General features: G+C 42.0%; 5 protein-coding genes across 6 annotated transcripts; 1 reads left to right on the forward strand and 4 right to left on the reverse strand.

The window, feature by feature from the left end:
* Positions 1-238: 238 nt before the first annotated feature.
* Positions 239-2,897, reverse strand: LOC105948370 (serine/threonine-protein kinase N2-like). The gene is made up of 5 exons (XM_031893490.1): positions 2,825-2,897; positions 2,515-2,657; positions 2,286-2,393; positions 2,121-2,201; positions 239-1,969 (listed from the first exon to the last, which is right to left on the reverse strand). The coding sequence occupies exons 1-5, from the start codon at positions 2,877-2,879 to the stop codon at positions 1,787-1,789; spliced, it is 570 nt and encodes a 189-aa protein (XP_031749350.1). The 5' UTR covers positions 2,880-2,897; the 3' UTR covers positions 239-1,786.
* A 26-nt stretch (positions 2,898-2,923) lies between these two features.
* Positions 2,924-8,060, reverse strand: LOC108648893 (serine/threonine-protein kinase N1). Its single transcript, XM_031893489.1, has 6 exons — positions 4,132-8,060; positions 3,960-4,027; positions 3,796-3,871; positions 3,630-3,721; positions 3,254-3,433; positions 2,924-3,101 (listed from the first exon to the last, which is right to left on the reverse strand). The coding sequence occupies exons 1-6, from the start codon at positions 4,240-4,242 to the stop codon at positions 3,035-3,037; spliced, it is 594 nt and encodes a 197-aa protein (XP_031749349.1). The 5' UTR covers positions 4,243-8,060; the 3' UTR covers positions 2,924-3,034.
* Positions 8,061-8,156: 96 nt separating this feature from the next.
* Positions 8,157-13,379, reverse strand: ears2 (glutamyl-tRNA synthetase 2, mitochondrial). Its single transcript, NM_001008041.1, has 9 exons — positions 13,223-13,379; positions 11,665-11,820; positions 11,210-11,399; positions 10,517-10,989; positions 10,100-10,208; positions 9,888-10,026; positions 9,679-9,809; positions 8,821-8,956; positions 8,157-8,297 (listed from the first exon to the last, which is right to left on the reverse strand). Exons 1-9 carry the CDS (start codon positions 13,353-13,355, stop codon positions 8,214-8,216), a joined length of 1,551 nt encoding a protein of 516 aa, NP_001008042.1. The 5' UTR covers positions 13,356-13,379; the 3' UTR covers positions 8,157-8,213.
* Positions 13,380-13,527: 148 nt separating this feature from the next.
* On the forward strand, positions 13,528-38,024 carry cog7 (component of oligomeric golgi complex 7). 2 transcript variants are annotated; one of them, XM_012970382.3, is made up of 19 exons: positions 13,528-13,658; positions 14,999-15,293; positions 16,907-17,088; positions 18,741-18,889; positions 18,976-19,092; positions 20,068-20,236; positions 21,964-22,046; positions 24,038-24,160; positions 27,373-27,571; positions 30,606-30,733; positions 30,841-30,995; positions 31,551-31,667; positions 32,371-32,436; positions 32,545-32,728; positions 34,994-35,134; positions 35,439-35,522; positions 35,600-35,714; positions 36,075-36,218; positions 37,746-38,024. In XM_012970382.3, exons 3-19 carry the CDS (start codon positions 16,923-16,925, stop codon positions 37,910-37,912), a joined length of 2,307 nt encoding a protein of 768 aa, XP_012825836.1. In that variant the 5' UTR covers positions 13,528-13,658; positions 14,999-15,293; positions 16,907-16,922; the 3' UTR covers positions 37,913-38,024.
* Positions 38,025-42,370: 4,346 nt separating this feature from the next.
* Positions 42,371-81,214, reverse strand: scnn1b (sodium channel, non voltage gated 1 beta subunit). The gene is given in 13 exon segments (NM_001078969.1): positions 42,371-42,806; positions 42,996-43,071; positions 44,201-44,262; positions 44,690-44,747; positions 45,229-45,304; positions 46,868-46,985; positions 54,335-54,442; positions 55,107-55,270; positions 61,494-61,600; positions 72,570-72,760; positions 74,738-75,047; positions 75,355-75,674; positions 81,068-81,214. Coding segments are annotated over 13 exon segments (1,941 nt in total). The 5' UTR covers positions 81,077-81,214; the 3' UTR covers positions 42,371-42,464.
* Positions 81,215-107,873: the final 26,659 nt, after the last annotated feature.

A 107,873-nucleotide genomic window follows, 5' to 3' on the forward strand; every position in this document is an offset into this window, starting at 1 on the left:
GGGCCCCTATCACATTTGTACACACTAGGGTCATTTTCATTACAAGTCAATTAACCTGGCAGATATGTTTCCATATGTGTCCTGTTGCCTCCAACATAAAACCCTCTCTTGTCCCTGCACTTCCCGTAGAGTGTGAGCTGTAACATTGGGTCTCTTCCCTTTGTATCAGTGTAAATGTATTGCTATCTCTTTGTATTAATTACGACCTACCCTGTAAGTAAACACAAAGATCACAGTATTCAAAAATAGCATGTTTTATTTTCATATATTTACATTGTTCTTCTAGTGTCATACATAAAGTTAGGTCTAATCATTAGGCAAAAGGGGCATTTAGCCAGGTTCATCAGGATAGGGGCGGCCACCATAAACCATAACGTTTGAATGCAGCATTGCCCAGAAATGGCAGACCATCATAAGACGCCTGGTGGAGCTCAGCAGCAATAGCTTCTTCCTGGCCGAGGTTCCTCAGAGAGCTCAGTAGGGGGTTACATGAGATTTCCTTTCCCTGCAGCCGTTCCATCTCATACCTGGAAAATAAACAGAAATAATTAGATATAAATGGTCACTAAGGGGAACTACTGTGAAAATGTAATATCAGCTTTAACTCCTTGTAATAAGAAACTGTATAAGTATAATCAATAAAATAATTTACAGTTTTCAACAAATCAAATTCCTCTTCTCTATCCCCCTCTCAGCAATCTGTCTCTTTCCATGCAGGAGTCAGAGTCAGAGTTTGATGGGCATTTAGCTCTAATACCTCATGGTACATGCGCCCTTTGCCCAGACAATGTATCAGAGCTGTCTATCAAAATAACCGGCACAAAGTTTTCCTATAGAGAGGCAGATTGCAGAGAAAGAGAGAGTGAAGAGTAACTTGGTAATTTCCATGAGATAAAGCTTATATTAAATTTCCATTTTCCAGTAGTTCCCCTTTAATTATAACCCAGGTTGATCTAATAGAAAATGTATTATGAAAAACTTGAAATATATGAGAGCAGCTCCTTCCTATCCTGGGTTCCTAGGAGAGCGCAGGGGAGAACTCGATAAGATTTCCTTTGACCGCAGTCGCCTCCATCTCACTCCTGAGAAACAGAAACACAGCAGCAATTTCATCTAAACGCCCATTAAACCTGAGATACAAGTTGGTCCAATATGAAAATACATTTTGACTTGAAATATTGGGTGTGAAATGAAAGAGTTGGTTCTTACCTTGGTACTAGACCTTTTTTGGCTGATGCAGATGGAGACTTTTGTTTAGTAATCTGCAAGTTTTGCTGTGGAAACATTTGAAACTTTAAAATGGTGCAATTATTTGTTATTATTAAACAAGTACATAACATTTGCTAATGGCTGTTAGTAACTGAACTTATAAAGGGTTTATCTGTAAGAACGTGGGCTCACCTGCAGGTACTGTTGTTCCACCATTAGGCTGTTCCTCCACAACTTGATGTCGGGGAATCTGATATCCATTTTGTACCAATGAGGCTTCTCATGTGTATCTGGGGCAGGCCCAGAGTGGCAATCTGTAGATTCTGGCAAATGCCACAAGGGGCTGTTCGGATCTCTGTACTTGAAATGCCAGGGTCTCTTTTGAATCTCAGTCCAGAACTCTGCCCCTTAAGGCTGACGTACAGATACTTTGGCGCCGCCATTAGACTGTTCCTTCAGAAACTGATGACTTGGGGCATCTGATATTAACGTCAAGTCATTGAGGCTTCTGATTTGTATATGGACTGGCCCACCACCCGCCCTTTCCAGCCATATATCTGCCCCTTGCAATTGCCTCTCACTCAGCTGAATAGTCAAATCCTTCAAATAGCTCTTGTGCCTCTGGTGATATCGCTTCAGCTGGTGGCATTAATCCCCAGGCTTGGCATTCAGATTGCCTGGTACTCTCTGTAAGGCCACTGACATCTGGTTTAAATGGAGGCATCAGTTCTCTTTCAAGAAATTCTTCCCAATCAATATCCTGTAAAATAGATGATATTAAATAGCTACACACATGAAACATACAGATTACATACAAACACTGACAGATACAGGAGGTATAAAGGGCTGTGCTCATTAGAGATCCTACTGTATTCCTGGCTTGATGCACAATAATTACAATATAAACTTACTTCAAAGAATTCATGGGCTTTAACCTCTTCAGCACCGGCCTCGCTGTATCCGAGGCGACGACATGGATTCTTCTCCAGTAACTACAAGAAATGTAAAATCATTGTTAAATTGACAGAACCATCAGGCCCCATCCCAGTCCCACAGCCAAATCATCATCCACTTACTCTTAGTATTAGGCACTGAGCTTCCTCTGACAATTCCTCTGTCAGGGCAGGTTTGTCATTCCTGATGCTCTCAAATAATTCCATGTCATCTTCTGCATCAAATGGGAACTGAAACATGAATTATTAATCCTTTATTAAACCAGTGTTCTAATTTAATATTATAAGTATTTTAAAATCCCATTTATCATTATAATGACAGTGATAGGTGATTTCTAGGCATTATGCTTACCTGGAACATGATCATGACATATAACACAACCCCAAGGGCCCACCAGTCAACGGCCCTGCTGTATGCCATCTCATCAATGATCTCTGGGGCCATGTAGCAGTTTGTTCCGCACCGGGTCTTACTGCGATCTCCATATCTGAAACCTTAAAGACAAAAAAAAACACTAAGATGATCTGTATCCCCTATCTGTGAGAGACTTCCCTCAGCTGCTTGCATACATACTGCACATACACAGATATATATATATATAAATCATCCAAATCAACCACAACTATTCCCTTATATGCTTTGCAATTATAACAAACGTTACCATCTTTGCTCAGGCCGAAATCCACGATTTTCAGATAGCCATGTACATCCACCATTAGATTTTCCAGTTTCAAGTCTCTGAATTTAAAGAAAAATTAAAATATTAGACATTATAGAGATGGGAAGACAGATATATTAGATATAAAGACACAGATAAATTAATTTTATATTGGATAATGTGATATGTACAGTGCTATAAGAGCTGTAACACTTACCTATGAACAATATTGTTCCGGTGCAATTCCTCCAGGCCGAGCACTATACAGGCAGTGTAAAACCTACATAAAGAGGAAAATAATTAAATGAGTGATTTGATTCAGGACATATATGTGAGTGCTACTCTATGTGAATGTGACTGTCAGTGTGCCAGGACTCTCTGCCAGTCAGACACCTCAGTATTTCACATGGATCCTAATCCCATCCCACTTACATGGCTTTTGATTCCTCAAATGCTCCTTGATGCTCGAGCAGATGGCACAGATCACCTCCAGGAAGATATTCCATAACAAAAAAGAGGTGATTCTCACTCTGGAATGTGGCGTATAAGGAAACCAGGAATGGGTGCTCTGCGCTGGTAACCTTCTGAAGGATTCGCTTCTCCTTGAAAACACTGAGGGGAGAGAGTATAAAGCTGTCACTACATGCGGCCTGCATGGGGAACACTAAAAGATTATTGCTACTTTAAAAAAAAGTGATTAATGAACTTTTATCACACTGACAATACTTTGCTATTTTTATTTATATATGACTAAATTAAAGAAATTAGGAGATTGCAGAGAAACAGTAATGATGCCCATTTAACTGACCTCTTGATATCATTCTTGGCAATAATCCTCTCTTTCTTGAGGGTCTTTATGGCACACAGTTGTTTTGTGTCCTTGTACTCTGCCAGGAACACCTGGAATGAGACAGTAAGGTCAGTGCCTATGCTTTAGCAGGGTAATAACCCTTATTAGAGACACAGCAACTCACCTTTCCAAAGGTGCCTTCACCCAATACTTTTCCCAGATTGAAGTTTTCCAGAGACATGGCAGATCTGGGTATGGAGCTGAAAAGAAAAAACACCGTCATAATAACAATGGCAAGAAGAATGATAGCAGAATACTAATACCAGAGATTATGGTATAAAGCAATACCTGTCAGAGGGTCCGTCTGCTCCTAATAACTCGGCGTCTGACTCTGAGCCATTGTCAACCACTTCACACTGCAAAGGAACAAAAGGAATTAAATATCATACGGAGACTGAATATTACATAGTAAGAAAGTGATATTCACATCATTTCTAAAGAATACATGGAATGTACTTACAGCTGATGGGACACTAGAAGAGGTGGCAGTAAAGTTATCTACCGTGTCCTCTTCTGGCTCAAATCCACCCTTCTCCTGTGCTGGGATCATTTGTCCAACAGTGTGGGACATTCCAACCTCACTTTTCGGAGGCTCAATCACTTCAGGAGAATCTATAACAAACAATATGGCATCATTAGCACTGTACCCTGTGATTGCTATTAAAACCAGGACACCCCCCAAGAAATATATATAATCAGGAAATAATAGACCATAATATATAATGTTACCTCTTTCCTCATTGTTTTACCAAAAATATCAATAGTGAATGAGCCAGGAACTCATAGTATAAACATTACAGGTGCATATTAGTCTCTTTATGATCACACTTACCCATTAGTGGCACCGGGTGGTCGGGCATCTCTACAGTGGCAATGAACTCCACCGGAGGCTCCAGCACATCAGTAATTTCATGTATCTTCACAAATATAGGTTCAATATAAGAATAGTTCTGTAAAGGTGAAGTGAAGAAAATTACAGAAGGAATATTAAACAACAAATCATTTATAAATGTGGGCAAAATGCTGTGCAAGTGACCATGTTTATTTTCACCTGCTGAAATATTGTGTTTGCAACTATACACAAGCTATGCTATAACCTAAGTGAAAGTTTTATGCCCGGATGTGAATAGTGCACACTTTTCCCTGTGCCATTATGGGCATTAAGATGGTGGGCATGGGCATTCTCTTACATGTATATATTGAAAAAGAGAAGAGAATCCCTTTACCTTGGATTTAGAAAAAAAAGTTTGACAGCAACCCATCACCTTTTCTCCTGTAAAAGAAAAAGACATGGAATTAAATACAGGCCATGGAATCTGCTCAATGATGAATCTCCCTCTATAATGTACTTACACATCTGTAATAAACATACATCATATAAATACACACAGATAGACACATTTTTTTTTATTAAAACGCATTTAATCAGATATAATCTGATGTGACAGGAAAAACGCATTTAACACATTCCACTCTAATTTGTAGGTAGGGGAATTACTGACAGGCCCAGCACAGGGAGGCAAAGGCATTTACCCTGGGATATACTGTTATAATCACTCCCCTTCAGGATTCATTCCCCCGTGTCACCCATTATTGGTATGATCTGCCCTGGTCACACCAGGAAGCCATATTAACTATCTCACTCCCATAAGTCTCAGCAGGACCCACATTTCTCATTTGCTTTTCCCCACCCCATAGTTGCATGAAACACATCCCTGCAGATTTCTTTTAATGTTATTAATGTAGTTTAATTACAATTTATTAGCCCAGCCATTAGCTGACTGCCCAACTGTCACCAACTGCCACCTTGGTATTTTGACAGCTGTCAGTGAAGAAATAAATCTTATATTCTTATCAAAATCTTATAATCTTACAGAATATATAGGGAAATGTGTACAAAAAAATTTATAATATTAGAAGAAATGTATATAAAAAGCACCAGTATCGCTATAATCTCAGTAGAATTCATGCCCCAATGAGATCAATATATAAGGTTAAAAAGCTTCTTTTTAGCAGTATCAGCCTTTAATAAATCAAGCCCAACAACTGACATTGCCTCCTTAATAATAATAAATGATTAATGTAATTACAGGATTTATTTTGCATGTTTTTCCAGAAAATGTACTTACAGAGAGAGAGCAGGCAACAGGCAGGGATCTGTAGCTGTGCAGCTGTCTGCCAGCAGTTGGGCACTCACCTTAGTGCACTCAGACAATATGAAACATCAGTCTATGGCAGCTTACAGCAGCTACTTTGGCATTTACAGAGTTTCCAGATTGCCAGTGCAGCCTGCAGGCACCTAACTCATCAACCGCCAACCTGCCATCCATTATCAGTAATGGCTAAAGAATAGGGAGCCCATAACTTTGATATAATCAGCACTAATATTACACTAAATATAATATAAAGTAAAAATATGAGGAGGAAATATTAATGGGATGAATAAAAATGTATAGAGAAGTGCCAGTATTGCTGTAATTACAATAGAAAGCCACGTGCCAGTGAGCCCACTGGATATGGGCAAAATCATACTTCTTGTGCTTTTAGTTTTTATTCAGTGCAGCCCAAGGACTGGCAATGCCTCCCTATTAATGAATTAGCAATGTAATAACAGGATTCTTTCCATATTTAGCAGGAAAATGTACTTACAGTGAGAGTAGGCAAAAGGCAGCGATCTCTAGCTTTGCAGCCAACTGTCAAAAGACAGTTGGGCAGTTAGGGCATCATGTGACATTATCTGAATGCAAGCATCTGATTGGTTGCTCTGCGACACTAGACCTGGTACAAACTTTGTGACAGTTATTACATTGTCCCAATATCATTGCCATACTGTGTTGCCTTTTTTCCAGCCATTGACCCGCTGTGTGTCTTTAACTGTCAAAATAAAGCTTCAAATCCATACTCAGTAATGGCTGGAAGGATGGAAACCTCTGATACAAGAAGCTGGACTGGAAATAGCAGCACAACAGCATTTTGTATCTCATTAGAACTGTCATTACCTTTTCATATAACCTTTCATATAACATTGTCCACTATGACAACATTTGCCAGTCCTCCCAACCCCCTGCTGTCTTTTATTTAGTACATCCCAACAGCTGTGCCGGGTGTAGGCTCAGGGTCTCCAGCCTGTACAGGGATGTTATCCCAGTTCTAATCTGGCTCACAAAGTGGTTCCTAGTGGCTCCCACACAACTGGGGTTCAGAACCTGCGCTGGTGCGTGTGACTTTGCTGAAGACCCCTAATGATCAGCAAGCTGCTCCCAAATTAATGGGGCTCCTTGCATTAGGGGTTTCAGCCAGATCTGCACTGAGGATGTGATTAGGGGAAAGTATAGATTGTTAAAGAATTTGTTATGGCATTAGGGGGAATCTGCACCCCAAAATGACTGCTTTATAAAGTTAGTACAAATAATAATAATAATAACCCCATCTTGTCAGTGGTATGTAATAATCCTATTACAGGCATTAGGGGAATCTGCACCCCAAAATGACTGCTTTATAAAGTTAGTACAAATAATAATAATAATAACCCCATCTTGTCAGTGGTATGTAATAATCCTATTACAGGCATTAGGGGAATCTGCACCCCAAAATGACTGCTTTATAAAGTTAGTACAAATAATAATAATAACCCCATCTTGTCAGTGGTATGTAATAATCCTATTACAGGCATTAGGGGGAATCTGCACCCCAAAATGACTGCTTTATAAAGTTAGTACATATAATAATAATAATCATCCCATCTTGTCAGTGGTATGTAATGATCCTATTACAGGCCAAACCTTAGGTGCCCAGAGCACCAGGCAAAGATTTATTCCAAGGTATCCTGATCCACAGAACTGTAGTTACTGTATCCATATAGGTATAATTGCCAAATAAAGATGTACATATACTGTCACATTTTTCTTCTGCCTGCATTTTATTTGCTAATTTGCCCCATGAATAGAATGGATGCCAGTGGAAAGGCCCTATGCCTAAATTGCCTATTTATTGACTTCTTCATAGTCTGCCCCAGGCTCCTCGGACTCTTTCATCTGCCTTCTTTTCTTTTAAACACTAAAACTTTGCATGAATAAAAGTGTTTTATAAGTACTAATGCTGATGAACAGCGGCCATGACAGTTCTAAAATTATGTGACATGCGCGGCTGTGGCTGCTTGCACCCAGCAACAGATTTCATAACAAATTTGCATGGGTGTGCGTGTTTTTAACCCCTTCTAATTTAGCCCCAAAAGGAACAGTAGACACAGAGCAATTGGGCGTAACTAGATGATACAGGCCCCACAGCAAATTCAATTTAGGGCTCCCAAGACATTAGTAAATTGACCTGTTCTACCAAGATATATTGAAATTTCTCAATTATTTAGGGGCCTTCTGGGCCCCTTACACTACAGGGCCTTCTGCAACCGCAGGGTCTGCTTCCTCTATAGTAACGCCCCTGCAGAGCAGCTCCCAGCAGCGACAGATACAGGAACGGTACAAAGTCTTTTATCAAAATACATTTATTAAGGTGCTACTCTGTCACAGGAACAGCGAGAAGTCTTCAGTCAGGGAGAGCGTTCTGCAGCCGGACAATAGATTCCTGCCGTCCCAGGGAGAGCAGCATTTCAGCAACACTTGGCCCGTGCTGGAGAAACACAGATAAACAGGACAGGGTTACTGGGTCACATTAAATATAACAAGGCAAAAGTAGTAAGAGGTAGGCCCTGGCATTCCAAGTACACAGAGGCCCAAACAGCCCCCCACCAGCCCAATAAATAGTGACTGTCTGTGGCATCTTACAGCAGCCCCTCTGGCATTTGGCAGAATCCACAGATTGCCAATCCGGGCCTGGTCCTAACCATTAAAATCCACCAGTAAAATGGGACATATACCCTTCCATATTACAATGTAACACTGCTCAAAGAACTCTTCTGAGAACTTTTGCAATTTTCTTTATTTTTAGTTGTAATAGAAATAAACGTGTAATCTGGAGGCCCCCTGCTGTTTAGCTTAAGTGAGAAACCCAGGAATGGCTCAAGCTTATTTTACTGAACCAGGAAGAGTCCCTTAAAGCTTTCCTACTCATTTCTATTGCTTTATTATCTCTCTCTAAATATCAGTGCCCTATGCTTGTCAGAAACAGCTGGCAGAATCCATTATTGCCGCACCTCCTGGCCACTCAGAGCCACGCGGAGCAGTTTCATAGCGCTGCTGTACTTTGTGTCTTTCACTTGTTTCAGCTGCTTCCTCAGTTCCCCATTTAATGTTTCCAGGGTGAAGCCACTGTCATTCTCTTGCAGGAGCCTGAAGGATAAAGAGAGATCACCATTATTTTTTTATTGAGGCAAATATAAATATATCCCTAATCTGAGGATATTTTATTAATTTATAGGCCCGGCCTTCAATAAAACAAATCCACAAGGTGTGATATATGATTTGTCATATCTGTGTATAATGGTCCTTCCTGCCTGTGAAGGTGCAACCTTTGGCCAGGGCCCCCCCATGAAAAGGTCCAATCTAAAGGTTGCAACATTAGTCATTCTGCCATAGGCTGAATATCTAGGTAAAGCAAATACATATTTGCCCCATCTCAAGATGGGCTTTCAGGTATATCTTACTCTAACTGGCCTTTAAGTTGAGCCCCCACCAGCCAATTCTCTGAGCAAACGCTGTGCCAGGCAGCCCCAGTTTAAGAATTTCTGCCGTATGAGAATCACTTATTCCTTGGCAAACTGCCCGTGTATTGGCTATGGAAAAGGGGTAACACGGTAATTAATTCACCAGACAGACTCAATGACTTGGGCAAACATTGCCCTCTCTATAGTGCAGGAAGTAGCTGCATATGAATTGTCCTATACAAGCAATGTGCATAAGATCATTGTAACATCTTGTTTATTGTAATATAAGTTTTATACTGCCTTCTGCCACTGCAGAACTTTTCACTACACTGATTTCCCTTTATACAGCTCTCAGTGATTGGATATTACTAAGAGTCTTCTTGAAGCAACAAAAGCTGCATTTCATACCTCACTACAAGGTTCTTGACCTTACTGGCTTCACTTGTGAGGCACTGCAGCTGTTCCCTTGTCACCGAAGGCCTGACCCACAGGTAGGAATATTCAGGGGACAGCAGGTCCGTCAGCCGACACAAGTGCCCCTGAGAAGGAAGCACAGAGGAAAGCTGATAGCACCACATATGCACAAAGAGTGTTCCACTCAGCACCGTTCTACCCACCTTTCTAAGCAATAATATCCGCTCAATGTGCTTTTCATCCAACTCTAGATCTTTATATGTGTCCTTTAGCAGGACCTGGAGTTGTCCGACCAGCTGAACTCGGGTTTCTGTGCCTTCAATCCACCTGGTGAGGTGAATTCTAGGGAAGAGATGAATACATGAGCTTAGGCCATGGCCAAGTAATTACAGGGTCACCATTGTACCACATGTACCTGTTAAACTCTGGGAGCTTGTCCAAATCCAACAGCGCAGAATGGGTGCTGGTTTTGCCCAGTTCATATTGCTGGATCAGGGTGTCAACAGTACGACCCATCTGGTTTTCTGATTGGAAGAATATAAATAAAAAGTCACCCACTGCACATCCCATACTAATAAGAACATGGTGTAATCACCCCTAGAATGCCTACACACTTATGACCCCTATCTAGGCCCACTCTGTGCCCTTCAACAATCTTCCCTGAATGTGAGAAGAAAAAAATACAAGCTGAATATTGTTCTGGTTCTCACCATTAAGGACATTAATATTTTATACTGTACGTTCCAAGTCTGACCCTAGCAAATTCCACCTGAGGAGTGCCATTGTGCAGAGCTCTACACATCTCTTGCTAACTCTTTCTGGCCACTGTTACCAGTAAATCCTGAACCGCAGTTGGTGATGAGGTCCAGAAGGGCATCAGAGAGGTAACCACTGTGCACATAATGCTGGATAAAGATATCCCCTTGTCGTTTAGAAAGTTTGGAGCCGTCCTTGTTAAGCAATAAAGGGAGATGAGCAAACTGTGGTGGCTGCCAGCCCAGGGCTTGATACAAGAGTAGGTGTTTGGCTGTGGAAATCAGCCACTCCGCTCCCCTGAGCACATGACTCACGCACATATGGTGATCGTCCACTACATTAGCTAGATGGTAGGTGGGGAAACCATCTCCTTTTAGAATCACTGGGTCGCCCTCCACACTGGCCACATCATGCTGAGTCCAGCCGTATACGAGATCCTGAAAGGGCTGGGCGCCCTCTTGCAGAAAGAAACGGATAACAAAGGGGGAATTGCGGGACAGCTTCTCCTCCACTTGTTTGGGAGTCAAATGCCGGCAGCGGTTGTCATAGCTTAAAAAAATAAATAAATAAATAAATAATATGTGTTTGACATAAAAAAAAAAGACAAATGGCTAACACTAAGCATGACATTAACCACATATTGGGTTTGCACCAATGGGTGTTTTCAGGTTAATAAATATTAGTATTTTTACTATTTGTGCCCATTCCCATGGGTACAGACCCACCATCACTGAGCACCAACATTACAAACAAAACAGCAAGCTCTTACCGTGGCGTCTGCCTGTTTCGCATCGCTTCTCTTTTCAGCAGCTCCAGTCTTTGTGGGGTACAGAAGCAACGATATGCTGCCCCACTGTCTAGCAGTGCTTGTGCCGCCACATGGTAGAGATCAAGGCGCTTCGACTGCTCATAAGGACCACAGGGCCCGCCGTGCCTCGGACTCTCATCTGGTGGGATACCTGGTAAATGGAGGAATTCCAAAATTTAGAACACTGAGGGTAATGCTAGTTTTAGTTTACTATTGCGAGGTAAAGAGCCCAGATCATCTCAGTGATGCTACTATTATAAAGCCTGGTTTATTCATCTTACTGTATCCAAAATGCAGCTGTATAATCAGGGGCTGGCTGAGGATTATGGGAATTGTAATTCTAACCCCATCTCAAGTAAAATAAACATATTAGCCATGTCTCAGTGTCAGCCCCACTGTGGGCAAATCCTATTCACCTGCCCATTCCAGCATGTCCTCAATGCTTTCAGCTGCCCCAGGGACCAGCCGGCTCCTGTCCGTGTCTTCAAGGCGCAGGATAAAAGCCCCTCCATGTTTCTTGGCAAACAAGTAGTTATAGAGTGCTGTGCGCAAGCCCCCTAGGTGCAGAAACCCTGGAGGGAACAAACCAGAAATCACAATGAGGCCTCATTACAGATGGTCTATACCTACACAGCAGATGCACGGTGTTACCCACATGGGGTATCTTTGCATTGCAAGCCATTACACCACGTATACTATAACTTGCATGTCTCATATCTCGTCTATCATGTCCCGTCCTACCTCCCTGCGCTACCCCCTTTCAGCTCTCACATGTACTGCCTGCTTCTTCCTCCCTCTGCTCTCATTGTTGGACACTGCCTCGTATTCTGTCACACTTACTTTGTCCCTTCCTCCTCCTTGCAATCTCATCCCAGGGCCTCAATGTTTTGTCAAACTTATGGTGGCCATACAAAAAAGCTGGAAACTGACAGGCCTGTCTGACCAACTGATAGCTAATTGGTTGTACAAGGAGCACATTGGCAAATTGATGTGGTCCTCATCCCATAGGCCTCTCTGGATGTTCACTCCATTTTGCCCAGCTTATGTGCTGTCAAATCGTGTCCAGATCTGCTCATATGGGGACATTTTTAAATCTGCCCATGTGTAACCACATTTACTCTATCCATTATCTCAGCAGTCATACCTACATTCTTCTTTTACCTGCCTCCATTGTGTGCTTTCTTCTCTTTTATGAGCTTATCTACTTGTGTGGGGCCAAGGGCTGTATTGGCTTCTTGATACGGTCCTATCCCAATGGCCTGAATCTGCCTTTGTTGTGATCCCATCATTGGCCCATAACGATATCAGGGCTGTCAATCAACCCCATTTCATGAGGGAAATAATAATCCACTTCAGGCCTTTTTTAGACTTTATTTCAGGTTATCTTTTAGTTTAAAAAAACAAAAACAAAACAGGACTGGATCATTATCCCACTCATGACATGGGTTTGGGCCATATTTGAGAGATCTGCTATTGGGCAACTTCGGAAAACAAGCAGATCTTCAAGCATAAATATGGCCACCTTTGATCCAATATTAGCCCTCCTCCATGAACCCCCTCAGTACCCCAAATTCTTAATTATTCCCCCATTAAAAGCATAAAATAAGGTAGGTGATCATATTTGGATTTAATGCAAAAAGCATAGTTGGAAAAGTATTAATTTTTATATGGAGTATTAGTTAATACATATTTGATCTCACTCTTTACATTTGGTAAAATGATTTTGAAAAGCACAAACATTATTGGCCAATAGTGAGGGCGGGGCTACAGCTAAGGTAACTTTGATTGGGGGAGGAGAAAGGGACATTTAAAGGCATAATAAGGGGAGCGAATACTAATAAAAGAGAAGTGAATGGGGTTACTGCCTGCAGGGATAAATGAATAAATGCACAATAGCGCACTTGGCACTTCTATAGCAGGTCGCTTAATACCAATGGAATGCGGTAACTGGGTGAGTAGGAGTGTATAACATACCAGTGGGACTGGGTGCAAATCTGACACGCACCTCCCTCCCTGACTCCCTAGAGCTGCACGTCCTCCTTCCCAGGCCGGTGGCAAGTTCCAGCGTTCGGGACAACCATTTGCCCCGGATAAAGGCAGGACGCATATCCCTGCGCTACACTGCCCGTCCTTCTCAAGGGAACCGGGTTACTACACACATGCATGAGGTGACAGAGCCGACTTCCGGGTCAGTTGCATGTGACTTCGTCTCCTCCAGTAGGCGTTCGGCTCTACGTTGCCAGGCAACCTTAGGGAATCAAAGCCGCCTTCTCATTGGTGCAGGAGGAGGAAGTCTGGAAAGTCCGGCTCCAGCCAATCTCTAACTATAGCCTTCCCTTACTTCCTCCCTTAGTTGCTGAGTGCGCATGTGCAGCTGACGTGTAAGACTCTACAGTGGCTCCCTGGCCATGTAAGTGACAATTGATTTCCTGGTATAAATGGGGGGGGTTTCTGAGAAGAAGCAGGGATTTGTAGTGTCAAAAGGTGCAGTGGCGTAACTTTAGAGAGGGGAGGGTCAGTGTCTTTTGTTGGGTGTGGGGTAGGGCGGATAATGCATGTACACAGGACCTTAGGGGCCCCATAATGGGAAATATGTTTACTTGTCTAACAATCATACACATTAGGAATATGACTTCTGTTATTGATCAGCAGCAGCCCTCTGATATCTGGATGTTGCTGAAGGATGTGAGAGTTGCAGTTTAACAATAGCTTCATTGTATTTTCCCTCAGGTTGGGGCCCCAGCCTCTGTGCAATGCCCATGATGCCCTGGCACATAGCTCTAGCCCTAGCCTACATGTTTGAAGGAACAGTAACGCCAAAAATGAAAGTGTATTAAAGTATTTAAAATATAATGTTTCTGTTACCCTGCACAGGTAAAGTTGTGTATTTGCTAGAGTAACGGTACTATAGCTAATATAAATAAGCTGCTGTGTAGCCACGGGGGCAGCCATTCAACCTGGAAAAAAGGAGAAAAGGCACAGGTTACATAGCAGATAACAGATAAGCTCTGTAGAATAGAATGGGGATTTATCTGTTATCTGCTAAGTAACCTGTGCCTTTTCTCCTTTGAATGGCTGCCCCCATGGCTACACAGCAGCTTACTTATATAAACTATAGTAGTCTTTCTGAGGCAAACACACCAGTTGTACCAGTGCAGGGCAACAGTATATTATATTGTAATTACTTTTATTTTTAGAAGAGTTACAAAGTGCCATTGTGATTGGATTAGTGGAAGAGTATATATGCTGAGGACTTCCCATACCAGTCAGTTGAACTGAAGAAGCTGCTCGGATGAGTAGTGAAACGTCTTCAATGATTACTAAACAAGTCCAGTTGGTTTAAATTTATTTATACTAGATATACCATGACCTGGATGAATGAAAATCTTCATAGACATACTTTTATACACTTTTATTTTTTGGTGTTACTGTTCTTTTAATAAGCAGTCCACTAACCACTATGGTTATACGGTCACTATGGGACCCTTGACATTATCATCTGTTAATCCAGGGTTTCCTCATAATTTGGCACAGATATGGTTGTGCCTGCTGCCCAGGAAACGAGTAGGCTCTGTATAAACACTGTATAAGCGCGTGACCCACTATACGTCTTTTTGCTTATTCGGCACTAAGATGCCATACAATACCTGCCCAGATGGTTGTGCCTGTATGAACTAATTCTATGATATATATTTATATAAATGAAGTCATAAAATGACATTTGACAGTTTGGTTTGCTTTCTCTTCCAGTGCATCACACAATGAAATCTTAACCTTGCCAGCAGGAATATTGGTATTTCTGCACAACCAGTAGCGGAATTATAATGCCAGATGGGTCTCAAAAGTTCATCCTCTACAAAAGAGACAGGCGCCATGTTACCTTCATTGTGAAGTTCTACCACAACAAGGACAGAAGTATCTTGTGAAGAGACATTGCCGCTGAGCATTGCAGCTAGCCGAGGGACAGAAGTCACACAGCACCAATCTACATGGTCAAGTGTAGCCTGTTACAGAGACCTTGAGGGCTACTGCAAATGTTCTTCTGGTAAGTGGGATGGAATTGGCTGGCATTTAGTAAAGAATCTTGTTTCTGAGCTTTATTATTCGTTAAATGAACTCGACTCGCACCACTGGTCATACTTCTACCCCTTTTTGTTAGCTTTGTTTGGTTTGGGAGGACTCTGGAATGTCTGTAACCTGTATCCTAAATAATTTTTAGGGGACCACCCCACCCAAGGAATACAGAAATATAGCTACAACAGCTCCATTTACAAGTCCTTACAATTTAAATTTTGGTTGTGTCTTGGTTTATCCAGTGAATTGACAGTGTGTGTAAGCTGGCCATGCACTTTAACAAGGTCACCAAACAAGTGGATCTCTGCACAGTTGGGCCACCCATTCTCTGTGCCAAATCCAGCTTATTGTTAGGACATCAGGCATAGACACACAGATGCAGTCCTTGTCTGATGGAATTTTTAAACCATCCTGATAGATATCTATCTGATTTTTTTGACAAGATATCAATTGAGTAGACCACGGCCGCCACCAGAAATCACCACGGCCCCTCCATCCAATGGCCCCTCCCATCAGTACAAAGAACACACAGACATAAAAAGTATCAGGGCCCCCCTAACACAGTGCCCCCCTAACACTGTGCTGGCCAGGGCCCACCATACGCATTGCCCCCAATTGCCCCCATACACAGTGACCTAATTTCCCCAATACACAGTGCCCCCAGTTGCCCCCATACACAGTGCCCCTCGAACGCTATGCTGGCCAGGGCCCCCCATACACAGTGCCCCCAAACACAGCGCCCCCAAACACAGCGCCCCAGTTGTATTTGATTACGAATGACAGGGTCCGTAATAGATTAAACGGGGCCCTAGCTAGTCAGAAATCTGTAGCATGGCCGGGCCCCCTTTAAAAGTGAAGATTGCCCGGGGACTGTCCCCCCATGCCCCCCGATGGCGGCCCTGGGGTAGGCCCTCCCAAGGGTTCTTAGGTGCCATTCAGGATGCTGACTTGGAGTGAAAGGGCCCAGTTGGCAGCTTGTTTTGGCCTGTGTATGACCAACTGACATAATAAGGAATCAGTGATTTTCCAGGACGCCTTTGCCATAGATTTTGTTTACTTTACATAAGCTTAACTAAAGCTTTGAGATCCACTTGTTCAGTAAACTGGGGGCCAGTGATTGGATCATATTGCAGGCATATATAGCAATGATGCTGTTCTTGCCTTATGGGATTTTCAAACTTCCCATATAGATGCCTGGCAGATTTTTGACCAGATATTGGTTAGGCGTGCCATCCCAAGGGCCTGATACATGGGCCAATAAGCTGTTCTGTCAGTCTTGACCACGAATGGCCCTTTGTGTGTTTAATGTAGTAAGGAAGTCTGCTGAAGTGGGGCTGCCCTGAAACATTATATCTCAAAATAAACATGCAAGGGTGGTTCAAATGCTGGTGAGGGTGCTAATCCCCTCTTACTACTGAGCACTGGGCAGAGAGGCCTGGGGGTGCAGCTGAGAGACTTCATTAACCTTTAATGTAATAAGGGGCATATACCACTTCATAGCTGTCAGTTCATAGCTGATATGCTTGTATAATTGTATATAACCACTCTCTCTCAGTTCTGACTCCTTTTGACTCTATTTTTTAGATCCTACCACTGTGCCATGGATTTCTCACGCTTTCTAGCCGATGACTTTGAGGTGAAGGACTGGGTTAATGCAGCCTTTAAGTCAGTTCAGAAGGATGCACCAGCCAAGGTGGATGCCCACGCCTCTACTTTGGTAATGAAGCTGCAACTCTTCATCCAAGAGGTGAACAACTCTGTGGAAGGTATTACAGTCTGTTTTTCATAGCAATTTATTCTACTACAGGTTATCAGACCCCTTATCCGGAAACTTATTATCCAGACAGTTCCGAATTACGTAAAGGCCATCTCCCATAGACTCTATTTTAATGAAATAATTCACATTTTTAAAAATGTTTTCCTTTTTCTCTGTAATAATAAAACAGTACCTGTACTTGATCCCAACTAAGATATAATTACACCTTATTGGGGCAGAACAGCCCTATTGGGTTTATTTAATGGTTAAATGATTCCCTTTTCTCTGTAATAATAAAACAGTACCTGTACTTGATCCCAACTAAGATATAATTACCCCTTATTGGGGGCAGAACAGCCCTATTGGGTTTATTTAATGGTTAAATGATTCCCTTTTCTCTGTAATAATAAAACAGTACCTGTACTTGATCCCAACTAAGATATAATTACCCCTTATTGGGGGCAGAACAGCCCTATTGGGTTTATTTAATGGTTAAATGATTCCCTTTTCTCTGTAATAATAAAACAGTACCTTGTACTTGATCCCAACTAAGATATAATTAATCCTTATTGGGACCAAAACACTCCTATTTGGGTTTAATTGATGTTTAAATATTTTTTTAGTAGGAGATCCAAATTACGGGAAGACCCCTTATCCAGAATACCCCAGGTCCCGAGAATTCTTGATAATGGGTTCCATACCTGTACAAGTTATTGAAATAAAGAAAAATGTATGGATGAAAACAGTTTTCTATAACAGAGAATGAACCTGCGGCCACACAAGCTTAGTCGTCCTTGATCTGAAACTGTGCATAGCCCAATGTCAGTGGCTATTTTCATTATTTTTAACTAAAGTTGGTCCTTGTTAGCCTCATGAGCCCATTATGCGTCCAAAATCAGTTCTTAATCAGAAATATATGTAAATCTTTTTAACTGATGATATAATATGTATGTGGATATGTTGGAAACTCCCCCTGATGGGCTTCAGTTGTAAGTAAACTGCTAAATGCTGTGCTAATTTGGATATTTGATTCATTTATTGCAGTGGCCCAGTCATAAATTATGGTAAACCAGTTACTGGGCCAGTCTTTTATTAAAATGCTGAAATACTGGACTGGAAAGCTTCACCTTAAAGAAATATTAACACCAAAAAATAAAAGTGTTTTTAAGTATTTAAAATATAATGTACTGTCATTTTGTGCTGGTAAAACTTGTGTGTTTGCTTCAGGAACACTACTATAGTTTATATAAATAAGCTGCTGTGTAGCCATGGGGGCAGCCATTCAAGCTGGAAAAAAGGCACATTGCACATGTTACATAGCAGATAACAGATAAAACACCATTGTATTCTGTAGCGTTTATCTGTTTTCTGCTATATAACATTTTCTCCTTTTGAATGGCTGCCCCCTTGGCTACACAGCACGGTTTATATATAAACGATAGTAGTCTTTCTGAAGCTTTTACCAGTGCAGGGCAGCAGTACATTATATTTTAGTTACTTTGATACATTTTCATTTTTTTGGTGTTAATGTTCCTTTAAAAGTTTTTTCATATTAGCACCAGCAGTTCACAAGTGTATTTCAGAACCTTCTCTCATGTACTAAATAGAAACTTTTCATCCCAATGATTAAAGAGATTTACTGACTTTGGGTGTTTGTCACAGAGATCAGCCACCAGGCTCTGCAGAACATGCCCCGAGTGCTACGTGATGTAGAAGCCGTAAGGCAAGAGGCATCGTTCTTGAAAGAGCAAATGATCCTTGTGAAAGAAGACATCAAGAAATTTGAGCAAGACACTGCTCAGTCCATGCAGGTGAGGCCCAGGCAGGCAGTGAGCAGCAGTACAGACTCTGGAAGGAAGAGTATTATACCATTATAACATACTGATCCTTCTTTCAGGTTCTGGTAGAGATGGATAAAGTAAAGTCTCGTATGCAGTTGGCTGCAGACTCTCTGCAGGAAGCGGATAAATGGAGCACCCTTAGTGCAGACATAGAGGAAACGTTTAAAACCCAGGTGTGTGTGTGTTCCATCTATAAGCAAGCTCTTGTGTTCATCTTTCGAAAAACAGTGCCTGGTTGTTAGGGTAAAATTGGACCCTAGCAACCAGATGACTGCAGGAATATCAAACAGGATAGGTGCTGAACCTTTTGCATAAACTACCTCTGTAAGTTTTTTTTTTTCTGCTAGCTGCTAGTTCTGCTACAGGTATAAAGAGAGTAGATCAGTGAGAGTCATTTAGTCCTACTGAGTTTTTTGTCACAGAATGTCAAGTTGCTGCTAAGCCCCTCCCCCCGGTGGGTTCAGCTCACGAGCTGCTGTATACAGAGCAGAGGTTGATATCTGTATACACTGTGTCCAGCTTGGATTTTTAGATCATAGGTATAGGCTGTATATCTCTTTCTGGATTTTCACTTCAGCAAAAAAGAATGCCTTATACTGGAGATTATTTAGGATATCCTTTATAAAATGGTTCTGACCGGCCTGGGTTGAGAAGGGGAATTATAGACTGATTGTATGGATATCAGGGAGAAAGGCCTTTCACAGGACCGTTCCAAGAGCTTTTCAAGGAGACACAAATCTATTTACAGATGCAAGAGGAGGCTCCAATGGTCCAGGGGTGCACAGAGCAGGCTGGTTATTTATTGGAGGATCTTCTTGCATTACATTTACTGAAAACTACTGCTTCAATAATACTTTTGTGAAGTTGCTAAGATCTCCTGCCACACTTTTATGTGCAATTATATGTTGCAGCATGCATTGTGTTTACACCCAATCAGAAATAAGTATCATTATTTTTGTAGTAACCCAAAAAGAAGTTCTGCTGTTTTGCCCCATTTATTATATTCAAATAGAGAGATGATGCATCACAATCACAGTGTCCTCTATTTAAAGTGAATGGGAATTGGTGCAGTGTGCCAGGTCGTGTGTAGTGACAGATATGTATCACTGTGCAATATATGATTAATGAGAAATTCTTCTCTTCCCCAGAATATCACTGTTATCTCGGAGAAGCTCACCAGCATGCAAGTGAGTCTCACAATGTTGGTAGACACCCCAGACTACTCTGAGAAATGTGTTTATTTGGAGGCCCTCAAGAATCGTCTGGAAGCAATGTGCAGCCCACAGATTGTAGCAGCGTTTAACAGTCAGTCAGTGGGTGAGTAACACAGTTACTGCTGCAGAAATAACATCCCAAGCAATGTGCAACAATATAACTGCATCTGTTAATAATTAATTCATGCTGACATGTAGTTCTACTTTTCAACAGAAGGTGGCAGTGATGCACTTCCCTAAGGTTGCCTTTTTGTTGGAAAATTGCAGACCTAGATGTTACTATATAAAATGTTGTTTTGTTTTTCCCCCCATTAAACTTTTAAAAGCGGTTTTATTGTGCTTCACCAACTGTAGTCTTATACAAGCATCGTCTCTACAAACATTGTTTCAAACAAACATAGTCATAAACGGACACACATACCCATATAAACACATGGTATATGTGTTATTTCCTTTATTCTTTCTTTCATTTTTTCCCTGCGGTCCCCATAACCCACTCACTGTGGCCTTCAGTTTTTTTACACGGTTCTGCTTTCAGGATTTTCTGGGATTTTTATTTTCTTAGTAATGTGGTAATCTGTTTTAAGTTTGGTAAAGCTGAAAAATAAAGACAGCAGCCTATATACGTTTGTGGCCCATTGTTGAATAGCTGCAGCCCTCACAGAGTTGCCAATTCAATTTTGCCCACCATGTCATTTAGCTTTGATACGCCTGCTCTATTAAAGGGGTTATGTTCACCTTTGAGTTAACTTTTGATATGATGTAGAGAGTAATATTCTGAGACAATTTGCAATTGGTCTTCATTTTGTATTATTTGTGTTGTTTTTATCAGTTATCTGGTTGCTAGAGTCTTAAATACCTTAGCAATCAGCAAGTGGTTTGAATGAGAGCCTGGTATATATACAGTATAGACCTAAACAGAAACAGGAGTAATAAAAGGTAACAATGACAAAACTGTAGCCTCGCAGAGCAATAGTTTTTGGGCTGCTGGGCTCAGTGACCCCCATTTGAAAGCTGGAAAGAATCAGAAGAAGGCAAATAATTCAAAACATATAAAAAGTAAATGATGCAGACAAATTGAAAAGTTGGCCATTTTACAAAATACTAAATGTTACCTTAAAGGTGAACCACCCCATTTAACTTAACAACTGGGCAACAAGCTGAGGTTTCCGGAGTACTGTCATAGTAAGGGGCAATTCTAACCCCCACTCCTTCCTAAAGAGGCCTTCCCGATGCCACCACCCTCAACATCACCAGAGATCTCCAAACGAGTTGATCTTTTCTGATATGCCCACATAGGGTGGGTGATATTGGGCTCATTTGATTGTTTGTTTGGCCCTAGCACCAAACTATCTTATTACAAGGAAGGAGATAGGAGCAGTCGGACCGAGGACCGCATCAATGAGCTGATGTGGTCCCTGATCTAACCAGATATTGGTTGGGTAGGGCCGTCAGGGGTCCCCATACATGGACTGATAAGCTGCCAAATTAGTCTAAAGGACTCGAATCGGGAGCTTAAATCTGCCCATGTAGGGCAATATCTTATACATGCTTTGTAGTTAGTATAACAACTTGGGACATAGAACATGGAGTACCCTGTGTTTTTATGGTACATTTTTTTTTTCATATTTAGCTGTCGGCCCAATGTAAATATGGCAGGACTTGAATGGATATCCTACAGAGTGTTGGGGGAAATGCTGGTGTCATAAATCCCTATTTATATTTCTTTGCATCTTACCTGATGTTGTTGCCGTTCTTTTTGTCTCACCACGGGGATTAGATTAACATTTGCCTTGTCTCATTCCTCTCTTTCTCTCTACTCTTTTACAGATCAGGCCAAGATGTTTGTGAAGGTCTTTAGCGAGATTGACAGGATGCCGCAGTTACTTGCTTATTACTACAAGTGCCACAAGGTAAAGCTTTTGGGTCAGAAACTGGACCTGCCTGTCCCTATTCCATTAGCTATATCTGTAGAGAAGTCTGCTATTGATGTCAGATATGGCATTTGTTTCAAAGGGGTTGTGCACCATCAAGTAAACTTTTAGTATGTTATGGAATGTCCTATTCTTAACAACTTTGCCATTGGTTTTGATTATTAGTTATAGTTTTTGCTCATCTGACTTTCTTTTGGTCTTAATTTTTTTATTCTTATAGTTAAATTATTTGAAATGTTCTTCTGGCTCTTTCCAGCCTTTAGCATCTGCCCATTAACTCTTACTCTTTTATTACTTATCTTTCTAATATATACCTCTCCTATTCATTTCAGTCTCTCATTCAAACCACTGAAGTAATTAAAAAACTACAAATATTAAAAAACAAAGACCAATTGCAATTTGTCTCAGAATTTCACTCTCATCATACTAAAAGTTCATTCATAGGTGAATAACCTCAAAGCAGACTTTCTGTGTATCCTTATATAATATTCCAAATTCCACACATCTGGATCATTCTTGATTCGTTGTGTGGTAAGATATGACTGTCAGCCGGAGATAAAAGCAGCACCGCATTCCAGGAGACAGTAGAAAGCACTATGGGAAACTCTTGGTTTGCCGCTGTGGAATGCGCCGGCACCAATCCTTCTTACAGAAAATTTCTCTTGGTCATGAGTTTTATGTTTGGCAGCTGTCCAGCCGTTGGGGTAGGTACACATAAGTGCTTATGAGTGCTTTTAACCAATCATTCAAGGTACGCGTGATCAGTTCTTTATATGGGTACAGAGGGTGTGCTCGTGGTTAATGTAGTAAAATGCTATACTTGGACCAGGGAATGTGGACATTTGCAAGTGCACTGGAAGCAAATACAGTATTTGACTACATTTACTGTTCACACACGTTCCCCCTCCATATAAAGAATCGATTGCGCACAAGGTTCATGTTCAACTTACACTCAAACTTGGGCTTCTGAACCTCCATTCATTTACACCATTCAGTTATGGGCAGGGGATGATGGGAATTCTAGTAACAATTTGAAGATTTTGTTTATGCAAACATGCATTAAACGACACGCCCATCATTTTGGGTTCGTCTTACAGATTTGCCGTTATTCAGTGCAGCCTTTGCCTTGGAAACGACTGCGCTCTGCCATCTTTTGTTTCACAATGTTTGCCAAGCAAGGACATATAATAAATATTTGACATTTGTAGGTATGCCACCAAAACGATAGCTCCCATAGTGACTCACTGGTGTTCTTTTCATGTGTACAAGGACTGAGTACTTGTTTTCAATAAACCACAGTTCCCGGAATCTTTAAGAACAAAATTGAAAAAAAAATGTTTTGTAATTATCTAGTTTATGTAATACACACCAACAAGGCAGTGGCCCTTGGAGCAGTTGGCTCAACACATATTCCATTATATTGTGTTGGAACCATGGAGCTTTTTGCATACAAGCAATTAACTTAATAAAATGTGGATATTTGGGCAGAAAATGACATTCCCTGCTGCTTAGCACAACAGGGTTTATCCCTTAAAGGGGGAGCTTTGGCTTCCGAACCAAAATTTGTTAAAGAGTCCCACACAACACAGAAACCCCTATTATACCTATCACTGTAATCTGTTCCTTCAAAAAGTATGAATGAATACCATTTTTATATGCTGAAATCCAGCTACAAAACAGTTCTTCTCTTTCTGCATCATTTGTAATCCTGGCAAGGGAGGAGGGACTAAAACATTGATGTTACAAATAGTAACAACTTCTCCACAGCTTACAGACATCATGCTGGAACTACAAAGTAGTCAGCCAGATCAGCTGACAACAGGGGGCGGGGCTTAGGGAGCTGTTCCAAATCATATTATTACATTATAATCATGAAAAGGCTGCATATTTTTTGGTTTATGTATATTGCATAGTTGCCCTGTAATTATAACTATTTACCATATATATAACCTTTTATTCTTTCTCTCTAGGTGCAGTTGGTGACTGTGTGGCAGGAGCTGTGCCAGAGTGACATGCCCCTAGACCGGCAGCTGACTGAGTTCTACGACACACTGCTCAGTGCCTGGCACACCCAGTTGCAGTGGGTATCCCAGGTAGGCAATGGCACTTCAAGAGGTGAATGAGGGAATTACATGTTACTAAGCATATGCTCTTTAGTTCAGTCTTATGTTTAAAAATAAGCAAGGCCAGGATTTCACCTGTGCTACTAGCACACATTTTATTTCTTATTCACAGGGTCTTTTTTTTTAGTTGCCCTTTATTTTTTTTTAGTAGTTGCATTTTCATTTTCCTCTCTCTGGTTTTCCCAGTAGCAGCACAGTAGGCTGTGCTAAGATGCAGAGTAGTGCAGTATGTTTGGTAGCTGCCATCTCTGGTGGAGCCAGTCTACTTCTGACTTCACCTGTGTATGCTGGGAAAACTGGGAAGCAACAAGACAACAAGGTGCCAAAGATGGCGGCTGCCAACCCTGCTGTGTTATTCTGTGTTTTGGTACCATATATAGCAAATAGGGTGGTGGTAGGCATCTGGAGGGTCCCCTCATTATATAAATGTGTTTACATGTCCTTTTAAAATTTTGAGTGTTTTGTTGCTCATTGGGCCTGCTTGAAACTGCACCCTAACAGTGCATTTTTATAATAAGAGAAAATGATAGATAAAAGATAAAAGCAACTCATAAAAGTATTTCTGTTGTACCATATTAATACAACTGAACTGGCCCTTTAAGAGGCATAATTATGCATTTTTTTATCTGCTCAACAAGGTTAAAAAAAACCCTGCTCTCTGTTCTTACTTAAGACATGATTTTCTGACATTGCATAATATTTAAACATAGACTTGGGAGGAGAGATGAAAACCTTTGGCTGCTTGTGTATGTTCCTGTAGAGCAGAGGCAGCGGCCATTTACATTATCATATACATACTGGATGTTATAACGTTATGGTGTTTCTCAGGGGTGGGCAAATAAGTTAAAATGCAAAAACACACACAGCATCCTATTAAAGAGCAAGTATGTAGTGTTAAACCACTTCCATTGCTACTGATGTCAGACCAGCAGGGAGCAGGCTCATAAAAAATAATGCCGGTGGAAATTGCAGCCGGTGACATTGATTGGCTGCCCTGTTCTTGCTTGGCTACTCTGCAAATGTGAGTCAGTGCTGATTTAGCAAGTTGATAAGGGTGTGAAGCTTTACTCATGGGTCAGACCTGCAATTCACTGCTCACCATTATCTGATGTACCAGCACCTTAAGTCACATTCATTTTTGCATCCCATTACCTTGCAGACTTTTAAAGGAAAACTTGCCTTTTTATTTGGTTTTGTTATTAACCTGCAAACGGCTCACACACTAGACGATAGTTAAAACCCTTTATTGCATATCAAACATCAAACAGCCCGATGCATTTTGTCCACAAGGGACTTAATCATAGGCTATGTGATCATGTCCCTTGTTGATGAAACGCGGCGCACAGTTTTGTAATGTTTGATGTGGAATAAAGGGTTTTAATTGTCATCTAGTCTGCGAGCCGTTTGCAGATTAAAGTTGTGCGTTGTCCCCTGGCTACAAGTTTGGGGCATTGGTACCTATGAGAGTGAGGTAAGTTACTGCCCAATTTAAATCATCTTTACTTTTTGAACATTGGAGGCTCTAAATCATTCTCTTCCTTCAGCATGAGACTTGGGCATCTTGCATTCGGGTCGCACAGCACACTGTTTTGGGTCCTTGAATTGCAACTGCATCACCCTTTTAAGCCTCTGACCTGAGTATGAACACTCGGGTCAAGAAATACCTGAAGGGAGAGTTTGAATTAACTCCGGCCGAGCCAAACAGGGCAAGCAGGTCATTGGTCATTGCAAGGTAGATAATTAGATCACTATACTAACCCCTCCCGTCATACATTGTTGTGACTGTTTTGGCTTACAGATAAGCAGGAGTCCATCATGCAGAGGTAATGGACTCCATTGTGCACTTGAAATCTAGTTATCTACCTGATTGTCCTGTTTAGCTCAACAAATAAAAAAAACATAGAATTCTCTGTCATCTTAACTTATTGTGGCTCCAAGCAACATTTTTTTCCAGCCCGGTCGGTAAAATACTGGCCAGGTGGCAAACATGGCACCATGCATTTCTACTTAAGGGGACACAAATGAAAGACAAACATCACTCAGGCTAAAGTTTCCAATGCCTTTATCATTGGTGCCACTGAGTAAAAGACACACTTTTCAGAAGTTCAAAAGCCCTTTCTGTAGCCCTAATTAGCATTTATTTTCTGCTGTAAAACTGGAAATCAACATTTTATAAATGAACGTGGGGCAGTAAAATCTCAGCCCCCGCCTCGGACCACACAAAAGAGCGTGCATGTGGGGAAAGTACGGAATTTTTTTTTTTGTGGATAGAGCTAAGAGATCGCTATCTTGGCTAAAGGAATGCGAGCCAGATAGGCATCTCTACTGCCCTTCAAATAACAATTTCTGGAACTTGTTTGTACCACTTTATAATAATCAGTTCTCCTCTCACTGCCTGGGAGGCAAGGTCAATATTTCATCTGTGGTCTGCACGTTCCAAGAACATGGATTTCTCCTCTGGATTGTGAGACGTTGTCGCCCGGTTGGTCTTTTCTCTCGTGCTCTTGGCTGCACATGAACCTGCCGGGGCATTGCATAATAATTGCACATGAGCACTCATTAACCCAATGTGTCTGCCTTTTTCATTTATTTAAAAATGACAACTTGACATTCTTTTATATTCAGAATAGATCTCATGAATGTCCCCCAAACATTGTTGGAATTCTTTCGCCAAAGGTATCCAATCTGTCACCCCTGGGAAGTGAATCTACCTCTTGGGAAATATTCTAATCTAGTTTATCCAGGTGCCATGGCTCACTCTTCCATGTACAATACAGAACTGATGTGCACCTTGTTGCATGAAACTGCCCTACAAACTTGATGGGGCAGTCGGGTTGTTGAGCCGTTTTTGTAGCACGGTGGACATTTATCCCAACAGTAACCCATTAAAGGAACCGTTTAAAAAGTGGGTTTAGCTCCTGAGTTCCCCTGCCTCAATAAGCACAATTGCTAGCAATCTAGGCAGGTGCTAAGTGCAACTGTATGAAAGGGCAAAGGGGGTCTTTCAAGGCCGCATCTCTCTAATCTAAGAGGCCAGAACATGGCACTGTTCATCAGTTTTAGAAAGAAGGACCTCTGTATGGGTCTCATTAGGAAGACATATTTAAGATGTAAGTTGTTGTTGATAATAAAAGTCTGCCATAATGTAATACTGTATGTGATCCCTCATGATTTTGCCATAGGTGTTTAAAAAGCCCCAGGAGGTTGTGACTGTGCTTATGATCCAGACCCTGGCTGCTATGGTGCCATCTATCCCCGTGTGTCTCAGTACGGCCATGGAACGGGCTTCTCCAGAGGACAAGCTCAGCACGCTGTTGGAACTCTACAATGCCACTGGTCACTTTGCCAAGTCGATGGAGACTGCTATCCTGCCCAACATGGGTAAGGGGGGGGGGGCAAAGGTTAAGATGTCATACACAGCTCTGTATCCTGTAGTTGACTAGGGATGATGGGAAATTCAGTTTGCTTTGACCGAATGAATATGGTATCAGGAAAATGTCATGTTTTTAAAGGCCAGTGTTGTTCTGCCTTTTTTTACACTTGAGGATAGATATCATTTTGCACTTTCTGCTTGATCCAGTACATACCGTGAAATTGTCTGTGGCATCTGACCAGCTTATGTTGATCTACAGATCCACTGAGAGGTATAGTGTCACTGGATATTCTAAGAATTAGGCTGAGGGGTATAGCTGGCGTATTGTGCCATCTTTGGATGTGCCAGCCAAATGAAATTCATCCACAGGTCAACACAAGCTGAACTGAAGAATTAAATGGAGCATCAGGATCTTCTCAAATGACCTCTCTATCTGGCAAACTTTACTGGCTGCACACAGCACAATGTGTAATACTATTAGAGCCTCATAAGCAAAGAATTTGAATGGTCAAACTATGTTGCTGTTACCGAGCAAGATGTGTACGGTGTTATCTGTTAACCCTGCACCTCCTCATAGTGATGGCAATAGTGCAGTTTTTCCATCCATGCATGGCAGAAAGTTTTTCTGCTGGCCACCACTTGTGACACCTGGCTACTCCTCTTTTTGTAAGGGCACTGTAATACAATAGGAGGTCAATGTTAGCTGATAAGGAAGGTTGTCACCAGCCAATGGGCACTGACCCGTTGGTGCACCTACGCCAGATCTTTGTAATAACAGGTTAACCTCCTACTGTATGTGCTTAATGTTGTATATACTCCCTCTTTTATGGCTGTACTTTCTGCTGCATTATTGTACATTTTCCCTTAGGCAGCCATTAGTTTGCAGTTACTTTCCATTTCTTGCTTATAAGGCATTTTCTCACATTGCCTAAGTACAGCAAGACTCACTCATGCAGAATCATGTCCATACCCTCTTTTATACTCACGCAAAGGTCAATTTTGGCTTTTTTAGTCTATCATCTATGCCCGAGAAAGGAGTTTTACAATAGGGTTAAATGCAGGTATTTAAGCTGGGCTAAATATGAGCTTGACCTAGCAGGGCTGCACTCTTGGGAAGCCTTCTGGAACGCCAGGATCAGACCCAGACTGGCAATTCGTGGGTACTGGCAAATGCCAGGGGGCTGCTGTAAGATGCCATAGACAGTCACTATTTATTGGGCTGGTGGGGGCTGTTTGGCCCTCTGTGTACATGAATCGCCAGGGCCTATTTTGAATTCCACTCCGGACCTGCCCAGGACACTGCCTGTACGAGGCTCCAGGGCTTGTGCTTACAGCTGCAGGGATCAAGTTCAATACAGTCCGCAGGGGAACTACCAAGTCTGTGTCTGCTTCTAATGAATTCATACCGGCAATTAATTAGCTGCAGGGTAATGAGAAGGGCAGACAAGTCGCTTGGAGAGAACATTCATTCCATCAGCTGGAGGTGTCACACCTCTACTCTAATGAGGTACCAAATAAATTTGGCAGCTTGACTTGCTGTCATCTTTCTCCTCCATCTGATCTAAATATTGGCTCACTATATGGCTCTCAGCTAACTTGCCATGGGCCACTGAGGTGCCCTAGCTGTCTCTGAGCCAACTCTTACCTGATTACATCTGCACAATTTTTATGGATTTGTTTTCTGGGTTTGTATTATTAATGATCACTAGTCCTCATATTACTAATATCAAGCCAGAAAGTTTGCACAATTTTTACCGTTTTTTTTTGCAAACCATTCATTGTGCAGGGAAGCAAAACTTAGAGTGGGAATGTAGAAGTGCGATGGGTTTTATCACACCACAGTTACTGTTTGGTTTCACGATCTGTTTAGTTTAAAAGACCCTTGATTAAACTTTAATATAAAAGCCAGTTTGGTGACATTGGCTAAAATCCACAATGAAATGTACCACTCTCTGTGTGTATTAACTCTGTAAGGCAAATCTGGGCAAAGGACCAATGGATACAAGGGTTAAGTAGCTCAAACTAGAAAACTGGAAAGGTGTATATAAAAAACAAAACAAATTGACAATTGCACAGTTGGTCTGCACCATGGAAATAATGAAATAACTAATTTTCTGTAAGTCTAAGGACATACATTTAGTTCAATGTTTATGGGCCTGCTGAGTTGCTTGCTTTGGCCAAGACTGATTTCATGGGGGAAAAGAAAGTGCAGTTTGTGACCACTTGGCATGAGTTCGCAGTCTGATAATGTTTAGTGTTCCGAGAAATATCTTTTACCCACTTAATGTTTTATAACAACTTAATGTTCTGATAAGAATAAGAAATTCCTTGACTATTGTTTTAGTCTGGTCTGTCTAACTTTCCAAGGGTTGTTTCTATCATCCATAGCCTACAAAATACCTACATAAACATCAACATAGGGGTTTAGCAACTCGGCATCCCAACATCTTGTTGAATAGGCAGCTTATCCATCACTGTATATTTTCTGGGCCAGATTGTAATGAAGTGATGATGTCTATAAAGATGTCTCTTGGTGGCATGAATCCAGTCCGAGGGTCTCCAGTTGGGTTACTCTGTTTTCCTGTACTGTCATGTAGTCAACTAAATGGCACAACTTTAGGCAGAATGATCCTTTACTGTTAGATGCCAATAATTTTTTCCCATACAGGTAGAGCAAACTTGATTTGGTATGACATGACTCACATAGGAAAGTACCAACTATATAGCCATAGATTTAAAAAGGACATTTGTAATACTGATTTATTTAAAACTGACTCAGGTGTTAAGAAACCAAATGCCTCGGTAAAGTTTGCTCCATATGATGATATTACAATATTCCTCATGATTAGGTGTTAACGAGTTGCTCCTAAATTTGATGGTGAAACCTTTGGGATCATGTTTGGCTGGCCAAATGTCAACTGTTCATTGAAGCCTTGATGGATGCTAATTAGACCATTTATGTTGCCAAGGAAAATAGGGGTTCACTTGCTATTGCTCTAGTTATTTGTATCCTATAACATGGCCACTATTGTTTCTGTGCAGGGGAGTACAATCTAGTCAAGCTGATTGAACTGGTGGATGCTGTATTTGGACCCTATAAACCTTATCAGTTACAGTACGGAGACCTTGAGGAATCCAACCTCTTGATACAAATTAGCGCAATGCCCTTAGTAAGTGTGTCTGAATATAATCCATTATTACCCCCTTTCTTTATAACCAGAACTCAGATCCTGCTTTACACCCACCCATTACCAAATGTCTATCTGTTACCTTACAGGAACGCGGGGAAGTGCTAGACTGTGTCCAGGAGCTTTCCCATTCTGTCTCCCGGCTCTTTAGCCTTGCATCAGGGGCAATGGACAGATGCATCAAGTTTACTGACGGCCTGGGCTTGTGCGGCCTGCTGCAGGCTCTCCAGTCTCTTTTTAAAAAGTGAGTCTGCTTCCAAATGGCCCCAGGAATTGTCTACCATAATTCTGTGTTCCTCCTGTCTATGCCTTTAATATCATGGAGGCTTATCATGTGTCTCCACTGACCAGCTAAGCTTTATTGGAGTATCAGTTGTAACTGACATTTACTAAGATTAGTTCTGCAATGGTGATACCCAAATACATTGTAAACCCCATACTAATATTATACAGATTATATAATGTTGTTTTTTTTCACGGGGCCACTAGATCAAGATCTGCTAGTGTCACTGCTGCCAGACTAGCTGCTCTGGGGAACTACACAATTGGCATGTATACATTACAGGCAGCGGGCCAAACACTTCAGCTATGATTGATCTCAGGGATTTTTCTCTCTTTGTGAATATCAATAGTATTTTATGGCTTTGCTTTTCTTCTCAAACAAAGGCAGAGCCCAGCTTTGCTTGCTTACTGCTCACTGCCTGGAAATGCTTGGCCAGCTCTATACCACCCGGCACACAGATGTACTCGGCAAGAGATCCGCACCAGTGGTTTTCATTTGCTTTGCTTTCTTTGCTAGGTATGTTACAGACTTTACACTCACCCTTCAGTCAATAAGGAAGAAGTGCAAGTTGGACAACATACCCGCCGATTCCTTATTCCTGGAAGACTGGTCGGCCTTCCAGAACTCTGTCAGGTAAATATTGGTAAAGAGTTACCCGTTCAGTACCTGATGTTCCTTTCCGTGCAAAAAACAAATTTGTGCTTCATAGTGCCAAACTGTTATAGTACATGGGGACCTCTTACTGAAATCTCCCATCTTCCTCATCCAGCTGGTCAGTTTGCATATCAGAAATATACAATACCTTTAAATGAATCTTGAATTTTACTTTGCCTTTGCTGCTTTTGTGCCCTTCAGTGCTCCTGCAACTTGTGTCAGGGGCAGTAGTAAATAAGTTTACAAGACAATATCTGAGTATTGGAAGTCCCAGTGGGCACTGCTGGTTCCGTTATCAAGAAGTGGATGCTAGCTCAAGCCACCCAGTTGCTGCCCAGAAACAAAAATGACGATTGTCTGAATAACGTAGGCCTGTATGACAGGGTGGCATTTCTCACATGGAAAAAAAACAGAAGAATGACCCACATGTAATGTTCATGGGAATTTGTTCATATTTTAGTGGCCTATGGATATGTGCATTTACACTGAAGCTACTGGTGGCTTATTAGCCAGGCTCCTGTGATGTAATTGGGCATTTATATAGAGTTAATATAGTTTCACTATCTGTTCTGCAGCTCACAAGGTACTGACTGAGCAAAAGCTAAATAATAGCTGTCGGCATCCCTAACTAAGAATCTAGTCTGCTTGTTCTCATCACGTGTTCTTCATTACTGTATTGTAGGATTATCGGCGCCTGCGGGGAGCTGTTACGTCAGTGCGGTGATTTTGAGCAACAGCTTGCAAGCCGGTAAGCAGGGCCCTAATAAAATCATTACTTGTGGTTCCACACAATGTAGTGCTTCTCACCCATGTGTAACTTCTACAGGCTTCTTTAACCCTTGCACTATTTCTCCAGGTTTCTGTCTATAGCAGGGAAGCACCTGTCCGATACCTACAGCCCACGTAGCCTAACAGGCATCCAGGAGACAAGTTATTCTGACCGCAAAAGCAGCCGGAACCCTTGGCACGACTACAACTACCTGCAGAAGGGAGACCCCGCACAGTATGCTAATTTGATGGAGACCCTGTACATGCTAAAGGTAACATCATGGCATCCTCAGTATCCCATTCATAGACATCAGAACTCATCATAAATAATAATGGATGGGGGTTTCCTTACTATGAAAGGCTGAATTCTAACCAGTCACATGTGAGGCGTGTTTAATTGTTATTATTTTCTGTCACATTTTTCTGATTCTGTCATGATTTTTATGGTATAGTTTTTATTTCTAAATTACACTGTTTACATAACAAATAATTCAATCTAACATTTAAAATTTTATTCTTGAACCAACAAATGTAATATTGGTGTGTAGTGTAGTGCATTGTGCCTGAGTCTGAGCTTCTGAAGGAGCCAGCGCTACACATTAGAACTGCTTTCAGGTAAGCTATTTTTTTTCTCCTACTCCCATGTAACTGGAGGAGTCCCAAGCCAGACTTGGATTGTTACTATTAAATGCTATTATGATATCTACCACTAGGCAAGGCATGGGAGCATTTTTAGCAATACAGGTGTCGGGGAGCTGCTATCGTGTTTTCCTGTGACAGAATCCCTTTAAAGAAAAATGGTATTTCAGACCACTGAAATGGCTGTGAGATAGTAGGTAGACCAACGTGCTCCTTTTTTTTTAGGTCTGTGCAGGGGTCTGTTTGCTTGTCCCTCTCTCCGTAAATAACCAAGCAACACTGAGACTGACCGCACACTGTGCATACAAATGTGCAGACATACTATCTCTCCATGTGTCCCTGCAGGGGGCCCACAGCTTACCAGCACAGTGTTCTGTTGGCAGCCAAATCCCAGCAATGACTTTCTCCCCTAGGACTCCTGTAAGCCCCACCCCAGCACCTTTTGGTCTGGCACAGAGCCCATATTTTGCCTACGTGCCATGGCGTTCTGTGCCTTCAGCCACCCGATGCCTGTTTATAGCACACCGTCACTCATCACCAGGCCCCATAGGCACTAATCATGCCAGCTCTCCTTGTATATATAAAAGATTAACCAGGTGACAAGCAGAAAATGGTGACTGAGGCAGGTAATTACTGTTATTTAATCGCCGCTTGCATGGAATGTATCACTGACAGCTACTGGATAGAGTTACTGTTTACCATTTTTCTACTATGGAATTCCATTTTTCTAGTGGGAGATCTTTTGTTCCTTAATGATTTTCTGTGCCAGCTATTTCCTTAACCCTTTAATGCACACACGTTAATCTTTTGTACAGCCACTTTTTGCAGCAATAACAGCTCTGAGTCCTTTGGAGTAAAGTATGTACCAGCTTTGGGCACTGGGAAAGGGATTTTGGCCAATTCCTCCAGATTTTTCTCCTTATTGTTGAGGCTAGTCAGAGGACTCACTTGAGAGTTCAAACATTGCCACATATTTTCAGTTGGATTGAGGGCTTGATTATCTGGAGCAATGCAATGAATTTTGCACTTTGAATGTGGCCTTGCTTTACAGCTTTTTGCTTTACCGCGGTCATGTGGTAAGCAGCACGTAGATGTTCCCTGGAATGCCCCCTAGTTTACAAGTCATTCAGATGAGCAGGCTAGGGAGCACCAGAGGCTCCAAGGTACAGGGGAGCCTATGTGCTCTGGTATCCTCTGAACTTCAACAGCTTGGAGCAAATATGCCTGATAAAATGGGCTAAAAGCACTTTAAAACACAATGCAAATACCCCAAAAGATTTAAAAGGTGGTTCTACTTTAAGTTAACTTGCAGTATATTATATAAATGTTTTTTTCCAAGCAACTTTGCAATTGCTCTTCATTATTTATTTTTGTTTTTGAATGATTTGCCTTTCTATTTTGACTCTTTCCAGCTTTCAAATGGGGATCAGTGACCCCAGCAGCCCAATCCTTCAACTGAGAAATGATGAAAAACTCAAGGGCATGGAAGGAATTTTCTTTTAAAACCTATTTTATTAGTCAGTTGACCTTTGGGCAGAGTTTTCAGTTCCCAGGCAAATGACGATGTGCCGAAACATCAGCTGACTTTGTTTTGCATTAAATATATACCCAGCATATACCTGGCAAATGCCAGAGGGGCTGCTGTAAGATGCCATAGACAGTCGCTGTTTATTGGGCTGGTGGGGGCTGTTTGGGCCTCTGTGTACTTGGAATGCCAGGGCCTATTTTGTATCCCAGTCCAGACCTGTAACTCCCACTATTCTGTACTAATAGGTCATTAGGCAGCTTCCTTATAATAATAATAATAATAATAATAATGAATTATAATAATTTTCCACCATGAGGCTAGGGCTCCCATAAGAAAAGCTGCTAAAAGGCATTGTACCATTTCCTTCCAGGAAAAGGGGGCCGTCAGCACCAGCCTTCTCGCTGCCTCTCGCTCGGCTTTCACGCGGCAGAACCAAGTGGCGCATCAGCTGGCATTCGATTCAGTCTTTCTGCACATCAAACAGCAACTTCTGCTGGTGCCCAAAATGGAGGTAAGGTCTGAGGATCAAATGAGCTAGGGGTGTGTTTATTGCTGGGATCATGTTTAATGCATGTAGTGTACTGGGTACCAGTCTGTATTGTATGCCCTGCTACACACGATAAATGGAGGTCTTATATTAAGGTGGTGCTGACACTCCATCCAGCTTTCTGAGGTTACAGTGGTGCCACTTTTCAAGACTCTTCCCAATGTGAAGTTACAAATGGTTTGCATTGTGGATTCATAATGTGTAACTGTTGCTTGTAATTATATGGCTTTTTTTGGGCACCTCTTTAATCAATCTTTTTCCTGCTCAGAGCTGGAGCTGTGAAGGCTCAGGGGAAATGCTGACTGAAGACCTTCCTACGTTCAGCCTTACTCCTCTTGAATATATTAGCAATGTAAGTACCCAGCTGAATCCCAGGCAATGCCATTAAGGGAGTGTATGTCGCTCACTTTGTTCACTATCTTCCTTTAGATCGGGCAGTACCTCATGTCCCTTCCTCTGCATTTGGAGCCCTTTGTCACCCCAGAAGATTCTACCTTGGAACTTGCATTGCATGCTGGGAAACTACCATTTCCTCCCGAACAAGGTAACCAGGCACATTTTTTTGTTTTTTAGAATTGTATAATCAGGCAACATAACAGGTTTAATTAGTAACTTCCAATTCACTGTCAGCCATTGATAATAAACAGTTGTGTCCCTCTTATTTATTCGTATCATTGAAGATATTTCCTAATAAGAACTTGTGTAATGGGCCAACGTACCTTTATTTGACTCATATCGATATCATCTCTGTCAGTAAGAAAGATCAACATTTCACAGTTAATTTATTAAGCGCATTAACCAGTTTGGCACAAGAGCTTTGTACACAAGTAAAGAAAGGAATGATACGGGTCTCTCTAAGTGTGACGGTGTTGCTTATTGATTTGGCACTGACTGTATGTTCCAGGAGAGGAAACGCCGGAGTTAGATAACATGGCAGATTACTGGCTGGGCTCTCTTGCTCGCGCCACAATGCAGACGTACTGTGACGTCATCTTGCAGATCTCCCTGCTCACGCCTCACACCACCAAGCAGCTGGCAACAGACATAGGTAAGGCCTTTCATTGACTTTGGGTGGAGATACAGCTGCCCTACACCTACTGAACTAGGGCAAATACAGGCTGTGTTGTATGAGCTGTTTATGTTTTTTTAATTACATGTTACATTAACTTTTAGTATATTATAACATGTCCTATTCCTATTAACTTTTAATTGCTCTTCATTATTTATTTCATTTTTGAATTATTTGCCTTCCCCTTCTGGCTCTTTTCAGCTTTTAAATGGGGCTCACTGACCCTGGAAGCCAGAAACCTCTGTAAAGGCTCCAATTTCATTTTTATTGTTAATATTTTTCTTATTTAGACCCTTTTCTATTCATATTAAGTCTCATTGAAACCACTGCCTGGTTGTTAGGGTAAATAGGACCATAGCAATCAGATAACTGCTGAACAAAATACTAAATAACTGAAATGAAGTATAAAAAATGAAGACCAGTTGCAAATTGTCTCAGAAGATCAATGTCTGTGTCATACAGGTATGGGATCCCTTATCTGGAAACCCATTATCCAGAAAGTTCCGAATTACGGAAAGGCCATGTCCCATAGACTACATTATAAGCAAATAATTCTAATTTTTAAAAATGATTTCCTTTTTCTCTGTAATAATAAAACAGTATCTTGTACCTGATCCCAACTAATTAATCCTTATTGGAGGCAAAACAATCTTATTGGGTTTATTCAATATTTAAATGATTTTTTAGCACACTTGAGTTATGGAGATCCAAGTTAGGGAAAGATCCCTTATCTGGAAAACCCCAGATCCTGAGCAGTCTGGATAATAGGTCCCATACCTGTACTACAATTTCATTTAAAAGTGACCTCCATTTGAAAGCGAGAAAGATGTAGAAGAGGAAGGCAAATAAATCAAAACTTATAAAATAATGAAGACCAATTGCAAAGTTGCTAGGAATAGAACATTCTATAACATAATAAAAGGTAACTGATCCACCCCTTTAAACAGCACATGTACCCATCCATATAACCCATGCAAAGTCAATGTGAGCACAGAAACGTCAGGAGATGCTTCTTGCATCAGTAAACGACTCTTTTGCTATTCTGTCTGAACCCGCCTGGGCTGAACAGCAGGTGGTGCTCCTGTTACACATTCAATGATATTAGCAGTGAACAACTGCTCATATCGTGACACATAAATGAATTTGTATAGGTTCTCAGGAAAGCAAGCAATTTTACATTTTTATATGGGGAGGTGTTTTGTGTAAGAATCCATTGTCTCTACTCCAGGCTGGCTTCCTTCTTACCCCAACCCCTTATAGTCATTTTATTATTTTATTACAAGATGCCAGAAGGAGACATGACCTAGTAGTTCCGGGGAGCAGTATGATAGCTGTGTTGCTGTGATGGCATTCGCCATAGCAACTGCCTAGGGGTTTCTCATGGGCAGTACAGAGAGACACATTAAAACACAGACAGTGGGTGTATCTTGCACATAAGAGCATATTGCTTCACACCATTCCCACCATCCAGTGCATATTCTAAATCCTTCCATGATTTATTTCCAGACTATCTGATAAACGTGATGGATGCACTGGGTTTGCAGCCTACTCGGACTCTGCAGCACATTGTCACGCTTCTCAAGGCCAAACCTGAAGAATACAGACCGGTTGCTAAGAGCCTGCCCCGGAAACTCTCCTCTTCCATAGCGGCTATGAGAAGCCTGGAGTACTAAAGCAGGGATCTAAAGTGGGCCTGGCGAAAGATACTGCCCAGCTGGTACCTCTATACCCAAATACTGTAAATGCTGTTTATTGCTGAATCTATAAAAATGACTTCCTACAATATGTCAACGGTTGGGTTTTATTACTCACATTGACAGCTTCCTTTTTAGCAGCAGTGAATGCTTTTAACCTTGGGCTTAAGTGGTTAATAAGCTTGGAAAGGTATAGGGGAAGGAAAGGTATCCTAGGTACAGTACAGCTGCACTCTGGCTGCCAATATATTAATTATAAAGTCATATTTTGATTTAAGCCTCACACTAAGGTCCTTTCTTTCCCTTTTTTAACCGGCTGTCCTTTGGCCTCCTTTGCTCTTGTTTGCCAGGCTGATATGTGTCACCAAACCCAGACAAGTGAAAGTTTTAAAGCATATAAAAGACACGTAAGCACATATACCGTATTGTGATATAGTTTTTATAGAGTGTAGAAATGAATGCATGGCAGTCATGGTAGAGGTAAGCATTTTCTATAAAGTAAAGGGGGGTTTGTGCTGCTCCTTGCTGAGCAATTATTCTCTGGAAAGGCAGACACATTACTTGCAAGGCAAAGTACAAAGTACAGCAAAATGTTATTTTTGGGCTTGCCTTTTAAAACTCAATTGCAGAATTCCAGTGCTGTGGAAAAAAACCCACAAAGATCAGGGTAGAAAGACAAAAATTGCAGAGGGTTGGAAGGCAATGGGGGGTAACTGATTGTCTTTTGGATCTGTGATCTCACGTCTGTGCGCAGATTTGTACAGATCATAGTTACATAGTTACATAGGGTTGAAAAAAGACCATTGTCCATCAAGTTCAACCCATCCGAGTAAACCCAGCACACAACCTATACTAACCAATCTATACACTCACATACATAAACTATATATACAACCAGTAATACTAACTGTAGGAAACCCCCAACACACTACCATTCAGTAGATAGTTTGCGTTTATATTATTTCTACCAAAGTGCATAACTTTGCACTTGTCAATATTGAACCTCATTTTCCAGTTTGCTGCCCAGTTTTCCAATTTTGTCAAATCGCTCTGCAAAGCGGCAGCATCCTGCATGGAACTTAGAGTTTTGCACAATTTAGTGTCATCAGCAAAAATAGAAACAGTACTCTCTATGCCCACCTCCAGGTCATTAATAAACAAGTTAAAAAGCAAAGGCCCAAGGACTGACCCCTGCGGTACTCCACTAACCACACTGGCCCAATTAGAAAATGTTCCATTTACCACCACTCTTTGTACTCTATCCTTCAGCCAGTTCTCTATCCAATTACAAATATTATGTTCTAGGCCAATATTCCTCAATTTGATCATTAACCTTCTGTGAGGTACAGTATCAAACGCTTTAGCAAAATCTAAGTAGATGACATCAACTGCCATTCCAGCAGATCGGTGGCTTTTGTGCTTTCATCCTGCCATTTACTAACACAACATAGAGCTTAGAACACTGGGACTTGTGTGTCCTGGAATAAGAAACACAAGAGAACAGTATGTCCAGATGAAGAGATTCTGCCATTCCTTTTTAAGTAGCCATATCTGATCACACATTCTGCCTTTTGCCTGTGTCTAATGTGCCTCATACCTGGGAAATACATTTAATTGCATGTAGTCCTCTCTGGATTACTCTACCCCTAGGGGTTTATTCTAGTGGACGTGTATATTTTACTTAAACCACAATTTAAAATTGCTTTCCTTGTGGGTTCTGCATTCTGTTGATGCAATAGTACCATACCCATACAACCTATACCCATGTTGTAACTCAGGGTGCTCTTCTGAGCAGTTTTGCAATGTAGATATCTTTTTTAGTTTTCAAGATGTTAGCAGTTTTTACACTGGTTATAAGATAAATGTGTCCCAGGAGTGCCCCTCCGGTTCTCTCCGGCTGTACATACGTTGCATATAAGGAAATGCGTGACCTGCTAGCTGTGTATCACATATGTGCTAGTTATTCCTTAGCTTATAGGCTTGAGTTGTATGGCAGCCATAGTATCAGTAATGGACATAGATCATCAAACAGAGCCATACATTACCGGATTGGAGTCTCTGTTGTTCTTCTGTTGGAAGAAGTTTTATTTGGAATTGGCAGGACAAACAGACATTCTCAGATTTAAATATCACAAATTCAGACATTTTATGGCACTGCCATGCAGGGTCAGACTGGGCCGGTGGGACATTGGGAAAAGTGCAAGGAGAAAGTAAATGGTTTGTGGCACCAAACAGGGAGGAACTCACAGGGCATCAATATGAGGGTCCTAATATTGGTCATGTGACATGCAGATGCTAGTTTTCATTTAGTTACTTAAAGTCCTTTCTATATTTTTGGGGTTAGGAATTTCATGCCCCTTTATTGGTTGTTCCCCTCCAGCTGCACAAAGGGACTTCAGGCCCCAGAGGCATGCTCTGGTCCGTTCTTGGATCCTCCACCTTACAAATATGCTATTGTGATTCCTCACCTTGGTTTCACGTATGCCGAACCTCTGTGCTACATTGAGGCTTGAACCTGGCACTGGGGGGGGGGGTGGAATATTTATATGGGAAGGTGGCTAATTGAAGGCTTCCCATTGTAGTGTGGCAGGCATCAAGCTTGGGTTGTTAAATGCACCCTGCCTGCCTATACATCACCATCTCTGCCATTCTCATGTTTATTTGCAGAATAATATTGGCAAACAAATATTGCTCTGTGACTGACTTTATTAGATCAGAACCAGCTGATAAAGATGATTCCCATTGGAGAACCCTCCAAAAGGTGTAATTGTATCTGGAATTTCTACACTAGAGGGCGCAAAACTCTCAAGGACCTGAAGCACCAATAATGCAATACAATCCTCCAATGAGAATCCCCCATGCCCTGGGTACATGTGGCTTTTGGCTCTCTGGTTTCTATGAGTAATGAACACCTAAGCAGCTGTCCCTCCTTTAAATGTTGTCACTACGACAATAAAACTGATGTAACACTGATAAGAATGATTCTCATTGGGCAATCATCTAAAATATGTGATTATATTTGCCATGGTGATATTGCTGAGCAATGAAAAATTTGCTGTTTTGCATACAAAAGTAGATAGGGCTTTGGCCACCGTTTTGTACCTGCTGGTAAGAAGCCTAGTTGGTTTGTTTTGTACCAGCAGTTGGTTCAGCACTTATCTTAAGCTGGTTCCAGTCCAACAATAAAGGTCCCCATACATGGTCCGATTCTAGCTGCCGATATTGGTCCCTTAGACCGATTCGGCAGCTAATTGCCCCGTGTATGGGCACTACCGACAGGTCTGTCCGACCGATATCTGGCCTGAAATAAGTCAGATCTCTGTCGGGCAGGTTAGAAAATCTAGTCTAGGAATGGGGACCGCATCGGCTCGTTGATGCAGTCCCCGGACCGACTTTACCTTTGCCCATCATTATAATTCGATCGTTTGGCCCCAGGGCCAAATGATTGAATTACCCTGGATTCTCCCAATATTGCCCACCCGTAGGTGGGGGATATCGGGAGAAGATCCACTCGCTTGGCGACATCACCAAGCGAGCGGATCTGATGGTCTATGGGCACCTTAAGGAAGCTTTTTTTTCTGACTTTTTAAGGTTGAAGCCCTTCTTTTGAGACCCAACATTTGTTCCCAGCCCCTGTTAGCTGATAAAAATATAGCTGTGCCACACATTGAAACGTAGTGCAAGGAAATCAAGGAGGCAAACAATCTCATAGTAACTGAACTTCTAGCTAGCTTCCAGGAGTTTCTAGGAAACAGACGTTCTTTCCAAATCCCACCCAGTCTGGCCTTTAGGGGAGGTGATTTTCAAGACTTCCCGATTCATATCCGTCGGAGCGCTAACCAAAACTGGTAGGGGAGACCTTCATTTTAGCCCTTTACACAGACCAATAAGCTGGCAATGAATAAGGTGGAGTTATGGTCAGCTGAACTTCTAGCTAGGCTTCCAGGAATTCCTAGGAATTCCATAGACAATATTCCCAAATCCCACCCAATCTGGCCTTTAGGGAAGGTGATTTTCAAGACTTCCTGATTCATATCTGTCTAAGCGCTAACCAAAACAGGTAGGAGAGACCTTCATTTTGCCCCTCTACACAGACCAATAAGCTGGCAATGAAGAAGATGGAGTTAATGTCAACTGAATTTATAGCTAGGCTTCAGGAATTTCTAGGAAATAGGCATTATTCCCAAATCCCACCCAATGTGGCCTTTAGGGGAGGTGATTTTCCAGTCTTGAAGACTATTTTAGCCCTCTACCCAGACCAATACGCTGGCATTTCTGAACAATAAGCAACTTGTCGCATATGCAACTAATGTGAAGAAGATGCTATGGTCAATATTTGTACTCATAATAATAATAATAATGCAAGAATACATCACAGAGCCTGGTCCTCGTCTTTAGTATTAGTAATACTGGTAAAATGAAAAGAAATTTAATGTATTTCCCCCATAATATAGCATTTAATTGTAATATACTGAAATCCAAATATAATGGCCATAATATTGTTTATTTAGCTGTTGCCATTTTGTGTAGTTTAATCCTCTTCATCGCTGGACACTGGTTCAGTGGTATTCACTCGGAGGGAGTCGTAATTTGGAGGAGGGGTGCCAGGTATGGCCATGGCTACATGATTTCCCTCATCATTCTGAAAGCCTGGGTTGGTGTGAGCCTCCACCAGCTCGGACACAGTAGGCGGTGGGTCGGCATATTGAGCCCTTTGCCTTCTTTGCCTACGGTCTTTGATCCACGCCAGAAGCTTGAGGATGGTGATCCACACGCAGTCTATGATAATCTCGCCAAACTCAATGATACACAGGACAGAGCCGCCCATCCAGAAGCCAAATTGACCGCCCAAGTTCGACAGTAGCCAGACCACCTGTAAAGTGTACATATTAGAATCTGGAAGTACACACGGAATGGCAGACTCCTCTAAGGCCACAACATTGGGAGATATTGTACCCTTGTGCTTTGCCACTTTGTAATTATAATACCATGTTCAGCCACCATGCTGTGTGCCCGGTGTTACTGTGGCAGCTGAATACTCCTTCTACCCCAGGGTACTTACATTGGTAGCTTCAGATTCTGTAATACTCCTATAGTTAAACTCTTGAAAGTAGATGTTTAGCCGGACAATTCCATTCCTAGAGAATAAAAGTAGGAGACACTAATCAGTTTGGCAAAGAACATCATGTTTATCCCATATCTCCTGCTATTCCTTGAGCCATAATATTTGGTCAACATCATCAACAAGAAACTTATAGAGAGAACATACATTCGCTATACAATGTAAGCTATATTTCTACTACAGGGGTATTTACATGCCTAACATTTCATTCCCAAACCAAGGGGATTTATATGAAGTTGGTCCTCTTATTTTTAACTCTATCAGCCTTTGCTCTTCTGAGTAGGTTCCACTAGGGACCATTGTTGGTGGGATTTCCTTCCATTCAGCCACAAAACCGTTACAGAGGTTGTGCACTGATGATGGGCATTAGACCTGGATTTCATTTAAGCTGGCCACAAAAAGATCATTCCTACCCTCCACTGACATTCAGGGCTGAATCGTCTGATATGGAGGTAGAAACAATAGGATTTCTACCTCCTTCTGCCGATTCAGCCCTGAAGATAGATTTTGCTCAGGCGCCTTCAATGGCACCCGATCAAAATCTTTTAACTGGCCCGATCGGCGAGTCGTCTGATATCTGCAGGTTTCTGCGATATCTGTCACCTCGCCGAGTTGCCATACATGCACTGAATTATCGGTGCATGTATGGCCAGCTTTAATGTCCCATTGGGTAGATGTTGAGTTGGGCTGAGAGGTCAGGGCTCTGCGTAGACTACTCAAGTTCTCACATCTCAACAAACCCATTGGCTTTGTGCATGGGGGCATTATTGTGCTGAATCAGGAAAGAGCCTCCCCAAATTTATTGCCACATATTAGGCAGCATGATGTTGTGAAGAATGTCATTGTATGATGTAGCCCAAACCATGGAAAACAGCCCCAGATCTTTATTCTTTCTCCAGCAAAAGCATTGCATTCAGGGAGTGGCATCTGCTAAACCTAGACCTTTCCTAGACTGCCAGATGGTGAAATGCCATTTATCACTCCAGTTAGGATTGAACCACAGGTAGGAGGTATGGGTTTTTGTATTCTGTTGCAAAGGTGAATATCCCATTTAAATACAGTAGTTGGGGAATGTTAACAGGAGGCTCGGAAAGGAGTCGTTACTCAATAGCAACACAGAATCAACATGAACACAATATTTCTACCTGTTTACAGTGATGTTGTGGCTGGAATCTTTCTCATACGAGAGGACATGAAAAATCCAATCCTAAATTGGGAAGAAGGCAAAGGTTTTGTTAAAGGGAAAACATACCCATGTACAAATATAGTTACATTTATTTTATTGTGTGCTTATTATACATAGGTTTTTTGCACTTGGAGCCTTAGAAATCTGCCTATTATTCATGTGAGTGGAGCTCCATGTTGCTTGCACTTTGGTCACTACGTGTGGGCTTATTTGGAAAGCAAGTGTCGTACTGAGGGATTATGTCCCCCTTAAGGTTTGCCATTGTGGCCAAATCATTGTTATTAACAATTCATTCATTAACTGAAAACCCGTGGGCCATGTTTGTTCTCACGGTATTAAGTTGACCTAAGTCCACCATAAGGGCGTATAGGGTTAGTCCAGTCGGGGGCCGCTAGTTAAGGGGAGTGCTACAGGGATCTCTTCTTCTCTAGGGACCCCTTATACTTACTTGTGCCCCAGCTGAAGGCCAGTCTGCCATTGAGATCACCATCTTGTATTGAGTGTCACTGGAAGAGGCAAGATACACACAGCTTTACACAAATCATTTATATCTCTGTAATCCACAAGAATGAATACCCTGTAAATTATATCCTATAAACAGTGCATAATGATAGTCATCCGTTATAATTGGTGCTCAGTGATGTCATTACAATCACTCACTGAAACTTGTGTATTATAATAATAATAAAGTACTTCTTGTTAAAAATGAGGATATTAGAAGTCACCTTGGAGTTCCATGACCTGTATAAATCACCCCCCTTGGAGACTTATAATAGGGGTTACATTATTCCCTATATACAAGGACTAAATCCTTAGGCTGTTCTTCAGGTTGGTTGGTAAATGAGAACTATAATAGATTCCCCAATACATGCATGCATACTTTGGTTATGTAAAATAATCCTCATTGGCTACTGCAGTAGCTATCTTTCCCCATACATTCTGGTTTGCGTAACTAAAGAGCCCACTGCAAAATTGTATGCCACTTACTTGCACGGCTGCTGACACAAGCTGATACAGCTTTCTCTGTCGGCTACTGAGTCCCGCAGACCATAATAACAGGGAACTGGGGGGGGAATAAAGCATAATGTTAACATTACTGGGAACAATGTGTTTCATGCCTTTGGTGGTGCGACTCTTTGATCTTGCCAGGCTGCTTACTGCGGGTAAATATGATCAAAGAGAAACCCCATTAATGTAAAATGGACTCCCCTGGCACCTTGGTACCTTTATGCTGACACCATAGTTTGTGCAAGGTGATTAACCCCTAATGATCAGGCAGAAAGTAATAAAGAGGAGAAAGGTTTGCGAGACAGATATGGGCCATGGAATAGAAATTGGAGATGGAGAGAAGAACGCATGAGAATGGAGAGAGAACGGAAAGAAAATGATAACACGAAACAACGGAGAGGGGGATATAGCAAGGTGGACAGAAGGGGAAGCAGAGTGAAATAAAGGCATATGAGGAGGATGGGATCTATCTATCTCTTTCCACCCACCCCTTCTATCTATCTATCTATCTATCTATCTATCTATCTATCTATCTATCTATCTATCTATCTCTATATCTATCTCTATCCATCCCTCTATCTATTGGGTAGTTGTGGGGCTGTGTCCCAGATCAAGCCACTTGGCATTAGGGTTGTGCCCTTGTGGGCCCGTATTACACCAGCCTACAGGTGGGGGTGGCAATGAGGGCACTGAGGGGGGTGGTAAACGATGATATGGGAAGGGGAAATGGGAAGATGGGGCATGGAATTTGGCTGGTGGGTGGGGAAATGGGTGGGTGAGAAGGGAAATAGACAGAGTGGAGCAGGTCCTGTTCTTATAAGGGAATTTGGGCATTGGAGGAGGTGAGGAAAGGAAAGAATGTATAGGGTATTACAAATGTACTGGCTAGTTGGTGCTTTACTGGCTAGGCTGCTCAGATATTGGCCAAGCGGTAACCCTACTTGGCTTGACTATAAATTTTGAAAGCTAAAACCCCTTTCCTTCCTAAATCTGTGCCAGTGAGTAGGGTGTGGGGCAGTTTGCAGCAGATTACAGCACAGCAAATATCCAGCAAACAAGTATGATAGGTTTCTAAAGCAATTAGTTGGCTTAGTTAACTGTCGACAGGGAGGCAATGATCCGGTACAGGTATTTCTAAGACTTTTACAGGATAAAGATCAGAAGCGGCAGAGCATGACAATACTGGTGCTGGATCATGGTCATTTTGGCTGCTTGCACTCAGCTCTGAACCCTTAAACAGCACTGTTACAGTCGGTGCCCAAGGGACCATGCTAAAGCCTCTTCACTAGTTTTAAAAAGTGAGCACCATAATATTAGCCCCCTGTGGATTTTTTCACTTTACTTCCCCTTTAAATGCAAACAAAAACCTGATTCTATAATAATCCACCTCTATGGTTGCTGAACTACAGCTCCCCTGATGCTTTAACCTTAAATAATAATAATATTATTAAAATGAAATGCGTAATTGTTATATTATCATTAATATCAGAGATGCCTATGCTGCGTCCTTCCAGCTGAAGAACAGTAGCCCATAAATGTCATGGCTAGAAGTTGTAGTTCAACAGTAGTTGTTCTATGTTCTAGATTTGCCAAGCAAGGGAACCTCACTATCACATACCCCAGTCAGGATACTTGTCGTTACTGCAGTATTCTGACCCATTCGGTAGCGGGTACTGGTAGTCGGCACAGCCGCACGTTTGCACCATCTGCTCTTGGTAACAGGAACGCAGGCAGGACTGTCAAGGAGAAAGGACATTGCAATATAATTTGTAATAGATTATAAGAACATTAACTATGGATCCTAAAGGGGCCCCTAGGGCCAAACAATTGCATTAGCCAAGGTGGGCATATCAGGGGAAAGATTTGATCATTTGCTTGCCAAGCAAGCAAATCTTACCATGTATGTCCATCTTTAGTCCTGAAATTAGAGAAGAAGGTTCACACAGGAGGAATCCACATGATCATCCCAACCGCAGCAGCCATGGGAAGTACCACAGTACCCATATGCTAGAACAGTGATCCCCAACCAGTGGCCCAAAGGCAACATGTTGCTCCCCAACCCCTTGGATGTTGCTCTCAGTGCCCCAAAACCAGGGAGTTATTTTTCAATTCCTGACTTGGGGGCAAATAAAGCCCCCTGTAAGCTGATAGTGTGCATAGAGGCCCCTAATAGCCAATCTTAGCCCTTATTTGGCTCCTCCATGAACTTTTATGGTGCTTGTGTTGCTCTCCAAGTCTTTTTACATTTAACCGAGGCTCACAAGTAAAAAAGTTTGGGGATCCCTGTGCTAGAAGAATAACTAAACTGTGATTAAACCAAGAATTGATTTGCAATATGGATTTTAAGTTGGGACAAACAGACCATTTATGAGAGTCTTGAATTTGGTCAGCTTTGCAGACCCGGAGCCTCCTATAATATAATGGGCACTGTAGTTCACAAACATCTAAAAAAAATGCTGCCTTCCCAAAGAATTTTGTTTGGCTCTAGAACCTGAAATCAGAGTACATTTTATTCCCAAATAATATCCTGTGGTTTGTAACAAGAAATTCATTCTCTGTCCTCCCTTTAAATAATAAACAAAGGCAGCTATAGCCAGAAGTTCAATGGACTAGTTCATAACTGTGGGACAGACTAGTACCCAGCTAATGTGGTACAATCTCTATGCCAAGCCTCTTGGCATCCACATTATATAAGGAGACTGAGATGGCCACTGCTGACTTTGGGCTATGAAAATATAGCCAACAGCCCTGGGTAGTATTTATGAGGGTAGGGATGGGTATGGGAGATTTAGATGCCACAGCAAGAGAAACCTGCAGTTATCAGAGAATGATGGTCACAGCAGGGCAAGATGGTGACGGTAGGATAAGATGGTGACAGAACCACCATGTTTGTTATAGTTCTGGTTTCAGTCCAGCAGCTTACCTCCTGTCAGCTCAAGGCTAAGAAATCTTTGTATTTTTTCTTTAATAAGAGCTTATGGGTGATAATGAGGAGGAACCAACCCTACACCTAATGAGGAGGAATCAGCCCTACACCTAATGAGGAGGAATCAGCCCTACACCTAATGAGGAGGAATCAGCCCTACACCTAATGAGGAGGAATCAGCCCTACACCTAATGAGGAGGAACCAACCCTACACCTAATGAGGAGGAACCAACCCTACACCTAATGAGGAGGAACCAACCCTACACCTAATGAGGAGGAACCAGCCCTACACCTAACGAGGAGGAACCAAACCTACACCTAATGAGGAGGAACCAGCCCTACACCTAATGAGGAGGAACCAACCCTACACCTAATGAGGAGGAACCAACCCTACACCTAATGAGGAGGAACCAACCCTACACCTAATGAGGAGGAACCAACCCTACACCTAATGAGGAGGAACCAACCCTACACCTAATGAGGAGGAACCAACCCTACACCTAATGAGGAGGAACCAGCCCTACACCTAATGAGGAGGAACCAGCCCTACACCTAATTAGGAGGAACCAGCCCTACACCTAATGAGAAGGAACCAGCCCTACACCTAATGAGGAGGAACCAACCCTACACCTAATGAGGAGGAACCAGCCCTACACCAAATGAGGAGGAACCAACCCTACACCTAATGAGGAGGAACCAGCCCTACACCTAATGAGGAGGAACCAGCCCTACACCTAATGAGGAGGAACCAACCCTACACCTAATGAGGAGGAACCAACCCTACACCTAATGAGGAGGAACCAACCCTACACCTAATGAGGAGGAACCAACCCTACACCTAATGAGGAGGAACCAACCCTACACCTAATGAGGAGGAACCAACCCTACACCTAATGAGGAGGAACCAGCCCTACACCTAATGAGGAGGAACCAGCCCTACACCTAATTAGGAGGAACCAACCCTACACCTAATTAGGAGGAACCAACCCTACACCTAATTAGGAGGGACCAAACCTACACCAAATGAGGAGGAACCAACCCTACACCTAATGAACCAACCCTACACCTAATGAGGAGGAACCAACCCTACACCTAATTAGGAGGAACCAACCCTACATCTAATGAGGAGGAACCAACCCTACATCTAATGAGGAGGAACCAACCCTACACCTAATTAGGAGGGACCAAACCTACAACAAATGAGGAGGAACCAACCCTACACCTAATGAGGAGGAACCAACCCTACACCTAATTAGGAGGAACCAACCCTACATCTAATGAGGAGGAACCAAACCTACACCTAATGAGGAGGAACCAACCCTACACCTAATGAGGAGGAAGCAAACCTACACCTAATGAGGAGGAACCAACCCTACACCTAATGAGGAGGAACCAAACCTACACCTAATGAGGAGGAACCAAACCTACACCTAATGAGGAGGAACCAACCCTACACCTAATGAGGAGGAATCAACCCTACACCTAATGAGGAGGAACCAACCCTACACCTAATGAGGAGGAAGCAAACCTACACATAATGAGGAGGAACCAACCCTACAGCTAATGAGGAGGAAGCAAACCTACACATAATGAGGAGGAACCAACCCTACACCTAATGAGGAGGAAGCAAACCTACACATAATGAGGAGGAACCAACCCTACAGCTAATGAGGAGTAACCAAACCTACACCTAATGAGGAGGAACCAACCCTACACCTAATGAGGAGGAACCAAACCTACACCTAATGAGGAGGAACCAACCCTACACCTAATGAGGAGGAAGCAAACCTACACCTAATGAGGAGGAACCAACCCTACACCTAATGAGGAGGAACCAACCCTACACCTAATGAGGAGGAATCAACCCTACACCTAATGAGGAGGAACCAGCCCTGCATCTAATGAGGAGGAACCAACCCTACACCTAATGAGGAGGAACCAACCCTACACCTAATGAGGAGGAAGCAAACCTACACCTAATGAGGAGGAACCAACCCTACACCTAATGAGGAGGAACCAACCCTACATCTAATGGGGAGTAACCAAACCTACACCTAATGAGGAGGAACCAACCCTACACCTAATGAGGAGGAACCAAACCTACACTCAACAAACTAATGGAATGTTAATGGAAGATTAGGCCATAAAACTCTCATGATTGTCAAAGAATTTTGAAAGTTGAGTTGTTCCAAGGGAGAATAACAGGGGTCAAACCACCCTTCCTTTCTCCATGATGCATGGTGTGTTGGTAGGGAAATTTGAGCGCTGCATTTTCTCCTGTAAAAATACTGGTGTTCCATAGGTCTTATTAGAAGAAGCTTCATGTACCTCTTATTGTCTGGGTCCACATGTCTCCTCTAGTAGATTATTAGCAACCTATAATCTGTGCAAAGGTTTATGATCTGGTGGCTTGTAGTGATCCTCAACATTTAATCCTCATTTGTTGCCTTTATTACGACACTCCTAAGTCTGCAACATCTCCTTACATTGTGCCAGCTAACATCAGGACTCAAAAGGTCCTTGAATTAAGAAAGTTCATTAGCTTTCAGTCATTTACATCAGGAAGTTGTCTGATGGAAGTAATGCCAGAAATTAAATAAGAAATGTGGGATGTGTGCAAGTCAAATACAAAGTAATAATAAAAAAAAACAAAGATACACCCCAAGATTATCCAGTCCAGCTCTGACCAGTTCTTTATTTGTTACTGTTAGAACTTCTAGTTGACGCGAATAAACCAACCAATGCCAAATTTCCGAATGGCAGCGTTACAGTGTATCTCTTGTGTAATATTGAACAATAATAGATCTAGCTGGAACCTGATTAGATTACACAATGAAATCACGTTCCTTTTATGAGAATTCTGATTCATTGTTACTTGTACATTTTGTCTTTCTCTGAAATCGATTCGTGGTAGTTCCCACGCCTTTGCATCTTATGTTCTAATCCAGGGCCCCAATGAAGTTACTAGGAATGAGCCCCTGGCATTATCAAAAAGGACACTTTTTTTATCTCAATCAATTGGCATTCCCATTTAAGAGCAGTTTTTGTAATTAAACTTAAGGAGGGAACCCTCATGGACATTGCTGGGTGGCTTATTTGCCCTACTGTTATCCTCTATTTCTATAGCGCTAACATTCTATTCAGAGATTACACATCATTATTTGACTCCCTGCCCCATCACATTTACACTATGGAAAATGTCACCAGAAGCCAATTAACCTGCCTTTTTGTTTGTAAGGAAACCATAGGACTAGATCAGTGCTGTCCAACTGGCGGCCCGCAACCCCCCTCTGTGTGGCCCCCCACCTGTCTGGCTGCTTTGATGGCTTACATTTGTGTAAACTTTAAATAGTATCAGTACTGAGATTAACCCCCCCCCCCCGCACTGCTCACACCTCAGATTCAGGCTGTAATCCCTCTGTATTGTTTAAACATGTAATCCCCTGTGTTTTTCACACCTTTTAGCTTCTGCATCCACATTGTTCCCCTGTTCACACCTCAGACATTGTATGTAGTGCCTGGACTATGCTGCCTGTGTGTATGGCACACACAGACAGCATAGGGTAGGCAAAGTATGGAACATAGGCAGTATAGGGTAGGGAGGGTATGGAACACACAGACAGCATAGGGTAGGCATAGTATGGCACACACAGGCAGCACTCTGCCTCCCTTATGCTGCCTGTGTGTGCCATACTCTGCCTCCCTTATGCTGTCTGTGTGTGCCATACTCTGCCTGCCCTATACTGCCTATGTGCCATACTATGCCTACCCTATGCTGTCTGTGTGTTCCATACCCTCCCTACCCTATACTGCCTATGTTCCATACTTTGCCTACCCTATGCTGTCTGTGTGTGCCATACACACAGGCAGCATAGTCCAGGCACTACATACAATGTCTGAGGTGTGCGTTATGCTGTCTGTTAGAGGTGAACCTGGCAGGGGTTTGTTCTGGGAGTTTGTTAGTAGTTGGAAATAGCCATTAAATGGTCCCTAAGGTGTGTAATTATGTGCTGGGGGTTGCTCTGCTATCCACAGGGGAGCAGGAGTCATATGGATTTAAGGGAGTGTCTTAATATGACATAATATAATTCTTTCATATTTGAATAACTGTTGATATCCCCGCAGTGAGGACCAAGCATTTGGGTTTTTGCTGCACTACCACCATTGTGATGAAATGGGTGTGGTTTGAAGTGGGTGTGGTTAAAAAAAGGGAGTGGCCAAAACTGGCTTCCATTAGCGGCCCTCCACCATGTATGCTAGAGAAATTCCGGCCCTCGGTACCGCAGAAGTTGGACAGCACTGGACTAGATGAAACCCATATAAGCAAAGGTAAACTATACAAACTCTTTGCAGAAAGTGCCCTGTCTGTAACAGAACTGAAGACCCCACGGGGTGGTTGTGCCAGAGGCTAGGGAAGGCCACCAAAGAAACAGACTCTCTGGGCCTTGTCTTGGTTATGGGATCACTTGGGCTGACTGCTGTCCTGTTGCAGAGGCAATGGGTCCTTTTGTATGTCCATTTTCTGTCCTATGTGGTGGGACTTCTTTGCCCCACCTGTTCCTTTCAGTCTAGTTACTGCCCTGCATCTCTCCTTTGCTGGGATGTGTTTGCCTTACCAGCTCTTTAGCTGACTTTACTGTTCTTGGACCAGTACCAATGGCCCCAAGGCCTCCATTGGGTACTAATCAGCCACTTGCCCTTTGTCCTTTCTCTAATAACTCAGCTCATTATTTCTAGCACAGAAGCCAGTTTTTTTGATGAATTTCATGCAACGACTGGACTATAATACAGCGCTGTTACTACTCAGGCTCATAAGAGTAAGCATTCTGTATCCCATGCAGGATGACCTCTTTAAACCACTGAAAAGAATATAGCACACTGTGGTACAATACCAATAGTGATATGAATATTGCCATATACCTACAGGATAAATAAACCTTTAAAATGAGTGAATGTAAAATTGATGAGAGAGTTGTTTTTACAGTTTACATTTATTTTTAATTCGAAGATATTAAGGCATAAAGTACTGTCAATATGAATGAGTTTTGTCACAACAGTGCCACCCGCTGGCCAGTTTCTGACCATGATGTTGCTGAGGGAGCTGGCAGGAGAAAGAAAGAGGCCTGGGCTGATGTATAAAAAAATCATTAATATTACAGGTATAGGACCCGTTATACAGAATGCTCAGGACCAAGGGTATTCCAGATAAGGGGTCTTTCCGTAATTTGGATCGCCATACCATAAGTCTACTAAAAAAATCACTAAAACATTAATTAAACCCAATAGGATTGTTTTGCATACAATAAGGGGTAATAATATCTTAGTTGGGATCAAGTACAGGTACTGTTTTATTATTACAGAGAAAAGGGAATCATTTAACCATTAAATAAACCCAATAGGGCTGTTCTGCCCCCAATAAGGGGTAATTATATCTTAGTTGGGATCAAGTACAGGTACTGTTTTATTATTACAGAGAAAAGGGAATCATTTAACCATTAAATAAACCCAATAGGGCTGTTCTGCCCCCAATAAGGGGTAATTATATCTTAGTTGGGATCAAGTACAGGTACTGTTTTATTATTACAGAGAAAAGGGAATCATTTAACCATGAAATAAACCCAATAGGGCTGTTCTGCCCCCAATAAGGGGTAATTATATCTTAGTTGGGATCAAGTACAGGTACTGTTTTATTATTACAGAGAAAAGGGAATCATTTAACCATTAAATAAACCCAATAGGGCTGTTCTGCCCCCAATAAGGGGTAATTATATCTTAGTTGGGATCAAGTACAGGTACTGTTTTATTATTACAGAGAAAAGGGAATCATTTAACCATTAAATAAACCCAATAGGGCTGTTCTGCCCCCAATAAGGGGTAATTATATCTTAGTTGGGATCAAGTACAGGTACTGTTTTATTATTACAGAGAAAAGGGAATCATTTAACCATTAAATAAACCCAATAGGGCTGTTCTGCCCCCAATAAGGGGTAATTATATCTTAGTTGGGATCAAGTACAGGTACTGTTTTATTATTACAGAGAAAAGGGAATCATTTAACCATGAAATAAACCCAATAGGGCTGTTCTGCTACATGTAACATGCTATGATCATGGCTGGCTGTATGTGAATAAAAGTGCTCATATTCACTCTCGGCGGTACCTGGATGGAGTAGGAGCTGTTGAACTCTGCATACAAGTTCTGCACTGGGATATCAGAGCCGTTAACTGTGCAGGAAGAATATGGGGCTTCCATGTGCTCCAGCTGATCCTGGAGAGGAGAGAGGCAACAGGACATTAGCGATAAAGGAGAGCACAGAAAAGACATATATATGGTGCAGTGGGAAGACAATATGGCAGCAACAACTCATGGGGACCAGAAGAATTGAAGGCCCAATGGTGTCCTGACTGATGCCCAGTTTCAATATATCTTAGAGAAACATCATATTCTTCAAGGTCAATCTTGCTAATTTTTAACCCTTTGCATTAGCAACAGCCCTCCCACCCTTTCTTCCAGCCAGAAGAGAGGAACGCCAATAGGGGGCTAGGGAGTCGGGGCAGCGGGACTTTGGTGTTGCTATGAGACCCAGGAACTTGTAGTTACGCCGCTGCCAGGCCCCACTCTCAACCCCTGACAAACAGTGCAGGGAACAGTTTCAACAAATAAAAAACAGAAATGACTTTGTTAATAGTAAAGCAAACATGTGTGACCACAACTAACTCTCCATCAGGAGGGAGATAAATCATAACAATTAAAAAGGACAAAGATAACATCGGCTTCAAAGAACAGATCCCAGTTAGAGTAATAGCCATAAAAAGGCTCAGAAAGCTTTTGTGAGATGGTGGTTTGGATTTACCCGGTTTAAGCCGAACCATGTGCTGGCGGGAATCCCATCTGATAGCTTTGCTGGGAGTGAACTTTCCCATAGACTTACCACAAGTACAGCGATGGAGGTCTCCGTGCCTGGCATGGCATAAATTCCCAAGTCTTTGACAAAGGGAAAACTTCTCTGCTGGTGGAGGATCAGTCTTGCCGCAGCCGTGGTCTGGACGTATGGGAGATATTCGCCCTGCTCGATGTCCAGGACCAGCTTTAACCCTATGAAATAGCAAGTGGCGGCATTTAGCTGATTCAATGCCATTCAGTATTCTATAAGAGTGGGATTGGTTTTTAAGGTGACTATACAGTGGGTGATAAAAGCTGCAGGCCTTCCCTCAGGCAAGTTATACTGTAAATTCCCATTGAATCACATCAACATGTTGATAAGGTTCTCAGCCTATAGGCCCCATGATGACTTGATAATTGGCCTGACTGGGGTGCAAATGATCATATAAACCTGATTTGGCTAAGTGTTTGGGTGGCCAGATATTTTGGCTTATATCAGGTCTGGACTGGGATACAAAATAGGCCCTGGCATTTCAAGTACACAGAGGCCCAAACAGGCCCCCACCAGCCCAATAAATAGTGACTGTCTATGGCAGTGATCCCCAACTAGTAGCTCAGGGGGCAACATGTTGCTCCCCAACCCCTTGGATGTTGCTCTCAGTGCCCCAAATCAGATAGTTATTTGAATTCCTGACTTGTTGGCAAGTTTTGGTTGAATAAAAACAAGATTTCCTACCAAATAAAGCCCCCTGTAAGCTGATAGTGTACATAGAGGCTGCCTAATAGCCAATCTAAGCCCTTATTTGGCTCCTCCATGTACTTTTATGGTACTTCTGTTCATCTCCAAGGCTTTTTACATTTGACTGTGGCTCACAAGTAAGAAAGGTTGGGGGCTCTGGTCTATGGCATCTTACAGCAGCCCCTCTGGCATTGGCCAGAATGCACAGATTGAGGCCCAGTCCAGGCCTTATATGAATGTTGCCCTCTGTGGAACTCATACAATGAACTGCTTCTCAGTGTAGCAAGTGCTAAACTGGTGGCATTTTTTATTTTACCATTTTTTAGCGGCAGTTCCAGCATTATTGCCAGGCCCGGATTTGTGGAAAGGCCACAAAGGCCCGGGCCTAGGGCGGCAGAAGTTTAGGGGCGGCATGCCGCCCCGCCGCAACAGAATTTTTAAATTTGGCTCCCATACGGAGCAGTCGGGACCTCTCCCCACTGCTCCGTATGGGAGTTTAAATGTGCGATCGCGCATGCGCACTCGGGGGAGAGGGCGCCGAGAAGTTAAATCCGGCCCTGATTATTGCATCTACCGAAAGTGCATCTGAGGTCAGTCAATGGGCATGGAATGTTGGGCACATACAATACAAGTTGCTTTTATGCCTTAAACCCAGTGTTACGTTTTCTTCTATCTCTGAAGTTGCCAAATAATGTGAAAGGTGAACAATCGCTTTAGTCAAAAAGATATTGACAAAGGCAGCCATTCCTTGTATCCCAGTATTTTGCAATATAATGGGGAAAGCTGGTATATGACTCAGCCACTGGAAATGCTCTTTATCTAAATGTGGGCGTATCGTGCCCAGTTTGGCAGGGAGTGCCTGGCAAATGACAACATCTTATCTTATATACAAACCCCAGCCTTCATTATCCTACTTTAAAATCTAATTATGACAGTCAGTACTTTAAAGTGATTTTATATCCTTAGAATAAATAAAGGAAACCTGAGTTTAAATGACTGATTTATCCGTCTCGCAGCGTTAGTAATTATAGCCCTGCCGCTCACATTGGCTTCCTGGAAGTTTTCTAGAAATGATGTACAGTACGGGTACAGTAAAGCGACAGGGAGATGAATCATTTTATTATTATACTTTTATTTATAGAACCAACCTATTCAGCAGAGCTTTATAGAAAGTAAATAGCGTTCACATCAGTCCCTGCCCCACAAGAGCTTACAATCTAAGGTCCCCATCACATTCATATACAGGAATGGGATCCCTTAGCCGGAAACCCATTATCCAGAAAGTTTCGAATTACAGAACAGCCATCGCCCATAAATAATTCAAATTTTTATATATATATATGTATGTATATGTATATATACAGTATAAATATATCATTGTTTCATCTCTATTCTAATGCTATGTAATATTATTTTCTCTTATTCCCTGTCTCCCTCCCTGTCCTTCTCCCTCATGTGCAATTTTCCTATTTTCTTTTTTGTTCTCTCTCCTATATCTTCCCCTAAATCTACCTATGGGCCACTGTTTCCCCTCTCCAGTCCTATGTCCACGCCAGCACAAATGAAATCCCCACTATTCTAGTAAGCAATAATAAACAATATACGGAGCCAGTTTCTCTCTGGGCTAAAAATAATCATTATTTTTAAATATGGCCCTTTTATTGGAGCTCCCTATAGATCCTCTCATGTCCCTGTCCATGTTTCAAATGAAGGGTGGGGGTGTCCTAACAGCTTCTGCCAGAGGCACAGTAGGAGGGCGTATCCAATCACAGCCCTGCAGTCACACAAGCAAAGACAGGCTTCAGTTCCCTATCAGGTCAGCCTAGCTGCTGATTGGCTCCTATCCTACAGTGCAGTGTGCTGAGAGCCACTGGCGGTGGAACAGATGGGCGGGACTAGTACACAACTTTTTAAGCACATTCCTTCTATATTTAAAGAAGTATAAGGAGTATAATGCCCATGCATGTTGTATTGTTTTTTTTACACAATATGGGGGTGATTTATTAAAATTAGTATTTATAATTTTTTTTTCAATTTGAAATTTTCAACATTTTTCAAGTTTCTAAACCTGAAAATTCAATATGTGAGTTTATTTGATTTAGAAAAACAAACTCTAAAATTGATAAGCCCATATGTCTAGCAATGTGCACCCATAGCTGATGCCTCTTTGCCTGTCTCTAGGTGGCTCTGCTGGCTACAATTGGGTCTAGGGCCCCAGAGGCCAAGGCCGCGGTGCTAACCAATACATTTACTATAATTGCCCATTGCAAGGTGTTTTACAAGATGGTTCCAAGCACAATGTTGCCAAATTTAGATTCCTCGTGCCTGTAATGGGAGACACTATACCATTACGGTGCCATTTGCACTGCTCATTTAGGTTTAGGAAAACAGAAACACGTTTGTGGGTTACATAGTGTCATTTCATGTTCCATTTACTTTTATTAGAATCAGTTTTTGGGCACAGGGTTATGAAAAATTGCTTCAATCATTGCTTGCCCAGCACTGATTGCTAACAAACAGCCCAGTAAAATGTTTGTGCAGGATACATGATATTCAGTTCCTAGCAGAATAAACAGAGAGGACATTGAGATGATCTGGGCACCTACTCAGGGCACAGAGATAAAGTCATTCTGGATTTCCTTCAGTGATTTGGGATTGAAGATATGGAAAAACGAGCCTGGGTAGAACTGAGCCAAGCTGCCAAAAAATTTTGATTTATTAAAAATCCAGGCTGGCTTTGAACAGTAAGAATATATAAATGTGTCTATATAAGAAATTAAAGCATATATATATCGCCTGGGTCTATGTCAAACAACTGGTGCTGGTCAGTTTATCACTATGTGATATTTACCTTGAAGCCTTACATTATCAGCATGATATAGTATAAGTAAACCCATGACAGACATATACAGGGTTTGACTGGCCCACCAGAATACCATGGACAAATCCGGGTGGGCCCCGACCCTGTTGGGGCCCACCTGGATTTGTCCTGGTATTCTGGAACACATAACAACACATAAATGTTCATGGAGGTGCACAAAAGGGCTGTGATTGGCTATTAGGCAGCCTCTATGCACACCATCAGCTTACAGGGGGCTTTATTTGGTAGGAAATCTTATTTTGGGGCACTGAGAGCAACATCCAAGGGGTTGGGGAGCAACATGTTGCCCCCGAGCCACTGGTTGGAGCTCAGTGGTGTAAGGGTACCCTGCATATAAGCCTGCCCATACGCTTGAAAACTCTAATTGTGCCTGCACACCAGAAGCACCCGGGTGCAGGCATATGCTGCTAATGCAGATATTGGCTCAGTGCAGGGACAAATTTTTTGGCAAGGCCACAAAGTGACATGTTGCCCGTAGTACTGCAGTCTAGGCATGCGTCCCCTGTGCTCTGGGTGTAAGTCAAACGATGCAGATGTGCAAAATACTGGGGGTGCAGTAAAGGGTGCCAGCTTGTGGGCACCCGGGCTTATACGCAGGCTGGCAACCCACCTTGTGGGCCTTACCATAAGGGTTACTGTTTGGGCCCCTGGTATCCCAGTTAGGTACTGATGGCCAGTAGCTTAAGACCTTGTTCAAATCACTTCATTTCCCTGTACCTGGTGTACTAAACCTGGACTGGGCAGTTATACGGGGCACACAGATAGGTGGCTCCAGTGTGCCAGTATGGGACAGAAGCTCCAACAGACAGGCCAGATGGAGGTATATATGTACCAGCAAAGAAGCCAAATTGCACATGTCTTGGTTCCTCCATGACCCGCTGAACATTGCTGAGTAGCACAGCCGAGCAGCCATGGCTGAAACAATGCTCTATTATTTCCTCCCCATGACAGACACATAGCCTATCATTATGCTAAATTCATTATGTTTTGGAGGCTTTTCATCATTGTACCTTGTCACGCCCTTGTACTGTAGAGAATTATATGCTTTCATTGTGTGTCACTGATAATGAAATGCTGCTTGCTAAAATCCAGAACAAAAGCTTTAGTCTTTGAAGGGAAATGAGTTGTTTTTTTAGATGTCACACAGCCCTATAGTAAGTGTAAGTAACAAATCAATTCAATACAAAAGTACATTGATCTCCACTGTCCTTATTCTCATTAATATAGTGCCATTGTCTTATGTAGCATTATTACAAGGTCAGGGGATGCAGTGATATGTTACTGACACAGATACACATTAAAGCCCATAATGTTAAAGACAACGAGAGAGGCCCTGCTCAGAAGAGCTTAGAGTCTAAAAATGGTAGGGGAGAAAGACATAAGGTGGGTCCTGTCAGTTTTAATTGGGAATCCCAAACCTTTTTTACCCATGAGCCACATTCGAATGTCAAAAAAGTTGGAGAGCAACACAAGTATGAAAATGTTCCTGGGGGTTCAAAATATGGGCTGTGATTGGCTATTGCTAGCCCCTGTGTAGACTGGCAGCCTACAGGAGCCTGCCGTTTGGCAGTACACACTGTCTTTATGTCTCAAATACCTCCAAGCCAGCAATTCAAAAATAAGCACTTGCTTTGACGTCATTGGGAGCAACATCCAATCGGATGATGAGCAACATGTTACTCACTAGCCACTGGTTGGGGATCACTGGTCTAGATACAGAGACGTGTACTGAAAACAGAGTAGATAGGGGTGCTGGAGAAGAATAAGGGTGTTAATTAAAGATAGGCAAGTTTCTGAGAGGTTAAGTTGTAAGGTTGGACAAAGAGGTGACTTTTAAGTGAGTGTTGTAGGCCTGGAGTCTCTGTAAATCTCTAAAGGGATGTCAGAGGAACTGCAGAGTGAAGGTCACGTCTGGGAGAACCCATTGTAACTAATGAGGAGATGTATGGTGGTGCTAGATTGTTAAGTGCTTTGTGGGTACAAGAATTTCAAGGTGAATTTGTTGTAAGACAGGTGCCAATGCAGGGACTGGAAGAACAGCACTGGGCCAAGGCAGACGAGCGCCCTAGGCAACATGGCTGGTCTTCATGCCCACCCTCTGCTCATTTGGAAATGAGTGAAAGAAGGCATGGCCGCTCTGAAAATGTGGGGAGTGAGGTGTGAGCAGTGGGTAGGCAAGGGCCCAGACTAGGGGTGGTGAAAGAGGTACGTGCCTATCCACCCCCCCCCCCCCCAGCATTGCACCCTATGCATGTTCATCTTCTGCCTACCCCTAGTTTTATGAGTCTGGAGGCAGTGTTCATGATGGGTTGGAGTTGGGTCAGTTTAGAAAGGGAGGAGTTCACAGAGCAGTGTGTTGCAATAGTCTATGTGGGATATGATGAGAGCTTGTATGAGTGTATAGGTCATCTCATGTAGGGGAAGGGGAATGATCTCATGCTGAAAGAGCAAGATTATGTCAAGTGTGGGAAATGAAAAATGACTCCCTAAGCAGCATACCTGGGGAGCTGGGGTTATACAGTATTGTAGTTACTGTCATTGTTAGCTATTTTGGACTGCCTCCATTTTGTCCATGTTAAGTTTTCGGCAACAAGAAACAAGAACAAAGACAGTCTGGGACACAAGCTAGGCCTTCCCCCCACCCATTACACAAAGTGTTTCAGCTGCCCGCTGGTTTCTGACCAGTCTGCGTGACACTATCATAACTAGTCCCCTTTACCAGGGTTGCATGAAAAGATACACTAGTGATAATACAGAGTAGAACACAAGGAACAATGCCCATCAGTTATCATGATCATCCCCTTAATACAACCTACCAAAATCAGCTCCTGGGTTGGCAGATGCCATGGGATCCTCCCCTTCTTGTCCCCAGTTAAAGATGTAACAGTTTCCATAGTCAGCATCATAAATACGGGTGAAATTTCTGGAACAAAAAGCAACAGAACTAATGATATGACAAGTGCACATAGACTTTGGGGCAGGGACTGATGCAAATGCTGCAAATGGTGCAGTGGAATATGTCAGTTCTGCATATAAAAAGATACGGTGTTGGGTAAGCACACTCCTGATCCACAACCCAAGATTTCATCCAACCAGCATTGATAATGCTCCACTGCTTGTCGTTGTGTGTGTGGGAGGCAAGCAGAAAAAGAACCGGCAGGACCCCTTTATTTATATAGTAACATAGTAACATAGTAAGTTGGGTTGAAAAAAGACATACGTCCATCAAGTTCAACCATAATGCCTATATATAACCTGCCTAACTACTAGTTGATCCAGAGGAAGGCAAAAAACCCCATCTGAAGCCTCTCTAATTTGTCGCAGAGGGGAAAAAATTCCTTCCTGACTCCAAGATGGCAATCGGACCAGTCCCTGGATCAACTAAAGTTAGTAGACTGTCCAATATTTGCCAATTAATTACAACTAAAGAGAGATAGGTTGGGTAACACTGATATAAACAGTTGAAGGGAAAATAGCCTCTCTATTTTCTCTTCCTTATTACATTATTAACATTTATTTATAAAGCGCCAACATATTCCGCAGCGCATAAACATAACTCCAAAAAAAGTGACATGCCATGGTTAAAGTGTCATGGTTAAAATATCATGGTTTAAGTGTTGTGGTTAAAGATAGTGTCTTTTGAATAGTTAAGGACAACTGCATCACATTTTTGGAGTTGGGTTAATGTGGCTGGGGAGGGGGCCATAATGGTAAAAGCCATAATAGGGTTAATTCCCCTTTGATGCTGTATATATATATATAAAAAATTGACCAAGCTGTAGGCTAAATTTTTTTTTTTTTTTTTACATTTTACTTTGTATTTATTTAACGTTAGATGTCCAGTATATCTATACAGTTATATCCATAACTACTAACTACTTTCTATACATTCCCTACCTTGCAGCTTTGGCCCCAGTGGCTCACTTCTGCACCAACACTTAATATCCTGGTGAACTTATACGTATCCCTTCTGAAAATATTTCCTGCAGTTTATAAAGGCAAATTCACCTTTTAAACATCAGTTGCAAATATGTCTAAATAAAACCATTTCAGGTGAACTTCCCCTTTACCAATGCCTGTGGCTGTGCAAAGCCAGTATGGGAATTCTAGCAGCACAACATGAACCTCTGCAAAAAAAAAGTGAATTGATGGAAAAGTCATAAATGATCAAAGGGACCTTGCTCATTTAACGGTAATGCGCTCCCTAGCAAGGTTTTATTGGAGCTCGAGAAACCTATAATGATGGGTGTAGGCCGACAAACTGATGATAAGAATCTCTGTGAAAGAAAAGGGAGCCTTTATCTCCGCTGCTCTCTGCATTTACACTATGGCTAAAGTACACATTGCTCACACGTAAATGAGAATTTTCTAACACAAATGTTTCTTTAAAAATGAGCAATGACATAGTAAAATGTGCTGCATTATGGATTCATGGTCACATTTTAAAGGGGATATAAACCTTCGAAATCAGTGATGCTCAACAGAAAATTCAATTTAGGACTCAAAACATTGGTACATTGATTAATGCTACCAAGATACATTAATTAGGGCCATACCGGGCCTCCTACACTCCAGGGTCTGCCTCCTTTGTAGTTACGCTCCAACCAAATGTTGCTGGATGACAACTACCAACATTCTCCAGCATACTATCTGTATCAGCAACCACAACTATAGTTTCTAGAGTTGCCAAGCCTTCAGGTCAGGGTAGCATCACATGGGGTGAGGAAATGGGTGAAGTGGGTGGGGAATGGGTGGAACAGGCAGGGAAATGGGCGGAGTATAGGCGGGCCTGGACTTATAAAGGGTAACCCATCAGTGGATAGGGTCAGGGAAGGGAGGGATTTGTAGGGTGTAATGTAATTGCATTTGATTTACAGTATGGGTCGGTCAAATACCAGCTGGGTGGTATCCCTAATAGTTTCTAAAGCAACACTGCACAGTAAAACTTTTAATTTGGCAGCCCAGTTGATGCACGAGAATCCTTCTTTATCACAGTGTAATACTGGCAAGCATAAAGGTCCCAATAAAATGTAAGATAACAAGGAGATGACTGGCACAGCCCAAGTAGGGTTTCTCTCATTGGTGAATCCTCCTGCATCTGTCAGGTAAGAGTGCCAGTAGCCAACAGGACAGAATCACAGGCCACGCATGCAGAAGGCTAACAGAAAATAATAAAGGTACAATGTAATCTGGAGGTTAATGCCAAGGTCTAACCCGTTAACTCTAATTTCTAACTTTTGGTTTACTACCGGCATACTTAGCAGTGTATAATACGGGTGCAACCAATCCTTAAAATCAAGCCTATATAAGCCCTTCCCATCATGCAGTTCGTTACTTGAGCAGTGTGGCATGGATCCTAGATCTGTACCTTGTCCCTGAGCGCTGTAGATTGACCCTAGCTGTAGCTACATTATGTGTACACGCGTAATTTATTGTTCCCGGGGTCTAGCTTGTTATATCCAATTCCTTGTATCCTTTACTGGAAGCAAAATATATTAAACCCTGATATCTTAAATCCTTACTTAGCATCATTGTCTGACCATCACATGTCCCACTGACCTCTCCAGTATTCCTGCTCTGACCTTTTCCTACTCCATCCAGTATTCTTTCCCCGCTCCCCACTATGATAACATAGCTACCCTCTGACTTAAGGTCCCCATACACATGAAGATTCGCTTGCTTGGCGAGGTCGCCAAGTGAGCGGTTCTTCACCCAATATCAAATCGGGGAACGTGTAGGCTAAGGGCCAAACGATCGAATTATAACGACGGGTATAGCCAAAGTCGGTTCGGGGACTGCATCAATGAGCCGATGTGGTCCCCTATCCGACTAGATTTTCTAACCTGCCCGATTTCAGGCCAGATATCGGTCAGACACGCCCGTTGGTAGTGCCCATACACGGGCCGATTAGCTTCTGAATCGGTCTAAGGGACCAATATCAGCAACTAGAATTGGCCCATGTATGGGCACATTTAGTTGCTGCAACTCTCTGACCTTAACCCACTCCAACCCTGACTTGCCTATTTTCTGCAAAATTACCTTATAAATGAGAGGAGGCTGGCACAAGAAAAACTGGACCAATTAACAAAAAAGTGATGCAGTAAAAACATGTTTCTTTTTTATTTAAAGATCTCAAACATACACAGCCTGATGCATTTCATGCCAAAAGCAGGCACTTAATCATAGGCTCATATTACCTATTTTCTGACCAACTCTCTGGCCTTTACCTGCTCCAAACTTGCCTTCTCTCTGCCATTCACCCACTCCAGCCTTGTGTTGCCTGTTTTCTTACCTCCAACCATGTCTCTCATACTCACCAAACTTCCGACTCTGACTTTGTCTTGCCTGCTGTCTGACTTTAACCCACTCCAGTTCTGTCTTGTCTACTTTCTTACCTTCATCCTCTCCAACCATGTCTCTCATACTTACTGAACTTTCCGCTGAGACTTTGTCTTGCCTGCTCTCTGACCTTAACCTACTCCAGCCTTGTCTTGCCTGCTCTTGTACCTTCATCTGCTCCACCCTTGCCTTTCCTACTGACTGAACTCCCCGCTCTGATTTTGTCTTGCCTACTCTTTTCATCTGCTTCAACCTTGTCTTTTATACTGACTTAGACTCCATTATAAGCAAGTAATTCTAATTTTTAAGAATGATTTCCTTTTTCTCTGTAATAATAAAATAGTACCTGTACTTGATCCCAACTAAGATATAATTACCCCTTATTGGGGGCAGAACAGTCCTATTTGGTTTATTTAATGGTTAAATGATTCCCTTTTCTCTGTAATAATAAAATAGTACCTGTACTTGATCCCAACTAAGATATAATTAATCTTTATTGTAGGCAAAACAATCCTATTGGGTTTAAATGATGTTTAAATGATTTTAGTAGACTTAAGGTATGGCGATCCAAATTACGGAAAGACTCCTTATCCGGAAAGCCCCAGGTCCCAAACATTCTAGATAACAGGTCCTATACCTGTATAATGATATAACTAGAAAGTAGAAAACAAAGTTTATTTCCTACAGAAAAACTTTTTCTCTTTCTATGAACTTCCTATTAGACTGTTTTACATAAGAACTCACATAAAACAAGCCCAAGATCACGTGACAGGCTTTTGCGAGCAGCACATTGCAGTTCAATGTTTAAGGAGGGTTCATTTTTTATATGTTAGTCTTTCTTCAATAACTATTTTTTACAGCCTCCCTTACTATTAATGTATAACTACACCCAACTGTTTTCTTTAAACACCAACACATACATGCCAGTCTAATCCCCCATAAACTTCACTCCATAAATCTCCCGATAATTATAAAAACCCTTGAAAACGAGTTATTTTAAGCAGGGCACTTGGAAGCAATTTAAAAAATGTGCTGTGAGGATGGGCAATTTGATGGAATAATTCCTATAAAGTTCCCTGCAGGCTCTGGTTTGCCCCACGCGATCCCTGCTGCCTGCACACTGCATACCAATTACTTCTATCTAAGGCGCACCAGAGGATGTGACTACTGCGACTATTATGCTTTATGTCAATAATCTTCCGCCCAAGGTTTGCCAGAATGCATGGGATCCCCGTTGCCTATGCACTGATCACTGCCGCCATTACATTCCATATCAATGATTTCCAGAACATGTGATCACTGCAACCTTTACAATGTATATTCAAAATCTGCAGGCCCCATATGCTGCATATTAAGTTCTATAACCTTATGTTTCCAGCTTGCTTTTTCTACTCTCCTCCCAAAAAAATTACTCTATAGGAAAGCTAAAAGCTAACCATACCTATTGGTCACCAAACAAGCTAAACTTTGCCCAATTTTGCACTGAAATTCATGATTCCATGACAAACATCTTCCTCCTCCTCCTCCTCATCTTCCATAACTTGCCAGTTATGGAATCCACTGATATCTGTAGTACATGGATGTGATTTAGGCAATGGGTAGATTCAGGGTGTGCTGGCAATATACTAAAAATTGACACCCATTTATTTCTATGCCAAACCCTGGACTCATGGGTGCACTCGTGGGTCAAGCAATTTTGTCTCAGCATTTTCAAATGCCATTCAACCTGTGGGTTAAAGAAGCAGTTCACCTTTTGTTATGAGGTAGAGATGGCTATTCTGTTTACAATTGGTCTTCATTTTTTATTATTTGCGTTTTTTAGCTTTTTCTCTAGCTACTCTCCAGTTTGGGATGCATCAGCTCTCTGGTTGCTAAAGCCCAGTTTAATCTAGCAACCAGGCAGAAGTTTGGAAAAAGAGAGACAAGAATATGAATAGAGGAGGAACCGAACAGAAAGATAAGTAATAAAAAGTAACAATACAGGTATGGGATCCCTTATCCGGAAACCCGTTATCTGAAAAAATTCCGAATTACAGAAAGCCCATCTCCCATAGACTCCATTTCATTCAATTAATTCAGAATTCTTAAACTGATCGTCTTTTTCTCTATAGTAATAAAACAGTACCTTGTAATTGATCCCAAATAAGGTATAATTAATCCTTATTGGATGCAAAATAATCCTATTGGGTTTAATTAATGTTTTATTGATTTTTTTAGTAGACTTAAAGTAAGGGGATCCAAATTACAGAAAGACCCCTTATCCAGAATACCCTTGGTCGCGAGCATTCTGAATAACGGGTCCTATACCTGTAATAGAATTACAAAGCAATAGATTTTTAGCTGCCACTATCTTCTTAAGATTTAGAGAGGAAGGTAAAAAATTCCAATAATAAAAAAAAAATGAAGACCAACTGAAAAGTTGTTAAGAATAGGCCATTCTATAACATACTAAACGTGTAGGTAAAGCCCCATAGAAATAAATAGGGCAATTCAGTAGCCCCCCCCCTGCTGAGCTGCTAATTGCTCAGACAACAATCAGCTCATCTGCCTTTAGGAATTGCCACTGTTTGTCCAAAGCTATTTAAAAGCTCATTAATAAAGCTAATATTTTAACGCCGGCTGCTGGATGTTTGTGTGGTTGCACTCTGATTGAGGATTCCCTCACTGTGATCCCTGAACTACCCGGCACCTTGGCACTGCGCTGGCACAGACCTTTCCTGTTCTGCTGGCGCGGCGGGATGACTGGGCGCAGGGCTGCTGCCACTATCTTTGTTGGTATAGGGAGGAGGAGTTGTTTCTCTTTTCATTGCAGAGGAGATTGTAAAGCGAGATCAGAGCGAGGTGCAGGGTGTAACACGAATCTGCGGGGCCCCAGAACAAATTGCATAACCCCAGCAACACCCCTGCCACATACACACCCTGCAATTTTGGTAGCTCGCATTACCGCGTAGGATGTTTATTAGGACTCTATAAATTAATGTCTTTTTCCCTGTTCTCACCTTCCACCAAACCGGGGATATTTTTAGAAAATCCTATGAAGAAGCACGTGGATGAATAAACGTAATGCCGACAGTCGGCTCTGGCCTCCAGGGGGCCCCAGAAGAAATGCTTCTGACTCTTGAAACGATGTAGCAGCCAACACAGTTTTGTTTATCAGCTGTCTTCTGTTTCATATTATTATTATTATTATTATTATATTATTATATTATAACATTTATTTATAAAGCGCCAACATATTCCGCAGCGCTGTACAATAAGTGGGTTACATACATTGGACATACAGAGTAACATATAAAGCAATCAATAACCGATACAAGAGGTGAAGAGAGCCCTGCCCAAAAGAGCTTACAATCATAAAAGTCAGAACCACTAGTGCAGGCAGCAACTGCCTTCAAGACCAATTACATTTACAAATAACTTAAAGACCACAGACAATGTTCAATCAATGCATTTTGGAAAGTTGCTTAGATCTACTTACATTTTCTTTTATTAAGCAAAACCTTGTTTGAGGGGTTTCCAGCCCCTTTAAATCCTACAAGTTAAGTGTTTTTCATATTCATTGAAAATGAATAGGCTTCCTGTTAAATAAACTATTATTGCACTTGAGAATTGCAAAGCTAAGAATGAGGATCCAGCCAGCTGTATTTAATATATATATATATAAACGGACCATAGAGGAGCACTCCCTAAACTAATGTAGCAGCTTGCCCGGGACCCCTAGGGTTCGGATCTGGGTGCCCCACTGGCCCAGTCCGACTCTCTGTATCCTCAAACATGCATATTTTGACAGCAGGGGTGGGTCTTATAGCTCAGGTGCCCAGGGTGAAACTGGACCTAAATACAGTACTGGATCCAGCACAAATATTGTTAAAGGGGAACTAAACCTTGTTGCACTGCACTGCTCAACCAAAATGTACTCAACTATTGCTGGACTACAAACCCCAGAATAATGTAACATATTATAAGGCTCCCTGTTCTTTTTTCCTGCAATTGGAGTTGGGAGCAATAAGCACAGTTTCCCAGCACTGAACAAGTCTGTCCTTTATCCCCATGTCTGATTCCTGTGTCATATAATGAAGGGAAAATGACATAATTATCTCTATATGTAAGATACCAGCAAAATGCCTGATGTAGTGCTGGGAAACACTGTTCTCACTGGTCACTTCTTTTGCACTTATTCCTAACCCTCTTTGGCCACTGGACTGGACCTGCTGGAGTCGGGTTTCGATCAAGAACACAGGGCTGTTTTACCTTAGACACAGTTTTGTAGTCTGATTCCCTGTAATGCCATTATGGACCAATGTCCATAATGATCACAGTGTAAACCGGAATGCGGAAGTGCGGCGTGAATGCATGCGTACGTACATGCCGCAGCGTACGTAGGCATTAACACAGCACTTCTGCATCCCCGCTTGATCACGGTCCACCAGAAATCCATGGGGGGGTCAACTGGTGGACCACGATCGACGTATTGTCCACCCCTGGTGTAAACCCTCTCTCACCTTGCTCCTTTGTGAAGACATGGTTTCTGGGACTTGAAGTTCCTCTGAATAGGCTCCCTCCCTATCAAAAAGGGTAGGAATATTTTCCCTTTAAGTCCACTAAAAAGCCATATTAATAAAGGGTTTCTAAACCTATAAATACAATGCTTAACGAAAAGAAAATAGAATTCCATGCAATGTTCCAGTATAAACTCATGACAAATATTTAATGATTTGAAACATATTTGCAATGTAATTGCTTCTGAAAGCCGTGTCTGTCTGTCCTTGCCTATCCTTTGCATTGTTGGTACTGACTATCACCAGTCAGCTCCCCTCCAGGCATTACTACATTTCCCACAATGCCTTGCAGAGATCAGTGATGCTCCATTGTCACAAAACAATCACAACACTTTCAAGGCATTGTGGGAACTGAATCATTGGCTGGAGGAGAACTGGCTTCTGCTGCATTGTTGGGTGCACAACCTTTATCACGTATAAAGGTGGCCATACACGTGGCGATCCGACGATGTTTCGTACGACCATCGGTCGCACGAAACATCGTAAGATCCGCCACACACCATTCAGGGCTGAATCGGCAGGTAAGGAGGTAGAAACAATAGGATTTCTACCTCCTTCTGCCGATTCAGCTCTGAAGGGAGAATTTTGGTCAGGCGCCTTCTATGGCGCCCGATCAAAATTTTCAAACTTGTCCGATCGGCGAGTCGTCCGATATCGGCAGCTTCCTGCGATATCGGTCGACTCGCCGACATGCCATACACGCACCGATTATCGTACGAAACGAGGTTTCGTACGATAATATCGGTGCGTGTATGGCCACCTTAAGTTTGTAGATTGTAAGCTCTTTTGGGCAGGGCTCTCTTCACCTCTTGTATCGGTTATTGATTGCTTTATATGTTACTCTGTATGTCCAATGTATGAAACCCACTTATTGTACAGCGCTGCGGGATATGTTGGCGCTTTATAAATAAATGTTAATAATAATAATAATAATAATAAAGTATAAACGTATTATTCAAAAAATGTTCCTATTGGAGACAACAGAAAAAAATCCTTGGACAATTTTAACACAAGGGGAAAAAAATTATATATATAAATATAAAAAGGGATACATTTTGTGCAATGTGTTCACAATAAAGTTGTGATTGTGTTTATAGGGTGTGCCAGCCTTAGAATAATTTTTGTACATATTAAATTTGGCTGTGCACCCCGCTATACACAGTTTTTTTGCATTAGAGTGCAGACACTCCAAGGACTGACATATAATAATATATATGGCCTCCTAACCAACAATTAGAAATATTAGGGGAATTTGCCAAAACAGCCTCTCTTACTGCTCTCACAGTAAAGGACTTTTTGGGTCAGTGAAGGTGAAAATGCTTTTCCTCTAATCTGAAGAGGTGACCTCTTGTTCCTTGCACATTCCTGTGAGTGAAATGATCTTCTGAGAGTTCTTTGTATTGACCTTTAACATATTTGTGTAGCATTATCCTCTTGGCTCCCAAACATCTCTTCTCTGGACAGAACAAACCCATTCTGATTGGCCTTTTTATATCAAAACTGTTAAATCCCCCTTTGTTAATATTGTTGCGTCACTCTTCTCCTTTTCAGGTAATATTTTTAGGTGCCGGCACCCCAACTGTACTGGATATTCTCAACAGTGACGGCATATTTTTCATTTACACCATGCTTCAGTTGGGGCTAGGACTTCTATACTCCCTAGCCATTATCTGCTGTTTGTATGTTCTATTCTTCTATCAAACAATGTAAGGCTTATTCATCTGTTATTGCTATATAATACAGTAAAGTAAATCTGAAACCAAGGGTGGATTATATGAAGGTGCACTGTCCTCTTCCCAAACATATTTAAGCACCGCCCTGTCCTTTGGGTCCAAGGAGATGTAAATCCGACACTATCTAATACTTTTGTAAAGATGGGCATACACGGGCCGATTGTAGCTGCTGATATTGGTCCCTTGGAACGATTCGGTAGCTTATAAGCCTGTGATGGGGCAGGAACGAGGGGCATGCCCGACTGATATCTGGCCTGAAATTGGCCAGATATCGATCGGGCAGGTTAAAAGACTTAGTCGGATTGGGGACCGCATCAGCTCCTTGATGCGGTCCCCCAACCGACTGCCCCATTGACGCCATTATAATTCGATCGTTTGGCCCCAGGTGGGTATATCGGGAGAAGATCCGATCACTTGGCGACCTTACCAAGCGAGCGGATCTTCACGTGTATGGCCACCTTAACTTAAGTCCATCTGATCTGGTAGCAGGAGAGAGCTCTGCAGATTATATATAACTGTACAGTGTGTTTCTATAGTCTACACCAGTGGTTCCCAAAGTGTGGGACTTGTCTCCCTAGGTGGATCTGTAGCCATGGCAAGGCTCAGCTACGGAGAGATTTGGCAGTTGATGGGCAATTAGATTTAGAATTAGTGAGACTAAGGGTGAAACCATATTTCCTGTCCTAGATTTTCTTGGAATTACAGCTGAATGGCTGAAACACAATTACATTTCTATATCTGTAACCTTGTTATTGGCTAAGGAGGTCCCTGAAGAAAAATGTCTCCTCCAACGACGGACAACCAACAACCAGTGGTCTACACACCATTGAATTTTAAGGTTTGAACTGTCATTTTAAAGGAGAAGGAAAGGTAAAATCACTGGAGGGTGTCAATCTTAGGCAGTGATTGTAATCACTTACCTTATGCCCCAGGTTGGTGCTCCTGTTAAGGAGAAAACCACACCAGAACGGGGTAGCTGTGAATGAGCGATCCTCTTCCTCCTGTCTTCGCGACCCTGGGGCTAATGCATGTTCAGTAAAAAAGTGGCACGAAGACAGAGGAAGGAAGAGGATCACTCTCTCGCAGTCACACCCAACCAGCAAATGACCCGTGTGTTAATGTGCTTTCAGTATCTGGAAGTTAGTGAAAGTATAGGTAACCAGCAAGAGGCAAAACCAAAGTACAAAATGCTCCATAAATAAGAAACCTCTTTTACGATGAATATGCATCCCTTCCTTCATTAAATGTGCTGATAATGTACCTGTAGCTGCACGGCTGCCCCCCAAAAAGGCAGGTAAGAATCAAATCTTCTGCTTTGAAGCCCATAGCTATGCGGTCAGCTAGTGGCACATTGGAGAAGATGCTGGAAAGCTGAAGGAGATACCACTCCTGTAAAGCTTGAATGCCACTAGTGAAATTCCGATAGACGCATTGGGTGTTATTGTTTGTGCACTGCAGAAAAAAAAAAAGATTCAAAACTAAATAAAACTTACTGTATGAAATGCCTGTACATAGAACATTATATAGATCATACTTACCAGTAAATGACTAGTGCTAGACAGAGAGCATCGGGGCCCAGACTGGGATTCAAAATAGACCCTGGTATTCCAAGTACACAGAGGCCCAAACAGCCCCCCCACCAGCCCAATAAATAGTGACTGTCTATGGCATCTTACAGCAGCCCCTCTGGAATTTGCCAGAACCCACAGATTGCCAGTCTGGGCATACCATCACCAGGTGCCAGTCAGGGCCCGACTATCCCTTACTCAACACTGAGGTGTATTTGCCCTCAAGTGAAACTCACCCAGTGTTGTGAGACACATGTACTTTTCTGACATGGAACTATAGATATTAATAGTGCTGTGTTTTGGTGGCTGCATGGCTAGGAAGACACCACCGGGTCAGAGAAGATAAGTAAATGTGATTTGTGAGAGAGTAAAGGTCTTTATTTTCCAAGGTAGTGGAAATAGTAATTAACAATCCAAAACTGGTGCCTGAGATTCAAGCTAATTTGAAACCTTGGTTGCTATGTGCTAGGGATCCTAATACAGGTATAGGACCTGTTATCCAGAATGCTCGGGACCTGGGGCTTTCCGGATAAGGGATCTTTCTTTAATTTGGATCTCCATACCTCAAGTCTGCTAAAAATTCATTTAAACATCATTTAAACACAATAGGATTGTTTAGCCTCCAGTAAGGATTATCTTAGTTGGGGTCAAGTAAAAGGTTCTGTTTTATTATTACAGAGAAAAAGGAAATCGTTTTTTTAATGGAGTCTATGGGAGATGGCCTTTCCAAAGTTTGGAACTTTCTGGATAACGGGTTTCCGGATAAGGGATCCTATAGCTGTACTGCCACATATGGGACTCAGGCCTGTGTTATATCACCTCAGCACGGGTGGCCGATTTGTATGCCTCCCTTAGCTGATTTCACAAGTAAAATGAGTGTGCCAACAGACTAGCAATTACTAACGAAAACCCTCTCCCCTCAGATATGTGGAGAACTGTTGACAAATGCTTCTGTGTTGTTAGTGCAGATTCCAGACGCAGATGGTTGCCAAATGCATAACCTGTATCAGGTGGAGAGATTAAGATTGAGTGGGGGTGGGTATACCCAAAATCAGCCAAAAGTCAGCCATAGTCTACACTGGGTACAAAGCATTAAAAAGAAGTAGCTCCTTTGTAAACTTCGGAGCACAGTCACACAATCGTTGGAATCAATGCAGGTTGCACTGTTCTTCTTACATGGAAAATGACACATCATTATTACATGTTGACTTCAGTTCTGTGTGAGTTAACCCAAAAGCTAGAAAACCCTTGTTAGTACAAAGCTGGGAATGCTTTTTGCAGGTTTGCCCAGGCAGTTTGGATGATTTTTACAGTGAAGCCCTGTTATCTGGACATGTATAAGAGTTATCTACCTATAGTCCATCTATAGACGAGGAAGTAAAGAAGACTCAGGAAACATGAAACATTAGCAAGGTGTCCATACATGAGTATGGCTACTTGTATGGTATCTATTTGGCCCAGAGGCTGGATCAGTTGGATACTGTCTATGTAAGGCAGTTGTTTGTTGTATGTTCAATGAAGGACACAGGATGACCTTTATTTTGGGTCCCCATTAGCTCATACAATGGTTACAGCCATAGAAATAACAATACTTGCATGTTGTAATAGGCATTATCCCCTAATCTCACCCTAAATTACCTTGGGTTGAGGCCCCCAGGAGGCCAGCCACACAGTCTTGGAGCACCTCAACAAAGCTTACTTTGGTGTATCTGAGTGGTGAAAGCCTGTTACCGCCAGTGCCAGACCTTAGTTCTCCTTTAAACTCTCAAAGTGGACCCCCCAGTACCACCATAACCATACAGGATAATTGGATAAGATGACGCTTACAGCACATTAAGTGAGCTATGAATGAGGGACTCACCAGCTTCATGGCCACTTTGTACCGCTGAGAGTAGGACGTCTGATCCTCTGAGGAGTTTCTAAATGAGTTGTTCTTTGAGTAGATGGCATTGTTGTCAAAGATGTTATTCACTATAGGGTTACTTGGGTCAGTTTCATCAATAACCACTAGTGGTATGTGGTTCCACAGAGTCGGGTCAAGAGTCACATTCTGATTGGTGCTGCTCTGAGTGAATGTGTTGGCTTGGTCTTGGCTAGAAAACTGGATGCGATCTAAAGCCGTGGCCACCAGCGCATCCAGATCCTTCAAGAGCGGCTTAACCCTTGAGTATCTGAAAGGCAAAAGTAACATGAGAAAGAAGGCTAGAATTATTCCAGCAAATTACTCTAGCACAGAATTACTCTAGCACAGAATTACTCTAGCACAGAAAGGCAAAAGTAACATGAGAAAGAAGGCTAGAATTATTCCAGCAAATTACTCTAGCACAAAATGCATAGCCCCTAATGGAGGATAGGGTGCCAATATTATGTATGGGAGTCTGAAAAAGCCACATTGAGCCGTGGGAAATATAAGTAAGGTCGACGGGTGGCACTTTGTAAAAAGAACCCAAGATCATTTACTGCCCTGGTTGTACTCACTTGTAAGGGTTGGCGTTACACACTGTCACAGCAGGAAATTCCATGGTCTTAAATCCAATGGAAAGAGACACACTCACACCATAGGAGAGATATGTCAGGATGAGAACCCCCCACTGCCAGAACACAAGTCCTGCAAAGACCAGTGTCAGTATAAACCACATGACTCTCTTCTTAGGCCCTTCTTTAATGATCCGCTTAGGACCGTGAGTGTTGGTGTTATCACAAAACCAGACCAGCAGCTCCTTGTAGGTGTAGCCGGGTCCCTTCTGTATACGGTGCAAGGCCCTTGTGAAATATCGCTTCAGCCTCTTCATCTTTACCTGCAGATGTAATTAACATTTTGATTTCATGAATGCATACAGTATATTATGGGCCTCAGTAATGCACCTAGAATACATGGTACACTATTCACTTTATGGGAAAAAAAGGTTCAGCTTTCTATGCAAAGTGCATTATTAGGTGGAAAGGGTGCTGAGCTGTGGCAATGGGGCTGGCAGGGATGGGGGGTTTCTGTACAGAGGTGACTGGGTTGTGGGACCTTAAGTCGGGTACCCGTTGGGCCCTGGGTCCAGTCCAACACTGTACTCTCTTCTTCATCCTCTGATGATCTCATAGATCAGAGGGGAGGGATCAGTAGCATTACATCACCATATGGGAGGAGCCCTGCTTGAAGCCTGACCCACCACCTGTGAGTTTTGGGAGCTTTGGAAACTCCTCCTTGACCCGTCTTGTAATTTCTTGAACCATATACTTGTCCCAAAAACTCTGGTTAGTTGGTCACTCAAGCAATGAAAGGAGATATAGGTGTTTAATTCTTCATAGTTTGTACAATTCCGGTTTATATTGTTTTTCAAAAGCAGAAGAATTCCTGTACCAACCAGATTTACTTCAAATGAGTTCTGGAGACCCAATAAAACCAGTGGATCAGTAACCAGAAGAGTAAATCCTAAGGACCCACTTATCCTATTTATTGAACAAATTGTACCGTAATTAAAAAATAATCTCTAAATGCCCCAGAAACTAGTGTTCTAGATCACAGCACTGAGGAACGCCATTCTAGATCATTAAGTGGAAAGAAGCCCACAACATTGCGGTGAAGTCTCTTTGTATACCAGTATTACAAAACAATTTTATCTTGGTTTAATGTGGCCAAAAATACATTTCTACAGTTCTGTGTGTCTGTTGTACATATATTTTCCTCCAGGAAACCAATTTAAATTCCAGTGAATTATATCTCAAGTATATCTGAATATATGTAGAACAACCCAATCCTGATTGTGTGGTGACACAGCTCTTACAAAGTGTATTTCGCTGGACTAGTGTTTAAATAGGACCTGATGAAGTGCTATTGTTCAAACACATCTATTCTTTTAATATGTAACGGGAAATATACATTTGAAGTCAGTGGGCATAGCAACCAGCCAGTAATGCAATTGTGCACATACATTCCTCGTCTTGCAGTGTCGGACAGGGGTCTTTGGGGCCCACTGGGGGTTGTTACCCAGGGACCTATTGCTCATTGTAAACCCTCCACTCCGCAGCCCTGCAGCCCCATTGCCCCACCATGTATCCCGTATTGTGGCTTCTGCAAACAGATCCCCCCCATACTAGAGTTGTCACCTCTCCTGCCCGGGAACTCCAGGCAGACACGTGGGACATGACTTCACTGGGCAGGCAGTGACATCACATGGGTGGGCCACTGACATAACAGGGCGGGACTATGACAATCACCAGGTCAATCTTGGAGAATCCTGCTGGGCAAAATTGGACAGGTGGCAACCCTACTCCATACCCAGGCATAAGGCAGACAGCAGGGCCAAGATGGGAGAACACATAAGCGCCAGGGCCCCCCGAGATCTCTCCTGGTGTCTGCCAACTTAGTCTGACCCCATCTTTTTGTAACTGTTACGCTAATTTATTTCGACTTAGAAGTTTATTAGAGGGAGATGTTAAGCAGGCCTGGTGGGTTCTGGCAATGAACCAGAATGAAATACCAGAGGGGCTGCTGTACGATGCCATAGACAGTCACTATTTATTGGGCTGGTGGGGGGGCTGTTTGGGCCTCTGTGTACTTGGAATGCCAGGGCCTATTTTGTATCCCAGACCGAGCCTGGTATCCGAGTCTTTAAAAACAAGTTCAGAAGAAAAGAAGTTGTTTAAAACCCCTGCTTTCTCCTTACTCCCACTAACATTTTATTACTATTTACTATGTAACCTTTGCATATGTATACTTTAGAACTTTCAGTTTGCAGTAGCCTGGTTTATTTTAAACATGTTTAATTGTCTTCCTTGACTTCAAATATACTTATAATATCATAATGAAAGAAAATGTACTTTCCAAAGTGCATAAATTAAAAAATGTTGCTCTTAAAGCTATTTGTAAATGTAGTTGATATTGTTTATTTCTTTCTGTTCTTTGTTTCTGACTCTCAAAACAATGTAGCAAAAATCAGGTCTCTTCCAGGTCTGCTAATGAGCTGGCTTCTGCTACATTTTTTTAGGAGTCTGAAATAGTAGTGCAGAGGACTTAAAGAGACAGAGAGATGCTTATTTTAACAGCTGGAGTGGAAGGATTCTGTTGAACTGGCTTGTATAGTAATACTGAATTAAGGCGGCTATACATGGGCAGATTTAAGCTGCCAATTTGGGTCCTTTAGACTGATTTGGCAGCTTATCTGCCTGTGTATGGGGACTCCTGACCGATATCAGGCCTAAAATTGGGCAGATTTGATGAAGTCCTTGCTCCAATGGGTCCTATTACCATCATTTTAATTTGTTTATTTGGCCCAAGGGCCAAGCAATTGGATTATTCCAATATTTTCCACCTTAGGTTGGCATATCGGTGGACCTCGCCAAATGAGCGGATCTTATAGTGTATGACCACCTATAGAAAATGTTGAGGAGTCTCTTCTTATCTATGTTGCGTTTCTTGTAAATTCCATTTTGTGACACATTAAGCAGGCAGGTTCTTGCCAGCAGCTACATTTTTGCTACCTGTTACAATAGACTATAAAAAATAAATGTTTTATGTTCTGTTGACAAAAGATAAACACATTTATTGAGTGCTTCCCACAAACCAAGGGGTGAACTCGGCCTCCAAAACACTTACATAAAAACAAGAAGAGTCGCAAATGTAAGAAAAGAGCAACCGACTGATAACAGATTGTGTACAATGCCAAGGCCCTGATCTACAGCAGCAGCAGAGAGATACGGGCAACTCATGGAGCTTCTATTATACATACAGTAAATATCTGCAGGGTCGAACTGGCCCATTAGTGTAGTGGAGGAATATCCAGTGAGACCCAGTCCTGTTGGGCCCCACTAGCCCAGGCACACTGACAGGCTGCATGGTGTAGTGCGACTAAACTGCGCTGGCGCCAGTATTTATGGGGATTGGTGGGGCCTTAGCTTGGGGGGGGGGGCGTGTTAAGGCCGGACTGGTTGGCCCTTGGATCTGACTCACACAGAGAAGTCAGACATATTTTGTGGCTTTGGTTAAATGTAGGTTATAGGTTCTACAGGCCAGCCCCATCCAATAAGGAGTGGATACCATACCCATTCATGGCTTGTAAACAAGTACTTTCCCCGTGGCCTGCTGCATTTATATGGCCATGCAACTACCACGTGACTTCATTTTTCCCTGTTTTACACAAAGGCATATGAATAACTATGAATAAAATATTAAAGGGGCATATTAAAGTTATTATCAGTTATAACTGCTGCTATGTGACACACGAGGGGCTTCGAATGAACTCCCTTGTGCCCCCTGTGCAAATATTTCTGGGCCCCTGCTCCTATGGGTACAACCCATAATTCAGCCTTTCTGATGTGTTGGAAATCTCTTGGCACAGATGTGGGTCTGGCCAGGGCTGTATTTATATATATGTAACCGAGGGCCTAGGGCAGCAGCCTTATGGGGAAGTTTTAAAAAATAAGAACCCTCCCCAGCCACTGCCAAACCCACCAGTGGAAAGCTGGAAAGCTGGGCGAGTGGGGCATTTCCCTCTGTGAAGTCACTGGAAGTGATGTCATCATATGGAAGTGACATCACCCATGCACGTGACATCACTTCCACCTTCTGGGGGGCATACTTAGGTTGGGTGCCTAGGGTAACACTGGACCTAAATACTTCTCTGGGTCTGGGGGGGAAAAATGCCTGATATTTTAATACTTAGGGGGTTATTTATTGACATTTGTATTTTTTTTAACATGATTTAAATGTTTTTGTGCTAGAAAAAAATAAAAAAAAACTAGAAAAAAACACATTTTGATAAATAACCCCCTTAATCTTTTTATGTCCTCACCGAGCCCTTTTCTTTCCTAGTCTGTACCCAATATTTTTATGCCACTAGTCACATGAATAAATAGAATAATGCAACCCTAATGACCTATATGAAAGGAAGTCTATCTGCAGCCTCGTGCCTTTGTGTAGTCATAGACCCCCTTGATGATTTCAAATGTCTGTATAGAGGGAACTGCGACTTGCAGCTGCAGCTATCACGTTGAGCGACTAAGTTGCCCATGTGACCCTTTTCCAAAACTAATATCCCATAATAAAATTATAGATCAGCAATAATAATAATAATAATTTTCTCATTGTTTTTTCTAAACCTGGACCATCAGGAAATATACCAAGGTGTGAACAAAATGAAAACAAACGTGTATAATCTATAAATGTAAAGCTTACAATTAAAAGCCAGCTTACATAAACACTGGGTGTTATAATGGGGAGAGCAAAGAGAACTGTCACAGCCAACCTGTTCTTGTGGCTAATTAACGGGTAGGGCTAAAATCACATTTGCCCCCCTCCCCCCTTATCTTCGGCCCTGCCTGCCTTGCTCCCCTAAATACACTGGGCAAATGGAACAATTCTGCAAAAAGCTGGAACCAAGTTCCACATCTGCCTCCACCCCATACGTAAGAGGTTGGACAAGTTTTTCCTCTACTCTGCACTGCGTGGACTCATTTTCAACACAATCCACCCACATGCCCAAAATAATACAGTACATATATATCAACAGCAGGTTATGGCACTGCCAAAAAACCCAAATTGTCAGTCAGCATCTAAAGGAATAAAGGAGGTCCGAGACCCTATTAAAGCACTAGCACAGTGATATACTGAGACAATTTCCAATTGGTCTTCATTTTTTAATGGTTTTTCAATTATTTAGCTTATTGTTCAGCAGCTCTCCACTTTGAAATCTCAGCAGCTGTCTTGTTGCTACGGTCTTGTTTACCCAAGCAACCAGGCAGTGAATTGAATAAGAGACTGAAATATTAACAGAATGACTGAATCCAAAGATAAGTAATAAAAAGTAGCAATAATAATTGTAGTCTCACACAGCAATACATTTTGGGAGACTCCCCATTTAAAAAACTGAAAAGATGAAGAAAAGGAAAAATAAATAAATAATAAAGACAAATTGCAATATAACACACACACATATATATAATTGTATTTAAGGTATATACATTGAAAGTGAACCACCCCTTAAATAAATAAATAAATAAATAAATATACTATTCTATACTTAGAATGCCACCGGCTGCCAGTAAAGGGGTCGCTTATATGTGTAAGGGTACCCCACAGATGGAGGGACAACCACTTACACCACAATGATCAGCGCCAGTGCGCACAGTATAACCCCGCACGGAATAAGCCGGTTGGCACCATACATTTACACACAGTTGGCCCAGTTTCAGTTCTACTCACATGTAACATGGTACCGGGATCAGAGAGACGGGTATGGGCGCAGCAAGCGGATATCAGAGCAGCAGAGGCGCAGATTCGCGCAGTCTTTGCGCACCAAGAAGCGTTCAGCCCAGCTTTGCGCACTGAGATTGTGGAGCTGCGCTTTGGCGCCAGCAGAGGGCAAGAGAGCGGCCGATCTCCGGTGCTGTTCGCTAGTTCTGTGCTGCTACCTGGGATCTAAGCAGCCTACTGATAATACAGGTGCGGTGCCAGCTACCCAGACCCGCCCACCTGTCTCTGCTCTCAGTCGGTGTTGCGCTCCGACCCAGGCCGCTACTTACTGTCCCCATTGCGCTTCTAGGCCGCTACTTACTGTCCCCATTGCGCTTCTAGGCCGCTACTTACTGTCCCCTTTGCGCTTCTAGGCCGCTACTTACTGTCCCCATTGCGCTTCTATAGGCCGCTACTTACTGTCCCCATTGCGCTTCTATAGGCCGCTACTTACTGTCCCCATTGCGCTTCTATAGGCCGCTACTTACTGTCCCCATTGCGCTTCTAGGCCGCTACTTACTGTCCCCATTGCGCTTCTATAGGCCGCTACTTACTGTCCCCTTTGCGCTCCAACACGGGCCGCTACTTACAGTCTCCTTTGCGCTTCTACCTGGGCAGCTACTTACTGTCCCCATTGCGCTTCTACCCTGTTGCGCTCTGACCTGGGCGGCTACTTACTGTCCCCATTGCGCTCTGACCTGGGCGGCTACTTACTGTCCCCATTGCGCTCTGACCTGGGCGCTACTTACTGTCCCCTTTGCGCTCTGACCTGGGCGCTACTTACTGTCCCCTTTGCGCTCTGACCTGGGCGGCTACTTACTGTCCCCATTGCGCTCTGACCTGGGCGGCTACTTACTGTCCCCATTGCGCTCTGACCTGGGCGGCTACTTACTGTCCCCATTGCGCTCTGACCTGGGCGGCTACTTACTGTCCCCATTGCGCTCTGACCTGGGCGCTACTTACTGTCCCCATTGCGCTCTGACCTGGGCGCTACTTACTGTCCCCTTTGCGCTCTGACCTGGGCGCTACTTACTGTCCCCTTTGCGCTCTGACCTGGGCGGCTACTTACTGTCCCCATTGCGCTCTGACCTGGGCGGCTACTTACTGTCCCCATTGCGCTCTGACCTGGGCGGCTACTTACTGTCCCCATTGCGCTCTGACCTGGGCGGCTACTTACTGTCCCCATTGCGCTCTGACCTGGGCGCTACTTACTGTCCCCTTTGCGCTCTGACCTGGACGGCTACTTACTGTGACTAGAAATATGGGCCTTGCAAGAATGTCATTTTGGGGTTGGTCCCCCCAGACCCTGGGGAAAAGACATTTCTTATTGTCATGCTGTACATCAGTCAGCCTTCACTGGGACCCTTATACCCATAGGGCCCTCCAGCAGCCGCAGGGTCTTTTCCCTGTATAATTGCTCTCCTGCCTGTTATTACTGAGCCCTCTAATTGTGCCCTATGCACAGAGCATCATTATCTTGCCCTGTAGGAATTACTTGTATTTATTCCATACAAATCTCAGCCCTGTCTGTTGCTTTTCTATTATCCTTTTAATTCTCCTTTACTTTCCCTCTATCTTTCCTTTTGCACTTTAGCCCCATTTCCCTACCACCATTTTACTAATAGTTTTAATTTAGGCCCCCACTGGTAATTTGTGGGCTCAAGCGGCTGCTGTAAGATGCCATAGACAGTCAGGGCCACATTTATATATAGGAACTGGAGGGCCTGTGCCTAGGGCTGCAGCTTTTGGGGGGAGGGCAGCCCTTGGGCGGCTATATAATAGATTGTAGCTGGGGGTGGCTACACAATGTGGCGTGTGTGATGTCATGTGTTACTGCGTGTGGGGATACACTACTGGATGTGACGTCATGTGCATGTCGTGTGTGATGTCACTTCCATTACCCAGGGGAAGGGGCGTATTAAGGTCGGGTGCCTAGGGTGGCACAGGACAATACAGCGCTATAGACAGTCTCTATTTATTGGGCTGGTGGGGGGCTGTTTGTGCCTCTGTGTACTTGGAATGCCAGGGCCTATTCTGACTCTAGCCCAGAGCTGCTTTAATTGCATCAGAAACCTGTATAGTTGGGGAACTCACTGACACACACTTTGTAGGCAGGTACTGTAGGCAAAACAATGTCTTTCTCCTCCATGCTCCATGCCAGAACAGTCCCATCTCCTTTCTCTGTCACTCATGTCTGACATCTAAAAATCATTACATTTATATAAAGTGAGGATGCCTAATAGCAATTCCACAAATCTCTTAAATCTACACCAGAGGGAGTCATTTTTCCTAATGAGATTCTGAGATTTTAGGCAACATTATCTCCAAAGGTACCTTATACAGAGTCACGTGCTTATTTAGGTGTGTATATAACTTTAAGTACCAAGGCTACAATAGACATAATAGAAAATCTCCGTTGTCTCCTTTATTTATATGGAGCCAACAAAGGCTAGACTTTGTAGGTGCAATAAGCTTACACTCTAAGGGCAGGGAAATAATTGGCACGTAAGGTTGTTGGAATGAAGTGGTTAATACTTTATAACACCATAGCTTCTGATTAATCAGCTGCCATCCAATAGGATCGAAGCACAGGAGCGTTGGCAGGTATGGTGAGAAGGGCGTCTGCTTTGGGGGTAGGGGTTCATCCATCTGTTCCCAGGGTTTGAACGTGCCCATATGCAGGCTGATAGTGATGGCCACTCCTGACTTGTAGGCATCATATTGGCCATGTATGGGTCTTGACCAGGTGCCCTAAAGGCTTGCTGGAAAATCCCATAGGACAAGGATCACATGGGCCCATAGATGTGGTCCTGTCAGTTCTATAAAAGCTCTTAATCTGATTTGGTAATTGCCACTTGGGCCAAACAATCAGATCAGCTCAATTTGGCCATACCGAGCTACACTGGGTGGCTGAACAGAAAGGTTAGCTTGTTTGGCACCCTAGCTAAATAAGTGCATGGCCAGCTTTAGGCTATACCTCCATTCTAAGTGTGGGGTGGTCCAACTATACGCTAACTGGCCCGATACCTATAATGGGAACTCAAGTATTTAAATGGGTCACCTATGGGTTAATGGCTGGAGCTACAGCCACAATCTTGTGCAATTCCCATTGTCGGATGCATTACTGCCTGGCCAAGGCGTGACATTCCACATCAGCGCCGGATCAAGTGGGAAGACCTTACTGCCTATGAAAAAGTACCAGTAGGTATGAAACATGCAAGGAAAGTATCTTTACATCTTTTTTATAAAATGATTTCAATTGGAATATTAATATTAATTTGCCTAATAATATATATTTCCATGAACAAATTCAAGTGAAAAGTATAAAATAAGGGGCACTTTAGAACAAGGGTAATCAGGGTCAGACTGGGGTACTCGGTGCCCACTGGGTACACAAGTCAAGGACCCAGCCCTCATTCCATTAGCAAATTCAAGTGTAAAAATATAAAATGAGTGGTGGATAAAGGGAATCAGAGTCAAACTTCGGTACCAGGACCTGGTGGCCAGGCCAGGAGGATTGGGCCCCATAGGGTTCAGACCCAGAGGCCAATGGCAGATAGGGATTGGATTGGATTACTAAACATTGCCTCTATGATAATTTCATGATGATGCCAGCATACTGTAGGTGCATCTGCTAATGCATCCATGCAATGTTTGGGCAAATGGTGGTGGTATTCCTGGACTGGCAATCTGTGGGTTTGGGCAAATGCCAGAGGGGCTGCTGTAAGGTGCCATAGACAGTCACTATTTATTGGGCTGGTGGGGGGCTGTTTGTGCCTCTGGGTACTTGAAACGCCAGGGCCTATTTTGAATCTCAGTCCGGAGCTGGATGGGGTATAAGTTAGTGGTACCAGTGTGAGTGGGCAGCTAAGCTTGAATTGACACATAAACTGAGGGATAAAGAGATCTGTTGGCAAAACATCTATGGTTCTACTCTGGTCATTGGGCAAAGACAATAGCACTATATTGCCATAAGATTTGTATTTACCCTTGACTCACATTGAATGAGTTCTGATAAATTTCCACTATAAGGAAATGGCTATATAGCATCATATACAAGGAAATGAAAAACATGGGGCCAACCAGTTAAAACCAGACATCAGGATTTTCTTTTCCACATTAAAGCATAGAAGCATGTTCAGGAGGGTGGTACTTATTATCATAATGGGGCCCGACAGACCTGTGGGTGCCACGTAGACTCGCCCACAAAGTGCAAAGAATTGTGTCCTGCCTGTATACCCGTCTCTGGGTCAGCCACTGACTCTAAAAGCAGATATTTTATTGTATAGACAATGAGAGTGGATAATTTCATGGGGCAATTTAGCTCTGTGGGAGGGGTAATTATGGGAAATAAAGCAAAATCACCCAAGTGTGAAAGCATCATGTAAAGAAAAAAAACCTTCCATCCTCAGCCAAGGAGTTCTGGGAACTTCTGTACAGAACCAGCTGTAGGACTAGTGGGTCTGATTCTGATGGCAGCACCATTTGTGGCCTTGGGCCAACTTTTTCTTGACTAATAGGGACTAAAGGTGCCCTAAAGCAAAACACAAAGGGAGCATTAAATTAGCAATTGAATGTACAAATAAGGGCATAATCCTTATTGTATGTCTGCTGTCAGCACAGTTCCCCCATAAACCTGGGTCTTGGTGGCTCCAGCTGAGAAGCAGAAAAAAACATCCATTCTTTTCACTGTAATTACCTATTGAGGTGCTTATCAGTTCATCTCCTCATACAGAGCCTGTATTATTTCATTATTACACCAATGGCGACTTTTCCTTCTAAAAATAGAAGCTTCCTTTACTGGAAAACGGCTTTCCTTTATGTGAAAAAGAATGTATATGTAAAGGGGTTGTTCACTGTCAGTTTATCTTAGCAACTTTTCAATTGGTCTTCTTTTTTTTTCTTGTGGGTGAATTTGATTCCCAGTGCACATATAATCCCCCTGAATAATGGACTTCCCTGATTGCCCCGTATAGCTCAAGAAATAACAAAAAACTAGATTTTCATGAGTAAAACAACAGGCAGGTAGGTACAGCACAAGCCCTATCCACTGCACTTAGGTTGGACTGCCCCTTTAAAAGTTACCTTTTAGCATGTTATAGAATGGCAAATTCTTAGCAACTTTTCAATTTTTCTTCATTTCTATAGTCTTTGTTTATTTGCTTTTATCTTCCAACTCCTTTCAGCCCTCAAGAGGGGGTCACTGACCCCTGCAGCCAGAAAGCTCTTAAATTTTGAGGCTAGAATTTTATTGTTATGGTCACATTTTATTACGTGCCTTTCTTTTTAGGCCTTCTCTTTTCTTATTTAAACCACTGCCTGGTTGCTGTGGTAATTTGGATCCTAGCAACTAGATGTAACTATGTTACTATGTAGATGTCTGCTAAAATTCCAAATTGGAAAGCTGCTAAACCAAAAAGCTAAATAATTAAAAAAACATACCTACCAAAACATGAAGTTGGCAGTTATTATTATTATTATTTATATAGTGCCATCGATTTACGCAGCGCTTTACAGAATAGAGGGGTACAAGAGACAGAACAGTTAACATGTACATATAAACAATTCACAAAAATGGTTTGCAGTTACATTGGATGAGGATCGGAGTCAGTAGGGGGAGGGCCCTGCTCGCAAGAGCTTACATTCTTGCAAATGATCTCAGAGTAGCAGTCTCTACAACATACTAAAAGTGAAATTTAAGGTGAACAACCCCTTTACCAGAGGGCTTCTAATGGGAAAGCTGCTGGTTGGGCCTCACTACTGGGCTTGTTACATGAGGGATCTGCGTATGGATCATGACGGCACACTTGTAATACCCGGGACAGTTCTCCCTCACTGGGCACCTAAGGAATCCCGGCTATTTCACTCATCACATTATTCCTGCCAAACCCAAATGGCTGGATGAACAACATTTTCCAAGTCACCCTGAGGATTTTCCCTTGTAAATACTTGGTTAAGGAAATATAAGAATGGATCAAGAATGGATTAAGTAAATCCTTCCTAGAGATTTAATAAGGGCCAAATAACCACATTACTCAGGCATTGGACCTAGTCGAGCGCACCCGCCCATCTTGCGCTCCCAAAACAAAGGGGAACTAATTCCGAAAGTGAAAATGTAATATAAGCTTCACCATACAGAAATAAGACAATTTATAACTATAATCAGTTAAAAAATAATGGCCCATTCCGAAATAACCATGTTACTCTTCACTTACCCCCCCCCCCCCCCCCGTGCATCTGTTTCTCTTCATTCACTCTTTATACAGGAGCTGGAAGCCACGTTTTTTCAACACATATAGTTTGGATTTGGTTCAACTTGGCTTCTGGATTCGCCCGTATCCGAACCAGCTAAAAATGGCTCAGATTCAGCTGAAACCCAAACTGAATCCGGATTCGGTGCATCCCTATAAATAACATACTAGCCCTTAAAGCTTGAAAGTCAGTAAGGTATAGGATTTGTGTTGGAAAAGAAATTATTAGCTGTACTGGAATGGGATCCCTTATCCAAAAGCCCACTACTCAGATAGCTCCGAATTACAGGAAGGCCATCTCGCATAGAGTCAATTTTAAGCAAACAATTACAATTTTTAAAAATTATACTGTATATATATATTAAGGATGCACTAAATCCACTATTTCCAGATTTGTCCGAACCCTGAATCCACCAAACCAACATATGTAAATTAGGATACGAAAGGGTTAAAGAGCGCAAAAAAAGTTAAATTTTTTTAACTTCTCTGCTTATGTGACAAAAAGTGTGATTTTAAGGATTCGGATTTGGTGCGGTCAGGAGCATAGATTCGGCCAAATCCAAATCCCGCTAAAAAAAGGCCGAATCCCAAACCCGATCCTGGATATACAGGTATAGGATCCCTTATTTGGAAACCTGTTATGCAGAAAGCTCCGAATTACGGAAAGCCCATATCCCATAGACTCCATTATAAGCAAATAATTCTAATTTTTAAAAATGATTTCCTTTTTCTCTGTAATAATAAAACAGAACTTTGTACTTGATCCCAACTAAGATATAATTACCCCTTATTGGGGGCAGAACAGCCCTATTGGGTTTATTTAATGGTTAAATGATTCCCTTTTCTCTGTAATAATAAAACGGTACCTGTACTTGATCCCAACTAAGATATAATTACCCCTTATTGGGGGCAGAACAGCCCTATTGGGTTTATTTAATGGTTAAATGATTCCCTTTTCTCTGTAATAATAAAACAGTACCTGTACTTGATCCCAACTAAGATATAAATAATCCTTATTTTAGGCAAAACAATCCTATTGGGTTTATTAAATTTTTAAATGATCTTTAGCAGAGTTAAGTTATGGAGATCCAAATTATGGAAAGATCCCTTATCTGGAAAACCCCAGGTCCCAAGCATTCTGGATAACAGGTCCCATACCTGTACTGTATATATATATATATACTAAAGATATGAAAACTGTGTACTTAATGGTAACTAAGATGCTTGAATCCAAATCTGTGGCAAAACATTCCTATTGGGTTTATTTAATGATTAAATGATTTTTTCCTAGACTGTATGGTGATCCAAATCATGGAAGGAGCCCTTATCAGGAAAACCCCAGGTCCCAAGCATTCTGGATAAGAGATCTCATAGGCGTACAATATATTCTTAGTACTCTCACTGAATGATTAATACACCAATATTTTCCAATATCTGTACTCGTTTCATGAGCTATGGGGGGCCCTAACCAAAGGTTGGACTTTTGAGGGGGCCCTGAGTATTCCTAAAGGTATGTGTTTGATATCTTTTAATGAATACCCATAGATGGACTGCTGTCTGCCCACCTAAAGCAAACTACTGCAGGCATGCTTGGCACACAGATGTATGAGGTTGGAGTGGAGATGCCCAGACAGCCAAAATGCCCCACTCCTGCCCCATAAATACCTGAAGTGAAGGCAAACCCATAACAGCAAATTTTGATCATGGCATTTGCTAAGTACAAAGTACAGCAGCTTTGCCTAGAGATCCACTCCAAACCGGATTGGGTTGGCTGATCAACAAGAATCATAATCTTGGCAAAGGAACCCTGGTGTGGATCAAATGAGTCTATATGACTAGGGAGAACAGTATGTCTCCGGGCACAGCCTCGTATTCTCTCTGTTTGGTTTGCTTAACCGCTTGGCGTGTCCGGGGTAATAGGGCAAGTCTATGAAATGGGATTTGGGCATAATGTTGAGTAAGTCTGGGTCTGAACAAAGTGACTATATTGTAATTAAAATACTAAATTAATTGTCTGTTGTGATTGGCAGTGAGTGCCAGAGCTGTCTCCAATAAAGGTACATTGGCCCTTTAGTATCACTGGGCAGGGAGCCCTTTTTCAGCCAAATATGTAAAGAATGTCATTATAAAATGCAGTGTAATATTGGCAGAGCAATTTCCCTGTGTAATGGAAAAACATAGCTGATGTAGGTGTCTGGACTGGGATTCAAAATAGGCCCTGGCATTAATAGTGCACAGAGGGCAAAGCAGCACCCCACCAGCTGAATTAATAGTGACTGTCTGTGGCATCTTACAGCAGCCCCTCTGGCATTTACCAGAACCCACAGATTGCCAGTCCAGGCCTGTTGCTGAAGCATTGGTGGGCAGGATTGTCAATGCAATCAGTGAGCACACGTACATTTTTTGGGAGTAACACTGATTTAAGGCCCCTCACCCAGTCACCTGCAGCAACGGGTCTGTCACCTACTGTCAGTGATTTGCACCCCAAGTATGTCTTATACGCTCCATTGAAATGCATAGAATCATCAGCCAAAGCCCTACAATATCTATCCAAAGCAATGAAGCACGGGCATAGCATAGCAGGGGGAAAGAGGTGGAATTGTGATGGGTGGCCAAGATGCTCCCCGATCCAAAGCCTTGGGTAACCTTAAGAGATTCATTTCCATTTTTTAAAAGGGAAATTTGGCTTTTCTAGTGCAGAGCCAATACAGATGCAGCCCCCTCTTGACTAGCTCTGACTCCAAAGGGATAAATGCGGAGTGGGTAAGGGCAAAGTCATTTTTCTAAATGGGCAAAAGGGGCATTTTCCCAGGGTCTATCAGGAAAGAGGGCCCACTAGTCCCACTATCAGACCTTCTATCTGCTATAACTTTTGGCTGAAGCATTCCCCTGAAATGGCATCCCACTCTTTTTAATCCACTGGCACAACAGTTATATAATAAAAGACTATTTTTTTATCCATTTTTTATCCATTTTTGCTATTTTGTAACTTGCACTTCAGTTCTGCTGTGGTTAGCACAGATTATATCTTTATTGCCGACATTATTATATCTTAGTTTACATGCTTGAGGGTAACATTATCACAAATGTATTATGATAGCCATAGGGAGCTCACCACTGAGATCCTTGCCCTGAGTCCACTGGCACTTTAAATTGGCCCAGAGGAAGGGGTGCTGCAACAGGGGTGCTGAATCAGGTGACAGCAGCCCCAGCAATGGCCTTGCCTAAATGCCGTTGGATCCAGGTTGGTATTTCTGGGTTAGCTTTATAGAAGGTACATGTAAGGGGTTGTAAACCCAATCATAATGCTGTCCCACTGTGCCTGCAAGTTTTGCTATAGAAGTAAAAAAAAATATATTTCTGAACTACAAGTTCTCTGTACAAATGAAGCCATTGCTTTCAAATTTAGTAACACAGAAAATCGTACAAGATTCTTATCTAAATAGAGATTCCTCATGAATACCCTTTCTCCCAACGATAGTTCTCATTTGGACTCATTTCTTTACTATCCATAGTTCCATGAATATTTACAAACTCTACTAGCCTGTTTAATTTGTAATAATAAGAATTGTTTATTGTAGTATTACTCTTATTCAATTGTATTACAATAATCCATTTTTTTTCCCGTCATTACCTTTTCATTCATAGTCAATTGTAAAATTGAATTGTTGAATTGTTCATTTTACTGATCTACTTATGTACCTTATTAATCCCGTTTGGGATTTGTTTGTTTCTCAATGATTATTGTACTTGTCTATTCTAATAAAATTAAAAAAAAAAAATAATGTAGTTATAGATGCAAGAAATTTCCAATGAGCATTCTACTGACCAAAAACCTCATTATAAATGCAATAGAAATGACCAATGAGAACACTAATTCCCTGCACTATGCCAGACATCTTTGATTAGTCCCTGGGTCACCGACCAGAAAATACCCACCATTGCGTCATAATGGGCATATTTGACTTTTGAAGGCTGAAATGCCCAAGTGCCTCCCCTGATACCTCCCTTTTAAAATCAGGTGGTTCTGTGTTTATTTCTCTCTTATGCTCTGGAGAGCAGCTTCCTTGCATAGTTTATGTTTCCCTTACTGTACATCTGTTATTGCAGAGCAGGAACTTGTTTTGCTGCTGATGAAGTATTTCTTACATAATATCCCTAAGAGCACTTTACCGCTGCTTCTGTTTTCCATTTTTTTTACAGTGAATGCACTTTTAGAAATGACAGGCATATTTTCGGAGGGCATTAGGGCAGAAGTGCCACTTATTCAGGTTTTATGTTCAAGATAGAATTGCAATTTGGACAATGAACCTTTTTGTGCGTTGAATGAAATTGCCTTTCGCGTAGGTTCTGCCTAGTGGAATAAGCTGATGTAAACTGAACTGATCACGTGCTCTATTAGCCTGGATACACATTGGCCAAGGGAGGGCATTTCCAAGTGTGCGCTTGAATATTAACATCATTTAGCCACGCAATGCTATAATAATCCGATCACTCAGAGGGAAAGGGGAATGTGTGGCCTGAGCAATTCTGAGGTTAGACAGGTTGGTTGTTTGGCAGACCCATTTTGATGGTTGGCTGGATTGGCACAATGATGCTCCAGGGAAGACATTCTCCATCTGAGAGCAGAAGGCAAACAGGCTAAAAGATTGTTATCTGCACTGCATTGATATTTATCCAAAAGAATAAGCAGTCTTTGGTCCTCAATTTTCAAAAATGGAGCAAGGGGTAAGGCCCACTACTGGAGCTCAAAGACTTGTACCTAATTCTGTATGCAGCCCTGCTTGCATTTAGCAGAGCTGCATAGAGAAATGGCCTCCCTTGGATCACATTCAGAACATGCGATCTGGGGACATCTAGGGAGCACAGGGTGACAGGGTGGGAGCCCTGTATTCATTAAGTAAATGGCACCTTTGTACTTGACAGCACTGAGTGTAAATTGCTTCTTCCAGTGGTTTGGGTGGAAGTGCATACGGGCTTACTTTGGGCACAGCAAATGTCTTTCTTTGTATGCAGCCGTGAATCAGAAGACTGGCTGCTGATAAGCAGCAAGGGCTCATGTATGACCTTCAACCACAGTTTTGGTCATGCAAATCTGGATGCAGTAATTGTGCGAATCATTGCCATTCTTTATAGATACCTACATCCAAAGTCATTTATTAAATGTTCACCTATATGGCCTATAGTGCTTCCATCCTGCCATTTTTGTGAAATGTGCACAAGTGCGCCTTTTTGATGCTGGGGAACCCTAGACTTACTGCCAAATGGAAGGTAACATTAGCTCCAAGATTTCTGCAGTGGCTTGCCTTAATAGCTGCAGTTGTGGGAAAAAAAAACATGCACTTTGCCACCGCACCTAAGCTTGTAAACGAGCCACGTAGTTCCTGCCCATGGACATATTCCTTCTCATTTGCAAAGCCAAATGGCCAATAAGGACTTTGCACACTGTTTGGCTTTGTGCAAATAGCCGTCAGCCCTTGGATCCAGTGCTGGGGGGAGGACCACATTTGTACGTTGATGCGGTCCTCACACAACAGGTCCCTGTACTACTGCGGTGCACCAAATAAGCTTGTCACAATGTGTATGGCTAGCTTAAGGTTATAAAGTGCTAGCAGAAATCCATTTATTAAAATAGGATCGCTGAAATAATTCATCTATGCGATTGGCCAGTCTTAAAAACTAGGGGAAAGCATTTTCTAGGGACGTTGGGGCATATGGCAAGAATGTTCCATTGCCCAGTGCAGGTCCAGCCCCTGACTCAGCATTATTGTGCAATGAGGTGTGCAAAGAAGGAATGCAAGGAGGGATCAGTAGATAAGGAATGGGCTGCATTCTAATCACCATGTGAGAATGTTCCCACAGCATGCATTCTAATGAATAGTTACTCAGAATGTTCCAAAGGACATACGTATAACCTTCAACAATATGTAAGCTTACCATAACAATAATGTAAGCTTTTCCATTTACATGGAACTCCAGGTGCTATATTGTCTATTCATTTTTGTTGTGTAGTAAAGAAATGGAAATATAGCAACCATGTGAGCACTCCATTCCTGAAATAGTACCTTCCGTATTGAGTAACTCACTGAGTAATTACAACTTCTCTTGTTCTTTCTGTGTTTGCTCTGTAGAAGGCAGGAATGGGGAAGGGGGGAAATGAATATGCTGTATATGGCCAATGTGATGGTACTATCCATAGGAAACCGGAGACGCACATACTTTATTTTTTCAGCCAACGAGGGATATCAGGTTAAATAAATGATTTGCTTTACCTCCGGATAGTCCCATCTCCAGAATCCTGGTGGCGCAAAAGTGAATGTCTGCCCTCCATATACAGGTATGGGATCCATTATGCAGAAACCCATTATCTAGAAATCTCTGAATTATTGGAAGGCCATTCTTTTTAGACTCCATTTTAATTAAATAATTATTTTTTAAAAATTGATGTCATTTTTCCTCTGTAATAATAAAACAGTACCTTGTACTTGATCCTAACTAAGGTATAATTAATCCTTATTGGGGGCAGAACAGCCCTATTGGGATTATTTAATGGTTAAATGATTCCCTTTTCTCTGTAATAATAAAACAGTACCTTGTACTTGATCCCAACTAAGATATAATTAATCCTTATTGGATTTAAAACAATCCTATTGGGTTTAGTTCATATTTTTCAATTGACTTAAGGTATGGATATCCAAATTACGAAAGATCCCTTATCTGGAAAACCCCAGGTGCCGAGCATTCTGGATAATAGGACCAATACCTGTACCACTATAAAAAATGAAGCCAGGTTCCAAATTTCATTCTTAAAAGAATTCTTGGGTTCTAAACAATGTCACCATTGAAAACTGGAACACAAAGCAATTGGTGGGCATTGGAACAAGGTGGCATCAGTAGATCAAGATGGTGATTGTAATATAGTGTTGCCCAATGTGCCTCTCTTCTGCTGTACAACTCCCAGCACTCAGTACCAGCAGACCTGCCAATCCATGTATATTTAAACCCCTTGTATTTGAACAAAGGGAATGGTCAGAGCATAACTGAAAGTGGTCAGGTCATGCCAGGGACATTGCTAAATTCACTCAGATTTGATTCCTGAAGGTTGATATCTCTGCAACCAGCTGAACCTGGCACACAGGGAGGCATTAAGGGCCATTTCTGACTGCAGCCGATATAAGATTAGCATTGAATATTTTCTATATTCGTTTGTTGTCATATCCGGGATTAGTCATGCAAGTGATGCGTGTGCTCTGTTTTTTTTTGCAGCCAGGGTTTGACTGGCCCACTGGCTACCAGGAAAAAAATCTGGTGGGACCAGACCCTATTGGGCCCTAGAACTTGCCTGCACCCTGCTCTGCCCCAGCTGCTCCTTATTTATTTTTCTACAGTAAGTAAGCAGTGCAGGAATGGCAGTGGCAGCGGCTGGGGGTGGAGCGGGGAGCAGCAGTGGGTCTGGTACCCAGTGGGCCGTGGGCACCCCAGTCCATCCCTGTCGGGCCCTAGCACTTGCCCGCACCCCACTCAGTCCCCAGCCACTCTCGCTCCTGCTACTTGATGTGAAAAAATAAAGATGGTTGTTTGTTCCAAGGTGGAATGCATGGCCATTTTAATTTTTTTTTCACTAAGTAAGCAGCGCAGAAGTAGCAGCAGCGGTTGCTGGGCAGTGGCAGTGGGCCCTTGAGTCAGATACTCAGTGGGCCACGGGTACGACTGTGTTCGCAGGTCTTTCACAGGTCACTGTGGGAACCCTGGTTTGGAAGTGGCGGTAGCTCCAAGGTTCTCCTGCATCGATAGGCACAAGCAGCCTGCATCTATTGAGCAAAAGGGCATCTACTGACACAGGGGAACCCTGGCGCTACCTTGGAGGTGACAGTAGCTCCAGTATATGAACCCTTATTTGTCCCTAGCTATGAACACCTAAACAAATGCACGTTATCGCACTAAACACAGACTAAACACTTTTTGCTTCATTTTCTATTCCCCCATTATTATATTAATTAACTTGGGATGGAGGGCAGGTCACTTTGCCCACTCTGCTGCTTGAAGGAAATGCAAGCAATCTTATTTCATATGTCAGCTATTTACCAGAAGCGTGCAATTACTGCATTCTCAGCATATGAACTCCACATATTTCTTCCCAGTAGCCCTGCTACAATGGTTTCAGAATAATTGGATGGGCACAAAAGGCTTCTTTGTACGGTCAAATGACACAAATTCCCATATAGCTAGGTTTTGGGAAAAAGGTACACATTTTAGCCGTCAGATGACCAAGAAAATGTACAGGTATCGGACCCCTTATCCGGAAACCCGTTATCCAGAAAGCTCCGAATTACGGAAAGCCCGTCTCCCATAGACTCCATTTTAATCAAATAATTCAGAATTTTAAAACTGATTTCCTTTTTCTATGTAGAAATAAAACAGAACCTTGTAATTGATTCCAACTAAGATATAAGTAATCCTTATTGGATGCAAAACAATCCTATTGGGTTTAATTAATGTTTTATTGATTTTTTAGTAGACTTAAGGTATGGAGATCCAAATTACGGAAAGACCCCTTATCCGGAATACCCTTGGTCCCGAGCATTCTGGATAATGGGTCCTATACCTGTACTAAAAAAAGACTTGCGCTTAGGGACACAGGGACCAAATGCTCTCTCGTTACACCCTCTGGCCCAGTGTGTGTGTGCTGTAGTAATATCTATATATCCCAAATGGCTGCCAATAAGTCAGGTCATTAACAGAAAAAATCAAGGTATTGGGCCCTAATTCAACCAGCAGAAGGTATACCGAGTAACACTGAGCACATACAAGGGACTGTACATATTAAAGGAAAACTATACCCCCAAACAATGATGGTATCTATATAAATATATAACATAAAACAGCTCATGTGTAAAGCCCTGCTTTATCTAAATAAACAATTTTCATAAAATATACAAATAAATACATAAATAATATAGAAAATTGCCATTTGAAGTACTAAAGGCCGCCCCCTGGGATCAATGATTCACGGAGCACACAAACAAACCAAGGGCACACATACATGTTAGGTCACATCAGCCAATTAATGGGCAGAGTTCTGCCTTTTACTCCCACACTACTTCCTGTTACAGTTAGAGCTGCATTATTTCCTGTCAGCTGATCTCTGAGGGAGCACCCAGCCCATCACTAAATGGCGGCTCAAGGGAAAAGATGCATTTGGGCAATATTTACTGATATATATATTCCAGTTTGGTAAGATTCTATAAAAGGCCACTTATTGTAATTAATGTAACTGTAATTAAAGTAAGAACAGAAATTAGCATTTCATGGATGAATGGCTATTTCTTTAAGCACCGACAACTTCTTTCTTGACCCTACATGCAAGCACCTTAATGTAATACAAGCTTCGGTTGCAATATCCAATCAGATGGTAGCCTGGATCATTCCCTGGGACACAAGGGGGCATAATTAAACTGCCCGTGCCATAGTATAAAGCCTCCCATCCATGACATAATGCCGAATCTAATCATATTAAATATAATGTTACTGCTCACTCCACCCTGATTAAGGGTTTGTTGTGAGCTTTTATTCTAATTGTTTCCTGCTTCTGTGTTTTGGACCCAATTCTGGAAACAGAATTTCTCATCTCTCGCCAGGAAGTCATTAACGTCTTCACTTACACCATAACACACCTGTGTGGAGGCTGAAAACACAGCTGCCAATTGGCCGGCATGTGGAAAATAGAAACTGTGGTCTCTGATTGGATAATGATGATACATGCTATATACTTTGCTTGTTTCCCCCCACTAGGTTCCCCCCCCCAGTATGTGGCCTGAAATGAACTGATGCAAAAAGACGCCATCATCTCTACCAGCTTTGAATCAATCGCATTAATATTGGGGGGCTGATATTACATTGTCATTGTGCTGTCATCCACCATAGTGAGATTACTGTTCAGTTTTATTGGTTTATCATTGGACAATCAACTTGGATATGTAATTAACCATGTTGCATCTATTTGTACGAGTCTTTATGAATGTAATTGGGACATAAACCTTTCATTGCATGTCATCCATCCGGCTTTTGCTGGACTTCAAATACCAACATACACCAAAATTTTATCAAGAGCTAAAGCATGCTGGGAGCTATAGTGAAAGAGAACTTTAGGGAAGGTTTATATGATCTTTAGGGGTGTATTTAATAACAATGGAGACAAACATCACTGGTGATGTTGCCCATAGCAACCATTCACATCTTGCTTTTGTTTTCTAAAGGTGGCCATACACCATAAGATCCACTCGTTTGGAGAGGTCACCACCGGTATGCCACTAATTTTAGGTCAGAAATCGGTCAGGTGGGCCTGTTGGGGGTCCCTTACATGGGCAGATAAGCTGCAGAATTGGTCTGAAGGACCCAAATTGGCAGCTGAAATCTGCCTGTGTATGACCACCTTAACTTGACCAGTGACCGTTTCAATCTAACTGCTGATTGGTTGTCTCCAATGTTAATAAATACACCCCTTAATGTACTAAGGTTATTGGCACACATCATAACACTCAATAAACAATTTTTCTATCCTCTCCATCCATCCTCGGGTTGCCAACCAGTGCCCAGTGGCTCTAGGTTTCTTTCTAGCTATTGACAGAAATGCCCCTGTGAACTCTCCTTCTATGGCCTATCAGGAGTAGGTACTGACCCTTGTGGTGTGCGCTTTAGTTATAATAATAGGCATTTGATAGCGTTCCTAAAATATTACATTTCTGGGCACACCTTTTTGTTCTTTTCAGATGTAAAATCATCTTTTAGGACAAGTTTTTGGTGTCCCAGTTTAATATAAACAGTTATAAGTGTGTTTTTCCCTGTGAGAACGTTACATGCTATTTTTGAAGATAATACTCTTGGCCAGTGATCTCCTCCCAAAGCGATTGTTAATATATAGACATAATATATAAATATCCCCCTTGGGCTTAATAGCTTCCTAGAAGGTTTCAGATTGTCCTTTGCATTATTCGATAACATATGCATTGTGCTGAGTATGTCTAATTCTTTTTGTATTTCCACGCTATCATTTTCACAGCGAACAAAGGCTTTGCAGAACATGAACACTGAAGTGAAAAAAAACCCAAAACAAAACACTTGGATATTATTGCAAACCACAAGAAGACCCTCTTCCTCCTAACCTGGGGCATACACAGAGAGTCTCATTTACCAACACTGGGCAAATTTGAACCTGGGCAGTACCCATACCAACTAATCAGCTCTAGTTATACTGTCTGGAGTCTTTGTAAATGGCCTCTTTTGTTCTCCGTTTGGTGAGTGCAAGAAGTTCCACATTTGGGCACAAAATCAGAATGGCATTAGAAAAAGGAGAAAAATGTGCACCTATATGAATTGACAGATCTCTTCCCTCTCCTTCAGAGCACCAGGTCTCTGTCCTCAATTTCGGCCTCCTCCATAAATACACCACTGGCTGCATTTGGCAGCTCTCTGTTCATGTGGGGTGGCGGACGAGGCACATAGGTGTCCCCCCTGCCCCCTACTCATCTCCTAAATTAGGGCACAGTGGTTGAACCAAACCTAACTTACCCATGGCCTATGGCAGTGGCAAGAGTGCAGCCAGAGCCCAGACAGAAGTGCTCACTGGCCCCTTTTGTGCTCAGTTTGGAGATTGAAACATTGCACATTTGGGAGCAAAATCAGAATGGTATAGGGGCTAGGTGCAAAATTCAAACAAGGGCACGTTGCCCCACCATAGTAATTGAGCCCTACAAAACAGTATCTATGGAAAATGCATCTTGATTGTTAGAAAAAAAATAAAAGATAGAACTTAATACTATGTCAATTATCCTTTTACTTCAGCGTTGTCACTCCTGCCTCCCATATAATGGCACTCATTCTATTTTTAGCGTTCCTTTACCTGCTATTGTAATACTATATTGTTATGATTTGACATAGAGACTGGATAAAAGAGACAACGCGGTAGTAATACAAATGCCAGCACAGAATAGAGTAGAGCAGCATTTGCTTTCCAAAAAAAAGAATTTATGGACTTTCAATCATGAGCTATATAAATGATTATCACGCAGACTTACGTTACTTGCTATATTTATTGCAGGTATGAATGAAACCCTGCAGGTAAGACTTGATTATGTTTCAGGGATTAGAGTCCCAGGGTCTCCTGTTTCATGGAAATATCTGACACGTTCGCCCAACTACCCTACTCACGTGCAGGTCTTTGATTTCCTTTGTCCAATTAAACTATGTACCACTTGCATCTATCTGACTTACTTTCCAGGAAGGAATTTATTATCCTCCGTGGCGGTTTATAAAGGACACTTATCATTGTGACCCAAATTCCCCAGCCAAATTATGGGTATTACCAGCTCTAAACAAGAAGAACATGCAGAAACTCCATCTTGACATTAAAAAAAGGCAAACCTTATTGTAACTACTGGTTATGATAGACCTAAAGGGGTTTTAAACCCAAGCGCAACGCTGTCCCCCTCCGCCCACTTGTTATCTATAAAAGTTGTAATTATAGATGCAATAAAATTCACCAATGAGAATTCTACTGACCAAAAACTCATTATAAATGCAAAAGAATTCAACATTGAAAGTACTGATTCCTAACACTGTCAGGCATCTTGCTGGTATCTTACATATAGAGATAATTATGTCCTTTTTTTTCTTCATTATATGAAACTGGGGATCAGACATGGGGATAAAGAACAGACTTGTTCAGTGCTGGGAAACTGTGCTTATTGCTCCCAACTCCAATTGCAGGAACAAAGAACAGGGAGCCTTATTTACACAGATCAGCTGGGATTCTCATTGGAGGATTTTTATGCATTTTAATGCAGCCACTGGCCCTGGAGATTTGGTAAAAAATGTAGGAAAAGTTCTACTGTACAATATTGCTTTAAGAAAACAACACTAATGTTGCTGGACTACAGCTCCCAGAATGCCTCAACCTTTATTATATGTTACATTATTCTAGGCTTTGTAGTCCAGTAACAGTTGAGTAAAATTTGGTTGAGCAGTGCAGCAGGGTTTACAACCCTTTTAAATATGAATATTGGTACTAGAGTATATCAAACAGCTAGGGCCTTCCATAGTATCCCTACAAGATGTATGCTACATAGATTAACGGAAAAGCTGGGGTCTCATCTAGAGGGAGCAGATCCCACTACTACAGGGAGATCTAGGGGAAGAGGGAGCCCAGTAAGGACAGGTACACACAAGTGCATACATTGGGGAGCATGATTTGTGATGCACATGTGCTCATGTGTGACCCCCCCATCCCCTGTATGTATCCCAGCAATCTTGGTACCTGGGAATATTACTCCTGTTAATAAACCGCTTGGCCTTATAGACAATAGGCAACTGATTAAAATGGTCCCAAATGATTCCAAAAATAAATGACATATGATGGTATGACTCGTTGAATATCCTTAAGAACTTGCACAGTAGAAGGTCAGAGTAAAATTGCTGGTGTGGAGAAAAGGCAGAACCATGCTAAAGCTAGAACTCTAGTACCCGAGCGATAAGGGAAGAATGGCATCCCCAGATCTTTTCCTCACAGCTACTATTGTATACGGCATTCACCTACTCTGGCTTGTGTCAATACAGGGAAATGAGTAGTGGGATAGATCCCTCCTTGGCATGGCATTGGCATAGAAACCATGAAACTATGAAAGAAGGGCAAATAGCTGCTAGTGGAACAAATTAGAACAATTTGGCATATGGCAAACAAAGTTTCTATTTTAATAAGCCACTTGGCATTTGTGGTTTTAGACAAAATTTGTTTATTTGTGGTTTCAAAAACCTCTTAAACCACTAAAATGAGAATGTTGACAAATGGACCACATACCCAATGGAGACTGGTCTATATACAGTAAAGCTACATTTGGCCTAACCTCACCACATCCACAAAGCATCATTTTGGAAGATGATTATGAGATAGCCAAAATCCTTCTGCTAAGTAAATCCAAGTGTAAATTATCTGAAATAGACGCAGGGCTAATTTATCACAGATGCATTATAACTGCGCATAGGCCCAAAAGTAATGGACAATTCAACTTTATAACTGATGGGAAGACTGAGTTCATAGCTAATCCTTGGTAAAGAACTAGCTTGGTAGGTTCCTTGGTAGGAGAGATGGAGCACTACTAGCTAGCCCTAGGCAGGCTTTCATGCTGGTTAAGGTACTGATAAATGTTCATTGGTTTTGACATTGTTGGCAAGGCTCTTTTTAGGGTGGCAAATTAAAACTATTCCAGCTAAATACAGATGTATACAAGATGTTCCTATAACTAAATGATTTTCCAGGAAGATTGCTTCTCACTTGAAACAAGACCCAGTAGTGCATTAAATAACTGCACAGATTGTTTGCTATTAAACCACAAGGTTAAGAGCAGCTGTTGACTGCCAATATTTTCCTCATTGCAGGTCTGTTTGTGTGGTAACTATAGACAGGGATACTGTCAGTAACCACTTAACAATCCTAAAAGTGCATCTCCTTGAGATATGGCAATAACTAATGTGCCGCTTGACCTTAATCCAGGGAATTCAAGACATTGCAGGGTAAACAAATAAACTCACCAAGAACATTAAAAGTTATCCAGTCCCATTGGTTTGTGACTGGTTCTAAAGTCTTTACTTCCTACGAGGAGTGGGGAGACAAGAGAAGACTTTAACTATGGTGAAATCAGAGCTGGGCTGAAACAGAAGGGCGTCCAAGACAAGCATCTAGCCTCGCCCCGAGACCTGTCTGCCCCCCATTCAGCAACCCCTCTCCCCAACCTGGTCCCTTCTCGCTCCTACCCTTAAACCCACCCCCACCCGGCCCTGGGTGAACCAATGCCAGTTCCAGCCAGGGCACTATCTGCAGGGAGTTTGTTTGTTCTCCCATGTTTTTGTGGATTTCTTCTGGGTAGTTTCCTCCGACACTCCAAATATACACAGGCAGATTAACTGGTTTCTAATGAATTTGGCTAGAAACCTTGGATTGTAAGCTCCACTGGGGCAGGGACTAATGTAAAAGATGTATAATCTCTGTAAAGCAAAGCATAAATGTGTCAGTGGTATATAAATAACAGATGAATAAATAAACAAACTAATATAGTTATATATAAGAATGATGTGTAGGTCAGCAGTGGATCCAGGATTTAGGAAACACACACCTAAATCATTTGGGCCCAATGTGGCCACACACAGGACAAAATTGGACTCATCCAATCACTGGTCTTGGAGCTAATGATTGGATTATACACTGGGGCCTACAGCTTTTATGGCACCGGCATGACCATTGGAAGAGGCAAATTATACACCCAACACTGTTAATTATACAAGGAAAAATTGAAAATGAAAGTATGGGGATGCTTTAAAGCAAAGTACTAAAGGTGGCCTCCCTTTCCACAAATATGGGTCAGCTCCCTTTTGTAGCAAGCTTGTCTGGGACAAGAACCTAATTGGCACTTATAGCAGGAAAGGGAATTCTAGTGTAAATCAGTTTATAATGTTTGTGTTTGCACACAATGTGTGCGCGTATTAAGGTATTAATTAAAATCTGATGGTTGAATAGAGGCTGAAAAAATATTTTACTGTTAACCCATAAACTTGCATTGTGTTAAACAATTAAAAAGGAACAAAACAAGGGTCGTTTTTCTGCAACAATGTGGTTTTCTGCTCATAGGAAACAATGGATTTGGGCTGCTCAGTATTGGAGAACACTTCCAGTGGGAATATGGTTTGCTAAATTAGCAAAAGCCTTGCTTCTTTAGTAGTTGTTATGCTACACATAATAGGGCTTATTCTTAAAGAGTCAAATTGCAAAAAGACTGTGAGGTGCAAGGGTGCAGGCCACATAAAGGCAGGAAAAAATACAATTTTTTTTGTATTCGGAGCTGATCGTACTTTGATAAATAGGCCCCTGAGTAAGGCATTGTGAATTCCCCCTGTTATGCTGAACGCTGGCCTTTAGCAGCCAATGAAGATTTGAGCCCCTACAGATACCCCTAGGCGCTCCCTATCTTTCTACTGACTCACAGCACATTCTCTGGACTGAGTTTAGTTTAGGGACTGACTCACAATAAACTGTATATATAGAATATAAATGTCACAATACAAGGCTAATTAGAAATTAATTAAGATTCACATTACATGCCAGCTCGGAAATCAATCAGAATTGATGGATAACATTATTATTTTATTATATAATAACTGTTCCCTTTGTGTTTTTTACATAATCAAATAATATGTAATGCTATGTAATTCATATAATATATATATCTACAGTATATATATAGATATAGATATAAAAATAGAACAGATGCCGCACTCACAGGACTTAGTGAAAAAATAAATAATACCTGTATTGTGAATAAACGTCAATATAACGTTTCGGTCGTTTCCACAACCTTTCTCAAAGTGAATGAAATCATTACAAACCCACTCTTGAACCTTAGAATGGCGCCAAAATGTAGCTGATGACGTCACACTGTGTAGGACCAATCACCCCCCACCAACAGAATATACATAAACACCCAAACACCACATGTGTTACGCTTCTGCTTTTTCTTGTTATACTTTTTTTCTCCCTTTCTTTGTCTTTCCTTTCTCTTTGGCTTTATTTCTATCAATATGTAGTTTTGTCTACCTTGGTTTTAAACTTTGTAACCTTATATTACTTGGTCTTTGGGTGTTTATGTATATTCTGTTGGTGGGGGGTGATTGGTCCTACACAGTGTGATGTCATCAGCTACATTTTGGCGCCATTCTTGGGTTCAAGGGTTTGTAATGATTTTGTTCACTTTGAGAAAGGCTGTGGAAATGGCCGAAACGTTAGATTGATGTTTATTCACAATAAAGGTATTATTTATTTTTTCACTAAGTCCTGTGAGTGCGGCATCTGTTCTATTTTTGTACTACATTAACTCTAATACTGCACCCAGGCATACTGTGTTTTTTTTAAAAAAGATGCGATTGCCTGCTTTCTATCAGTTTATAGATATATATATCAAAGAAAATGTGCCCATACTCATCTCCAAACTCTCTGTTGTGGTGCACAGTCAAAAAAATACATGTGTTTGGTAAGAACCGACACTCTCAAATATAAAGACAACAAAATGTTTTTATTTCACATACCACTTGTGTCCAACGTTTTGGTCCACAATAGGATATATATATATAATATTTATTTATTATAATTCATTTATATGGCTTTAAAGTTATTTGTAAATATTATTGCTACTGGAACCAGTATCTGCCTGACTGGTTCCATTCTCTGCGCTCCTGGCTCTGACTCCTGAAACAATGTTGCAGCTAATTAAACCTGATTAAAAGACCAAGAGGAGAACTGACTCCTGTTCCATTGTTTTGAGAGTCAAACCCAGTGACCAGAATGGGATAAACAAACGTTGCTTTTAATAGTAAACAGGATCATTTTTTTTTACGGTCACCTACTGGAATTTCTTTTTAATACACTCATCAGCGCAGCTCAGGATCGCGGGAGGATTGTACCACACCTGAGAACACCCAGCCATACAGAATTATTGTGGCATCTCCTGGTAATTACACTTGATCCATTAAAGTCTTTGTGAATCATCATATAGGACTTTTAATTCTACCCAGAATACATTCTTTCAACCCCCCCCCCCCCGGAGTTATAACAAGTCACTTGCTTGCATGTTTGCATCAGGGCCAATAGCCCACGTCAATAAATCTTTGTATGTCATTATTGGCCAGTGCTAATTCTTTCTTTTCATACATCTGACCATACTCAGGTACTGGGTAGATAATGTGTCTCCGTCGGCTGCTCCTAATGCATGGGACACACAAGACCATTTTCTGGATCCCATGCTATCTGGTCAGTTGTGTTTTATGGGTCCTTTGTTTCCCTGAGTTATTTATTCACCCAGAACAAGGGTCGGTGTTTGTATGAGTGCTTGGGTGTGTGGTTTTGTGCATTAGAAAGCAAGGCAGGAAAATGTATTAGCAAATACTCCATTTTATAACAAACGTTGCTGACTTGTTTGGTCACTGACCTCTTCAAGAACTCGTTTTGCCAGTCTTTGTAGATTACATAGTGAAGCTGGCAAAAGTTGGTTGTAAATTAAAGTGTGGCATGAATTCTGATTGGTCAGCATTGCTGCCTTGTAAAGATGGGATCCACACTTCAATCCTAGCAGCAAATGCCCTGTTAATGCCTGTGCAGCCCTCCTATACCCACTGCAATATGACTGCATCATTCTATATGATTAATAATAAACCCTGCAGCATCAGCTTCTGTAAAGGCTACAAGCTTGTTTTGTGACTTAATCCTCTGGTATAAGAGTAAAATTAGTATGAAAATATATAGTAGGAAAAATATCATAATAACATAATTTTTATATCACCCCAACAACTCAATATGGGGGCACTATATATCGAAATCTTCCTTTCCTCCCAAAGGCCCACATACAATCCCACATAATTAGGAGCGAAGAGACTTTCCATCGCTGTCCCGCAGATTTGTTTGTAATATTGTTCTTCAAACTCAAAATAATTATGATTAAACGAATACTGCCATGGGAAAACATGTTTTTTTTTTCCAAAAAAGAGCTTCTTTAGCAGAATCCTGCATTTTTTATATTTGTTATATTTAATTTGAAATTTCACATGGGGCTAGCCATATTCTTCATTTCCCAGGGCGCCACAGCCATGTGACTTGTGCTCTGATAAACTTCAGTCACACTTTACTGCTGAGCTGCAAGTTGGGGTTATATCACCCCAGCAGCAGCCCAGCAGCAGAACAATAGGAAGGGAGCAAGATAGCAGCTCCTAGTAGGTATCAGAATAGCACTCAATAGTAAGAAATCCAAGTCCGGCTTGGGACTCCTCCATTTACATGGGAGTAGGAGAAACAATAGGTTACCTGAAAGCAGTTCTAATGTGTAGCGCTGGCTCTTTCTGAAAGCTCAGACTCAGGCACAATGCACTGAGATGGCGCCTACACACCAATATTACTGCTAAAAATACATTTGCTGGTTCAAGTATAACATTTTAAATGGTAGAGTGAATTATTTGCTATGTAAACAGTGTAATTTAGAAATAAAAAGTACCCCATAATAATCATGAAAGAATTGATTTTCCATTTGAAAACATATTTGATCCCATGATATAGACCCACCCTTTTCCAAAAAATAGTGAAGCTTACGCCCGACCCTCAAGTGGGATGCAAGTATAAAGTTAACTAACATCTAAAGTAACAAGATAAAATGTATTCTTCCATTCAAAAACATTTAACTAAGATAAACCTCCATTGTATCTCTCACATACAAAGGTAAATATATAACAATTGGTGCCAAAAAAAATCAATGTAATTTGAAAGACCTGCGGCAAGCAATTGTACCCTACACACAACTGGTCTGCTTGGTGGAACCTTAGGACTTTTGTGGACCTTTGGGAGATGATAGAACACTATCACTACTAGTAATAATACTTCCATTAAACGGGCACCATCCATTTAATGAGACTTTATTGGCAAAAGCCACTGGCACTACTATAGCAAAAAACACAGATTTTTATTTTTAAGAAACCACGAATAAACTCATTTCTACAAATGGCAGTCATTTCAAAGTTTTTATATTGTCGCACAAAAGCCATTGTCAAAAACTCCCAGAAACCTTGAAAACCACAAAGCAAAGAATGATCAACTTTCAGTTGTAAAAGAGACATCTGCCATTGACATCGACAGGTTTTAGCCGGCGTATTTTTGGATTTAGATTAGTCGTGGTTTTGTTACACAATGAATCTTGTAAAAATTGTTTTTAGTGACAGTACAGTGTGGTTTGGGTTTAGATTGGCTCAAGTTTGATCTGCTGTCTCACTGACAGCCCAATGCCAGATTCTCATTGAGTTTTGGGTAATCTAGAAAGTCATTTTCATCACCTGACATGCTAGTACCTGAGATACAGCAGTTCTTCTGCCCTAACCAAACATTGGGACTGGTTTTGCTGGAACAGATATAATCACGCTAACATTACAACACTGCATCAATTAATGACACCATAAATCATTAGAAATAGCCCTTCTATAGCCTATTCTTTCTAAATGCCAAGACTATAGAATACAACTGTATGTTGTATGTTAGGATAGAAAAACCCCATTAACCCTCCTGATCTGTCTACACTAGCTTCAGCACCCATAAGGGCACACCTTTTCCCATGTTTACCTCTGGTCCTATTTATTTATATGCATTCAGGCCAGCATTCCTATGACTATGGCGCAGTGCCGCCCTATTCTTGCTGGTTGGGCCTGACAAGGAATGAAGAAGACCATTTGCTTTTAAACCAGGAGAACAGGTTCCGAGACAGGGTGGTGGCATCTACTTGACTCTAAAGGGCAAAGGGCAATTCTATGGTCACATTTTGACATTTCTTAAAAAGAAAAACTATATATACTTTTTCAAGGTAATTTAAATTCAGATCTGCCAGTTCATTTGATCTGAAAAAAGTCCTGTTCTGGAAAAATGAAGTACACAGAAGGAGTCAGGCTATAGTACA

The sequence above is a fragment of the Xenopus tropicalis genome, chromosome 9 (assembly GCF_000004195.4).
Source record: "Xenopus tropicalis strain Nigerian chromosome 9, UCB_Xtro_10.0, whole genome shotgun sequence".
NCBI lineage: Eukaryota > Metazoa > Chordata > Amphibia > Anura > Pipidae > Xenopus > Xenopus tropicalis.

Coding starts and splice junctions, on each gene's coding strand:
- LOC105948370 (XM_031893490.1), bottom strand. CDS start 2,879: ATGGTGGATGTACATGGCTATCTGAAAATCGTGGATTTCGGCCTGAGC. Junction 2,658..2,824: donor TTTCGGCCTGAGCAAAGATG/GTAACGTTTGTT, acceptor TTTGTCTTTAAG/GTTTCAGATATGGAGATCGC. Junction 2,202..2,285: donor CTCAGTGCCTAATACTAAGA/GTAAGTGGATGA, acceptor CATTTCTTGTAG/TTACTGGAGAAGAATCCATG.
- LOC108648893 (XM_031893489.1), bottom strand. CDS start 4,242: ATGTCCCACACTGTTGGACAAATGATCCCAGCACAGGAGAAGGGTGGA. Junction 4,028..4,131: donor CTTCTAGTGTCCCATCAGCT/GTAAGTACATTC, acceptor GTTCCTTTGCAG/TGTGAAGTGGTTGACAATGG. Junction 3,102..3,253: donor TTTGAGGAATCAAAAGCCAT/GTAAGTGGGATG, acceptor CTCTTTATGTAG/GTTTTACACTGCCTGTATAG.
- ears2 (NM_001008041.1), bottom strand. CDS start 13,355: ATGCGTCCTGCCTTTATCCGGGGCAAATGGTTGTCCCGAACGCTGGAA. Junction 11,821..13,222: donor ATTTGCACCCAGTCCCACTG/GTATGTTATACA, acceptor TGTTCCCTCCAG/GGTTTCTGCACCTAGGGGGC. Junction 9,810..9,887: donor GGATATTATTGCTTAGAAAG/GTGGGTAGAACG, acceptor CTTCCTTCTCAG/GGGCACTTGTGTCGGCTGAC.
- cog7 (XM_012970382.3), top strand. CDS start 16,923: ATGGATTTCTCACGCTTTCTAGCCGATGACTTTGAGGTGAAGGACTGG. Junction 35,135..35,438: donor TGCTGGTGCCCAAAATGGAG/GTAAGGTCTGAG, acceptor TTTCCTGCTCAG/AGCTGGAGCTGTGAAGGCTC. Junction 35,715..36,074: donor ACCATTTCCTCCCGAACAAG/GTAACCAGGCAC, acceptor TGTATGTTCCAG/GAGAGGAAACGCCGGAGTTA.